This window comes from Muscardinus avellanarius (genome assembly GCF_963383645.1).
Source record: "Muscardinus avellanarius genome assembly, chromosome: 4".
In the NCBI taxonomy this organism is placed as follows: Eukaryota; Metazoa; Chordata; class Mammalia; order Rodentia; family Gliridae; genus Muscardinus; species Muscardinus avellanarius.
In genome coordinates this window covers 111,329,415-111,473,593 of record NC_137789.1, presented here as the reverse complement: position 1 = coordinate 111,473,593, position 144,179 = coordinate 111,329,415, and positions in this window count along the sequence as shown.

Genomic DNA, 144,179 nt, shown 5'->3' with positions numbered 1-144,179 from the left:
GGTGTACAAATAAAAGGTTTATTATGTGCAGTTTGGTTTATAAAATTATCATGTTTTGTGAGTTCTTAGGTATGAATTTTTTTTTTCAGTACTGGGGATTGAACCCAGGGGCATTCTACTTTGAGGTACATCCCCAGTCCTATTTTTAATTCTTTATTTTGAAACAGGATCTTACTAAGTTGTGGAGGGCCTCACTAAGTAGTTGAGGCTGCTTGCGACCCTTCAATTCTCCTGTCTCAGCCTCCTAAGTACTGGGATCACAAGTGTGCGCCAACACGCCTGTCACATGTGTGGTTGTTAACAAAAACAAAAAACAAACACCAAAAAACAATTCCCTTATCTTACATACCAAATATTCCCAAACTAGGAAGATGTGGATACAAAACCTTCAATATAGAATTTCTTCTCAAAATCCATCCAATTAACCCTCCATTTTATGTTTAGTTTTTTCTATTTATGGTGATCCCTCCAAATAAATTAGTTTCTATTTAATTCCAAGAACCTGTGGCTTTAATCGGGCCCAGTGGCACACTCTGTAATCCTAGTACTTGGGAGGTCGAGGCAGGAAGATTGGAGGTTCAAGGCCAGCTTCACTGACAAAGTGAGGCCCTGTGTCAAAATAAAAATAACCCTGGCATGGTGACGCACACCTGTGATCCCAGTGCTTGGGAGGCTGAGGGAGGAGAATTGCAGGTTCAAGGCGAGTTCTGGTACTTAGCGAGATCAAATGTCAAAATAAAAAGTTAGTAGTATAGTGTGGAGGTAAAATGTTCCACGTTCCAGGTACCAACCCATGGCCTTTAAGTTGCCTTCAGGGAGGTTTCTGGGCCCATCTGGGTACGAACCCAGGGCCTCACAGATGCTAGGCAGATGCTCTGCCACTGAGCTACACCCTCAGCTCCTGTGTGATTCTAAGCCTCTCATTTCTACATCAGAGGGCGTGGTCAGGGAAAGCTTATGCTTAAGTTCTTTGGGAAAATTCACAACTGGCTGCCCTCTCGGTTTTCTGCTTGTTTTTCATTCAATACTGAGTGAACTTTTACTGAACCTCTATTATGGGGCAGGTCCACATTTTTGTACTGGGAATTTAGAAATGAGTGATACAAAGCTGGGCGTGGTGGCGCACACTTGTAAACCCAGTACTTGGGAGGCTGAGACAGGAGGATCGCAGGTTCATGGCCAGCCTCAGCTACTTAGGGAGGCCTTCCGCAACTTAGCGGGACCCTGTTTCAAAATAAAGAATAAAAAATAGGGCTGAGGGTAGAGCTTGGAGGTAGAATGCTCCTGGGTTCAATCCCTAGACCCGCAAAAAAGAAAAAAGAAAAAAAAGAAAGAAAAGAAAAAGAAAATGAGTGCTACAATCTTTGTTTTCATCCAGCTCAAAGTTAGAAGCAGAAAGATGGTCCCTGGGGGGCTGAAGGGTTGTTCATACACAAAGTGAGAACATTGAGATAAATAAGAGTTGGGTCCCTTCTCTCATCTGATCCTCACAACTCACGGAGGGGCTAGGCTTCCCCATTTTACAGAAAGAAGCTGAGGCAGAGAGAGGATAACTTGTCCAAAGAGACGAAGCTAGCAAGCCACGTGAGGCCTCAAAGGCAGATTTGCTGGAAGCCGAGAGGCCGCGCTTTACCCACCAGTTCTTCCAGTCATCTCTGCCCAGGTTTATTTCTGGTGTTTGGTAGAAATGTGGATTCTTGGGGAGCACCTCAGAATCATGGAATCAGAGACTCTCAAAAGCGGGCCCCAATAAATCTACTTTTAGCACACTTCCCAGGCCATTTCTCCTCCCTCCCTCTCTTTCTTCCTTCAACTGAGGGTTGAATCCAGGGACATTCTACCTCTGAACTACAATCTAGCTTTTCTTCTTTTAAAAATTTTTTTTTAATTTTTGGTGGTACTGGGGTTCCTGGAAGCCCTTCTACCTCCGGGCTACACTCCCAGACCTATTTTTATATTTTTATTTGGAAACAGGGTCTCCTAAGCCAGCGCGGCTGGCTTTGAACCTGCACAATTCTCCTGTCTCCGCCTCCCAAGTGCGGGGATTACAAGCGTGTGCCACCACGCCCGGCTTTTTTTTTTTTTTTTTTTTTTTAATTTTGACACAGAGTCTTGCTAAGTTGCGGAGGCTGTCCTCAACCTGTGATCCTCCTGACTCAGCCTCCTAAGCACGGAGCTTACAGGTGTGCTCCACCACGCCCCATTTCTAGGCGGTTTCTATGTACCCTAAAGCTGGAGTGTACTATCTTAGGAGCTGAGACCCACATGCGCCTTGTTTTGAATCTCACACAGCTCACCTGTCCAGGGTTATTGGGAGACTCAGAGCGTGGAAGAGGAAAGGGCCCAGTGAAGACCCCTGATGAAGCTGCTGGAGGAAGCCCAGGAGGATGGCTCAAGGCGTAAGGCCAACATTGTGGCATTTCTAGGGGTTTTTTTTTCTTCTAAGAAAGCTGGTGTGGCAATATGGAAGTGCACACGCTATAATAAGTATAAAAAGCTGGAGCACACATAATTGTGGAGCTGCTGTGATTCCACGATGTAATAGTACGCCTGCGTTATGGGCTGGGCACATCTGAACAAATAAACATAATGGGCTGCAGCCGTGGGATTAAAAGGGATTTTAAACCCTCAACACATCAATTTTCACGATTAACAGCAAAATGTTTGTGCAATGAAGACATTTTAAAAATAATCAAATGGTTTATAGGTAGAAAGGAACAACCCACTGTTCTCTTGCCTTAGTGGGCAAAATAGCTTGCTGGCCATGTGCTTTGCCAACGTGGAAACCAGCACCGTGTGAGCACAGGGAACCTCGCCCTCAGCTCTCGGCCCTCAGCGGACTCACAGAATTACTCAGAGCTGGACGCGTGTCCGTGGCTGAGATGGCTGCAGACGCTGAGAGGCCATGGGATTAGCAGCTTCTCACCTGTGGGGAGCTGTGCAAAATGGTGTTCTTGGAACACAGAAACTCCCCAAAAAGGAGCAGATAAAATCTGGGGTCAGATAGACATAAGACGGCAGCAGAACCCTGTACATTCTACTTAGTTCCATTCCCATGGCCCGCGATGTACTCTACCCAGTTCTAATGGCTGGACAAGAAATACCTGTTCAAAAACGCTGGTACTTCCTGTTCCAGATCCCACTCTTTTGACACCCCACAACAATCCACAGGCTAGCGAGATTAATAACCATTAGTTGCACAGCATCTGGGCCAGGCGTTTCTCACCTGTTGTTTCACTTAATTTTTTCAGTAAGGCCCATGGTACAGCTTCTCACCCTATTTTAGAAAACTTGGAGAGTTTAAGTAACTCAGCCAAGGTCAAGGAATGATTAAGCGGTGGACTTGGAACGGCTTGCTGACCCCAAAGTCGATACTCTTTGACATTTGCCGTGGCTGGTCACAGATTCCTGAACCATTTGATGGAAAGTTGTGAGATCTTAGAAGGCGGAGAGCTCAAAGGAAGGGTGATGGGGTGCAAGAAGGATGCGAAGGGATGAATGGAGGTGGGGTAAGACAGCAAGCCTGCTGAAGGGAAGGCGAAGGCAGCCTGGCCCTGGCCCTGGTCAGCGTGTGTTGGTGGGGTGGGGGCAGGGTGCAGGCTCAGCAGGCAACAGCAGGCTTGCTTAAGACCAAAGTGTTGAATCTGCAGCTTGTTTTGAATGTGAGACTAAATTTTCTAGCTACTAGTAGATGATTTTGGGGACACTTCACAGTACTTCAGACTTCCATGGGATGAACACCATAATAGACTGTGCTTTTATTCAACTTGTATGTATATATCCGTCTGATTTCCCTTAAGGTTTCAGTTGTAGAATTTAAGACTTTCACTAACAGAAACTAGAGTTTGTTTACAACTTTGTAAATCTGAATACAGTTACGGTAACTGTTTGCAGCTTAGATTCAAATTGTTGATTGGCAAGTAACCAGGGCCGATTTATCTACGGGTCATGGGAATCGATAATGCTCAACAAATCCACACAGATGTTAAATGTATGTGGATTAGAAAAGTGCACACTTGGCTGGAGGTAGAGCTCAGTGGCAGAGCACATGCTTAGTATGTGCAAAGCTCTGTATTTGATCCCCAGCATCCCCCCCAAAAAAAAGAAAAACAAAAAAAGAAAGAAAAAGGTACACACTTGCCACACTTAAGTTTACTTTTTTTTTTTTTTTTTGGTGGTACTGGGGTTCCTGGAAGCCCTTCTACCTCTGGGCTACAGTCCCAGACCTATTTTTATACTTTTTTATTTGGAAACAGGGTCTCTTAAACCAGTGTGGCTTGCTTCGAACCTGTGTGATCCTCCTGTCTCTGCCTCCCAAGCGCCGGGATTACAAGCGTGCGCCACCACGCCTGGCAAGTATACCCCCCCCCCTCAATTATGGACACAATGAAAAGGTGCATTATGTACAAAAGATGTTTTTCTGTGTGGTTTGATTTTTGTAAATTGGCTATTTGTAAGTAGTCAGTTTTTATAACAATTCTAGATGATCGCTTATGTTAATTTGTGTAACTAGACATTTCAAATACAGGTGAAAGTAAAAAAAAAAAAAAAAAAAGAAAAGAAACTGAATTTCGGTGGGAAAAGTTAAATCCCAACCCTTAGTGCTGAGCTTGACTAGACTAGTTCAAGGTCGATTTAAAATCACTTGTTTCCAGATTCTTCTGCTGTTTGAAGGTGTCTGCTTCCCTTGGGTCTTCAGGCCACATCCACAGGCCTGAGATCTCCTCTTGAGAAGGCGTTCTCAGGTCCAGTGTAAGACCTCATGCTGCTGGAGTCTAGCAGAAGGAACAGAAAATAAAGTCATTAAACTGCTAATTGCTACCTACAGTGGAGCAAAAGATGAGATACAGAAAAAGGTTCCTAGTGACATTGGCAACTCTTGATACCTGCTGTCATAGTCATGCACTGAAATACTTCCTGTTGGTAAGAATCAGCCTGGGAAGAACACATGTGCCAAGACAGACCCAACATAGGTCTAGAGTGTTACAGCCGGGGCGCTGCGTAAGTTAGGACAATAGGAAATTGTGCGTATGAAACCCTTTTGTGAACTTAAAGTTCTCTATGTTTTACAAGGGAAAAAAGTGATACCGGTGGGGAGGGCAGCGAGGGACAGGGTGAAGATATGGTGCTGCCTGTCTGGGCACTAATGGGCCTGGCCAGTAACGGCTCAAGTCTGGAAACTGTTGGGATCCGAAGGGCGTTCAGCTGACTGCAAACCCATATTTCATTAGCTATAAATCTTTTTCGTGTTAATAAACTTTGGCTAGTAGGATTCCTTGGGGCCAAGGAGTATATAGCCTGAAAAGAAATATTGAAAAATTAGAGAAACATTCTTATTGCTAATGACTTGGTCAACTGAGAGCAGATATTAGGCCTCATTTCTGTTTGTTATTAGGCCTAACATGTTTTATTCCTTCGTGTCGAAAATATGAGCTTTTGATATCATTGCTTGATATAATTGACTCTTCCGAGCCCTGCTTGAACTTAGTGATTCATCATTTTTCAAATTAGTGGGGACACCGTTAGGGTAATCTGAAGCCGTACTCAGTAAAAACCTTCCCAATGCCTTGCGCAATAATGGATTAGGCTGTCATTTGTAGTATCTCCTTTTTCTCTTATCGTCTGAACTTAAGATGCCAATTTAAACTCATTAGGTTAATTTTTAAGACATTTCTCCCGGCTTCTGACAGTTCCAGGAAGCAGGTCCATTTGCTGTGTGCCGCCTTATTTGTTGAAGTTGGCAGAAGTGACCCCCTTGCAAAAGACAAGATACTCAAGTGTCAGCCGCTTCCAGGGCCATCTGTCTTCTTTGGCCCTTCCACCCACTGGGGCTGGACCACAGGCACCCAGGGCTCAGGACGGCTCTGCTTTCTCTCTGTCATTATGCTGTTGTCAATTCTGCAGTTTATTCAGTGATTAATCATCATTTGGAAGGTTCTGCTGGGAGCCCCCAGAAAGGAGAGTATTCCTGCAGGTGGTTTCCCTCGGATTAGCAAGGAGTGATAATGACTTGCTGCTGGGGCTTTGTCATCAGGAGGGCAGAACTGAGAATTCTTTATCTTTTGTGGGAATACAATTGAATTTTATAAACCTGGGAAATAAACTTAATTGCACAAAGAACATTAGAACAGATCTTTAAAAAGTGTTCCTGCTTTCAGTCAAAGCACGTTTTAGAGTCACAACTTGCTTACACTATTGCTTTAAAAAGTTAAAAAAAAAATAGGGCATTGACATGTACATTCATGCCAAGTTAACTGCCTAAAAATATCCCCGTGGAAGATGAGACGCCTGCTGTTTTATCAGCAATCACTTCTTACCAGAGCAATATATTCTATATTTTTTACCTTCAATAGCCACAAAGATGGAGAAGGTTGGTATTTCACTTGATGCAAGATTATTCTTTTATATTATTTATTTAGGAAAAAAAAAAGCCTCTAACAGTGAAGGTTTCAGTTCTATGGCTTAAAGATGCCCATGTGAAAAGGCGTCTTTAAAGGCATAGAAAGATGGTGCCCTGCAGGTTTTCCTTAGAGAGTGGGGATGCCCTCGTGTTGCCAGAGGAGGAAATGAATAGGTCTCTGGCTGGTGGAGGGAAGCCAGAGGATGGAGGAGGGTGGGGAGGAGCAGGGAAACCCAATCCTGCAGGACCAGCCTGCCTGGATGGTCATGCATATGATTTCTAAGTAAGCGGGTAGGGTTTCTAGAACAAGGCAAGTAGGTGCTTCTGTGGAAAGTGAGAAAGAATCTAAATATGAGTAAACGTGAACTTTTCTTTCTTTCTTAATCAATGTGACAAGGATGAATGGTCTCACACAGAATTTCTCATTTTAGTCTTGGTTTCTGTTTGTTAAATCTGAGATCCCGGGAATCTCAAACCTTCTTCGCTGTTTTCATCTTCCTTTAATATGGAGTTTCTGAGACCAAACATGCCAAAGTAATTGGTCTGCCTGCCTGCCTGCCTGCCTGCCTGCCTGCCTGCCTCCCTCCCTCCCTCCCTCCCTCCCTCCCTCCCTCCCTTCCTTCCTTCCTTCCTTCCTTCCTTTCTTTTTGCGGCACTGGGGATTGAACCAGGAGATATTCTATCTCCAAGCTATACCCACCCTGCCCTATTTTTGATTCTTTATTTTGAAACAGGGTCTCATGAAGTTTTGGAGGGCCTCACTAAGTAACTGAGGCTGGCCACGGACCTGCAATCCTCCTGTTTCAACCTCCCAAGTACTGGGATTACAAGCGTGTGCCACCACGCCTGGCAGGTATTTCTTTTGAGTAGAAAGTCATGCCTCCTCTTTGCCCTGCTTTGTTGGGGACAGAGGGTTTTCCTTGTCTCTCTGCTCTCTTTGTCTGAGACTGATAATGGGATTTGAAAGACTGTCATGTGGGTAGAGGAATCAGTGTCCACTTGATACATCCTGCTGGTGTGCCGCGCTCCTGCGTGTGTGTGTGTGTGTGTGTGTGTGTGTGTGTGTGTGTGGTATAGTAGAGGAAGCCTCCCCCAGAACAGCTGCCACTTGGGCAGGGAGCTTGAGCCTTTCTGGGGTCATTTGCAATTCACAGCCCGGCTGGCTGGTCACTCCTTGGTAGGCCATTTACCTACAGACCCTGAGCAGCTGTTGCCTGACAGGGAGATGGGCAAGAGTGACAGCCGCCTGGGAGGTGGCTGGGCTTCATGTGGTGTGTGGCGGAGGAGGAAGGATTCTTGCAAGAGGTGCCTCAGGAGTAAGGGAATCAGGCGCATGAGTGAGGGGAGGGGTGCACGTCGGGGGCAGCCCAAAGCCCTCCTGGGGAAAACAGCAGTGTGCTGAGCTCAAGCCTCTGTCTCCTTTCCCAAACTTAGATCTCTTTCCAGCTCTCTTTCTCTGGATCTAACTCCATGCTTGGAGATTTTCTCCACCCTTGGGTGTCCGAGGTTGACTGGCACAGCTTGAGTCTGTCATCCATCCTGGGCTGAGACTTGCTTTTGAATGGACATCTGGACCAGGGATGGTGGTTCTCAAGGTGTGGTTCCTGGAGCAGCTAGTGTCAGCATCAGTGGGCACTTGCTAAAAATGCAAATATTTTAGGCCTTCTCATAGACTTCACTGAGGCAGAAATTCTGCAGGTGGGCCCAGCGATCTATTTTAACAGCCTTCCAGGTCAGTCTGATGGATGCTCATGTTTGAGATTCACAGACCTAAAAGGCCCCAGTGATCTTTGGGAGCACTCACCAATTGACAGAGGCAACAGGGAGCGAAGGAGAGCAGGGTCCCATAAATCTCTCCTACAGCCCAGGACGCCACATGCTCCACAGCTGTCACAACTGTGATTCCAAGTTGCCCAATCAAGAGCAAAAATGACGCAAGCCAGCAGGGCATGGTGGCGCATGCTTGTAATCCCAGCATTTGGGAGACTGAGACAGGAGGATTGCAGGTTCATGGCCAGTCTCAGCTACTTAGTGAGGCCCTCTGCATCTTAGTAAGACCCTGTTTCAAACGAAAGAATAAAAAAAAATAGGGCTGGGGGTGTAGTTTGGAGGTAGAATGCCTCTGAGTTCCATCCCCAGTACCACAAAAAGAAGAAAGAAAAAAAAAAATAGCGCAAGCCTGTAATCCCAGTATTTGGGAGATTGAACTGGGATTGCAGGTTCGAGGCCAGCTTCAGCAACTTAGTGAGACCCTATTTCAAGATAAAAAAATAAAAATAGGGCTGGGGGCATAACTCAGAGATAGAACATTCTTGGGTTCAATCCTCGGTACTGCAAAATAAATAAATAAAGCCTTTGGAATTTAATTAATTGTATAATCTCAACTCTGGACACATAAATACTGAAAACCTGAGCAACTGTCTCCTTTTTTTCTTTTTTCCCTTTTTTCTTCTACTTCCTTCCTTCCTTCCTCCCTCTTTCTTTCTTTCTTTCTTTCTTTCTTTCTTTCTTTCTTTCTTTCTTTCTTTCTCTGGTAACTGAACTCAGAGGCATTCTAGCACTGAGCTATACTTCCAGTCTTTATTAAAAAAAATTGAAACAGAATCTCACTAAATTGCCCAGCCTGGCCTTGAACCTGCCATCCTCCTGTCTCGGCCTCCCAAGTACTGGGGGTACAGGTGTGTGCCACCAGGCCCGGCTTAACCTTCCTTTTTTCTGGAGCTCAGATTTGGTTTTCCAATTATTCTTTTGTTGGAGTTGGACCGTGGCCTTTTGGGTAAGGAAGAAAGAAGATCTTCATTATTTTAAGATCTGGTACATATGTTGAACTGATAAAGAACGTAAGGATAAAGGATATTTCCCAGTGATGAGCAAACTCTCTCCAACCCAGCCCCTGCTTCAGGAGTGGTACCTAGGAAGGAGCACTGGATGGAAGAGACGAGGCCTTCAGGAAGCCAGGAATGCTCTCCACTTAGTGTTCAGTTTTAGTAGCAGCTCCTGGGTTGGTTCCTATTGAAGTGAAACTTCTTTCGCTCTGCCTCAAGAGCCTGTGTGTAGTTCTTCTTGCATGCACTTATCTCAACCTTCTTGAACCTAATTTTATTTTTGGTTTACCTCGGCTCTTGCAGTAACAAGTTCCAGATGAGGCAATTCATTAACTCCTGAGAGTGTAAAAGAATGCATGCCTTTATTTATCCTAAAGCGACCTCTTCCAAGTTTCATGGGTGCTTATCTGCAATCTCAACGCTTGGGTTTGGGTGTTGATGCTTCCGACTTTGAGATAGTTTCTTTGTGATTGTGCAAAGGTGAGTCAGTAGCATTGATCCAGCACTGCCACCCCACAGCAGGGAGGAAACTCTCCAGGGGACGAATTCCTTCTGAGTCCATGCCAGGGCTGGGCTTACTTCTACCAGACTTGATGACTGTCTCTACAGCTTGGCTTGAGTGACTCCCCAAGACCCCACCACCTTCCTCCTGAATCAGTAACTGGAATCCCATCATTTCTTTGGGCAAAGCATTTGATTTAAAAGTATTTTCCTCCCACTAGAGTTAGCTTTCAAAAAGGCAAAGAGGCTTGTGATAACTCTTTGGAGATTCATATATACATATTCCTAGAGAGATAAGTTATTCATTTACTCCTGAGTATGAATGGGATGGGAGAATGAATTTGGCTCTGTATTTGGGGACACATAATTAAGGCAGGCTCCTTGCATTCCTAAAAGTTGTATCTAGTGGGGGGAAATATTTGACAAATAATTGCTTTGCCCTTCCCTTTCCAGTGAGTTTCTGATAGTGTTCGTTTAGGCGCTGTTGATCTGGCCAGACAGGGGACATCTTCCTCCCTCAGGCCTCTGTGTGTTTAGAAAAGACCTTGTTTTAGAGAAACAGCCCCCACCCCCCACTCATTCAACTAGAAAGCTCAGGAAGCATGAATGTTCTAGACACTGAGAATACTAGACAGTAACGTGAAATGATGGCTAATATGTACTGGGCATTTACTATGTATGTCCTGGGAACTCTTTAATACACTCACTATCCACTAATCTGATTCTCCAAATAATCTTATGAAGGAAGCACTCTTAGCCTCCCTTTTTACAGAAGAGAAAACAAGGTACCAAAAGGTTAAGTCCCCGTCAGGGGTGACCTCGCTAGTTAGCAGAAGAGCTAGCATTCAAACCCAAGGCGGTGCGATTTCACAGCTGGCTCAGAAGCACTGTGCCCTGGTGCTGCACGACCCCCCTGTAAGAGGAGAAAGGAGCGCAGAAAGGCAAAGCCACGGCTGAAGATCACGGACTTATTTCTTTTCTTTTTTCTTTTTGCCAAGGATGAACCCAATCAGGCCTGGAGCAGCACTCCAGGAAATGAAGACTGGAATCTCTAGGATGCTGGGAGGGAATCACACCAGGGATGTGGACGAGACCACGCTGTCAGCAGGGAAAGGAAAAGGTTATGCAAGGGGAGGTGAGAGGCTTCCTTTCAACTCCCGTGTCCTCCCCTCTCCTGTTTACCTCTCCCTAATAATGTGATCAGTTCTCTGTAGAAAGCACTTAGTTGCTATGGTATTGAGCACTCCACAAATAGTCATAGAATAAAGCCAAACAGAATATCAGCCCATTAATGCAGAATTAGCCTTGAACCTTGCGGTCTAATGATGTGCCACTTGGGTATTCTATTCTGCTTTAAATCCCGTTGAGCGTGTGTGTGCTGGTTCTGTGCCTCATGGAGGGGCACCACAGAGCTCCAGGGCAAACGCTCTCATGTCTTCTAAAGCCCAACCCACCTCTTCTCAGGTGTGTGCGCATCACTGATAGTCACGGTTTCATTTTTAAAAGGAGACTTAGTAGAAATAATTGCTTTTCTGACTAGTTGCTATAATGTCTGGCAGTTTAAAACATGAGATTCAGCATTGAAGGAATATGAATTCGTCAACTCAGAGCAGAAAAGGATCTTAGTGATGGCTTAGTCTAGGAGGCTCAGACTTGAGGACCTACGGGGCAGGGACAGGTGAGGCAAAGGAGACAGTTGGGAGGGCTAGGCACTGCGGCACGCCTGGAGATTGGGCTTTACTCTAGATGTAATGTGTTTCGTTATTTCTCTTCCATCTCAGGATTTAAAGTGACAGAAAAATACAACAAAATAAATAGGAGATACGACAAATAATTGATAGGGGAAATCAAACCAAGGATGAGTTTAATAAATCTAATAAAGTTTTGTGCGGTTGCAAGATATATGTCACAAGTCTTTGAGCTTCGTAGTAGCCAATGTAGTGAAAGAAACAAACCAAATATTCAGGAGCACAGACAACTTCTGGTTCTGAAGACTTGGACTCTTGTGGACTCTACTTTCCATCTCCCCCCCCCCCCGCCCTCATTGGTTGTCCTACTGTTTCTCAAATAATTCTTCCTGAATTCCTCTTTGGACCAGGGGAGGGAGAAACAGGGAGAGTTGGTTAAGGGGTACAAAGTTTCAGGGGTGTGAGATGAATAAGTTCTGCAGAAAGAATGTTAATAGTGCTGTATTGTATACTTGAAATTTGCTGAGTGTACTTAAGGGTTCTCACCACACACACTTGTGTGTGCATGTGAGTGCACGATGCGATTCTGTGAGGTGGTGGGTGTGTTAAATTAGCTTGAGTGCAGTGAGTATTTCACAGTGTATATGCATATCAAGATATCAGGTTGTACACACAGGATTTTACATGGCCAATTATACTTTGATAAAGCTGGGAATAAAAAGAGATACAATTGGTATAAAATGCAAGTTGATTTTGTTTTTGTTTTTGCCTTTAGCATCTAAGTGCAATTGAGTCATTGCATATTAAAGTAGTTTTATTTATAGAACCTGCATCTTTTAAAAACTTTTATTTTTATTTTTTTATTTTATTATTATTATTATTATTTTTGGTGATACTGGGAGTGGAACCCAGAGGCTTTCTACCTCCAGGCTATGTTCCCAGATCTATTTTATATTTTATTTGGAAACAGGGTCTCACTAAGTTGCTGAGAACCTCACTAAGTAGCTGAGGCTGGCTTCGAACCCGTGCAACCTCCTGTCTCAGCCTCCCAAGCACGGGGATTACAAGCGTGCGCCACCACGCCTGGCTACAAACTTTTATTTATTAATTTTTTATTTTTATGTGGATCATATTGAAATTGGCATGCATTCAGACTGTGTTTGGTGCCCCCTCCCCCACCCACATTCCCCTTCCCCCCTCCCAACGTTGAGTGTCCAGGTTGACCATGCTACATTCATACTTTTACACATATTCAAATGTAGCTCCTCCATTAATCAACCTCAGCCTTCTTCGTCTCCTACCCTTCCATTCCAGCTTTGCTGAGGTCCCATAGAACCTGTATCTTCAAGGAAACAATTTCTTCTTTTCTCTCCCTCCCTTCCTCCTGTCCTCCTTTCTCCTTTTCTTCTTCTTTCCTTCCTTCCTTCACTTCTTTCTTTCTATTACTAGGGATTTAATGCAAGGGCATTCTATCTCTGAGCTGCATCACAAGCCCTTTTAATTTTTTTTTAATAAAGTCTACTAGTTTTATTTTTATTTTTATTTTTATTTTTGGTGATACTGGGGTTCCTGGAAGCCCTTCTACCTCCGGGCTACACTCCCAGACCTATTTTTACATTTTTGTTTGGAAACAGGGTCTCCTAAGCCAGCGCGCGGCTGGCTTCGAACCTGCGCGATCCTCCTGTCTCCGCCTCCCAAGCGCGGGGATTACAAGCGTGCGCCACCACGCCCGGCTGAGCCCTTTTAATTTTGAAACAGGGTCTTGATAATTTGCTGAGCATCTCTAGGTTGCTGATGCTGGCCGTGGACCTGCGATTCTCCTGGGCTGGACCTCTGAAGACGCTCCTGAGCTGGAGAGTTCGACTTCAAGATGGCAAACACTGGCAAGGCAGGCCTGGCTGCTGGCAAGAGAGTAAATTCCTCACCAAGTGGAACTCTCCATGGGACACTAGAGTGTCCTCATGACACTGTGGCTGTTTTCTCCCGCATAGAGTGAGAAAAAAAGGAGTAAGGCAGGAGATGTAACACCTTTTATGGATCTATCTTTAGAATTCATAAAACTTCACTTCTATTATATCTGATTGGATGTTATAGCTCGGGCCTATTCATTGTGGGAGAGGGCTACACAAGTTCATGGACACCAAGAGGCGACACTAGGGCATATTACAGATGCCGGCACACAGTCACTTAACAATTCCGAATTGAGCATTCACTGGTCAGTGTGAAAGAAAAAAAATATCAAGCATAATCTTTATAATCTTTATATTCTAGAAGAAGATATTAGCAGTAACAGATAATGCTATGCCTTGCTACAACAAAATGCCAGAGGCTGGATATTTTTATAAAGAAAAGAGGTTTGTTTAGCTTTCAGTTTTGGAGGTTCAAGAGCGTACTCTGGCATCAACTTGGGGTGAAGCCTCATGCTACATCATGACATGAGAGATGGCATTGCTCTCTGGGGGTATGTGTGAGAGAGTAGAGGGTTGCATGTGGAAGAGGGTCAGGGGAAGTGCCAGACTTGCTTATAAAAATCCACTTCAGCAAGATAGCACTGACCCACCTTAAAGACCTAGTCAACCATTCTAAAGCCCCATCACATGCAACCGGTACTGTTATGCTGGGGGAGTAAACCTCAACACGAGTTTGGGTGGGACATGCCACATTCAGCCCACAGCAGCATGTCAAATGAGTTGTGGTCATTTCAGGGAGCAGGATCTATTGAAAAGTGACCCTACACTATGAGGGCCAGTGAAGGCCTCAAGGGCAGGTAAAGATTGGAAGGATGGCTGGGCGTGGTGGCGCACGCTTATAATCCCCGCACTTGGGAGGCAGAGACAGGAGGATCACGCAGGTTCGAAGGAAGCCTCTCTGGCTTAAGAGACCCTGTTTCCAAATAAAATATAAAATATGTCTGGGAGTGTAGCCCAGAGTAGAAGGGTTTCATCCCCAGTACCATAAAAAAAAAAAGATTGGAAGGATGGGTAAATGATTACAGAAAGAAAGAAAGAAAGAAAGAAAGAAAGAAAGAAAGAAAGAAAGAAAGAAAGAAAGAAAAGAACTGGGCTTGCTGGCACACACCAGCAATCCTAGCACATGGGAGGCGGAGACAGAAGGATCACAGATTTGAATGCAGGCTTAGCAATTTAGTGAGACCCTGTTTCCAAATAAAAAAATAAAATAGGGCTAGTTGTGTAGTTCAGAGGTAGAATGCCCCTGGGTTCAATACCTAATAAACACACACACACACACACACACACACACATACACACACACACACACGGAAAATAAAGAAAGAGCTCTGATTTCCCCTTCTGGACCACTTTCAAAGCACAAAATTATATCAGGTAGCATTCTTTGCTTGTAAGCAAAGATGGTAACTAACTCTGGCCAACTTTTTCAACTCAAGAAAGAGAAAACGAGTTTTCAGAAGAAGGCAGGGGTTCCTCATAGGAGCCAAACAGATGAATAACGAGGACTATGGAAAGCAAGAAAGTCCCACCACAGCCCTGGAGATGATGGTAGCAGAAATCCTCAGGCACGTTCCCCAGGATGCCAGACAAATGAACCTCTGTCATTGACCTTCCTTCGTGCTCAGAACAGGGAGTTTTATTGGCCTAGTTTGTGTCATGTGATCACTAACCTAGAGGGACACGAAGCCCTATGATTACAAGTGGACTCAATCACAAGGAGTGAAGAAGGGCTTATTTTCCCACAGAATGGAGACTGGACAGGTACCAGGCAGACCTCATCTTAAGCCCAAATAAAATTCTGTTTTAAGAAATCTGGTTTTTACTGAGTGTGGTGGTACGTGCCTGTAATCCCCATAGTTGGGAGACAGACAGGAGGATCACAGGTACCAGGGCAGCCTTAGCAACTAAGCAAGACTTTGTTTCAAAATATAAAATTAAAAGAAGAGTTGGCAGAATAGCTCAGAGGTTGAATGCCCTCCCTAGGTTTAATCTCCAGTACCAACTAAAAAAATAAATTTGGTTTTGCATTTTAAAGAAAATAGGAGTCTATTAAGTTTCAAACACTATCTTGGTTATTTATTATTTCTTTTTTATGTTAATGGTATTGTTGGGGTTAATGCCATATTTCAGAGCAGAACAATTGTCTTAGGCACTGAATTGTTTTCCCCTCAGAAAGGCAGCCCATAAGTCTTGGGTATCTGGTGTGCTTGGGTTTCTAATTAGTTTTCTTGAGATTTTTCCAAACTTTGTCCTCTGGATAAGACTGGTTATCCTTTCCTGTTCAGAAGCAAAGAAATCATCCAGAATTTCCCAACAGCACTTTTTTTTTCTTTCTCTCTTCATGGCTCTGCCAAAGTTGATAATTATAGACTACTAATTATTGTTATCTATAATAATTAACCTGTTTGTTTGCTTACTTGAAATAGCTATCCCCATTACTAAACCAAAATATTTACTAGACCTTATTAGTATGAAGCAAAGTTTCTCAACTTCAACACTATTCAAATTTTGGACTAGATAATTCTTTGTTATGGGGGCTAGTGAATTGTTAGCAATGCATTTGTCTGTGTTGAAGGATGTTTAGTAGCAACTTTGACCTCTTCTCTAGATACCAGTAGGGCTTCCCAGTCATGGCAACCAAAAAATGCCTACAGATATTTTATGGAGGGAAAAATGATCATCAGTGGAAAACTACTAGTGTAAAGGAATACATGAATGAAGGAATTAATTTACAGACTAATTCAAATATGCAATAAGATTTCCAAACCCTTGAATACTATAGAAACATGTTTACCCATCACTGAGTATGGTGTCTAGTGCCTGTAATCCCAGCCACTTGGGAGGCTGAGGCAGGAGGATCACGAGATTGAGACCAGACTAGGCAATTTAATGAGACCCTGTCTCAAAATATAAAATAAAGGGTTGGGGATGCGGCACAGTGGTAGAGCACTTGCCTAGCACAAGGCCCTGGGTTCAATCCCCAGCTCTGCAAAAATAAAAAAAATATGCTTGTTCATTCATTTATTCTGATTCATTCACTTATGCATATCTCTAATCGCCAAATATCCACTGAAAGCCCATCATGGGAAGTGTTCAAGGTTTTGTTAAATGACCTACAAGCTGGGCATTATGGGGTCAAGGTTTAAGAAAAGAAAGTGACTCTCAGCTGTTGTTTCCAGGGAATACGGTAATTGGACACAATTTCAGATGGAGCTCAGGGTGCCTGCAGGGGCCTCCGGGCACTCCCCTGCCTATCTGCGCGTTACCCAGCCCTCACAGCCAGCTCAACCGAAAGGCTCCCGATCTTGAGCTCTCTCTGCCTCTGAGCTTCCTTAATACACCCGATAGTGCTCATTTGGCCCTTGTATCTACCACACTGCGTTGGTGTTTTACAAATCTTACAAATATGTCTAGACTTCCTAAATAAATGTTTTGAAGAAATTTATTAGAGTGGAAAATCCTTAGATAAAAACACAGGTCTAATCCTACTCTTGCCACCAGTGTAGTTTCATGACCCTGGGCAGGTTGCCTAATTGCTAAGGGTTACTTCGTTTATAAAAGGGAAATGGTTTCGCCTGTTCTATTACTACCTTACAAGGACATTGACAGTGCCATATGAAAAATGAATTTAAGTGTATTTTGCACACTTAAAGTCACCATGCAAATGCAATATGTTGGCATTATCAGTATTAAGAATAACAAACTTCTTGAGGGAGAGTATTTTCAGTTTTTGCATCTCTAGAATCTCCCATACATCTGCCCATCTTGGTGTGGACTCCAAAAATGATAGTCGGTGATGCTGACGTTGTGTCCTGTGAAGTGTGAATCTCATTCGTTATAAGCTTGTTATCTCTGATTATACACTAGTCAATAAATAGTTGTGGAGTCAAATTGAATTTCAGATAATCACCCAAGAAGTCTGTATTATTGCTCATGCATATGTATGCTGGCACCTTCTGCAGCCATGAGTTGTAAATATCCTATAGGAAACATATTTTAAGCATCTAATGGTATCTTATGAATTTTTATTGAGAACTTTAAAGATATTTTATTTTATACAGGAACACATTAAATAAGGTGGAAATTCTGGTAAGATTTCACTCTGAAGTATATTAAGATTAAAAGTAATGTATTTTCAGCACTGGGATAGATTCGTTTTCTTTTTTGGTTTTATTATATAAGAAAGTGACAGCCCCTCTAGAATACAGTAGGAGATTAATCCATAAAAATCTATCTTTCCCAGAAATTGCCTGAGTTTAAAAAATTATTTTAACCAAGGTATAAACTTGATTGACTAAAATTTGTTATTGCAGAACTCCCAGTTGGTTTGGGCTTCCTGATATTAGTGTATTTTGTGGTAATTGCTAAAACTGAACACCATAGTAACAAATTTGCTCTACTAAAAATACTGAGATAACACAAATAAGACATTAAGCAAACTCATGCACTAACTGAGTTGACCTTTCTTGAAAAATAAATACTAAGAAAATATTTTAAGGGAGTTACTCTTTGTTTTCTCAACTTAAGGTTCACTTCCAGTCAAATATTGCTTTTGTTTAAAAAGAATTAGGTTAATACCTGTTAAATGTGGCAGTAAAGTTTTATTACATGTAATTAAGTTGTAAAACTAAATGGACTTTATGGATATAATTTCCAATACAAGCTTTCTATATTTTAATGAAAAATAACTGGCTAGTCAAGGTACTAAGGACTATACTAGCTACCAGGCTTTAAAAATATTTAGTTTGGTTTTCTAAAGTGGAAAATTAAAAATAAAGTTTTATAAAAGTCTATTTAAAAAGTGATGAAAATGATATTTAATTAGCATCGTACTAATTTTTTTTCTCCATATAAATTCAGGCTCAGAGGACATTTACTGACTGTCTTCGATGGGCCAAATATGGTTTTCACTTCTTTCTTGTTTTTGCATATCTAATCTTCAGACAACTCGGTGATGTCATTTCTATTAGAAGAAGAATCCAAGGCTCTCTAAGGTCAAGTAACTTGCATAACGTTTGAAGTTTAAAGAGTGCCTAAGACAGAATACAATGCGGATTTTCTTGTTAGTATTTTCGCCAGTACAGTTTTCCAGGACAATGTGAATTCAGGTGCTGTTATGGCTGTATGGTAACTTTTCCCAAGTCTTATTTGCTGAGAATTGCTGACCTCACACAGAACCAGCTAAGTCTAGAAAGTCTAAACTTCTTTAAAGTTTCCCTAAATGTGACAAAATAACAATTATTCATGGTATGCTTATTTGAAAATGTTTATCAGCTACTATTTTATTTCAAGATGTTGGAGCCAGGAGTAGTGGCACACAGTTGTGATCCCAGCATTTAGAGGCTGAGACAGGAGGATCAAGGTTTGCGGACAGCCTCAGCTACTTAGTGAGGCCTTTTGCAACTCACTGAAACCCTGTTTCAAAATAAAGAACAAAAAATAGGGCTGGGGGTATAGCTCAGAGGTAGAATACCCCTGGGCTCCATTCCCATTATAAAAAAAAAAAAGAATGATAGGTTGAAGTTAACATTTTTATTGAGTTCTTCCTAATTTGTCATGTAGAGAACAAATATAAAATGCTCAGTGGTCCAGGCGTGGAGGCGCACGCTTGTAATCCCTGCGCTTGGGAGGCTGAGACAGGAGGATCGCACAGGTTCGAAGCCAGCCTCAGCTACTGAGTGAGGCTCTCAGCAACTTAGTGAGACCCTGTTTGCCAATAAAATATAAAAAAGGTCTGGGAGTGTAGCACGGAGGTAGAAAGCCTCTGGGTTCCACCCCCAGTAACACCAAAAAAAAAAAAAAAAAAAAAAAGCTCAGTGGTTGGGTTGAAACTCAAACTTCACTTCTTTCCCTGGTAATTTCATTCATCCATGTGCTTCTGTTTACAAATGCAAACACATCTAGTTGTGTTAAAAGGCTAAAGAGTCATTTTCAAGGGACTGAATCTACTTCCTCATCAGAAGTGTTTTCTTTTCTTTTTTTCTTTTTTTTTTCTTTTTTTGGTGGTACTGGGGTTCCTGGAAACCCTTCTACCTCCAGGCTATACTCCCAGACCTATTTATACACACACACACACACACACACACACACACACACACACACACATATATATATATATATATTTTTTTTTTTGTTGTTGTTGTTTTTTAATTTGGAAAGAGAATCTCTTAAGTCAGCGTGGCTGGCTTCGAACCTGCGTGATCCTCCTGTCTCCGCCTCCCAAGCGCGGGGATTACAAGCGTGTGCCACCATGCCCCGCCAGTGTTTTTTTTTTTTTTTCCAAGTGACCACCAATCTTTTGTTTCTTTATTAAAATGATCTATCTTGTCCTAGGCAGATTGAGCTGGTTATAATTATTCCCCATAGTGATAACATTAGCAATGGATATGACATTGAATTTGTGATAGGGTCTAAGAGAATACGTATTATGCCATAGCCGCCTAATTTTAGTAAAATAGCTGCAAGTACTATTGGCCCTGCAATTGGTGCTTCTACATGAGCTTTTGGTAATCATAGGCGTAGTCCATATAATGGTATTTTTCAATAAAATCTATCATGCATGCTAGTCAAAGTAGATTAGTTGATCAATTTATTTCTATCAGGTTCATTGAGAAGAATATAATTAGGAAATTTAGAGATCCTAGTTTGGTTTGAATAAAAATAAGTACAATTTAAAAAAATGATCTGTCTCTGCCGAGAGGTCCTGCATCTGCTGAGCATCCTCAGTGGGTAAAGGAGGTGATGGTAGGTATTGTTAATTGCTTATTTAACATCTATTATATTTCTATTCCTTACCAATGGTGACAGACATTAATATGTATTTCTAGTGTGCATTTCTCCATATTTAAGAATTAAAATTTTGAAATGTTAACTGGGCACATGGTCACTTAGAATTTATTTCTTAGCCTCTTTTGCAGTTAGGAGTGACCATGTGGCTTAATTCTAATTAATGGGATGTAGAGTAGCACATGGCACTTTCAGGAACTGCCTTTAAAATCGTCTGCTCTTTTTCCTTTATCTTTCTTTCTTTCTTTTTTTTTTTTTGATACTGATATTGAACTCAGGGGCATTCTACTTCTGAGCTACACAAAAATCCCCCTTTTAAAATTTTTGAAGTGGAGTCTCATTAAGTTGCCGAGGCTGGCATTGAACCCGAGACTCTCTTGTTTCAGTTGTAAGTACTAGGATTACAGATGTGTGCCACCACACCTGGCTCTGCCCCTTCTTCTAGCTAGTTAGACTTTAGATGTGAAGGTTGGAACAGGAACAGCCATTAATAACCATAAAGTGGAAGTCCCATGATGAGGATGTTAGAATCATAGTGTAGAAGGAGCCTGAGACCCTGGTAATTGTGGATCTGCCAAACCAGCCCAGGACTGCATACAGAAGTGTGAACTTAATCCTATTTAATATACTAATAGATTTCTGTACTATGGGAAGTGGCAATTATCCAAGAGTAAAACTACATTTCCCAGTCTTCCTTGAAGCTATACATGACATGTATTTAAATTCTGGACATTGAAATGAAGTATCAATTGGGAAGGAATTCTGGAAAGATTCCTTAAAATCCCTCGTGTCTCCACTCCTTCTTCCTTCCTGCTGTCTGAAATGTGCTGGGTGTATTGTCAGCAGCTATTTCAGAGCATGAGAGTTTCTGAGGAGCAGAGAGATAGGAGGGGCATGAATTCCTCAATGACTCGTGAAGTCAGCTTACCAGTATTAGTCCACTTACTTTTGGGCTGTGTTAACACAAAGAGACATATCTTCTGGTATTTAAGCCACTGGTTTCTATTAGCTGCAGCCAAATCTAACCTTAGCTGATCAAGAGGTTCATCAGAGTCAACAGGAAGGTACAGGAATGATGGATCTACTCCAAAGAACTGGGATGTGGGGCCTTTGGGAAGTTAGAGTGGAAGTAGAAACTAACTCCTGGGAATCGGGCCAACCAGACTGGTTCAGTGTTGGAGCTGTAGCCAGTGCATGGTGTAGGCCATATGTGTCCCACTCCCCTATGGGGAAGGAACAGCTCTACGCAGCTAGCCCAGGGTCTCGGTGTCCTGGGCACGGCCAGCCCAGCCAGGGCCAGGCCTATGGTGCCAGACACAGCTGGGAAGAGGCAGGGGCAGGCAGGACGGCAGTGCTGTGCCTGCTTGAGGCTCCGAACCACTCTGTGGAGCCTCTCTGTCTCCCTGTGTGTTCTCTGTAAGCAGATGGACGACTCTGACATACTGGCCTGGGAGAGGCAGCGCTCTGCTCTCTCTGTCACATGTGGGCCAGCTGTGTCCCCACTGGCCCTCATTTCCCCTGCATTGAGCTCATTTACTCTCTGGGGATTAATTTGACTGTGAATACACTTGGATTCCAAAGTGTGGGAAAACTGGAGACACTACCAACAGCAGCCCCTCTGGGCTGCAGGGAGAGGAGCACCATTCCCTTAGTTAGCAAAGCCCAAGACCTGGCAGGCAGCTTGGTGGCTAGTGACATGTCACAGTCAGACACTTCTGGACAGTAAGTCAGGGATGCAGCCTGCTGCTGGGCAAGGAGGAGGCAGGTCTGCAAGCTGGAGTCTGGAGAACTGGAGGATCATGGGAAAGCTGCCGGCCCCAGTGCTTTCATAACGAAAAAAGCAAGATGGGTGGAAGTGTGCTGTGGAATATAAAATGCCATGTAGATCATAATGTTATTAGTGTGAACACTAACAACATGAGCGCCCTTCCCCATGCTTACAGAGGCCACGAGATAAAGAACTCCCCAAAATGCTTGCAAAGGTCTCCTTGCTTGTTCATTCTTCCCATTGAGGCTATATCTTTTGTATTTATTTTAAACCAAAGTTCATGTTGGTTAAAAAAAAATTAAGGGATAGAAACATGTAGATTGATTGGCCTCGAACATCTGGCTTCCCAGGGCTGAGCTCTTCAGACACTATAGCAGACATAAACGATAGCTCAGTATGCCTTCATAATCAACCGTGCTAACAATGGGATGTTTTCTTTGTGTAGGATACATGTTAACTACATACCTCATGTACATACTAATCATGACTTTGGTTTATTGTTCTTCATCCCATCTCCAAAAGTCTGTTCTACTGTTAAAATAAGTGTATGGGGGAAATGTTGGGTTAAATCAAGTTAAAATGGATACGGAGTGTCCAGGGAAGCTGCCCAAGGTGAGTTTGTGAAGTGAGGGTCTACGCTGCTCCCTGTAAGGAACTCAGAGTGGGTGATATCTTCTCTGCCTCCAGTATTGAGAACAGGCCTCTCGCCTGGGCTTGTCTCTGCAGATGTTTCTGCCTGTTCTGTCTAGGGAACGGCATGAAGATGAAGGAAGAGACAGGGGGATGACCCTTGGTGGCCATGGCGCTGCCCTAGCCAGATTGTTTTGGCGATTTCTGCCCTTCACATCCTTGGTGTTCCAGTTTCCTTCCCTGTTCCGGGAGCAACTTCCTATCATCTCTACAACTTCCTTTTCTCCTTACGTGAGGTAGACTGTGCCCTGCTGCTTGAGACTGTGCCCATGAACTGACCCAGAACTGAAGTGGACTTCTGTACTGCTGTTCCCGGAACATATATTTTTGGTGCTAGGGCTTGAACCTAGGGACATTCTGCCTCTAATCTCCAATCCCAACCCTTTTAATTTTTTATTTTATTTTATTTTATTTATTTTTAGTACTGGGGATTGAACCCAGGGACATTCTACTTCTGAGATATACCCTCAGTTCTATTTTATTAAAATTTTTTTTTTTTTGGTGGTACTGGAGTTCCTGGAAACCCTTCTACCTCCGGGCTACACTCCCAGACCTATTTTTTTTTTATACTTTTTTAAAATTTGGAAACAGAGTCTCTTTTTTTATACTTTTTTTAAAATTTGGAAACAGGGTCTCTTAAGCCAGCGTGGCTGGCTTCGAACCTGTGCGATCCTCCTGTCTTCGCCTCCCAAGCACGGGGATTACAAGTGTGCACCACCAAGCCCGGCTATTTTTTTAAATTTTAAAACAGGGTCTCACTAGGTTGCAGAGAGACTCATTAAGTTGCAATCCTCTTGTCTCCGCCTCCCAAGTACTGGGATTATAGGCAAATGCCACTATACCCAACTTATTTTTTTTTAATTTTAAAAGTCTCACTAAGTACCTAAGGGTTTCATTAAATTTCTGAGGCTGCCATCAAACCTGTGATCCTCCCGTCTCAGCCCCCCAAGTACTGGGATTACAGCCACGAGCCCATTCTGGAATTTCTAATATGCTGGTTTGCATTGTGATTCTCCAAAAGGGGCTCAAGAATGTGACATTTTCCCAAAAGAATTTCATCAGAAACCCTGTTTCCACTCTGCTACCCTAACCCTTCCCCTTCCCCACAACATCCCTTAGGGTTAGCATTCCAAGGAACACATTGGAGGAAAAGTGAATTTAGTATATCATTGCTTAGTTAAATTAATAAAATCCTGATGGTACAGAATAATTCATTTAACTCCAGAAGGTAAATAGTTTTCTTCTTGCTCTATACTAAACCCAAGCTCTCATAATAGATTATGTTCTTATAATGGATTCAGAGTAAACCTTTCTTTAGACAACCATCGGTGGCCTCACGCACTCTGTCCCATGCACATCCTCTGTGCTGGCAGTGAGGTCCTGAGACCACTGCGGTTGCTCGTGAAACACTTCGGAGAAGCCAGAATACCTCTTATTTTTACCCAGCACATTACATCTGCTAATGACTTAGGTCAACAGGGTAAGCAATGTGGTCATTCATAATTAATTTTGCTGTTCATTATAGCCAATTATTTTAACCGTTGGATCATTTGTATTTTTATACAGTTTGCCATCTTCCAGGAACATATAACAGCTTAATGGGCTGTATAATGTGCAATCCCTGATCCATGATTAACGTGCTGTTTAATGAGTCTGATTTTAAGAAAGCTTGAAACTTTGGGTCCCTGGCTTCTTCTACAAAGTCAGACACTCCAATGAAAAGTGTGCTGCGGTAATGGGTTTTGAATGGAAGGTTATTCTCCTATCAATGAGATTCTCCCGTCAACCTGGGCTCATCCTACCCATATGTAGCTATTCTGAGATATCACTGAAAGGGGCAGCACCAGTAGCTGTGTTAATAATGTCAAGTTTGGGCTTCCAGCTGTAGATCTTTTGATCCAGTAGGTTCAAGGTAAGTAAGGCATGAGCTTTTCCAACAAATGTACTGGAAATTTTGACACAAAGGTTTACAGTTCACACATTCAAAATATGCTGGACTAAGGATTTTTTGAGGTTTCTTAAGCATATAAGAAACTAGCCTCTCTGGCAGAGAAGAGGCTGAGGGATTGTTCAGGAACACATGAGCACTATTCTTCCCTGGAGGAGCATGTGGGTTCGATAAGGCTGAATTTGGTTCAAGAGCCAGCTCAGCGTGAAATTTATAAATATTCTCTTACTGCAGCCCACAGATTGTTAGTATAAGTTTGCCTGGAATAGTTCATTCATCTGGGATCCTGGGTATGGAAGAATGCAGCAAAATTTGAGCTTTCTAGTTCATCAGATGATACCTCCAGTAACTGTCTCTGTTTCCTTGTGGCAGTCGGCTTCTTGTCACTGTGATAAAATACCTAAGAAAATCAACTTAAAGTAAGAGAGATTTATTTTGTCTTCTGATTTCAGACAAGGGTCATCTAGCCCCATTGCTATGGGCTCATGGTGAGGCAGAGCATCCTGGTGAAAGGGTAAAGTGTTGTAGAGTTGCTTGTTTCATGGTAGCTGGCTGGGAAAGAGAGAGAGAGGGGAGGGAGGGAGGGAGAGAAAGGAGAGAGAGAGAGAAGAAGAAGAAGAAGAAGAAGAAGAAGAAGAAGAAGAAGAAGAAGGGGAGGAGGAGGAGGAGGAGGAGGAGATGAGGAGGAGGAGGAGGGGAGGAGAAGGAGGAGGAGAAAGAGGAAGAAGAAGAAGAAGAAGAAGAAGAAGAAGAAGAAGAAGAAGAAGAAGAAGAAGAAGAAGAAGAAGAAGAAGGAGAAGGAGAAGGAGATGATGGAGGAGGAGTAGGAAAAGGAAGAGAAGGAGGAAGAGAGATAAAATATACCTTTCCAGCCCCACCCCTCCCCGTGTCCTACTTCTTCCAACTAGCGCCCTTTTCTACAGTTTCTACCACTTCCCAATAGTCTATTCAGTTAGGAACTCACCAATGATTTAATTCATAAGTGATATTACAGCACTAATGTTCTATTCATTTCCCCAAAATCCCCCCTCTGGACACTGCTGCAATGGGGACCAAACCTTCAACACATGAGCTTTGGGGGTATGTTCCAGGTCCAAACCCTAATGCCCCCCCCCCTTTAGCAATGCCAAAAGCCACAAGAAGCTTTACTTCTTGTGAGGTATATTGTATCTGTTCTTGTCTGTGTGGCTGCCACACTTTCAGTAATTTTCTGTTACTTTGGCTAAGTATACAGAGCTCTTAGCCCAATCTGACAGGCTGGTGTATGTGTCTGGCTGGAAATGCTATGGGTAAAATCAAGGGCTGATGCTTTTATCTTACTCTAGTTTTTGATCCCTCTCTTTCGAGTGCCAGAAGAGAGATGATGCTTAGTGATATCATAAGTGATTCAAACTTGTAACATCTTCTGAGTATTTGGCTTTCTTCTTATTAGGAGCTCTGAGCAATGACTTAATATTTTCTATTTTCTTAGTTGAAAAATAACCCAATAATAGTACTCTTCTTTAAGGCTATTGTTAGGGTTAAATTAGATGAAGTATGTAAAGTATTTAATATACTTCCTGGAATATAAGGCTCAAAAAAAAAATCCCACTAACCACCTATCTTCCTTGTTTCTCCTGTCTATATCCTTTTCTCATGACCTCTACTGGTCCTCACTCTCTGACCTTGTCTTCTAAGGGATAGGTAGTTCTGTAATTTTTATTTAAGAAGGAGGCTTTCGTTATGCCATTAGGCTAAAGAAGAGTGAACTAGGGAGTCTCTCTTTAGTCTGAATTTGCTGAGTACAGTTCTGGCTTTGATTATGTATTTATCTGAGATGGCTGAAGATGGCCCACTGCTATCCACAATCTACCCCTTGGTACCACTAGATGCTATGCCAGGACCTTGGGGAATACAGAGATGATGGGGACATTCTCTTTCCCCAAGGAGTGTGGTCTATAAAAAGAGAGAGAGAGAGACCTCTGGTATGATTGGCTACACAGTATATGAGGCCATTTATATTACTCCTGTTAGAACAGAGGTACTATGGGAGTAGACAAGAGGGAACAATTAATTCTTGGACAACATGTTATCTCTACATTCAGAATCAGAAAAAAGGATCTGCCTGTCTGCTAAAAATAGCAATACAGTCCTATGCATATTGCATCAGGTAGGTTATTAGGGAGAATACAACACTGTCTAACATCAAAGTCTACCTACAGGACCAGGAGGAGAGTGGTAGCAGACAAGGATCTGAAGAGTGTCTTCCCTACAGCAGAGTTCTGATTTCACACACCAGGCCTTGTTAAGGGAGTTCTGTTATCACGTACAAGTAGTGAGGGTGCAGTTGAGAGATACCAGGGGAAACCAGTGTTGGCCTTCAGTTTCAGGCAATAAATTGTGTGGGAAATGCCAATTTCAGAATTCCTTCTTTCTACATGATTCAATGTGAGTAAGACGGAATCATTGTTGTTGACTATAAAATCCATCTCAAAGACCCCAAAATCATTAACGTCCAATAACACTGATTTGTTTCCTGTTAAATCGGAGCCTTGTGGGCTCTATATGTCTTTCTTTTGGCAGAAAATTCAATAATTTATTATCACTGGAGTTAAAAGGAGTCTCAAAACTGTTCAGTTTGGTTTTAGTGTTATACACTTTTTAGTCCATAAAATGCTACTTGTGTCTCTATATTTCTTTGCTAGAGAATTAATTAGGTTTCTTATTTCTGCAATTTACAACGTGACTATGTTTTTGTTAGAGGTCTGGTGGGAATTGTCATTTTTTTTTGGTCTTCACTTTATGCGAACAATTTCTGTGTTTAAAAGTTATGGACGGAAGAGTCACTGGCTGGTAACACTGTGATGCAGCAATAAGTTTTTCTAACATTTGTTTTAATGAAAATAAGATTGGCAGCACTCAAACATGACAGAATTTAAAAAGCATCTTTTTCCTGAGAGTTTTCATCTGAAAAAATAATGATGCTGATTTTCAGACACTGATCTCATATCTCCATGTGTTCTTTATGAAACAACAAACAGTATGTTGTCCAGCAGTGAAAAGTCCCATGATACATAGTTATTCACTGGGGAAGGCTCAGGGAGTGTGTAAGTACCAGAGAACCTGAGGAAAATTGCATTTTTAATGGACTCAATACACAAATAGAATACAGACTTGTTTAAGAGAGTATCCCAATTTGGACACAAAACTTGAGTCTGTTTAAATTTAGATTTTTTTTTTTTTTTGCCATTGGGGATTAAACCCAGGGGCATTCTACCTCCAAGCTACACCACCAGCACTTTTTAAAATTTGCTTTTTATTTTGAAACTGGGTCTTGATGAGTTGCTGAGGCTGTCCTCGAACCCGCTATTCTCTTATCTCAGCTTTCCAAGTACTGGGGATACAGATGTCTAGCATATACTATCATGCCTAGCAAATTTAGAATATTTATAAGAGGATAGATCCAGAAGCTTTTTGGAAACAAACCCTGTTGGTATCACTTTTTTCCCCTCCCATTACTGATGATTGAACCCAGGGGTGTTCTACCACTGATATTTATCCTCAGACCTTTTAAATTTTCTTATTTTGAGTCAGGGTCTTGCTAAGTTGTACAGGCTGGCTTTGAACTTTCCATTCTCCTGCTTCAGCCTCCCCAGTCATTAGGATCACAGGTGTGTGCCATCTCACCTGGATGATATCGCGGTTTACTGATGGAGCACACTCAGTCTAACCCAGGCGGGTTCTGTCCCTCTACTTGCAAATTATGGGCACTATTTGAGAAAAAAGCTTATTTGGGAGACAGCATACTAGATAAAATGGCATATTTTCAATGTGTTGCAAGTACTAATAAATGTTATTAGAGAGACCAATCCTTGCCTTCTCAGTCATGTACCCTTAAGATTCTTTCTCCAGATCTCTCACCTTGCCCCATTTAAATTTCATACCTCTTTATTCCCTTTTGTATACTTGGCATAAGGGGAACTTTGCCACAAACTAGCAGAGTCATTCAGATGGCCTCTCTTAAGATTTGGATCTCTCTCATTCTCCCTCTTTTCTCTCTTTCTCTCTCTCTCTCTCTTCCCTCCCTCCCCTGTAGTGCTGATGATTGAACCCAGGGCTTCCTGCATGCTAACCAAGCTTTATACTGCTGACCCACACCATGGGTCCCTTGTTGAGATCTTCCTCAAATGAACTGTATTGTAGTGTCTACCATTCTCATTGCTTTAATCCAAAGCAACTGACCACACAGCTTAGAGGAAGGAAGATTTACTTGCTCACAGTGTTTGAAGATTTGGGGTTCAATTCATGTGAGGTCAGGGTCTGTGAAAAGCAGAGAGTGGGGGCAAAGGCTCTCCTCTCACATCATGGAGGCTAGAACAAGTAAGCAAGGAGATTGAAAAAGACAAAAGTAAAAGTAAGCCGGGCATGGTGGCATGGTGGCATGGTGGCACACACTTGTAATCCCAGCATTTGGGAGGCTGAGACAGGAAGACTGTTCGTGGACAACCTCAGCTACTTAGTGAGGCCCCTTTGCAACTCAGTGAGACCCTGTTTCAAAAATAATAAAAAAAAATTGGGCTGGGGGTGTAGCTCAGAGGTAGAATGAGCTACCTGGGTTTCATCCGCAGTACCGAAAAAAACCAACCAAAAAGACAAAAGTATACTACCTAAGGCCACATCCCCAAGGACTTACTTTCTCCAGCCACACCCTATCCATCTAGGTTACCACCCAGTAAATCTATTACAATGATTTACCTACTCATGACTTGGTTACATCAGCTCTGAACATTCATACGTAAGCTCTTCAGGGGACATTCTATGTCTAACCATAACAGAGATACTAGACAAATGCATTGGGATTGCAGGGAGATACAAGGCTCTGCACAACATTATGAAGTTGTGAGGGACCACGAGGAAATGGAGAAAGATGGAGCAACTGCTCTGGCTTGAAAAATAGTCCTCAAGTCTCTGATTTCTGGGGAGATGCAGGAGTAGTCTCAGTCTCTGACTTACCGTCCAGCTCTGGGGAGAGGACTTGCTGTCACTTCATTTGTGCCCTCAGATTTTGTACACTCTGCCGCATCCTTACAAACACCTCTGCTATGTGTTGTTTGAAACAACAATATTTCTGTTATGTATAACTATAGAAGTTGACTGAGATGAAAGAGATTCAATAGTGCTGCAGCTTCTTTTGAAGCATATATATTCGTGACATTATTGTTATTAGTTATTGATAGCAGTTGGATATGAAGGTGGGGTTGGCAAAACAGAGATAGTTCTATTCTGTTGGAAGAGACTCATCTAATGACCTTTGGATATAGTTTGCCAAAAAGAAATCAGGCTGCTAGACACTATTCAAGTGTTAAGACCAAGCCCATTGCTTCAATAAAACCACAGCTCAGTCAAAGATAAGAGAAGCACCCGGAACAACCAGTGAACTCTTCAGAGAAGAAGAAATCACACGCTCCACCTCCCGGGAGGGACTAGAGGTGCCTCAGAATAGACTGGAGCTTCCAGGAATGGTGGAAAGAGCCAGAAGTGAGCTGCAATAGAGGAGCCTCAGTCTCCTGAGTGGAAAGCAGAGCTGGGTGAGCGAGGGTGTAGGGAGGTGGGGAGGAGCCTTGTGTCTGTGAGTGGAGGCCCCAGGTATGAAGGCTGAGCGTCTGAAGCATTCATTTATCTGCAGGAGAGTCCTCACCTCCCCTTGAGCCTCAGGTTCCTTTGGGTGGACAAGATGTCCAGAAACAAAAGCACTTTAGAAATGTGTGTGTGTTTAGCCAGGGGTGGTGATGCACCCTTGTAATCCCAGTACTTGGGAGGCTGAGAAAGAAGGATTGCGGTTTGTGGACAGCCTCAAGCTATTTAGTGAGGCCCTCTGCAGCTTAGTGAGATCCAGTTTAAAAAAGTAAAGAATAAAAAATAGGGCTGGAGGTGTAGCTCAGAGGGAGGATGCCCTAGGTTCCATCCCCAGTACTGGAAAGAAAAAAAAAAAAAAAGGAAAGAAAGAAAGAAAGAAAGAAAGAAAGAGAGAAAGAAGTGTGTGTGTGTGTGTGTGTGTGTGTGTGTGTGTGTGTGTGTGTGTTTAAAATATTTTTTAAATTAAAAGTGCAAGGCAGCCGGGCGTGGTGGCGCATGCTTGTAATCCCCGCGCTTGGGAAGCAGAGACAGGTGGACTGTGCAGGTTCGAAGAGACCCTGTCTTAAAAGACCCTCTTAAGAGACCCTGTTTCCAAATAAAAATATATTAAAAAAAATAGGTCTGGGAGTGTAGCCTGGAGGTAGAAGGGCTTCCAGGAACCCCAGTACCACCAAAAAATAAAAAAATAAAAAAAATAAAAAAGTGCAAAGCAAGGCATGGGTAAGAGTCAAAGAAATGTCCTAAAAAGGCATTCCGAGGAGGAAGAGCTGTCTGGGCCACCCTGAGAAACAGTGGGCAGAGTAGTCTGGAGAAAAGGCTGCTCACGCCGGTGAGCTGGTGAGTGTGGACCAAGGCTCACCATGAGCGACTCTTGTGGGTTTCAGGCTTCTTTGAGGGTTGGAAGTCTTTTCTTTTCTTAAAAGTACAAGTAGAAATTCAGTAAATAAAATAAATGTCATAAATTACTTCTGGGTGAAGGGTGGTAGTGAGTCTCGGACTCATCTCTCCAATCGTAAGCTCCCACTTGACCCGGGCTGGCCCATGTACCTGGGCGCCCCTCTGCTTGAAAAGCTGAAGCTGTGGGAAGTAAAGAGTGGGGAGGGTAGATGACCGGCAGCTGTTGCAGGGTGAACCGTGCAGAGAGAGAGAGCAAGGAAAGGAGAAGAGAATGGGCGACTGAGAAGGATTTCAGGTGTGATTGCTGAGGGCTGGAGAGAGAGGGAAGGATGTGGGGAGGGGAGAAGAGGAGACTGTCATGTGTCAAAAGTAGTCATTATACCACCTCCTGCCCCTTGTCTCTGATTGTCCGCACAGTGCTCATCATCTACTTTGGAATATTGAGTGTGGAGTTACTGACGCCTTCCTTGGTTGCTGTCCTCGGGATGGGAGGGAAGAAGTGTCAACAGAGGACAGTGTGACTCCTCCATTCTCAAGGTCCTGTTCATGGGTGTTCCTCCTGGAAGTGTGCCTGTCTTTCCTCTTCCAGATGTAAGATGTCTTTTATGTATTTCTGACATTTTACAATTCTTGCGCAGGAAGAAAGTGTGCTTCCCAAGGGGTTATATTAAATTGAATTGATTGTCAGGCAGCGTTGAAGAGTTACAACAAAAGGAAAGCTGGCCATATTCATCTCTATAGCTATTTGTGTTCAGGGACATTTTTTTCCCCCTTTTTACTTCCAAATGAAGTCTCTCCTGGTTTGGTGTGGGCAACCCAGCTTCCCATTCTAAAACGCTCAGCTTCTCAGACTGAGCCCAGTGAGTGGAGGCTCTAGTGATACAGCCCGAAAGGGGATGCTATGGACTTACCCCTTCAATGATGGCCATGCTCTTCATGAACCAAACGGAGCTGACTGAAACATCTTGACCACTAATCCATGTTTGCTGCATCGATGTACTTTGGTGAATGGGAAAACAAACTGGTCTCTAATGAAATACTACTATGTGAGGCTCAGGCTGTGACTTGCTCAATGACCAAATTAATGTTGTAGTTAAGAAACTAGCTAAGGAGCCGTGCGTGGCGGCGCATGCTTGCAATCACCGCGGTTGGGAGGCAGAGACAGGAGGATTGCACAGGTTCGAAGCCAGCCTCGCTGGCTTAAGAAACCCTGTTTCCAAATAATAGGTCTGGGAGTGCACCCCAGAAGTAGAAGGGTTTCCAGGAACCCCAGTACCACCAAAAATAAATAAAAAAGGGACCCACACACTAAAAAGTCAGAGGACACAAATAAAACCAAACCAAACAAATACCTCCGGACCTTCCAAGGTGGCCATTGCCTGCTCCTCAAAGGTCATATTTCCCTTATGAATCAACAGGGGAAAATACTCACTGGACCAAGTACTTTGAAGCCAACGCACCTTGAGGGCTAGTTTGGATCACGGGGCTCATAAGTTCTGCTCAACAATTGTCCACTGAGTAACCCAGGCCTCTCCCTGGCCGGGCTGGGCTCCACCTGTGGCCTCAGACACTCACAGTTGTTTACCACTCCTCAGCATAACCCCTCCTGCCTCTGCCTCTGTTTTGCTGTTAGAGTCACAGAAATGCCTTTGCCGCCAGACTGTGAGAAGCCTCCTAAAACTCACGGATTGTGCCATATGTCACTGTTTCTTTGTATGATGGTTTTCCTCCAGAATTCCTGGGTCAGGTGTTCCCCTTTATTTTTAATCTTTTAAAATACTGAATTGTGCTTCTAAGACATTCCTTCTTTAAATTCTTTCTTTCTTTCTTTCTTTCTTTCTTTCTTTCTTTTTTTCTTTCTCTTTCTCTCTTTCTCTCTTTCTTTCTTCCTTGTGGTACCAGGAATGGAACCCAAGGGCTTTCTACCTCTGGGCTATACTCCCAGGCCTATTTTATATTTTATTTGGAAACACAGTCTCACTGAGTTGCTGAGAGCCTCACTAAGTAGCTCAGGCTGGCTTCAAACCTATGCGACCCTCCTGTCTCAGCTTCCCAAGTACTGGGATTACAAGCGTGTGCCACCACGCCTGACTCTTTAAATTCTTTTGAAAGGTATTGGATATGTGACTTGCAAAGTCTGTAGAGACTGATAACTAATGGGAAAATGTGGCTTTTTGGAGTCAGGTGTGGCGAGCCGCCATTAGAAGATGGCGCCGGCTTCCTACCTCTGAACTAGAAGATGGCGCTGGCTTCCTGTCTCTGAGCTTGATTGACACATGGCTGTGCAGGAAGCAACTCCATATTTGGAGGCTAAAGTTATGTAATGCATTACGTGGTGGTGGCCTGATGAGCATGAGCCAATGAGTGAGTGAGACGTGGCAGGAAGTGATTGGGAGAGTTAATGTTTATAATGCCCTGCGCAAGGCAGATTTCCGCCATTCCGCCATTCCGCCATTTTCTTCGACTTGTATCCTGAATAAACAGCTTGCAAGAAGAGCTTCGTGTTGCATCTTAATCGCTGGTCGAGGGACGCGACAGTCAGGCTGACCTGAGTTCAAATTCCAGCCCTGCCACCTTGGCTCTGGACTTCTGTGTCATCTTTTAAATGGGGATCATGCAACCGACCTTCCCTGGTGACTGAGAGGTTGAAGAAGTGAAGTCCAAGCATGGTACCTGGCCTGAAGGCTAGCTTGCCACCTTTTCTATACCCTGCATCATTGGTGTAGCTCCCGTAGTGTTAAGTGTTCTATAACATTTTCAAAATCGAATTAAACTGAGCAAGGGCTTAGTTTGGGAACATTTCCATCCACATTATTCTTTACAGATACATTAGTAACACTTAGTACATCTAAATAATAATTTGCAAAATTCACCAGAAAGCAAAACATGTTTTTCATTCCGGTGAGGCAGAGGCCCATCTATTGGGGTGCAGCAGCCAAATATAAAACACAGTGGGGCTGTTTTTCTCCTCTTCCTCTGACCTCAGTCCTAGAGGTCAGACTTTTTCTGGAGAGAAATTTTCCTGGCTTATGGAGAAACCAACAGTTGAATAGGGTGCTGGACCTCTGGGCTGTTAGGGCCAGAAAACATTGATAAGTTCCAGTCTGTGTGTGGCCGCAGAGGTGATAGATGCTCCTGCCGTGGTAACCCTGGTTTGAGAAGCGGACTCCATGAAACCCTGAGGAGGTCCTCTGCAGTGCCTAATGCCAATGACCCTCCCCAAGAGAATGCTTTTCTCCAGAAGGTTCTACCATTTTATTTCATTGTTAGCTGCCCATACTTAGGCTTGAAAATCATAAATGTTCTCATCGTGATAGGTTTTCTGATTTTAAAAAGTACAGGAAAGCACAATGGCATACCTAAAAGTTAAGCCAGATCTGGGTGTGGCGGCACATACCTGTAATACCAGTAATTGGAAGGCTGAGGCAGGAGGATCAAAGGTTCGAGGACAGTGCACAGTAGCTTAGCAAGACCTTGTTTCAAAATAAAGTGAGGATAGGGGTTTAGCTCAGAATTAGAATGCCCCTAGGGTCAACCGGCCATGGTGGTGCACGCTTATAATCCCAGTGCCTTGGAGGCTGAGACAGGAGGATCGCTCAGGTTCGAAGCCAGCCTCAGCTGCTTAGTGAGGCTCTCAGCAATTTAGTGAGACCCTGTTTCCAAAAAAGGTATAAAATAGATCTGGTAATATAGCCTGGAGGTAGAAAAGCCCCTGGGTTCCACCCCCAGTAACACACACACACACACACACACACACACACACACACACACAAGAATGCCCCTAGGGTCAATTCCCAGTACAACAACGACAAAAAAATATTAACATAGTTTTAATTTACAAAGATGATTACATATTATAAGCATTTTTATCAACTATATTTGTATCTAGATAATTTATTGGGCCACGTGTGGTGGCTCACGCTTGTAATCCCAGCACTTAGGAGGCGGAGACTAAAGGATTGAGGTTCCGGGACAGCCTCAGCTACTTAGCCAGGCCCTTTGCAACTCAGTGAGACTCTATTTCAAAAATAAAAAGACCAAAAAATAGGGCTGGGGGTGTAGGAGGAAGAATGCCCCTAGGTTCCATCCCCAGTACCGCAAAAAAAAAAAAAAAAAAAAAAAAAAAAAATTTACTGTATTGATTTCTGCATGCCACTGAATTTTCTTCTTCAATACTGAGATAGCAACTACCTAACTAACCCTGTGAAGATTTCAAGTTTTACTTATCTGATTCCCTAGAAATGGACCTTTTAAATAATGCCAAAATAAATATCTTTTTATATGTATCATTTCACATATTTTCTTTGGGTAAATTTCTAGGAAAAGATTGCTAAATATAAGTATCTGTGTCGACAAATTGCAACTTTAAGATCACTTTCTTTTCTCTATTATTTGATATTTGATTATTTTCAATTGTTACTATTGTAAGTTATACTGTGATGAACACTCTCAAACATGATTTTTGTGTATTTATTGTTTTCTTAAGTTTAAATCCTTAGAAATATAATTGCAGTGTCAAAATATAAACATTTTTGAAGATTTTCATCCATATTCCCAACTTTTTTCCCCTAGAATGATATTCCCTCTTCCAGTGGTTACATAACCATAGACATTTATTTCTCAAGATGCTTGAAAACATGTCTCTCTCCCTCTCCCTCTCCTTCTCCCTCTCCCTCTCCCTCTCCCTCTCCCTCTCCCCTCCCTCCCTCCTTCCATCCCTCCCTCCCTCCGTGTGTGTGTGTGTGTGTGTGTGTGTGTGTGTGTGTGTGTGTGTAGAGGTATTGGAGATTGAGCCCAGGGGCATTCTACCTCTGAACTACACCCTAGCTAGATTTTATTTTTTATGTTGAAACAGGGTCTCTCTAAATTACTGAGGCTGTTCTGGAATCTGCGATCTTCCTGACTCATACTAAGATTACAAACATGCACCACCACGTAAAATTATCTTTCTAATGGTGGAATCCAAGGATAGTAGTTTCCCATGCCATGTCGTGGGAAATTTCTGCAGGCATTGTTTCAAGAGATGAAGGAAGGAAGGAAGGAAGGAAGGAAGGAAGGAAGGAAGGAAGGAAAGAAGGAAGGCAGGCAGGCAGGCAGGCAGGCAGGCAAATGAGAGCGAGGACATGAAAAGGTAGTTTTCTTATAGTGTATAGGTGATGTTCAGACACATGTTGAAATGCAAACAGGATACAGAAAAGAGCTAGGAACTTGTTTCCATCATTTTGACTTTCTAGAAGCGAGGGGAATGTTTCCTTCCTGGATATCAGAGGCTCCTGGTTTAAAGTGGTAGGGTGACCATATATCCTGGGTTGCCTGGAAAATTCCAGATTGACTCCTATTGACCTGAAAAAATATTTAATAGGGTCTCCTTTCACTCTCAAAATATTCCTGGTTTGTATGATAAATTGTAAGTCCATTATATATACACATTATACTAAAATGAAGCCAATCAGATTAAGGGGAAGGGGAGAGGACTGAATACAGAGAAGGCTTCCTAGGTGCAGCCTTGTAGAATGGAAAGATTCCAATAAGGCAGAGAAGGGTAGAAGGCGTTCTCAGCTGGGGGATGGTGAAAGCCCAGAGGACTGCTCACCTTCTCAGATGCAGCCCACGCACCCAGAGCACTTGGGCAGTTACATCGCATCAAAAACAATCAAATGACAGGGAAAACCGTTTCTCCAACCCATTCTTAGAGTCCAGTCTTTTAGAAGTTGGAGGAATTATAGCTTCCCTAGTAGCTCAAGAGAGGTTTAGATAGAGGAAATAGATTTAATTTAAACAGTAGAGTCTTTGAAGGTTTTGTCCCTATTGTAATTACAAGAATTATATTTAATATGTATGTAACAGATATTCACATCTTGTTGGGAAAACAATTCCCTTTGCACAAGGTAAAAAATATTGCGAATATTTCATTATGTTGGTTATTTATTCTTCCTAAAATCCCTGTAGTATAATTTTCTTCAAAATTAGTCCTGGTTATCATTAAATATTCTTTGCTTACTCAATTCCAGGTTGCTTAGTACTATTTTGTTTTGGTTTGTTCGGGTCTTTTTGTACGTGAGGGGTTAGATACAATCATGAATTGCGAACCGGTTTTTGGATAATAAGGATTTGCAAGGTCATTGTCAGAAATCCTGTTGATGATGGTATCTGGTGATATCTCAGTACAAAAAATATTGTTATAACAAATATGATTATACATGGGTAACTAGATCTAAATCTGAGGTGCATTGAAGGCCTAGAAATCTTTTTATGCTAAGGGAACACCAGAATAAAAATAGGCCCATTCTGTTATTTCTAGAAAGCTTGTTTTTCCTCTAATTGCATGATCTATTGGTATTGTTTACCCATATATGAGAACATTAGAGACACTGCTCGTAATCTCTACAGAGGACATCAGTTATATTTGGGATGACAGTGTGTGACCTGAAAGTGAAAATTCTACATTTCCAAGATGTTCTTTGAAGTGGAAGAAGTAGCTATATGACCTCCTTCTGACCAGGGATATAAAAAAAAAAGTCTTGATGAGGCACCTAGAAAATAAGATTGTTTTCTTGTTAAAGGAGACACAATTAGCCAGCACACATTTCCTCTCTTGCTGCCTGGATTGTACAAATGGTGCTGCCATCTTGGATCAGGATGCCAAAAGAATGAAGACACAGAAAGGCTGACTAACAGCCATAGTCCCAGCATTTGGGAGGCTGAGACAGGAGAATTGCGGTTCACGGACAGCCTCAGCTACTTAGTGAGGCCATTTGCAGCACAGTGAGACCCTGTTTCAAAATAAAGAATAAAAAATAGGGCTGGGGGATGTAGCTGGGGGATGTCCCTGGTTCCATCCCAGTACTGAAAAAAAAAAAGAGGGTGACTAACTAGAAAGAGAGGTCAGATGACATTGTGGGGTTTCCGTGCCAGCCCTGGAATGACTTCCAGTGGAATTTTTGTTGTGTGATTTTGCTCTTTTATGCCACTGTTTCTGAAATATTGTATATAGACAGCCAAATCTATTCATAATTGATAAATTCCTGATTGATAAATCAGGGAAGGGAATGACTCAATGTTAGTAACATTTCTACTGCTGTGATGCAATGTTTCTTCCTCTGAAAAACATAGTCAGCATCTGAGGGCAAATAAGTGAGTTAGTATGAGTGAAGTGTTTGGAATTGTGACTGATATCCAGTATGTGTTGGTAATCATTAGCTTAAGTGGATAAACTTTCCAAGGAGAAATTCATTCTCTTTTTGATATTTTAATCTATGAGAAGTTAGGTGGAGTAAATATTAGGTTTTTTAAGGTAGTTCTTAGCAATGGTAGCAGATAACTTATCTTAAATTATAATTCAATTATTATTGTGATTTTTATGGTGCTGGGGATTGAACCCAGGGGCATTCTATCTCTGAGCTATACCCCCAGCCTGATTTTTATTCTTTATTTTGAGACAGTCTCACTAAATAGCTGAGGCTGTTCTTGAACCCAGATCCTCCTATCTCACCCTCCCAAGTACTGGGATTTCAAGTGCACAACACCACACTTGGCTGTAATTTAATTATTTTGAACCATGTTTTTTTCAACAATTGCTTTAAGATGGCTTATGCCAGGTTTCTTTTTTTTTTATTTTATTTTTTTTATTTTTTTATTTTTTTTAAAATTAATTTATTTTTTAAATTGGTGCATTGTAGTCATATATCAATCACATTGGAGTACAAGACTTGAGAGGATATACAAGCACACATCATCCAATTAGCCCTCCTCCAGCCCCCATCCCATTCCCTCCCCCTCCCTCCATCCCACACTTCTTTGGTGATTTACTTTGATACATTTGTTTATGTACCTCCTGCGTTTTAAAGAGGCTCTGTCCTCCAGTATTACATACCCTCTGATTGGTCACATTAGTTGCTTCACTATAGGGCCCTTTCTATAGCTCAACCTCTTCCTGTTGCCCTTTTCCTCCTAGTTATTGCTGATTAAGAGAAGCGTCTGATTTATATTTTCTGTGATATTTCTCTGTGTATGCTGCGTTGCAAGTACCGATCCCACTCTTGATGGTCCCAGTAGTGGCCTGGCTACTCAGTGGACTGATCCAGACCTCGCTGGCTCAAGCAGCAGCCTTGCCTCATGGGAGGCCCCAGTTCTGGTCTCGCTGGCCCCTGAACCGGTCTAACACCTAAGCTGGCTTTGGTCCCGGCCTTGGAGGCCGCAGGAGTGAACTTGCCTCACGCCAGGCTCCGATGCTGGCCATTGGCCCCTGCACCGGTCTAACCCCTTGGCAGGATTCCAATCCCGGCCTCGGAGGCCAGAAACCGGCCTAGCCTCATGGCAGGCTCCAATGCCGGCCTCGTTGGCCCCAGCACCAGCCTAACCCCTCGGCAGGCTCTGATCCCGGCCTCGGAGGCCCCAGCACTGGTCATGCCTCAAGGCAGGCTCCGATGCCGGCCTCGCTGGCCCCAGCACCGGCCTAACCCCTCGGCAGGTTCTTATCCTGGCCTCAGAGCCCCAGTACCGGCCTTGCCTCAAGGCAGGCTCCGATGCCGGCCTCGCTGGCCTCAGCACCGGCCTAACCCCTTGGCAGGCTCCGATCACGGATTTGGAGGCCCCAGTACCGGCCTTGCCTCAAGGCAGGTTCCGATGCCGGCCTCACTGGCCCCAGCACCGGCCTAACCCCTCGGCAGGCTCTTATCCTGGCCTCGGAGGCCCCAGTACTGGCCTTGCCTCACGGCAGGCTCCGATGCCGGCCTCGCTGGCCCCAGCACCGGCCTAACCCCTCGGCAGGCTCCGATCCCGGCCTCGGAGGCCCCAGCACTGGTCATGCCTCACGGCAGGCTCTGCTGCCGGCCTCGTTCGCCCCAGCACCGTTATGCCAGGTTTCTGCAGTATTCAGAGAGTGGTTCATTTAATGCTTTGTTTGTTTGTTTGTTTTTGCAATATTGGGGATGAAACCCAGGGGCATTTTACCTACACCCCTAACCCTATTTTTTATTCTTTATTTTGAAATAGTGTCTCACTAAGTTGGGCCTCGCTAAACAGTGTCTCACAAAGTCTCACTAAACAGGGCTTCACTAAGTAGCTGAGGCTGGCCATGAACCTGCTTTTCCTCCTGTCTCAGCCTCCCAAGTACTTGGATTATAAGTGTGCGGCACCACACCCAGCTTCATTCAATGTTGTTTTTGATTCCCATTGAAACTTAAAGGGAAACTTCCTCAATGTCTGAAGCCCTTGATGACCTGCAAATGAAGGAAGGGGACGTCCTCAAATTCCTTGCAGTGGAAGCCCACTTAGAGGCTATCAACCTTGATTTCCAGATGGAACAGTACATCTACAAAAGGGAAAGCATAGATAGCATCTATATGACAGATCTGAAGAGAATCTGGAAGAAGCATTTGCTGGCATTTCATGCCAATGTTGCCACTGGAAAGACTGCCATAATGGTTTGAATCTAGAATGTCCCCCCAAACCTCACAGAGTGTAGGCAACCATGTTGGAGGTGAGCTTGGTTGCTGAGGAGTGGTGCCTTGGGGTGTGACTTTGGAAATTATATAAAGTCTTTACTCCGCTTGTTCTTTTTCTCCTGCTTCTGGCCTTCCTGATGTGAGAGTAGAGCCCTTGCTCCCTTTCCTTCTCACTGCTTCCTGCAGCTATGCCTCTGCAGACTTTGCCTGACATGGACTGAACCCTGAAATCTCCAAAAACTGTGAGCAAGTTGTGTGTGGTCAGACTTGTTGGGTGGCAACCATGAGAATGTTGACCAAGATACCTGCTGAAGCCAGTGTTCGCTGGGAACACCGTCACCACCACCACTGTCACCAGATGCTTCCTTCAGGAACCTTCTTTAACCAGGGCAGCCCTCCTGCAGCCATATTGCTGGTGGTGGCTGATCCTTGGGGCCAACCACCAGCCTCTGGCAGTGGCACCTTGTGTCACCCTGACTACCATTGTTCTGTGTAGCACAGGTTCTCCTCTGAGCCTTGTGGACACATCCATCCCGTGTGACAAGGGAGCTCATTCTGTGGATCTGATGAGGATGCTGGCCCAGGAAGTTCTTCACATACATGGCACCCTCTCCCAAGCACCCACGGGGGATGTGATGCCTGATCTCTACTTCTACAGAGATGAGCAGGCTGCTGCTGAAAAAGCTGTGACGGAGGAGTTTCAGGGTAGATGGAATGCCCGGCTCCCGAGTTCACTGCTGCTCAGTTGGGGTTTCAGACAGGTCCAAGAGTGAGTAAGTATCCCCTGTGCCTGTTTGAGCTGTTCTCTACCAAGGACTGGAATGCCCATCCAGCCACCAAGAACAAGACAGCTGCAGCTCTCACTGCTCAGGCCACATGAACACCAAAGCAACATAGAAATGAGGTTGACAGGAAATAAACACATTTATTAAAAAAAAACCCTCACATTTAGAAAAACATGCACTATAATAAATAAAAATAAAAATGTTCAAATACAGTGAGACCCCCACCTCAACACCTCAACATCTCTCTCTCTCTGGTACTGAGGATTGAACCCAGGGACTTTCTACTTTCAGCTATATCCCCAGCCCTATTTTATTTTATATTTTTAATTTTAAGGCAGGATCTCACTAAATTTCTGAGACTGGCATTAAACTTGTGATCTTCCTATCTGAGCCTCCCAAATATGGGATTACAAGTGTGTACCACAATGCCCAACCCCATCTCTTAAAAAATGCAGATAAAATAAAATTAATAAAAATAGATATCAGGGAGAATTAACATAGGAAGTAAATAAGAAAAAAAGTAGAATACCAATATGAGTTTCATATGGCCCAATAAGACAGTTGTGGGTAAATTGTAAATTTAGCTCAGAGATTTCAGGTGACCACAGTGAACAAGGAGAATCATTCCATAGCACTGAGATAGTTTGTTTAATGTCTTTTTTGTGCCAGGCAAGAAAAGCAAGTATGTCTTCTGTTTCATAGTCTAGAGGGAGAAAGAGATAAGAATTAAATGGTAGCATGCTTATTTATTTATTTATTTTTGGTGGTATTAGGGATGGAACCCAGGGGCCTTCTACCTCCAGGCTACACTCCAAGACCTATTTAATATTTTATTTGGAAACAGGGTCTCTTAAGCCAGCTGAGGATGGCTTCAAACCTGCGCAATCCTCCTGTCTCACCCTCCCAAGCGCGGGGATTACAAGCGTGCGCCACCACGCCCAGCTTCATGGTTTTTAATGTGTACAAAAGAAAAAAATAAATTGTGTTCTTTAGGGAAGTCAAAGGTTTTCTTGTGCCATCGCTCCAGACACGGTTTCTCATGTGGCATGCTTGCACTCAAGCCTGATGTCACATGTGACCATGGAGATGTGACTCTCCAGTTCTGACTTGGTTCCAGTGGAGCCACTTCCTTCCCTACTACCAGGCTTTTGTTTTTTGTTTTATTTTGTTTATTTGGATGAAAGGTAGCCATCTTCTTTTCCTTGACCAGAAGCCTGTTGTGATTTCTTCAAAAGTGGACTCCATCAAGTACCAGGATTTCACATTTGTGTAGAATTTTGAAGGAGACACACATCTATGCCTTGGGATGAAAAAAGCATAATTGATACTGGTTCACAGTGCAGTCTGCCTTTGAGCTGCCCTGGCCTGAAGGTCAGGCTGAACTTTCCTTCTCCTCCTGATCTTGTGTCATCTCTATTAACACCCCTTTGCATTCTGCTGCTTCTTCTAATTTGCTTAAGACTATGAAACAACTCTATTTCTTAGAAAATTGCTTGTAAAATAAGACTCAACAAGCTCCGAGTGCGGGCCCTGGCTTTGTGACAAGCCATTTTCCTTTGAAGGTTCTAAAGCACTCCTTTTTTTATTTCTAAACTTAAGATGACCTTCCAGAAGGTTAGGGTTTCTGCAAGTCTTACCTCTAGATGATAGAGCTGCAATTATCTCCTACTGGAATATGCTTGAGTGTTAAGGGTCAATTCTACTTTATGTAACGTGTCTACATCATTGGCTCACTGTGCTGAACTTTGGTGAGTAAACCTTGGTTTACTATGAAACATGCAAAGGTGTTGACCAAAGATGTACACAGAGCAAGACCATGGACAACAAACCAAATCAGGAATATTTATGGACTGCCAGTTATATGTGGGGCTCAGTGTTGATCCTGTGATCTGGGGGTACTTCTGTCATCAGAAAAGGTCCGTAGCTTTTTAGGGTTATGAATGAAAGATTCAGTGCAGCCTGGAAGCACTAGGTTTGGCCACAATGGAAAAGAGAATGGGAAGCTCAAGATGGTCCTTGTCCAGGGGGAACACACATATTTATGACGCAGTTCAAATCTGTGAACAAAGTAAATGAAAAGAAAATGGAGTAATTATTTACTCCAGGAAAGACAAATAAAATTGGGCAAGAATGTAATGAATCATAATACAATATTATAATCATTAACTTAATCATAGTAACTAAAATATTCAAGGTAGGATTAACCCAAAATAACCCCAAATTTATGATGCTACTAATTGTAGTAGGAGTGAGGTAAAGGATATTTAAGAAAGTCAATATGGGCCGGGCGTGGTGGCGCACGCTTGTAATCCCCGCCCTTGGGAGGCGGAGACAGGAGGATCGTGCTGGTTCAAAGCCAGCCTAGCTGGCTTGAGAGACCCTGTTTCCAAAATATATATATAAAATAGGTCTGGGAGTGTATCTGGAGGTAGAAGGGTTTCCAGGAACCCCAGTAGCACCAAAAAAAAAAAAAAAAAAAAAGAAAGCAAATATGCTCTTCTACCATAAGGAGTCAGTGGTAACATGGATGAGCCTGGAGGATATGATGTTAAGTGAAATAAATAAGCCAGGCACACAGAAATAAATGCCACATGTTCTTATTAATGGGTAGAATCTAAATGAGCTGATCTCATAGACGTAGAAAGTAGAATAGTGACTACCAAAAACTTGGAAGAAAAGGGAAAGGGGGAATAAAGATTGGTTACTGGGTACAAAGTATCGTTAGATAAGACAAATAAGTTTTAGGTTCTATAGAAGAGTAGGGTGACTGTAGTTAACAGCTTATTATGTTTCAAAATAACTACAAGAAGAATTTTGAATGTTCCAAACACAAAAAAAAGATAAACATTTGAGGTGATGGATATACTGATTACCCTGATTTGATCCTTAACATACTGAAAATGTGTATTGAAATATCACAATGTACCCCATAAAAATGTATGATGATTGTGTGTCAGTTAAAAAAATTAAAAGATGAAGTCAACAGATAACGTCTAAGATTTATCAAGAGATAACAGTATGTTATTTATAAAAGATTTGGGTTGAATTAGAGAAGAAAAAAGTCACTCAGAGATGAATGCGGTTGCATCTGGGTGGGGTGGGAAAGGCAGATTTCAGACCATTTGACTTTTGAACTCTGATAAATTTGTAAGCTAAAACATTAATTAAAAATTATGTTTTGGACAGAACAAAAAAAGGGATTGAAGAGTGAGAGATCAAGAGGGAATGATTCCTTGGGAGCGGCAGTTGACAAAGCAAATTACAGAATATACTCAGTGAGAATCAGATGAAACACGGGAGATAAAAGGCTGTGGACCAAGAGGTCCCAGTGCGGCATTCAGAGGAGAAGGGCTGCAGCCAGGAAGTCCACGCACTCACAGCTGCTTCCGGGCCCCACTGCTCCCCCGTAACAAAGCCACTTCTGTCTGGGAAAACCACAGCCAGCAAGACAGGGAGCAAAAAGCCTTTAATTGGGGAGGAGAACCAGTGGCCCCGTGAACTCCAAATGCCTCCAGCAGGCTGGGGCATGCTTTTCCTTTGCTCCCTTCTTGGCCGTCAATGGATGGCCTCGTTCTCCAGTGCTCTCAGCAGCATCCCCCGCTATCTTTCTGCCTCTTTACGGCCCCATCCTGAGCACCTCTTGGACCAGTGTTCCATGTTCTACACAGACCCTCACCTGCACCAAGATACTTCCATCTGGGTTCCATGTCTTCAGAAGCAGTGAGGCCACTGGCCAAAGAATTTATAATCCAATAATAAAATGGATGGTATCTAAAGGCTGGCAGTCGAATATGTTAACCTTCTCTGTTAGCATCTCCTACTTAAGGTGGCCTTTATAGAAAGACTTTTAGAGCTTCAGCTCAGAGGAATGGTATATCTGGGCAGTCAGCATCCAGAAGGTATAGAGTCCAGGTGGAACATCCCTTGGCTTTCCTGAGAATGCTCTGTGTCAAAATGGTGCATCTATGTATAAGACCAGCTTCCATGCCCCAGTTAATAGTTGGTTTTGATTTCACCCCACCTTTGTCTAGCCTTTGTCAGTATTTAGAGAATCCAGTCTATTCTGCACTGTGCTGTGCTAGTTTATAGGTAAGTTAAGGAGGGTTACATATGTGCCCTTTGTCTGTCTGTCTGTCTGTCTGTCTGTCTGTCTGTCTCTGTCTCTCTGTCTCTGTACTGGGGATGGAACCCAGGGCATTCTACCTCCATGCTACACTCCCAGCCCTATTTTTTATTCTTTATTTTGAAACAGAGTCTCACTGAGTTTCAAAGGGCCTCACTAAGTAGTAGTTGAATCTGTCTTTGAACTCTGATCCTCCTGTCTCAGCCTCCCAAATGCCAGAATTGCAAGCGTGTGCCACCACGCCCAGATCCCTTTGTCCTTCTTGACTGGCCTGTGACTTCTGTGAGGGCTGGCGTCCTATTGTCCAGTGACGGGATCACCTCCTTTATCAACTAAATGGCTATTGACTAAAATGGCAGAAGGGCACTTTGGCAAAGAAACTTATTCTGGTCATGAGATGAAATGCTCACAGGAAAGGAAGATTTCAGTCTCTGCCTGGGAGACAGCTAGAGAGAGGAAGGGGCATCCTCGGGGGGCCAAGGCACGAGCTCAGGCACCCAGCAAGAGAAGATTTCTATGATGTGGTGATCTGGGAAGTTAGGCATCTATGTGGATGTAGGTTCTTGGGGCTTGGTCATTTTAAAACATTCTTCTTTGCTTTGACTACCACACTGGGCCTCCAAAGAGGAACAAAGTTTTGGAAAATGACCTGTTACACCTTTAATTCCCCAAATCTCCTGACATACATGCAGTGCATTGTTATAACACTGTTGACAGATCCCTTTCAATACTGTTCGGTCTGTGTTTTGTTTTGTTTGGTGACTTCAAATGCCAGGAAGGGTGAAGGGCTAACTCCTCACGAGCTCTCAGAAAAAAGAATGGTTAGACCACTTATCTGAGCGACTTAGAAATAGCCAGGAATGGCAGTATGGAAACAGTTACAGAGGTTGTGTTTTATTTTTAGAACACTAAAAGTAAACCTTATTATATTTTAAATACAAAAACATAAACATGCTCTCTTATTATATAAAGTACAGAAAAACAAAAAGAAGAAAATAAAAATGCCCACGTTAAAGAGTAAAATATAAAGAGCTAAAAAAAAAACACATTAAAGATAGACCTTTATATTTAAAGATGCATATGTAATATACATATGTAATATATGTATATGTATATTTTAAAACATAAATGAAATCATACAGTACATACTGGTATAGACTTTGCTTTTCTACTTAGTATATTATAGCCGTCTTCCCTTGCCAATACATTTATTTACTTTGTCATTTTTAAAGTTTGAAGAGCATTCTGCTGTGTAGTTAGACATGATGAAACTTAACCAACTCTCTAATATCAGGCTATGTCTAGTTTTTCGTTATAAAAGCAATGCCTTGTTGCATATTCTTGAGATTGAGTTTTAGTATGATGTCAAATATTATGCTCATTATTTCTGGTTGCTAATAAAAATCACTAAGAAACTTAGCTCTTTTTGATAGGAGAGGCATAGGCCAAAGACTAAAGATGTAAGAGCTGCTGGAGTCAAACTGGAAAAAGAACTCGACATTCTATCAAGAAAACAATAAGCAATTTAATATTTAAGAAAAAGATTTTTACTCACTTAATAAACAAACTCTTGCACTTTAAAAATCCATCTTTTTTGCATTCATGTCACAGTTTTTAAAGGCGATATAGTCAATTCTGGATATTCTAAAAGTAGAGAGCACAAGCGAGGGTGTACATGTTTTCTTGTTCCTTTCCACGCCCGCAGTGACAGACTGAATGCTCTATTATTTCAGTTATCTTCTGATCTTCCACAAATGACAGCGTCTAGGGAAGCAAGCAAGGACCATGGGAAAAATGTTAAAACCTCCACAACTTAAACTCAAATGTAAATTTGTTTTAAAAAGCGAAGCAACATCAGCAAATGCGAATGGTTGTTCTCAAACTAGATACAGTTACAGCAGCTCGGGTTGTCCACTTTGAAGCCACCGGGTACTGGTGGCCATTGAGCCCTTGTAAAGTGGGTGAGATGAAGAGGAAATGGCTTTTTAGTTTAACTTAAATGTAAAGACCAAAGTGGAATATTTTTCCTAAAATAAACTTTATTGCTTTGGAAGGACTACATTTCTCTTTCAGCATAACGTCATGTCAGTATTGTATGTGTGATGCTTCTCGTGTTATGGGTAAACTCATAACTGAATAGTTGGGAGAAGGGTGGGACTTGGAGGGAAGTGCTCCAAGAGTTGTATGCATGTGTTTTTCTCTCACTCTATATCCTAATATGATGTATAAATACAGTGCACCATATTAAAAAATTAATTGAATAGCTGGGCGTGGTGGCACACGCTTGTAATCCCCGCGCTTGGGAGGCAGAGACAGGAGGATCGCGCTGGTTCAGAGCCAGCCTCGCTGGCTTAAGAGACCCTGTTTCCATATAAAGTTAAAAAAATAGGTCTGGGAGTATAGCCCGTGGGAGTGTAGCCCGGAGGTAAAAGGGCTTCCAGGAACCCCAGTACCACCAAAAAAAAAAAAAAAAAAAAAAATTAATTGAATAGATGGATAGAGTTTAAGCTCTTCTTTACTATGCATTGATGTGACACAATAATGTATTTATATGAAAATTATTTGCAGATAGCATGAGTTATAGTGAACTTGTATAAATTGAAATAATTCATATTCTAATTATAACAAACTTTTTTCTATTGAAAAGCAAGTATGAATGAATTTCAAATTTAAAACAAAGGCATAACAACTGATGAAGAATTGAATAGAAGTATGGCAGTAGTACAATAGTAAAGAAAAAGTATAGAAAAAGGTATATTACCTATTTCACAGTGAATGGCAATTAGAATTTGCTATTTTGTGTCAAAAGTGGTTTCTTAAGATAATAAAGAGGACATTATTAAAAGACACTTTTAGCAAGTCCATACTGACATTGTTAAGAAAATTGGTGCTAGGGATTGAACCCAGGAACCACACACTATCGCTTTTTATTTTGAAACAGGTGTGTTTCTTGCTAAGTTATGAGAATATCACTAGGTGGCTGAGGCTGGCCTCAAATTTGCATTCATCCTGTCTCAGCTTTCCAAATACTGGGATTACAGGCATGTTCCACCATTTTTATTTGGAAACAGGGTCTCCCAAGCCAGCGCGCATGGCTGGCTTCGAACCTGCGCAATCCTCCTGTCTCTGCCTCCCAAGCACAGGGATTACAAGTGTGCGCCACCACGCCCGGCTTACATATTGAATTTGATAAGCTGTTTCCTCTTAACAGTGCATAAATAAATGAATGAGTGAATGAATGAAGGAGCCATCTGAAATAAACATCCAATATATATAATGTGCATATATATTTTTTGTGGTACTAGGGATTAAACCCAGAGGGATTCTACCTCTGAGCTACACCCCTAGCACTATGATTTTAATTGTTTTTTGAAACAGGGTCTCATTAAGTTGCTAAGGCTGGCTAAATACCTGGAATCGTCCTGCCTCAGACTCCCAAGTACTGAGATTATAAGTGTGTGCCACCACACCCAGCTCCAGTAAAATATTTAAAAACAAATTTTTTTTTTTTTTTGCAGTATTGGGGATGGAACCCAGGGGCATTCTACCTTCGAGCGACACCCCCCAGCCCTATATTTATAGTTTTTTTTTTTTTGAAACAAAGTCTCACTGAGTTGCAAAGGACCTCACTAAATAGCTGAAGCTGTCTGCAAACCCAAATCCTCCTGTCTCAGCCTCCCAAGTGCTGGGATTATAAACGTGTACCACCATGACTGGCTTAAAACAATTTTTAAGAGGACTTCAATTACAACTATAATTTTGGTCAATAACAAACATGCTTAGATTTTTGTATGCATATACAAACAACATTTAGATAGAAATGATAAAGATTGCCATTTTAGTTATGGAAATCATAAATCGAGGATTTTATAAATTAAAATAAAATAATTTAAAGAAATTATTTTGCCAAATAATTGCCCAAACATCATCGTTCAATAATGTAAAAGATCAATTGACTAAACATTTACAAAGTTGCTAGAACTTTTGTTTAAGCTTTAGATGCCATGTAATATAAGAGGCATTACTCAATACTTCTGGTATAGTTTTCTCAAAGGACTTCACATTTACAAAAAATATTATAAATTGGTGGCTGAAGATTGTGGTGTAAGCCGGGCCTGGTGGCGCACCCTTGTAACCCCAACATTTGGGAGGCTGAGACCAGAGGATCGTGGTTAGCAGCCTCAGCTACTTAGTGAGGCCCTCTGCAGTTTAGTGAGACCTGGTTTCAAAATAAAGAATAAAAAATAGGGTAGGGAATATAGCTCGGAGGTCAAATACCCCTGGGTTCCATCCCCAGACCCACAAAAAAAATATATTGTGGTGTTCATATTTTTGGTTTTTTATATCTTTCAAAAAAGAGTTTAAACTTCATGTAAAAAAATTACTTTTTTTTTGGTACTGGAGATTGAACCCAGAGGCATTCTACCACAGAGCTACAGTCTCATCCTGATTTTTATTTCTTATTTGGAAAGAGGTTCTTGCTAGATTTCTGAGAGCCTTGCTAAGTTGCCAAGGCTGGCAACTTTAGCGATCCTTTTTGAACCTGCGATCCTCCTGTCTCAGCCTCCAAAGTACTGGGATCGCAGGTGTGCACCACCATGCCCAGCAAAAAATTACTTTTTAATCATAATGGAGAATGCTTCAACTGTTTCTGGTTGAAATCTAAATTTATTAGAATTTTTTGACATTGTTTTCTTATATGATATATTGAAAATATTTGTGCTCAGTTTGCTGATGCAGACTCTGAACATATTATGAGAGAGTTGTTAAAAATCCTTTATTATATATGTACAAATGCTATGAATCACCAGCAGTTTATGAAGCTGTTGAGAGAAACAAAAGACAATGAATTTATTGATCTTGTGTTCTTTGGCAATGATCATTGATTGAGTTGCAGAACTCTTTATACATTTGCTGACTCTTTCATAGATTTTTTTTACAGATTTACTGAACAGTTAAGTCTGATTTTCTTGAAATGAAAAAGTATTCATACCAAATAATCAATGATCAAAGATAAAACTGGTAGTTATTTATATTTTCTCATCAATATCACAAAGTATATAAAGGAGGTAAATTTGAAGCTCCAGGAAAGAGAAAACTTTACTTGCAGCCTGGTTAGACAGATACAACAATTTATACTGAAATGGAAACTTTCTAAAATATGCATAATAACAGTGATTTTTACATATTTTATGACATGAATAAATATATAGAACATTTTCATAAAAATTTGCTGCCAAAACATGTTTTTTATTTATTTTTATAATATATTTTTATTGGTGTATTGTAGTCAAACATCTCAATGGCATACATGACTTGTGAGGATATATAAGCACACATCATCCAATTAGCCTTTATCAAATCCCCATCCCATTCCTTCCCCCTCCCTTGATCCCATGCTTGATTTAGTGATTGACTCTGATATACATGTGCTTTCAAGAGATTCCATCTTCCCCCATCCCATCCCCTCTGATAGGTCACCTTAATTGCTCCTCCATAGGGCTCTTTCTTCAACTAGATTTCTTCCCATTACCTATTTCTTCCTAGTTTTTGCATATTAGAGAAAGCATCTGATTTTTTATTTTCTGTGATATTTCCCTGTGGATGCTGCATTGCAGGTTCTGATCCCACCCTTGAAGGCCCTGGCACTGGCCTCACTGCTCAGCAGGCTCCAATCCCGGCCTTGCTGGCCCCTGCACCGACCTCGCCACATGGCAGACTCTGATCCCAGCCTTGCTGGCTCCAGCACCGGCCTTGCCTCGTGTCAGGCTCCAATCCTGGCCTCAGAGGCCCCAGCACCAGTCTTGCCTTAAGGCAAGCTCCTATACCGGCCTCGCTAGCTCCAGCAACAGCCTCACCACATGGCAGGCTTCAATCCCAACCTCACTGCTGCCAAAACATCTAAACACCAGGCGTGGTTGCGCACACTTGTAATACCCGCACTTGGGAGGTAGAGACAGGAAGATTGTGCAGGTTCGAAGCCAGCCTCACTGGCTTAAGACACCCATTTCGAAATAAAAATATATATAGAAGAAGATGGCGACCGAGAAAAGCGGGGCTTAAGAGCCCCGCTAACAACAAATCTTCATTACCACAAAATCAGCGCCTTTCATAGCCAGAAAACACCATCACCAGTGAAACAAAAAATCACCAGGCTCCAGAGAGAAAGCGGACTGAGAACAGAGCCACAGAGGAGATACACCGGCCTCGCGCCCGAGGACGCGGCAGACGCAGCAGCAGTGCCATACTGCCGGCAGCAGCGGCGAATTCACGGGACGGCTACAGCAAGCCGAGGTGAGCCACTGCGGAACAGCTAGGCGGGATTTCTCCGCGCAGAGAGCATCTAAAGCTCCCAGTGGCCGAGCTCAGCACACGCTGCAGGGATTCAGAGTAGAAATCAAAATCAAGAAGAAAAACGCCAGCCCCGCAGCCGAGGGCGTAGCAGCGGCACCATATTGCTACCAGCGGCAGCAGCAGCGAATTCAGCGAGGCCAGTACAGCTACATTTGCGTACTCAAGAACAGTGAGTCAAACTGCGGGCCACAGAGGAGAAATCCCAGTACTGTACTCCCTGGAACTTGACCCAGTGGGGGAGGGGCGGTGGCAGATATATCACACCATAGGAGAACGTGCAACCTGGCACCCCCCACAGTCTAAAGCAGCCTCTATCGACTCTCTGGGTCGGAGACTCTGTGATACAACCCAGTAAAGGAGTAGTGGGGTCTGAGATACTACTGACTCGAGATCCAGAACACCTTAAGGGAAGTCATAGTGACCCAAGGGAAGAACCCAGAGAAGGCACAAACATCCGAAATCATGGGAAAGAGGAATAATACTGGAGCAATTAATGCCCACAACCCCACAACATCAGAACCCGGTAAAACAGAAAATCAGAGATTTCTAGAAGATCAAATCAGGAAAATAACTGTAGAAATAATAGAGGTGCTTCGAAAAGAACTCAGAGAGAGCCAAAAAGAGATAAATGATGCAATTAATGAAGTAAAGGCCTCAATTCAAAGCACAAACAACCGATTAGAACACATGGAGAACAAAATCTTGCTCTTAGAAGATGAGCAATCCAAAAATGAACTCATAGTTTCTAATCTAGAAAAAAATATCCAACAGCAGGAATCTGACATTGAAGAAATATGGGCCCATCTTAAGAGAGCTAACCTAAGAATAATTGGAATAGAGGAGGGAAAAGAAAGTGAAACCAAAGGTATCAACAATCTCTTCAAGGAAGTAATAGCAGAAAATTTTCCAAACATAGAGCAAGAGGTTGATACACAGGTCCAGGAAACTTATAGAACTCCCTTTAGACAGGATCGGATAAGAGGATCCCCATGCCACATAATTGTCAAAATGACCAATGTGGAAGCCAAGCAGAGAATCTTAAAGGCAACAAAAGTAAAGGGCCAAGTGACATTCAGAGGCAAACCAATTAGAATCACTCCAGACTTCCCAAACCAAGTTATGAGAGCCAGAAGGGCTTGGAGTAACATATTCCCAATTCTGAAAGAAAACAACTTCCAGCCAAAAATTTCCTACCCAGCAAAACTTTCTATCAAATTAGATGGAGAAATAAGAAGCTTCCATGACAAACAGAAACTGAAGGAATTTATGTCTTCAAAACCAGCACTAGAGAAAAAACTCAAAGAGATTAACTACAAAGAAGAAATAGGTAACACACTCCAGAACTAGAGAAACAAGATTTTCCATCCAACAGACAACTAAGATTGGTTATCTGTGGAGATTCATTATTTATGTTAGTCTTTTACCTATCTCTAAAGGGTATTGTTTGCCTTTATTGTTGTTAATTTTTAGGATTTCTAGTTGGAATATTAATATACCTTCAGATATAGCAATTGGAAATATTTTATCCCATTCTATTAGTAACTGTTAACTCTGTTTACATTGTCTTTGGATATACAATATTTTTTTTTATTTTTTAGGGAGTTTGTATACTCCTCTGTTGCCTGTGCCATTGAAATCATAACCAAGAAATCACTGCCAATTTCAATGTTGTGAGGTTTAATGACCCAGATTTTCTCCTAAAAGTTTATAGTCTTAAGATTTATATTTAGGTCTATTATCTATTTTGAGTTAATATTTGTATATGGGATTAAGTAAGGGTCCAATTTTATTCTTTTCCATGTAATTATTATTTTTAACAATATTTAGTTAAAAGATTAATATTTCCACCACCAAATGTTCGTGGAAACCTTGTCAAAAATAACTTGACAATATAGGGAAGAATTTAGCTCTAGGCTTTTATTTAACTCCAATGGTTTATATATCTGCCTTTGGAATAGTGCTACACTGTTTCGATTATTGTGGCTTTGTATGGTTTGAAATCAGAAAATATATATCTTCTAGCTTTGTTCTTTTTCGGGATCGTTTTGGGTACCTAGAGTCCATGTTCCATATTAGGATAGATTTTTTTCTGAAAAATAAATATATAAATATATGATAGTTTCACCTAAAAAATAGAAAAAAATATTCTCTGGTAAGAAAGAAAGCAAAAAGAAATATTGAAATGTTATCTTTAAGTCATCAAAAGCTTGGTATCAGACAAATGAAGCTGTTATGTGAGATTATCATTTTTAATTTTAGATAAATTGCCATAATACTAGATGCCAACTACTAAGCCAAGCATGGGAGGGAGGGATAGGGAGAGAATGGGGTTGGGATTGGGTGGGGGCTGACTGGGAAAAGTGTGCATGTATGTCTACAAAAGTATGTATCCTACTATGATGTATGAATACAGTGCACCAATAAAAAAAAATAAAAAAAATAAAAATATATATAAAAATATAGGTGTCTGGGAGTGTATCCCAGAGGTAGAAGGGTTTCCAGGAACCCCAGTACCACAAAAACAAACAAACAAACAAAAACAAAAACAAAAAACATCTGAATGATTTGTTGATATTGATAAACTTAATATTTTATTTCATTTTATTAAATTCTTTTAAAACTTGATGTTAATAACTGAATGAATACAGAAGAGTAAATTTCTAATTTAGGTAGATGTAGTTTTGAAAATGATAATACTTTCACTTCAAAGTCAAAGCAAATATTCATTTAAAAAGAAGCAGTTTTGTTGATGTGGATATAAATATTATAGATAGATGACTTTTGGATATTTGATTCAGTGACTGAAAACTTTTTTTTTTTCTTTTTGGTGGTACTGGGGTTCCTGGAAGCCCTTCTTCCTCCGGGCTACACTCCCAGACCTATTTTATATTTTTGAAACAGGGTCTCTTACGCCAGCACGGCTGGCTTCGAACCTGCGCGATCCTCCTGTCTCCGCCTCCCAAGCGCGGGGATTACAAGCATGCGCCACCACGCCCGGCGACTGAAAATTTTAAGTGTGGTTGGAATGATGTAGATAGAGGAATCTTTTTTTCTGGGGGAAGGGGAGTAGGGATTGAAGCCAGGGGTTTTCTACTGTTGAGCTATATCTCTAGCCCTTTTTACTTTGAGACAGAATTTTGCTACATTGCTCAGGCTGGCTGTGAATTTGCAATCCTCTTGCCTCAGCCTCCTGAGTCAAAGACAAAACCAGTCTGCCTTCCTTCCTTCCTTTCTTCCATCCATTGTGGTACTGGGGATTGAACCTAAGTAAGGCCTTGCACATGCTAGGCAAGCACTCTACCACTGAGCTACATCCTAGCTCCCCCTTTTAGTAATCTTATTTATTACAAATTTTTGTGATCTAAATCAGAAATAGCATTTCTGAGCATATAAATCAAAATATTTTGTACATATAAAGTCCACACTGGATTTTGAGAACTTAATTCAAATATAAGGATGTAAGGAATTCCAATAATTTTTTGTTTTTTGTTTTGGTAGTACTGGGGGTGGAACCCAGGGGTTTTCTACCTCTGGGCTATACTCCCCAACCTGTTTTATATTTTATTTGGAAACAGGGTCTCACTAAGTTGCCGAGAGCCTCAATAAGTAGCTGAGGTTGGCTTTGAACCTGTGAGATCCTCCTGTCTCAGCCTCCCAAGCACGGGGATTACAAGCGTGCACTACCATGCCCAGCTCAGGAATTCCAATAATTTTATATTGATTTGCTTACATGTTAAAATTATAATATTTTAGACATGTTGTTAAACATGCTAAAATTAATTTCACCAGCTTTTTAATTTTTTTTTTTTTAGTAATAGGGATTGATCCTGGGGCATTCTACCTCCGACCTATACTTCCACCCCTTTTTAGTTATTATTTTGAAACAGGGTCTTGCTATGTTGCTAAGGGTCTTGCTAGTTGTTGAGATGAGCCTCAATCCTGAGAGCCTTCTGTCTTAGCTTCCCAGGTACTAGAATTACAGGCATGTGCCACCATGCCTGACTACATTTTTTTGCCTTTTTTGATGTGGTAACTAGAAAACTAAAATAATGATAATGATAATAAGTATGTGTATGTGTATCTCACATTGCAGATTGCAGTTGTGTTGCATAGTTCCTGCCTAGTATTACAGATTTCTAGTTATATATAAAATCTTCTGGATCAGTGCCAATTGCAGTGTAATGCCAAGTTATCTGTCAATCACTGACCCACTCATATCCTCTCCCTGGTGTGAACTAGGACATCTACTTGTGAGGTGCTTGGTCAGAGTTCGAGGTTCTGTCATCTGGCCCACAGAGCTGAATCGCTCTGAAGAGTCTGTCCATGGAGAAACTGGACACATAATTTGGAGGTGGTTATCACTCACTTCTATCAACTGCAGTAACCTCTGAGAGGATAACCAGAAATCAGACCCTATGGACTTATGCTAGTCAGTACTGATGTGCACATTTGTGCCTAAAAACAAATGAACTGACAGAGCCACAGCCTCGAGGAGGTAAGAAGCTGGTTCATTGTCTAAGTTCTTGGGAAAGAACCGAGACCAGGAGCAATACATTCCTGAGTCTGGTCACCCTGGCTATAATTTAGAAAGGAAAGGAACAATCTGGAAGTTTCTATGTCTCCCAACTACCTTTCCCGTAGTCAGTTGGTATTTGGATTCATGCCAGATTCAGGATATTGGTGGTAATAATGTCTTGTGAAGAGCAATTATTAATTAGACTTAAGTCAGAAGATGGGATAAGAGGTCCTGTTCTATTGTTTATTAAGTATAGGACTTGAGGTAAATTACATGGTCTTTCAATTTTCTAATGTGAATGATATCAGTTGATCCTTAAGAAACCTTCTAGAACCAAGGTTTTGCATTTCTAAGTTGTTCTAGCAATGGCTAGGAATCAAATCTTTTTTTTTTTTTTTTTTTTTTTTTGTGGTACTGGGGTTGGGGTTGGAAGCCAGGGGCATTCTACCTCTGCTACGCCCTCAGCCCTATTTTTTTATTCTGTATCTTGAAACAGGGTCTCACTGAGTTGCAAAGGGCCTCACTAAGTACCTGAGGCTGTCCTCAAACCACGATCCTCCTGTCTCAGCCTCCCAAATGCTGGGATTACAAGTGTATGCCACCACTCCCGGCTCATTAAATCTTAAACTACGTAAAATTCACTTAAATCTTGACTGCATTCTAACAATGGGATTTGAAAGCCATTTTTTTCTTTCTTTTTATATAGGAAAAAGAGTGTGGAATCATGTGCAATTTTTTAATTTTAGGGAATTACTATTACACTACTTTATAAGAGCAGCTAGACATTTTTTCCTTATCAAGAATAAAGTTGCAAGAAGGAAGATTTTAGGAATGCTGTTACATTTCTACTTGTTCTTTACTTGTTAAGTGTGGGACCCTAAATATGTTAGGATGTGTGAAAAATATCATTATGAAGGAAATAGCTAAGGAATCATATTTCTTTTTCTCACTCATTTGATAAAGCCATCAACTGTTAGTTTGAACTTCTAGTGGTGTTAGAAATAGAAACTAGCTCTCCAGGGTAGATAATTTTATGCTAATTTTCTGCACCTCAATGTACACAATTATTACAGGGCATGTGGAAGATCCATCCACTGAATGAAGAAAAATTATTCCAAATGATTATTGATGAGTTAATCAAGATAACCATGTCAACTTCCTTTATCCATTAGTGGTAACATCTACAGTATTCCACAATCATAATAAAAGAGCCAAATGCTAATGGGCGAGGTAATCAGACCTTAATGAAGAACAGTGAAAAATCTGCTTTTTAAAATAGTTCATAGTTTTCCTAATCACTGAAGTGGTCAGTGAGTCCCAGGATTCTTCATATTTCATAATGTGTGGTTGCAAATATTTTCTTCCTTTCAAAAATAGTTAGATATTCCTAATGTAAGAAAGAGTTGGAGTAAATAGTGATTTCTTTTTTTAAAAAGAATATATATTTTCTGGGTGTTGTGGTGCATGCCTGTAATCTCAGTGCTTGGGACATTGAGACAGGAGGATTGCAGGTTCGAAGGCAGCCATGGCAGCTTAGTGAAACTCTTAGCAACCTATTGAGACCCTGTTTCAAAACAAAAAATAGAAAGGGCTTGAGGGGGGGAGTAGCTCAGACATAAAATGCTTCTGGGTTCAACCCCCCGTACCACAAAAGCAAGCACACTGTAACAATGATTTAAAAGGGTGAAGGGGAATATATGTTTATTGGTGTATTATAGTCAAACATCTCAATGGAATACAAGGTTTGTGAGGCTACACAAGCACACATCACCCTATTAGCCTTTATCCAATCCCCATCCCATTCCCTCAATCCCATGCTTGATTCAGTGATTGACTTTGATATATTTGTTAAGTACATCATGTGCATTAAAGAGATTCCATCTTCCCCCCTCCCATCCCCTCTGATAGGTCACCTTAATTTCTCCTCCATAGGGCCCTTTCTTCAACTAGATTTCCTCTTATTACCCATTTCTTCCTAGTTTTTGCATATTGGGGAAAGCATCTGATTTTTTATTTTCTGTGATATTTCCCTGTGGATGCCGCATTGCAGGCTCCGATCCCACTCTTGAAGGCCCCGGCACTGGCCTTGCCTCACAGCAGGCTCCGATCCTGGCCTCACTGGCCCCAGCACCGGCCTTGCAGCATGGCAGGCTCTGATCCTGGCCTCGGAGGCCCCAGCACTGGCCTTGCCTTCATGGCCCTGGCCCCGGCAGATAATATATATATTATATATATATATATGATCTTTTTTTTTTTTGGTGGTACTGGGAGTAAAACCCGGGGCCTTTCTAACTGCAGGCTATACTCCCAGACCTATTTTATATTTTATTTGGAAACAGGGTCTCACTAAGTTGCTGAGAGCCTCACTCAGTAGCTGAGGCTGGTTTCAAACCTGTATAATCCTCCTGTTTCAACCTCCCAAGTGCTGGGCTTACAAGCATATGCCACCATGCCTGGCATAAAAGTATATTTTAAAAGGGGGAAATCTCTATTCCAGAACTCACAATTATTCTTTTATGCTTTACCCCCCATCTTTTATCATTTTACTCAAATTTGTTAATTTTAATAACATAAGTTCAGTTAAGTCTGGACTTAAAACTTTATAACTATTTCTTACATATTTAAGTTTAAATTTATATTGATTTATTGCTTCTGATACCCCAAAGCACTGGCATGATGACTGGAACACCTGCCACCCACAACTCTTTTTAAGCAAATAAGTTTAAAGTGCTTATGAATATATCACCATAGTTTACACTCTATGACCTCATTACTCTGGCACAATTAACAAAAATATTTCAGTGCATTGCCACCAATCTGAGATACCAAATTAGCTATAGGTTGGCTTTGTAACCTATAAGATAACTTAAGAGCACTGCCCCCAAAGACGTACTAAACTGCATGTGGACTAATCAGATTATTTGGACGCCTGAGTGTGAGATGAACATAGAAGGACAGGAGACGGTAGAATGGTGTAGAGGAAAATCAGAGGGCAGAACACCCTGGGAGCGAGAGTCCGTAATCAGCCAAGGCCTGAGGTGGGTGTGCCGTGGGGACCAGCAAGTGGGAGAAGCCATCTCCCCACGCAGCCCTGAGAATGGTGGTGTTGCTTTCTGGTGTCACAAGCCTTGAGCTGTTGCTGGGTCAATGGAGAACTATTTTCAGAGAATTCCCTATTCTCTGTAGGGTTCGGTTATTCCAGTGGTTTCTGCAGTGTTGCCTGTGATTTTCTAAGGTTTCCCTCCACCAGGGATGAGGGAGATACCAAATGTTCAGGTCACTCCTCGGCCACCAGCACCTGCCAGAGAAGTGCTTCTGGTTTTGCACATTTTTTCAATGAGCTTTCCCCAGAAAGAAGGGTACCACTGCAGTTAAAAGTTAAAAAAAAAATTGCTCTTTCAAGGATTTGCCATTTTCATGTAAAAGAAAACCCACTGTAACTTTTGTTGAATATCATTTTAAAATAGTATACCAAGAGGCTTTTCCCCTTTCTGGGATCCTTCCCCCTTCCTATGCATTTTTACATCAGCTAGCATCTTATGATGAAATGTGAATTGCCTACAATTACATATACCTACAACTCCTTCATCATTTTGTTCACCAGAGGACTTTTAAAACACTCTTTCTTGGTGGTTCTCCAGTGTTTTGTGGGTAGTAGTTCCACAATACAGTTGCTGATGAGAATCCCCTAGACAACTTTACAAATAGCAAATTCCTTTCCTTCTGTTGACCAGCATTCATTGGAGGATTGGTTCCTGGAAGAATCTGTGTTTATACAAGCTCCTTACAGTTGGGTGCAGTGGCACATGCCTGCAATCCCAGTACTTGGGAGGTTGAGACAGGAGGGTTGCAGATTGGAGACCAGACTCAGCAATTAATCAAGATCCTGTTTCAAAATTAAAAAGGGCTGGCCGGGCGTGGTGGCACACGCTTGTAATCCCAGCATTCGGGAGGCTGAGACCTGGAGGATTGCGGTTCGCGGACAGCCTCAGCTACTTAGTGAGGCCCTCTGCAACTCAGTGAGACCCAGTTTCAAAATGAAGAATAATAAAAAAAAAAAAAATAGGGCAGCGGGTTTAGCTCGGAGGTCAAATGCCCCTGGGTTCCATCCCCAGACCCGCAAAAAAAAAAAAAAAAAAAAAAAAAAGTGAAAAGTAAAAATAAATAAATAAATATAAATAAATAAAAAGGGCTGAAAGTGTAGCTCAGAGGTAGAATTTCTCTGGATTCAATCATAGTACTACACACACATATGTATGCTCCCTAGATAATTCTGATTTTCAATGAAATTTCAGTGCCATTAAATTAGCCCAGGAAGATACTGATTGCTTACCCTGGGGAGGAGGGGAGGGGTGGAGGAGAAACAGGTAGGTTGGGTAAATGTGATTCTAAGGGGAGAAAAGAAAACATTTTCTCTATTCAAAATTTGTTCTAGAATTGGTAGAAGGAGCATTAATCAAGTGGAAGCATTCTTATTCTATGCTGTTAACACTAAGTTTGTGGGTTAAATTAAAAAATTAGAAGCAGAGCATGGTGGCACATGCTTGGAATACGAGTACTTAAGAGGCTGAGATGGGAGGATTACGGTTCGCAGCCAGCCGCAGCTACTCAGTGAGGCCTTTTGCCACTTAGTGAGACCTTGTTTCAAAATAAAGAATAAAAAATAGGGCTGGGTGTAGCTTGGAAGTCCATCCTTGGTACCAAACACATACACAAAAAAATTAAAGCAGGAATGGTGTCACATGCTTATAATCCAGTACTTGGGAGATTAAGACAGGAGGATCACAGGTTCGTAGCCAGCCTTAGCACCTTAGTGAGGCCCTCTGTAACTTGGTGAGACCGTTTCAAATAAAATACATACATACATACATACATACATACATACATACATACATACATAAACAAACAAACAAGTAAAAAAGATAAGGCTAGGGGTATAGCTCAGAGGTAGAATGCCCCTGGGTTCAATCCCCAGTAACACACACAATAAATAAATAAATAAGTAAGCCGGGCGTGGTGGCACACACTTGTAATCCCAGCACTGGGAGGCTGAGACAGGAGGATCACACAGGTTCGAAGCCAGCCTCAGCTACCCCAGTACCACACATACACACACACACACACACACATACACACACACACACACACACACACACACACACACACAGAAAATATGACCAGAAAGGCAAGTTACTTGATTGTGATGATCTTTTCACTAGTGAGTGCGTGTGTGTGTGTGTCTGTGTGTGTGCATGTGACATTGTGCACCTTGAATATATATGAATTTAAATCCATTATATGTCAGTAAAGTACAAAGAAGTAAATTAGAGTAAGGGATAGGAACAATACGTGCATACGCTTTTGTGATTTTGTTTAAACATCCCTGGTGACTCTTCCTTAGGCCTGCTCTTTACCTCTAGGGTCTCCTGTGTCTTTCTTCCATAAACCATACTTAACAATTCTTCCTCTCCTTTTTCGAGTTTCATTATCTTTGAAGTAGATTCTTTAAGGAATTTGAAGACACCTTCAAAGCTGTCTAATGAATAAAGAATTCTTCCAGAATCTATGATTTCATGAAAAAATTCTAAAATTTTACACTTATCCTACCCACACTAGATTCAAAGGCAATTCATTTCAACTAATCTTTATAGAAATAATTCTCTTGCACTCATATTGCACTTACATTGGCTTATGTAATGCTTGATTAAATTACATAAGTGAAGGAACACAGCATAAATAGAGTTGGAAAGGAATGCGTTGCCTCTTGGTAAGCAGACAGCGGCGTGGATGGAGCTGCACGGTGGCTCTAGCTGTGAGCATCCGGCATGCACTGATCATCGAGCAGGGTGTTTGTGGAGGGAATGAAGAGCATTGGTTAATCTGGTGAGTTGGTTAAATAGAGTTTGGTTAAGAAAATTCCCATTATATATTACTCTGTAGATAAATACAATAGGGTTTTAGAAAGTTAAAATGAAATGAGCAGTGATTTTTATTTTTTTATTTTATTTTATTTTTGTGCTGGGGATGGAACCCAGGGGCATTCTAGCTTCGACCGACACTCCTAGCCCTTTTATTTTTTTTGGGGGGGGGGTGGTACTGGGGTTCCTGGAAGCCCTTCTACTTCCGGGCTACACTCCTAGGCCTATTTTATACTTTGTATTTGGAAACAGGGTCTCTTAAACCAGCGCGGCTGGCTTCGTACCTGCGAGATCCTCCTGTCTCTGTGCGCCACAAGCCCGGCTTATTTTTTATTTTGAAACAAAGTCTCAGTAAGTTTCCAAGACTGGCCTTGAACCTGTGATCCTCCTGTCTCAGCCTCTCAATTATGGGGATTACAGATTTTTATTATTCATTTACAAAACATCTTTCAAGGCATCAAGCCCTGTTTTTGATATGCTAAATTTCAGTATATAAATATATGTATATATATATAATTTCAGTATATATATATGTATAGGTTTTTATATATACATGTATATATACATAAATTTCAGCATATACATATGTGTGTGTGTATATATATATTTCTACTAACACAGAGCTGTGGTAACAGCCAAACTGGACAGATTTCTTTTTGTGTGGTGTAGCTAGAATTATGTTTTATTATAATAAATATACTTTATACAATCTTGTATAGTCAAATCCCAGAAGTGAGAGAGTAGGAGAAAGCCAATCTTGTAAAATAAATGGATTTTTTTTAAAGCAAGGAAGTATTGTTTTACAACTTGAAAGTGTCTAGGATAGGCTATGATAGCCTTAAATTTTGGTTTCAAATAGATACTTTCAGTGACTTGGTGGTAATATGTCAAATGTTGGTATGCAAGCAGTTATTGGTATATAAAGAAGCACATCTTGTACTTAGCACTCAATAAATATTTACTGAATGAATGACTGAAGTATGGAAATGGTTCCAGAATATTAAAATCATTTTTTAATCTTCCTCCGCATACTTTTTAAAATGTTAATAATTTCTTAGAAATGGCTTCCTGAAGTGCTGTAAGAATTGTGGCAGACCCGGTTTACAACGTCGTGATGTCTAGTGGCATGATTAAGAGCATGGATTCTGGATCAAACTGAGTTCACATTCCTGTTCTAGCACTAATTCATTTACAGTATTGGGCGAGTTACCTAGACCTTGGTTTTCTTATCTAAAAGTAGATATTTATTATAATAAATTGTTATAAGAATTACATCTAATGATTATATTTGTTAATAATCGATAACACCATTTGTTGAAAATGCTACTCATTATCCACTGAATTGCCTTCTCATCGTTGTCAAGTTAGTTGTTTATACGTTTTAGACTGTTTTTAGACTTTCCATTCCATTTTATTGAAGTATTTTTATGCCAATACTACACTGTCTTGATTACTATGTCTTTATAGTAAATCTTTCTCTCTCTCTCCCCAGTACTGGAGATTCTACCCAGGGCCTTGCACATCTAGGCAAGCACTCTACCACTGAACTATACTCCCCTTTTAAAATTTTTATTTTAAGACAGGGTCTCACTAAGTTGCCCAGATTGGCCTTGAATTTGTGATTCCCCTGCTTCAGACTCCTGAGTACCTGAGATTACAGGGATGCACTACCGTACCTGGCTATAGTAAGTCTTGCAATCAGTAGTGTTAGTTGGCTAGCTTCATTTTTTTTTTTCCAGACTTGTTTTGGCTATTCTAGACTATTTTCATTGACATGTAAATTTTAGAATGAGCTGGAAAATTTCTAAAAAAAACTTGAGGTTTTGATTATGTTTCCATTTTATTAATGGATCAATTTGGATGAAATCAATACCCTGACAATATTGAAACTTCTGACCCATGAACAATATATATACCTTCATTCATTTTTCTTCTTTAGTTTCCCTCAGCAGTGAGTTATAGCTTTCAGTGTGCAGGCACTGCATATCTTTTTTTTTTCAGATTTGATTCTAAGTATTTAATATTTTAATGTTAATATAAAGAGTATTATTTTGTTAAATATAATTTCTGATAATTCATCCCCAGTTCTTAAAATACAATTGTTTTTTATATAAGAAACTTGTATCCTGCAACCTTGCAAAACTTACTAATTCTAGTAGATCTTTTATAAATTACTTTAGATTCCCTAGAGATATGATCATGCCATTTGTGCTAATTAATAGTTTACTTCTTCCTTTCCAATCTAGTGTCAACAGTTTCTTTTCTTTTATTATTTCTTTTTTTTTTTTTGCCTTACTCCCCTGGCTAGAATCTCTAATACAATGTTGTGAATAGAAATAATAATGTGAACATTTAAAAAATTTATTTCTGGTTAGCAGTTTAGTAGAAAGTTAGCTGTAGATTTTCAAAATGCCCTTTATAAGGTTTGGGAAGTTCCCTTCTATTCCTAGTTGGCCAAGAGTTTTTCTTTTTTTTTATTAGAAATGTGTATTGAATCTGTCAAATGTTCTTCCTGCATCTATTAAGATGATTATATGTTTTAACTTTTTTTACTTTGTCAATGTGGTAAATTACAATGGATTTATTTTTTAATATTAAACCAACCTTGCATTCCTGGGGTAAACTTCACTTGGTCATGATCTATTAATGTTTATACATACTATTGGACAGTATTCTTTTTTTTTTTTGTACTGGGGTTCATGGAAACCCTCCTACCTCCAGGATACACTCCCAGACACCTATTTTTTATATTTTCATTTGGAAACAGGGTCTCTTAAGACAGTGAGACTGGCTTCGAACCTGCATGATCCTCCTGTCTTCACCTCCCAAGCACGGGGATTACAAGCGTGCACCACCACGCCTGGCTTATTGGGCAGTATTTATGTGAGTATAAATGACGCATAAATGGGTGTGGTCACATTTGATCTATAATAGCTGGACTTGGACCAAAGTCTGTAATTTTCTGACTCCTGTTTTATATCCTTATTGATTTCTAATCTATTTGTTCTGCTAATTACTGAGAGATGAGTGTTGTAGTCCCCAATCGTAAGTGTAGATTTGTCATTTTCTCTCCAATTCTATGTTTTTGCTGAATGTATTTTAAAACTCTGTTATTAGGTAAATACATGTTTAGGATTGTTATATCCTCTTTTTGAATTGATATCATTATAGAGTCTCTTTTTCCATAGTAATATTGTTTTATCTGAAATCGACTTCATCTGATATAAGTACAGACATGTCAGCTGTCTTTTGATTTTGTGTGACCATGTTTTTTTTATTTTCCCATACTTTCTCAGTACATTAGTCAGTCTTCAGGTCAAGTTTTTTCTCCTACTTTTCTGAAAGATAAGCTATCTGTGCTTGTCTGGAGATAGACCTGTGGTTGTTCAGATCCATCAGTCCCTACTTGGATAAATCTGATATACTCAGGCATAAGTTAGGGGACTACTATGGCTGACCATTAAATTAATAGCCCCCAGACAAGCTTTTATTTATAATGAAACCAACAGATTCTAATGTCTTTATTTCTACCCATTTCAAATTTGGAGAAGAAGAGAGAGGAATTTTTACTCTCTTGCTAATACTCTGCAAGTAGAGAGTGTGGGAAAGGTGATATTGCCTGGACATTGGTTTCTGATGGCTCATAAATCACTGATACCAAACACTGTGTTTGCCCTTTGTGTTGTTTAATAAAAAAAAAAAAAACAGAGCATCACCTTAATGTTGCCCATTGGCCAATAGCAAAAATGTAGAAAATACTGCTTTCTGTTAGCAGGTTACTTTTGCAACAGGCATTCCTATGTTTTGCTAATAAGATAAGCAGTATCTCCTTTTCCCTATTTTATACTCTGTCACTGGGTCTCACTCTGTCTCTGACCCTTACCATGCTCAAGCCTTGCCCCAGAGGTCCAGGAAAGTGGTGAGGTGCAGAGAAGGGATGAGCCTGAGAAATGAAGTTAGAGGGTGCAAGAAGAGACACCAAACTGTTTAATGGTTTTTTTCCTATTTATGTTAAAATGAAGAATTTAATCCAAATGCTAAAACAGCTCATCAGACATGTCACATGCCTTTAAGCACAAGCTGCCAGTCCACCTTTCCCACATCATAGTCTGACCTGTCATTTGGCCACAAAGTCACATCTTGGATCTTTAGCATGTTGAGATTTTCTGTGTCTTTTTCCCAAAAATGTGAGACAAAATAGACCAAATGAACACAGATGGTGGCAAGGCCCCAGCCCTCGCTTCTCAGAAGAGCTAGAAGCAACCAATGCAGTCCTCTCCCCATGACTTGGTCTCTGAAAGGCAACCATAACTTGTGCCTTAGGTGTTTACTACAGGGCCCACTGAGATGCTTTTCTTCAGATACTTCTGTGGAGTTTCCAAGAATCTGTGCAACTTGTCAAGCTATTAGAATTCATATCCAGATGCTTCTCATCAGCATCATTGTGCAGATAACATTTCTAGGTTTTATGTTTCTGCTTCGTTTAGATTATTTAAATATCCAGTCATTTAGAAATTAACCTATCTCTTAATAATGCAATCTGCATGGACTTTCTAAAGCAGAGAGTTTGGTTCAGTGTTAACTACTTTCTGATTGCAAATGGGGTGAAAGTTCCCCTGGACAAATGGCTGACTCAATGGAAGATGTCAGCTCTCAGATGTCGCAAATGAAAAAGTCCTCTGAGCTTATCTAAGGCTAAGTACACCTCTCAGCTCTGCAGCATGAGAGACATCAACCCGTTAGGTGTGCTTCAAAGGAAAACAGTGAACAGAGTTGACAAGAAAAGAGAAACATCCACAAAAGAGGGATGAGCTCAGAGGGAAATCAGCCAGACCTTCAGAGTAGGGATGTGCTGGACATCACCCTTTATAAATGTTAACTAGCTCTTCCTCTGACATTATGAATCTGATATGATTTGCAGCTACAGTGGGGCAAAGTGAACAGAAAATTTTTTTGCTAGCCTAACAATCTTTTTTCCACTTATAAGTAGCTTATTATCAAAGTTTTTTTTTTTTTATATGGTCCATTAGTTTTGTTGCAGCCCATGGCTTTATCCTGGCCTTTAACATTACCCTACTATCTGACACTCAAGGACCAAATAATACAGAATTTCCAGAAAATAATAGTATGTCCATTCCAGTGAAAGAGTTGTGAGGGAGGTTTGTAAAAAATGAGTTGGTAGAGGAATTATCTTTATATTGAAAAGTAGCATGCTTAGGATCGCTGTCGGCTGCTTATGTTTTCTAAAATCCAGTAGCATACAGGGACTATCAGAGGAAAATGCTAATTTTCTTAACTAACTCAACTTCTTCTAAGGCAAGATGGAAGGAGATGGGACATTGTGTCTTAAAAGAAGACTATGCTGTCTAAACTTGTTACTATTCCTTCCCTGTTTTCAGAGATGCGAGTCGCTGCCTTATGCCAGTGCTGATTATCTACAAAGGCAGGTAGGGTTTCACAGGCCGGGTGGCTTCCAAGGGAGGAAATCAAGGAGCGCTAGTGAGAGAATCAGGGAAAGAGGCATGTGAGATACTTTATCTCTGTTTCTCATTCTAGAGCATTCGGCATGAGAGAGCCATCCAGGGACTTGGGATTAAGAAGCCTAAAGCAGGAGTTAGGTAGGTAGGTTTGACTCATAACTCACCTGTGTCAAACCTCAGGAATGGGGTACATATCTGCTTGTTGAAGAAGAATGCTTTTGTATAATGGGGAGCTAGATCATCCACATGTGAGAGCCCCCAGTTTATGGGAACTCTAAAATTGCCCCTAAATGTTTTTTTTCTTTGTGGTACTGGGGGTGGAACCCAGAGGCTTTCTACCTCTGGGCTATACTCCCAGACCTTTTTTATATTTTATTTGGAAACAGGGTCTCACTAAGTTGCTGAGAGCCTCACTAAGTAGCTGAGGCTGGCTTCGAACCTGTGTGATCCTCCTGTCTCAGCCTCCCAAGCACGGGGATTACAAGCATGCGCCACCACGCCTGGCTTTAAATTGTCCCTAAATTTGAATTCTCTCCCTTCCTCCCCCACTGAGACTTGGCCCCCAGGAAAATAGCAAGGTATACAGGTGTTGACTCTTGGCAGTAAATAAGTCCACTAGTCTTCCAGGATTACTCACTCTTAGTCACTAGGCATTCACTGAGCGTCCACTGTGGGCATGAACAAGACTATGGGCTTTTGGCTTGTGTCATTCTCTGATGTGCCTGCCCTCTTGGACTGCTCTACTTCCAAAGTCTATGTCATCTTTTTGTGGCTCTTGACAATGTAGTGGGGTTGGGTACTAACAAAGAAGGCCAGAATGAGCCCAAGGGTATTGCATGATTGCCGTAAGAGCATTCCCATTAATAAAAGCGGGCATTGTGTAACGTCATTCATGTATTACTGTACATGGGATGATGCAATGTATTGTTGGCCCTTGATTCACCCATGGCTAAGTGGGAGAAATGAGACCAGTCATCCCAAATCTCTGCATTTTTGCCATCTAGAATCATAAATTATTAGAGCTGGAAGGGGGAAGGGACTTTAGAAAACATCTCACCCAACCTCCATTGTTTTAGCAATGGGAATCTGAGGCTTCTGTTATTCTTTATTGAATCTACTCACTGGAATCCGGCCGAAGTGCCTGTTTCTACTCACAAATGCAACGTTTGAAAACAGATTGGGTCCTGCACCATCTGCTACCACCCTTGGTAGGCTAGAAGACTAAAACTCTAGAATACCATCTTATGTACTTCAGTCACATTATTAGCATCCTGAATCCAGAAATTCTTTCCCTGAGGGTACAGGTATGTGGGACAAAGGTAGGTTAAAAAAAAAATTATTGTTTTCTTATAATTTCATCTGATTCATTGCTGCATCAATGTAATCTCTCTAATCTTAGATCTCAGGTCTCCAGTGCGTAGGCCCAGCCCTCTTTGTGTGATACGGAGCTGTGAAGGTTGTCCAGCTTTGGAAGCAATCTCAAAGGCATGTTTGTGTTGGACCATTTAAAAAATGACATCGTCACCACAGGAGCTTGCACCTGTGTGTTTCTCTACCTTCTGCACATCTCCTTAGAAGGAAAGGTAGATAATATACTGTTTAGAATGAGTGCAGGCTACATAGTGTACCCAACATCAAGACATGGAACATGTAGTTCATAATTCACTTTTGTCTAAATTATTTGTGTACTTGTGGGATGTATTATATGAAGCTTCCTTATGAGTTATTTTTGGCTTTGTTTAATGAAAACATATTTGGCTTTGAGTGAGTTGGCCTAATAGAAAAGTTATGGACAATGTCATCTTTCTCTAAGAAAGTTTTCAATTAAACAGCACTGCAAAAATCTTGGGTACACAAAGCCAAATAGGTCTGTTGATCTAATGTTAGCCATCACAAGTATGGCCAAAAACAAATTTGTCTAGGATCAAGATATGTAACAGGACTCTCAAATGTGCCAGAAAGACTAGAAATGAGCAGAAGTTGCTCATAATTTTGAGAAAAGTGTCATGTGTTTACAGAATACACAGTTTTGAAAATAGAAAACACAGGTCAGAAAGTTAGAGGCCAAGAGAAGAAATAGAAATGAGATACTTCCTCTTGCCTCCTCCTCAGTTCTATAAAAATAGAGACTTCCTTTTCCACTTATAGGTGGTGAGAGTGTTGCTTTGCCACTGGATATGAATTGTGAGGCTGTGGTGAATTGGGTTGGTGTTGACAGTCTTGAGTTATAGTCTCCTGGATTTAAACCCATCCCCAAGAGAGTATTTGGTTTGGAAAATAACATGACATCCCTGGCCATGCATAAGAGTAGAAGGTATTTGACATAACTCTAGAACATCATTTTTTGGCAAGCCACAGAACTTAGCTAGATCCTCCTCCTATTTCACTAGAAGTTGGTATTAAAACTCATCCATTTTACACATGGCAGAGAAAGTAGAATACCAGATGGTCTTTTGAAGGATCTATAGGTTCAAGATGGAACAATTAGTTTTTTTTCATTCATTCATGTATTTAATAAATATTTATTCATCTGCCTCTCCTAATATGTGCCATTTGCCATGTATGGTATATGAAATGACCAAGCCTTGGCCATCCACCACTCATCCTACTAGCCAGGGAGATAAGACAGGCCCACAAATAATGTTGATTAAAATGTAGAATGTAGAGATGGGGCCAGATGGGGCCCGGGTCGCAGGACTCTGGGCCCCGGGCCGAACTGCGAATAGCACGCCAGACCCCTGGAGAAACCGGGCCCAGTAAGACGCTGGGTTCTGGGCGGGGGTCGCGCGCAGCGCACAGCAGCCAGGGCCCGGGTCGCGGGACCCTGGGCTCCGGGCCGAACTGCGCGTAGCATGCCAGACCCCTGGAGAAACCGGGCCCAGTAAGACGCTGGGTTCTGGGCAGGGGTTGCGCGCGGCGCACGCCAGCCGGGGCCCGGGTCGTGGGACCCTGGGCCCTGGGCTGAACTGCGCGTAGCACGCCAGACCTCTGGAGAAACCGGGCCCAGTAAGACGCTGGGTTCTAGCAGGGGTCGCGTGCAGGGCATGCCAGCCAGGGCCCGGGTCGCGGGACTCTGGGCCCCGGGCCGAACTGCGAGTAGCACGCCAGACCTCTGGAGAAACCGGGCCCAGAACAGAAAAAGATAAAGAAAAATATCAGAGAGGAGGTAAGAAAGCGGTTATGGATGCCAGGACACTGGAGATGCAGACAAAACTTATCTAAATGCACTGGAACTTATGGAAAAATTCGCCGTGAAAGAGGACTGCTATTTCTCTATATTGTTAAGAATCCCAGACATCACCTTTAAGGAGAGAGTTTAGCGGAGACCAAGGAGAAATGCAGTGTTGAAAGAGTTCTCCGCGATGGTGGTGGAGACTTATATTCAGAAGAAGCAGAAACCGGATCCTACCAACTTTATTTTTTTGGAGAAATTACACCAAATGTCGAATGCTACCATCATGCATGCTTAGGAACACTGGACAACATTCAGAGTGGAAAAAGAGCCTGGGAAGGATTTGAAATGGTGGAGGCAGTGGCAATGCCAATGGCCAATACTCAGGGGAGGCAGAGATCTGATACATTACACCTGGAACCTTTGAAATAATAACCACAGAGACAGTGATCGGAACCTGCTGAGGGGTTAGGCGGGCGCCGGGGCCAGTGGCCGACATCGGAGCTTGCTGTGAGGCAAGGCCACTACTGAGGCCTCCGTGGCCGGGATTGGAACCTGCCGAGGGGTTAGACCGATGCTGGGGCCAGCAAGGCCGGCATTGGAGCCTGCCATGAGGCAAGGCTTGTGCTGGGGCCTCCGAGGTCGGGTCCGGAACCAGCTGAGGGGTTAGGCCGGTGCTGGGGTCAGTGAGGCCGGCATCGGAGCAGGCCGTGAGGCAAGGCCAGTGTTGGGGCCCCCAAGGACGGGACCGGAGCCTGCTGAGGGGTTAGGCCGGTGCTGGGGCCAGCGAGGCTGGCATCAGAGCCTGCCATGAGGCAAGGCCAGTACTTGGGCCTCCGAGGCCAGGATAAGAGCCTGCCGAGGGGTTAGGCCGGTGCTGGGGCCGGTGAGGCCGGCATCGGAGCCTGCCTTGAGGCATGACCAGTGCTGGGGCCTCCGAGGCCGGCATCAGAGGCTGCCATGAGGCAAGGCCGGTACTGGAGCCTCCGAGGCCAGGATAATAGCCTGCCGAGGGGTTAGGCCGGTGCTGGGGTCAGCGAAGCCGGCATCAGAGCCTGCCATAAGGCAAGGCCGGTGCTGGGGCCTCCGAGGCCGGGATAAGAGCCTGCCGAGGGGTTAGGCTGGTGCTGGGGTCAGCGAAGCCGGCATCGGAGCCTGCCGTGAAGCAAGGCTGGTACTGGGGCCTCTGAGGCCAGGATAAGAGCCTGCTGAGGGGTTAGGCCGGTGCTGGGGCCAGCGTGGCCGGCATCGGAGCCTGCTGCGAGGCATGACCAGTGCTGGGGCCTCCAAGGCCGGGATCGGAGCCTGCTGAGGGGTGAGGCCGGTGCTGGGGCCAGTGAGGCCGGCATCGGAGCCTGCCTTGAGGCAAGGCCAGTACTGGGGCCTCCGAGGCCAGGATAAGAGCCTGCCGAGGGGTTAGGCCGGTGCTGGGGCCAGCGAGGCCAGCATCGGAGCCTGCCATGAGGCAAGGCCAATACTGGGGCCTCCGAGGCCAGGATAAGAGCCTGCTGAGGGGTTAGGCCGGTGCTAGAGCCTGTGAGGCCGGCATCGCAGCCTGCCGTGAGGCATGGCCGGTGCTGGGACCTCCGAGGCCAGTATTGGAGCCAGCCGAGGGGATAGGCCGGTGCTGGGGCCAGCAAGGCCGGCATCGGAGCCTGCCATAAGGCAAGGCCGGTACTGGGGCCTCCGAGGCCAGGATAAGAGCCTGCCAGGGGTTAGGCCGGTGCTGGGGCCAGAAGGCCGGCATCGGAGCCTGCCGTGAGGCATGGCCGGTGCTGGGGCCTCCAAGGCCAGGATAAGAGCCTGCCAATGGGTTAGACTGGTGCTAGGGCCAGTGAGGCCGGCATCGGAGCCTGCTGTGAAGCAAGGCTGGTACTGGGGCCTCCGAGGCCAGGATAAGAGCCTGCCGAGGGGTTAGGCCGGTGCTGGGGCCAGCATGGCTGGCATCGGAGCCTGCCGCGAGGCATGACCAGTGCTGGGGCCTCCAAGGCCAGGATCGGAGCCTGCCGAGGGGTGAGGCCGGTGCTGGGGCCAGTGAGGCCGGCATCGGAACCTGCCTTGAGGCAAGGCCAGTACTGGGGCCTCCGAGGCCAGGATAAGAGCCTGCCGAGGGGTTAGGCCGGTGCTGGAGCCTGTGAGGCCGGCATCGCAGCCTGCCATGAGGCATGGCTGGTGCTGGGGCCTCCGAGGCCAGGATCGGAGCCTGCTGAGGGGTTAGGCCGGTGCTGGGGCCAGCGAGGCTGGCATTGGAGCCTGCCGTGAGGCAAGGCCGGTACTGGGGCCTCCAAGGCCGGGATTGGAGCCTGCCGAGGGGTGAGGCTGGTGCTGAGGCCTCCGAGGCCGGGATTGGAGCCTGCCTTGAGGCAAGGCCGGTACTGGGGCCTCCGAGGCCAGGATAAGAGCCTGCTGAGGGGTTAGGCCGGTGCTGGGGCCAGCGAGGCCGGCATCGGAGCCTGCCGTGAGGCAAGGCCGGTACTGGGACCTCCGAGGCCAGGATAACAACCTGCCGAAGGGCTAGACCGGTGCTGGGGCCAGCGAGGCCGGCATCGGAGCCTACCGTGAGGCAAGGCCAGCATCGGAGCCTGCCATGAGACACGGCCAGTGCTGGGGCCTCCTAGGCCGGGAATGGAACCTGCCGAGGGGTTAGGCTGGTGCTGGGGCCAACGAGGCCAGCATTGGAGCCTGCCATGAGGCTAGGCCGGTGCTGGGCTCTCCGAGGCCGGGATTGGAATCCTGCCAAGGGGTTAGGCCGGTGCAGGGGCCAATGGCCAGCATCGGAGCCTGGCGTGAGGCAAGTTTACTCCTGCGGCCTCCAAGGCCGGAACCAAAGCCAGCTTAGGCGTTAGACCGGTACAGGGGCCAGCGAGACCAGAACTGGGACCTCCCATGAGGCAAGGCCGCTGCTTGAGCCAGCGAGGTCTGGATCAGTCCACTGAGTAGCCAGGCCACTACTGGGACCATCAAGAGTGGGATTGGTAGTTGCAACACAGCATGGACAGAGAAATATCGCAGAAAATATAAATCAGACACTTCTCTTAATCAGCAATAACTAGGAGGAAAAGGGCAACAGGAAGAGGTTGAGCTATAGAAAGGGCCCTATAGTGAAGCAACTAATGTGACCAATCAGAGGGTATGTAATACTGGAGGACGGAGCCTCTTTAAAACGCAGGAGGTACATAAACAAATGTATCAAAGTAAATCACCAAAGAAGCGTGGGATGGAGGGAGGGGGAGGGAATGGGATGGGGGCTGGAGGAGGACTAATTGGATGATGTGTGCTTGTATATCCTCTCAAGTCTTGTACTCCAATGTGATTGATATATGACTACAATGCACCAATTTAAAAAATAAATTAATAAAAATAAATAAATAAAATGTAGAATGTAACAAGTTCCTAGAGAAGGATAGGAATAGAAGGCTATAGGAATTCAGATTAGAAACGGATATGGCTGAGCTAAGGAGAGCAGGAAAGGCTCCCTGGTGGAGGTGATGGTAGAGAGCTACATTCCAGGAGGGGAACAGCATGCTTGGAAAATGATGAGTGCTGTAGTCTCTAGTTTCAGGCTATAGAGATGATAATGAGATGAAGGTCATAGGTGATATGATGAATGAGAGGTTTTAAATGCCAGGTGAAGAATCTTGAGTGTAAATTGGGATTACAATGAAGAATCACTGTTGATTACCTAGAATGAAAGTGAAGCATTCTTAGAAAAGAGTATTTGTGCTGGTTGTAGTGACTCATGCCTACAATCCCAGAATAAATTTGGGAGGCTGAGACAGGAGGATTACAGGTTCAAGAACAGACCCAGCAATTTAGGGAGACTCTGTTTCAAAATTTAAAAACAGATAAATAAAAAGGGCTGGGGTATAGCTTACGGGTAGAATGCCCCTGGGTTCACCCAGTGCCAAAAAAAAAAAAAAAAAAAAATCTGGAAGACAGGGTTAAGGGAGTGGAAGACAAGCAGCAGGAGGTGACTTAAGGAGGTGTTACAAAGGTTCAGGCCACAGAAAATGAGAGCCAGAGAGGGTGATGGGACAGGATGAGAAAGGCAGTAGGCATGAAAAGGGGTGGTAGCTATGAGACCATGTGGCACTATAATAGAAACTGATCAGAGCTGGGCAGAACATGTGTTGAAGGCTTATCCCTGGCAAATACAATGATCCCCCGCAAGAAGTAATCTTGAAGAATGTATCATTGGTTACAGTGTGAAAGGCTTCTTGAAGGTGGCAGGTACAGAGAATATATGAGGCAGAGAAAATCTGTCTTTGGGGAATTTATAGTTGGGGAGGCAAGAATAATACAAAGAAATAACACTCAACACTAAGAAAGAATACAGTTATTGGCTCAGTTGTGTGGTCCAGACCTTGAACTACATAGACATTGAAGCAAAAAGCAATAAAGAGGTCCGTTCTTCTTGGAGGAAATGGTATGTAAAGTGTCAAAATTATTGGGAAATGGAAGGATGACAGAGAGGGGGGGGAAGTAACACAAAGGAAGGCAGCGAGCGAGCTGGGGGTGCTGGGCTTGAACACTGGGGTGTCTACCTCTGAGCTACACCCCTAGACCTTTCTATTTTTAATTTTGAAACAGGGTCTCACTAAGTTGTTGAGGTTGACCTCAAATCCATCCTCCTCCTCTCTCAGCCTCCTCTTTTTATAAGGTAGGAAAGAGATTTACCTGGCAACCTCTTCTTCAGGAGCTTAGGAAAATTCCCAAAGCCAGTCATCGGAGAGTAGGAGGGTACACAAGAAAAGAGGCACAGAGTCTACAGAGTCATATTGTAAACACTGACCACAGACCATTGATTTAACAGTATTACAATATTATGATTTTGGGGTGATAGGTGAGTGAAAGCTGGATTGTAGGCATGAAAGAGAAAAACTTATATCTGCATTGGCGGAAAAACCAATAAATATTGCTTAAAATTAATAAATCAAGAAACAGCCCTGATGAGCTAAGTGCTTATACTGTTCACAAACACAGCAGCATGGAGAAAATGCAAAAACGAAGGGCAAGAAGATGGGGTTGAAACGGGCAGAGGACTTCTCATTTTAATTATACTGTGTGCATTTTATTTATTTTAATTTTTTAATTTTTTTGGAGTACTAGAGATGGAACCCAGGGGCATTCTTCCTTGGAGCTATACCCCCAGTCCTATTTTTTATTCTTTATTTTTATCCTATTTTTTATTTTTTTATTATTTTATTTGGAAACAGGTTCCCACAGAGTTGCAAAGAGGCTCACTAAGTAGCTGAGGCTGGCTGAGAACCCGGATCCTACTGTCTCATCCTCCCAAATGCTGGAATTACAAGCGTGTGCCACCACACCTGGCTACTGCATGCATTTTATAGCATAGTTTTAGAGCTTTTTTGTAGGAAAAAATTAAAAATTAAAATGCCTATTAATATTCATTCTGAGGGTGATGATTTGAATGCTTTAATTCTTTTGATGGGGGTCTCAGAGAAGTTTCCTGGGAAGCCTGTAGACACCGTCTCAGCCAAGCTGGCTTCCTGATTTTTAATTTTCTTCCTTCCTGATGTTCCCCCAAACCTGGCCTGGGAGTTCTGGTTCCTTTCTTTTCTGGTCACTGTCTTAGCCTTCCACGGGGATTCTTCCCTCTGCCTGGTCCAGGGTAGTGTGAGAGGCCGTGTCTCCAGTGCTCATTCCAGTGAAGATCCCAAGGAGAGAAGCTCCAAACTCTCCATTTCATCCCACTGCTAATTATTAACAGAATGTTTTCTTTTAATGTTTATTAACAGAGTGCTAATAAAATAATAATTGTGAAGAAGTTATGAAGTCAAATCCATCTTACAGAGTTCTTGCTTTTCTGGTCTAGGTCCATGTTTTCTAATTTTTATTCCTAATTAATTTTTCTGGTCTGGACCGGGTTGCTCTATTTCTTAAATTCCAGGAGGCCCATCTAGTCAAGAAAAAAAAAAAAAAAAGAATAATAAGAGGAAGATCCTGAGCAGAAGAGGTCAGTGTCACAAGGGGCTGATTTGCATTTCTGGAATCCCCCAGATAGGGAAAACTATCTAGGTACATGCTTGTTCTATAAACAAGCAAGCAAACAAACAAACAAACAATGCCCTTTCCAGACTATGAATGCTCATTAGATTTCTTGGTTTATTTTGAACATATTCTCGACCAAGTTTCCCAACTTTTCTTCAACTCAACCCTCCTCTAAAAAAGAAAAAGAAAGGTCTTATCTTTTGAAGATCTGGGAGAAGTCAATCTCAGAGGTACATCAAAGTGACATGGTTCTTGGAAATTCATATCCTGCTCTGCACCTTAATTTTGAAGTCACCCCAAGGACATAACTGCATCATCATTCTGGGTAGGAAATCCCATAAAAGATTTTTTTTTAACATATCCTGGTCTTCATCATTCCCCCACAGTCCTAATCTTGAAAAAGTCTCCATTCCCAGTGCTAAGTTTCTGCAGAGAAAAGCAGGAGATTTCCTGCCCCCCCCCTTCCCTCCTGCCTGTACCAACACAGCTCCAAGCCCTTGCTCTGGGGCACCAAGTTTACAAAGAACCTTTGTTTCAAGATCTGTCAGACATGGGGCCTTCTGATAGGCTGGCTTGTTAGTGATCCAAAGCCCCAGGCACTCAGGTGGCCACATTTCTTTATCTGGCTTTTCGTAGCCAACAATAGATGATAAATGGGACATAAATATTCATCAATAACCAATAAAAACCCACACTAATTTCTCAGTCTTTGGGAACCCTCCATTTCTGAATGGTATGACTTCTATCTGGAAGAGGTGCCAATTATTTGAGAACCACACCATGATTAGGGCTGGGGCCTTACCCAGGGGTGTTTCCCTCACTCCAGTGCATCATCTGTGACTCTCCTGACCCCACATGGAAACTTCATGAGATCGTAGAGTCTTCTGATCTGTCCTAGGATGGCATTTTTTTTCGCTCTGCTTCATTTTCTGATTCTTAGCAGAGTGAGTGAAAGAGGCAGGGTGAAAGGTCCCACGTGAGCCCGGCAAACAGAACCAACATGCAGGGAGAGGTGCACCACAGGGGTGGGACTTTCTGCCTTCTCATATCTTTCTTGTCTTTTGTAGCTGATTCTGGCAATGCTCAGAGCAGAGGAGTGGGAGGAAGTGGGCACTTCCATAAACAGCTTCCCTGGTTCCTGGTTGACATGCATTCAGTCCTAGCTTATGCCAATGAGGAGACCTCAGGTAGTAGCTTTGGAGGCAGGAGTGAACCCCAGCCCTGGTCCTGGCCATCAGTGGCCTCATCCTGCTATGAAGACCACCAGTGTAGAGAAAGAGAGGGGGGAGTCTCCCCAGAAGAGCTTCTTCCGGAGCATGGATCCATAAACCAATGAGTACCCTTCTCTTCCTCTTTCCCTGGACCATCCAATAGTCAGGATTTCATGGTCTAGAAAGATACTCCTTTGCTGTGCTTCCTCTGGGATAATTTAATGATGACTAAGGTTCATTTTGATCCCTGAGTCTGTCATCTCAAGAAGAGAAGAGCCACTCACATGCAGAATCAGTTCAAGATCCTGCTTCTCCTAGTCCAGGTTGATGACTAGATGAGTCCTCTCTTTTCTAACCACATGAATAAAATGATTCAGTGTGGGACATGTAAGGTGCTGGCTTTGGATGAACTGTATTGACTCTGAGCTTCTGGGAGCATCCTAAATTACCTTGGTCTCTGACCAAAGTGGAACACACATACCCCCTTGGGTCTCCATCTTTCCCCTGCCTTTTACTCTAAATTGCCTGGAACATTCTACTTCTGAGCTATATCCCAAGTCATTTTAAGTTTTTTTTTTTGAAACAGGGTCTCACTAGGTTGCTGAGACTCTCTTTGACCTGTAATCCTCTTGTCTCAGTCTCCTAAGTACTGTGATTGTAGAGAGGTGCGCCACCATGCCCAGCTGGGATTAGCATCTTGCTGAAAAGAGGCTTCCTGAACCCCTGTATGAAAGTTCTTGAATACCCCCTGCATATTTGAAGAGACATGCCCCACTTTATCCTTCTGAGCCACTGAGTTTGTCTGCCAGTTGTATCTGCTACAGGTACCTTGTAAATCTTAGTCTGGATGGCTCTTTTTTGGGGGTGGGTCTGGGAATGGAATCCAGGGGCATTTGACCTCCGAGCTACACCCTCTACCCTGTTTTTCCTTCCTTCCTTCCTTCCTTCCTTCCTTCCTTCCTTCCTTCCTTTCTTTCTTTCTTTCTTTCTTTCTTTCTTTCTTTCTTTCTTTCTTTCTTTCTTTCTTTCCTTCTGTGGTACTGGGGTTCCTGGAAACCCTTCTACCTCCGGGCTACACTCCCAGACCTATTTTATACTATTTTTTGGGGGGAAACAGGGTCTCTTAAGCCAGTGCAGCTGACTTCAAACCTGCGCAATTCTCCTGTCTCTGCCTCCCAAGCACGGGGATTACAAGCGTGCGCCACCACGCCCGGCTTATTCTTTATTTTGAAACAGAGTCTCACTATGTTGCAGAGGGCCTAAGTAGCTGAAGCTGTCTGTGAACCGTGATCCTCCAGTCTCAGCCTCCCAAATGCTGGAATTACAAGCATGTGCCACCATGCCTGGCTGGAAGGCTCTTTTTTCCAAGAGGAAGTTCCCATAGTCCAGAGTGATAGGCCGGGTCCCTCCCTTCCCCCACGGGACCCCGCAGTGCCCTGTTGGAACTCTGGAATCTAGAAGCAGAGCTAATACGAGACTCCAGGTGTCACAAAACTCCAAATATTGCGAGACAGACTCCAGGCATCATGAGAGGATTGGCATTCCCACACTGCTAGCACCACCCCAGACTCCCCACTTTAAATATCGGGGTACTTCCACTCCCCTGCGTGAATCTACCTACCACATGGATCATCGGTCCCTTCCCCCATGGTCACCAGACCCGCCTGAAGGCACCAGTTGATTAGAGCAGCTTTTGATAACTAGGCTGGTGTTTACCTCCTTCACGACCCTGCTCAAGTTCAACATTACAAAGAGAATTGCTTGAGGACTCTGAAGCTCTTGGTTACCAATCATAGCATTTTATTCTAAAGATGGTATGAGTCTGTAGTGATGAGGCTTTGGGGACCGAGTTTCCTTCTGCCTGTCTCTGGGCTGAATTTCATCAGGCACCACTTCCTCTTCAACATCTATGTATCTAGACTTCTCTGTCCTAATAGGAGGCCCCTTACCTCAACTAATTATTCTAATGTGTAGTAGTGCAATATCCCTGCTGCCTCACAAGAGAGGAGAAAGGCAACCCCCCCCCCAGCTTTCCACACAGGATGGGGAATACTGGGGGGAGAGTTCGATAGATTTTTCCGATGGACTTTGACATTCATTTGTCCCAAATCTTGTCATTTCGCCATCTTCATTTTATCTCCTTTTATCCCTAGCTCAGATCCCGAAAAACCTATACATGGCCCTTTTATGACTAGATGATTTTGAAATATGTCACCTTCTTACACATCACTTTTGTGAGGTAAATTAACACAAAGAAGGACTGGCATATTCTACGTCTTGAGTTAATTTATTTTCTCCTTGTCCCTTTTTTTTTGTGGTGCTGGGGATGGAAACCAGGGATGTGCTAACTTCAAACTATACCACCAGCCATATTTTATTTTTTATTTGGAATCAGGGTCTCATAAAATTTCTGAGAGCCTTGCTAAGTTGCCAAGGCTGGCTTTGAACCTGAGATCCTCCTGTCTCAGCCTCCCAAGTACTGGGACTAAAGGCATATGCCTCCATGCCCAGCTGCCAATCTTGCTTTTCATCCCTCCTCCTCCTCCTCCTCCTCCTCCTCCTCCTCCTCCTCCTCCTCCTCCTCTTCCTCCTCTTTCATCTTTTCTCATCTTTATCTTCATTATATTTTTTCTTTCTCTTTCTTCTGCTTTTCCCTCTTGTCTTTCCAGCATTGTTTCTTTGAGAAAAAGGGGTAGCCTAGGAAAGTGCTCTGGTCTAGCAATTGCTCAGCGCTTCTTTGAAGGTGTCATGACCAGCTTCTCCATGGCTAGGATTAACGCTATATATTAATGACTACCCCTATAGTTTAGTTAGTAGTATTGTGTTGGAGAGAATTTGTGCTCAAATTTTACCATGATGCCTACAGCCTGTAGAACTTGGAAAAATTATTTAATTTTTCAGAGCCGTATGTCTGCACCATTAAGTGGAGGATAAGAGCATGCTTCCCAAAACCGAGGGAACATCACACAGTGCATGTAGCACAAAGTCTAATGTGTTACAAATGCTCAGTCAGTGGTACTTGTGCTGTTTGGGGAGATGGAAAAAAACATCTTAAACATTCTTCCCCTGGTCTTCTAGCATATATCTGATGTGCACTCACAGGAAATTGATTTATTTTGAAGGAATACAAAGTCGTTTTGAAATTAGATTAAGTAAAACTTCCTTGGAGAAATCATTTCTAGTTAGGTTCAAAGTGAATACATTTATGTATTGTGTACCACTGAGATAAATTTCTAATATTTTCAAAGTTCTAGGTACAATCTCTTGGCTTTCTAGAAAGGATAATAGAGAATTTGTTCAATGCTCCTTCTCCTATGAAGTCTTTCTCTAGACCCTGGAAAAGCTGAGGAGATTTGGGACTCTGTAAAACCCCTGAGGAAGAGGCCATTGTCTTACTAGTATTTCTTAGTTTCTTATACTGTTCCTCTTCTCTGCTAAATTGGAAGTTCCTTGAAGGCAGTGCCTTCTTCTGCTAAATGTCTCCCACCCTAGCAGAGCCTTACATGAAGTGAAGTAGAAGTTTCTTCTCATCAAAGGAAACTATCAACAACCTAAAGAGGAAGCCTACAGAATGGGAAAAGATCTTTACCAGTCACCATTCTGATAGGGGGCTAATATCTAGAATATACAAAGAGCTCAAAAGACTCTACACTAGCAAAACAAACAACCCAATCAAGAAATGGGCAAATGAACTAAATAGACACTTCACAAAAGAAGAGATACAAAGGGCCAATAGATACATGAAAAGATGTTCTACATCACTGGCCATCAGGGAGATGCAAATCAAAACTACACTGAGATTCTATCTAACCCCAGTCAGAGTGGCAAGCATAAAGAAATCAAACAACAACAAATGCTGGCGAGGATGTGGGGAAAGAGGAACTCTTTTACACTGTTGGTGGAATGCAAACTAGTTCAGCCACTATGGAGATCTGTGTGGAGATTCCTAAGAAAGGTGGGAATGGATCCACCATATGATCCAGATATACCACTCCTGGGTATCTTTCCAAAGGGGCTGAATTCAGAGAACTACAGCAACATATGCATACCTATGTTCATAGCAGCACAATTTGTAATAGCCAAAATATGGAACCAACCCAGATCTCCATCAACAGATGAATGGATAGCAAAACTTTGGGAAATACACACAATGGAATTCTATTTAGCCATAAAGAAGAACAAAATTATATCATTTGCAAGAAGATTGGAAAGCCCTGGAGAACATTATGTTAAGTGAGATCAGCCAAGCACAGAAGGAGAAGGTACATATGTTTCCTCTAATATGCCCAAACTAAGAAACACAGAGGATACCAGTGGGACTCCAGATAATGGGGGAGGGGATATCAGCAAAGTTTGAATGGAAAGATAGGAGAGGAGGAAGGCTGATCTTGATTAATGAGGGTCTACATCTGAATATGTATAAAATTATGAATATGACATGGTTAACCTGGACAACCATTGGTGGGAGGGAGGAAGGGAAAACGGGGGTGGGGGGGAGGGCACCAAATATAGTTTAAATGTATACCATTTATGTTCAATAAAATGGTATCAATAAATTTTAGATTTTACTCAGTACTAAAAAAAAAAAAAAAAAAAAGAAGAGGAGCTTCGGGCAGAAGAGCTAAAACTCTGGAGTCAGACAAGCTTTTGTTTGGTTCTATCTTATCATTTTCTGATTCCTCAAGCAGCCTTCCTTCATCACTTATGAGTCTCAGTTTCCATGTTCCTCACACTGGAAGAGTAGAGTTGCCATGCCCATGAAAGGAACAAATATATATGTGTCAACGTATTCGCTCTCAGAATGTAGTGAGAAATGAATGGAATTTTAGCACCTTTTAATTATTACTATTAATCAGGTGATAAAAATATGCTTGTAGATGGATGAGTGGATGGATAGATGGATGGATAGATAGATAAATAGATGGATGGATGTCATTCTCTATGGCTCCAGCAAGAAGCTATTACAATGAATTGCAAAAGTATTTCCCCAACATCCTGACCTGCCAGATCTCTAAGCTGGGCTCAGATATTGGGAATTTCCATATTTTTAAAGCTCTGTCTCTACTTTCAGTCTATTCTGATTTCCTTGTGATACTTGAGGTTTGTTCTGAGAATAGATACCTGACTCTGACTCTTTTCTAAAGTGAAAGCCCAACTTCTACTGATAGGCTACTGCCAATAACAATATTATTTCTAGAGGGATAACCCTTATCTTGATGGTTGCTTTCTAACATAAACAGAGAAAAGAAAATAAAAGAACACTATTTCCCCACCAGGCCATGGAGAGATAAAGACGTGACTAGTCTCTGCGATAGAAGAGGGCTTTTGCATGCTCAATTACTTGCCCGAGCTGTTGGCCTGCTTCCTGGCTGCTTTTCTTTGCATTGTTTGACCTTTAGACAAGTGCCATTAAAATACATACCTAGCACCACATAAACGGCCTGGCTGCTTAGGGGAAACTCATTGACATGCAGCGTATGGTTACTTATGCATGTGAAAAAAGAGATTAAGAGTCCTCTTTGACATCAGCTTGCCAAGATCACATTTTGTTATGGCCCCTCTATAGATTAGTGACCTCCCTATGGATAGTTGACCTCAAGTGGCATTATAACACCTGGCATCTCCTTCTCTAGCTACCAAGCACAAAGGTGTATCTGTGGCCGAGAGGTTCTCTGCCCTAGATGTAGTCCTGTGCTCATTGCTGAGTCACGAGTTGATGGAAACAGTTGCATGATATTTATCTACACTTCTCTGATTGTCTGGCTCATTTGTTCTTCTGGTGCCTATACTATTCCTTCACAGTAGAATCATAAGTAAAATATTTAAATGTTAAAATATTTCTTTCCCGTCTATCTCTCCCATTGGACTGCAAGGTCCATGAAGTCAGGGATTTTTCTAGTTTTATTTACTTCAGTTTTTCTAAAGCCTAACACTGGGCTTAGTACACAATAGGTCCGTAATAAGCCTGGTTGAATAATTGAATGCATGAATGACCTTGAAATTCTTACAATCATAATGGCTTGTTGAATAGTGTACAGAATTAATCATTAATTAATTTCTAAGACATTTTGAATGAGTAAAAATTGATAGTACATCAGATGATAATCCTAGGTTAGAGAGACTGTGATGGTGTTTACAGAGGTCTTTGCTCTCAAAAAGTAGTCCTCCAAAGTTTTTGTTCATTGAAAGAGAAGCCTCTGTGCCGCTCTCACTGTGGAGACTAAGGATACTCTTTCAGATGAATTTTAAAACCTAGACCTGGGGAAGGTGCCAATACTAAGACATCAGTTGATAGATGTCCACTCTGCTTCCCACCCTTTAAGTTTTATTATTTTCTCTGATAGTTATCTGATCCATCTTTTTTTCTTATATCTACTTTTTTCCTGTTATCGGGACACAACAGCTCTAGAAGCATGGCTTGCGTATGACATCCTTGTTGGAAGAGGAACCTAGTCTTTCTCTGGAGGAAGTAAAGATTTCATGCTAAAGCTCAAAATTTGGTTCAACTTCTGGCCAGAGGCCTTGGCACAGGAGGTTTTGTCTGAGCTGAAAGTATAACCAGAATAATTAGTTAGACCGTAGTTATTGGAATCATTTTCTACTTTTCTTCTGCATCAAGATCCCATTTAGAAATGTAGACAACTTTGGTTGATTTGCCTCTGATTCCCCTCTTTCATATCTCCAGCCATTTACAGAGGCTAGTCCAGGCTATCCCCATCTCCCTTCTGAATTACTGCAGTGGTCATCCTACTCATCCTCCAGGTTTCAGGGCCTATTATTACCCAATAATAGGCTGCATCTTCTCCACCAACTCACAGTTTGCTCCTGTTGCTTATATGAATTCCCGAGCTCTCAGCAAGTGTCCAAGAACTCTTTGAAAGTCCTCCTTTGAATTTCTTACATCTAGAGCCTTCTCCAACACTGCTCCAAACACAGTGTTAGCAGACCCTGGACCAAGGTGCTCACCCCGTCTCACTCTGCGCTATGTCTCTGTGCCTTTGTATACCTTGGTCTTATTGCCAAGAAACTTGTTTTCCCTGAGCTTAGATGGCCCTCTTCTGAAAACCTCTTTCAACCAGAATTATGCATTCTTTCCTCTGCACTCTCAGGCAGGCTTACTTATAAGTCATTTATTATTTGCCTTGTTTTGTAGTAAATAGTTGATATGTGCTTTTGGCACTGCCCTTGAGCTTTACAAAAAGCAGAAACCATATTTTATTATATTACCTCTGTATGATCATGATTTCCCAGGGAACTGACTTTTTCTTTCTGTGTTGTTGCTATTCTAAGTAAACGCCATGGCTATCAGATTATACATCTCTTCAGAGAACATGGTTATAGCTTGCATTTATTTATTTATTTATTTATTTATTTATTTATTTATTTATTTATTTTTGTGAGTCTGGAGATGGAACCCAGGGGAATTTGACCTCTGAACTACAGCCCCCTGATCTATTTTTTATTCTTTATTTTGAAACAGTCTCACTAAATTGCGGAGGGCCTCCTTAAGTAGCTGAGGCTGTCTGGGAACCACGATCCTCCGGTCTCAGCCTCCGGAATGCTGGGATTACGAGCAAGCGCCACCATGCCCAACTTATTCATCCTTTTAAATACCTTGTTACAGAGAGTGCTCAGAAATTGATGTTGAATTAAATGAACTAGGTGACTCCTTAAGAAGCAGCATCTGTGGTTCTGAGTCAATTAGGAAAAAATATGTCTTAGGTTGGTCGTGTTCTTTTCTCCAGATGTCCTGGCAGCTGGGGGAAAATTGGAAAGAAAAACATAACACCACCACCTATCCATAAAGAATAATGGAGATTGAGGTTTGAGGTGAGGAAGAAGGAATTCAATGAATGAAATCAGAACCATTAAACGTTTCGGGTGCCTGCCTCCTGCTTGTTGTATCATCATGTCAACACATAGCAACAGCTTGCTCTCCTTGCCAGCAAGGCCACACAATATTACCTTTCATGCTGAAAAACAGCAGCTGTAGCACAGCCTGAGAACAACACAGCTTCTGTACTGAAAGCCCAGTTCTTAGGAGCTCTAATCACTTTCGAGATAGCATCTCCTTAATTCTCAGAATATTGCTCAGAGGGAAGGCTGAGGCTTGCATTGTTATATCGCTCTATTTTGCATACAGTAAAAACAAGGCAAAGGGAGGTTAAATGATTTGTCTTTGGTCATGTGTGAGTCAGAGGCTAAGCCAGCCAGAGCAGCTTCTTCATTCTTAGGCCATTGTTCTTTCTTGATACTGCTAACTCCCTTCTGCCATCCTGTAACTGGTGGGAAAACTACAGGGGCGCTTGGGCTATTCTTACTTCCCAACTATAAATGTTGGCCGCTGTCCAAGAGAGCTGCAATGGCAGCTGTGTGTCTGTAGTTGTGTGTGTGTGCATTCCTTCAGTCAGTAGATACCTTTGGAGGACTTGTGTGTGCCAGGCACTCTGCTATCCACTGGTGATGTGACGTTGAACATCGAAGCCAATGTCCCTGACGTCAAGGAGCATTTACTCTAGTAAGATCAAACACATTAAAAAGGAAAGAGTGAAATATAATTGCCAGTTGTCATAATGGATAGTTATCTTTTAGCAGGCTAGGTCCATTCATGAAAAATATTTCAAACCTTTTTTATTTCCTACAACTCAGCAGGATATTCAAGACCTATTGCAATCTATCCCAGACATGTTTTCCATCTCCATTGGTCTTCAATAGTTCCCCACCTCTTCCCACAAACATATGGTACGCTAGTCTGATTGGACTCTGATTACTATTCCTGAGCCACTCAGTTTTAAATTTCTCTAGCTTTGTTGAAATGGGCAGAGAGACACTTGACTTCTCAGATGACTAGCCTGACTAGACTGGAGGTGAGAGTGTGGGAAGGATCAAGTGGGGATGGGAGCTGTGCCTAGGCTATTGAAATGCCTGGCTAAATAACACAGGTGCTTTACAAAAATGAAGGAGTCATGAGGATGGTTCTTATGATATTTATTAGTGTAGCTAAGCATTCCGGCATCTTAACTAGCGTAGCAGAAAGAGCACCAGATTAAGAAACTGAATGTCTGGGCTGTAGTCCTACCTAGATTTTGTTTAAGTCTCATTTATCTCTAACTTCAGTTTCTTTTTTGTCATAGGGCTGTACCTAGGATTCTGTAACCTGATTTCACATGTGGTATGTGTGTGTGTGTGTGTGTGTGTGTGTGTGTGTGTGTGTCTGTGTGTCTGTGTGTTTGCATTTTTATGTTTAGTAGCATGAGGCAATAAAATAATATTAAAAATTAGATGATCCTTTGAGAACTACTATCTTTGTCCAGGTAGGGTTCTATATTCATATTTCTATTTTGATACCAATTGTATTGAACTTACTCCTGAATATGATGTATTTCCTATATTGTAAGCACTTCTGGATCAAGTAACTTTAGTAGCCTTTTGAAACCCTGAAGACCTTCAAGGAGAGAAAGACTTTTGTACTCTCATATTTTCTATGGCTGGGCCTAAGAAATAAACTGACAAAACATAGATGAACAGGAGAAAAAGCATACAAATTTTGTTTGATGTAAATATTTGTAGACATACATTCATATATAAGAAAGACATAAAGAAGCCTGAGATATTAAATTGTGGAGACATGATAAGACAAAGGCTAGGAGTGGTGAATTGTGAGAAAGCGATTAGGAGATAAATGAGGAAAATGAATGAAAAATAAAGATTATTTTAGTAGGGTCGTTTGTACAGTTTCATCTCAGTGCCTTTGATAAGAATAGTACCCTCTTCCTACTACTGGAAAATACCATTATTTTGGGAAATTCATGTCCTTCCTTTATGTGAAAAGGGAAGGTCAGAGAACCATTCCTGTATTGCGGTTCCTTGACAGCTTTCAGCTCATAATAATTAATATGTCAAAGTAGTATATTTAGGGATTGGCATGTTCATTCCTTTCAACCTTTCTCTGTCCCTTCTTTTCTGAGACCTCAGTTCTAGATGGGGGCAATGATACTATGTGCCTAACCTTCCATGAGGTCTAAACAGATGCCTTCTTGGAAAGGTCCAAAGGATCTGCCTTCCTGAACTTGGGTAAGGGCCCCTTCATTTCTGCTGAGAAAAAGCTTGCAAGCCATTTCATTGGATTTTGAGTTTGCTCATTTTTTATTTCCAGAGAGGGAGTCGTTTTCTGGGCATTTAAAGATCTCAGGCACACGCAGATTAAGTCTTCAGTTTTGCTTTTAAATGGAAGACTATTTCACAACACTAATGGCTCAGCACCATCTGATTTCTAAACCAAAGAGGCATGTTGCACACTTGCCTATACCAGGTCCTTGCAACCAGTTGGGCAAGAGAATCTTAGTGGCTCTGAAAAAATGCTTGGAGGGTTTCGAATCAACAGGAGGAGCTTTATAGAAACTATATGCAGCCAACATTTACATGTTTTTGATATTTAAAATCTACTCTTTTTTTATAAAGAAGAAGTTTCGATTTATTCTTCCCAGTTGTGCCACTCATTATTATTTTAAAGTGATTTAAGTCTATATTCTCAGTAGTAGATTTGAACCAGGCAGCGTAGATCTATCAAAAAATATTTTCTTGTCCCATAGTTGGTGAGACAGAATCATACTGTTTCCAACTTTGGAGGCCCAGAAACTAAGTTATCCTTCTCTGGGCTCAGTCAGGGTAACTCTCAGGCCCAGAAAGGGAATGACTTAGAAATGGCACTATGCTTAACAGCACAACATCCTACCATCAGGCCCAGAAATCAAAATCCCATTGCAAGAGTGTAATTTACTTTCTGGGTGTGTATGTGTGTGTGTGTAGGGGTGCGCGCATCTTCTATCCACCAGAGAGGGCTTTGCATTCCGCATCTTTCCCCAGACCCTCTAGGTTGGCTGCTTTGTAGGCAGGCCATGACACTGGAGTTCTGCTCCAGGGGCCCCTCAATGCCTCACTTTTGTTTTTAAGAAACTGGGGCCTGAATCTAGGGGCATTCTATCTCTGAGTTACATCCCTAGCTCTACTTTATATTTTATATTAAACAAGATCTTGCTAAGTTTCTGAGGGTCTTGCTAAGTTGCTGAGGCTGATCTTAAACCAACAATCCTCCCATCTCTGCCTCCCAAGGACTAGGATTACAGGCAAGTGCCACTACACCTGGCCATTGCCTCACTTTTATTTATTTATTTATTTATTTATTTATTTATTTATTTGCATTTGTATTTTATTTCAGGGCATTCCACCTCTGAGCTATACCCTCAGCCCTTTTATTTATTCATTCTTTACTTTGAAACAGAATCTCACTGAGTTGCAAAGGGTCTCACTAAGTAGTAGCTGAGGCTGTCTGAGAACTGTGGTCCTCTTGTTTCAGCCTCCCAAATGCTGGAATTACAAGCATGCGCCACCACACTCAGCTTATTTAAAAAAAAAATTTTTTTTTGTACTTTAGATGGAATCCAGGGGCTGTCTACCTCCAACATGCATTTTTTATTTGGAAACAGGGCCTCACTAAGTTGCTGAGAGCCTCACTAAGTTGCTGAGGCTGGCTTCGAGCCTGCAATTCTGTTTCAGCCTCCCAAGTACTGGGATTATAGGCATGTGCCACCATGCCCAGCTCTCTTTATATTTTAATAATATAAAATATATATTAAAATATATTTTAAATATATATTTTTACTCTATGTGAATAGGTCTCAAATAAAATTTGCTTTAGAAGGAGAGTGCAACTGTTGATACATGGTTTTAGATTATATGTAAATGACAGCTTATTCACAATGCTCCTAAGTATTTATCATCACATTGAGTTCTGAGGTCTGGATGCATGATCTTACTGCCCAGTAGAGAAAGTGTACAGAGTCTCAAGAGCTGGCAGAAGTTAAGGAAAAGCATTTGGGTCCTGCAGTTCTTAATTGTTACGGAGTGACATGCCAAGGTCAACTTTTTATTAGCATATCTCTTTTCCTTTAGCAAAAAGTTTTAAAACAGTCTACGCAAAGGTCTTCCTATTGCTGCTTCAAGAGATGACTTGTGCTTGAATTTGTCCAATTAACATGACAATGTCAATGTCAAGATCTATTTCTAGGGGAAAGAGTTATTCTTTGAGAGTTATCTTGAGGGTGTCCAGGCTGAGAGGCAGCTTCTTCTCTGAGAGTATTTGGATTTTATGTTCCTGAGCCAAAAAACATTTTTTAGCATTGGCTGACAAAATGGGTTTCAGAACAGGAGTTTCAAAAACTGCAGTGGGAACTTTAATTATGCAGGTCCTGTCAAAATCCATCTGCTTAATTCAACTGTTTCTGGGTAAGGTACTTTTTATTTTTCCAGCAGTATTACTGGATGACTCTTTGATCAGCATATGAAATTATTTTTCTTCATAGAGAAGCTTTATTCTTCTCAGTATTAGAAATATTTTGTGTTCGGTTGAAGTGTCTTCATTGAGTTTATTTGCTTTGTAGCTGATTATTTTTATTTTATTGGTGCATTGTAATTATACGTCATAGTGAGGTTGTAGTTGGCATTCAAGTGACTTTAGTGCTGAGAGGTAGAAGGTGCTGTTTAAAGAAATGGCATTGGAGGTTTCAGCATGGTATGGTTTGGTGATTGACTAGTGACCCTGACTTATAAATAAAGCCTTTTTATAATTTTTGAGTGGAGGAGGGCATGAAAAGTTGTCTTGGTTTGTACTAGACTCAAATGCCAGGTATGTTGGTAAGCAAATCTGTGGTCTTAGCATTTTCAATATGCCTCATCTCAATACCTGGAAACCTTTATATTAAGCATACTTACATTTATGATGAACATTCATGAATTTGTTTTTGGGGAAGGATTGGGTCAGTGTTTGAGGTGTTGCTTAAACATATAAATATTGACCGTGTGCCAGCATAGGGGGGTTTTCAGCTTAAATATCAAACAGGGAGCCTTATGCAGGCAGTTGAGTTAATGAAATTGTTATTTTAGGGCATCTTCCTGGATAATAAGCTATACTACAAAACCAGAATTTTCACAATCAGTTATGTCATGTGAATTTCAAAATTAAGAAACTTTTATAAATGAATTCTCAGTGCTAGGAAAACTTCAGGGAAAATTTTTGAGCAAATGGACTTCTTAGTGCCAATAGTTTCACATCTACAACCTACAAGTTCATTTTTACCAGTTAAAGAACTCTACCAATTTCACTAGGTCTTCAGTCTAAGAATATCTCATGGCAAGTTTGGGTAAACAGCTCTCTAGGACCTTAAAACTGGGGAGGAAGATAAAAATATTTTTAGGACCACTTTTTCTATAATGAGCACTGCTGTGATAGAGTCCTTGGTCATGATGTAAAATGCTTGCTTTCCTGGGTCGGGAGCAGCACGATTTTCAATTAGTTTAGAGAATCCATCAATGAATGGCTTTTCCATTTGACCACTTTTTCAAACTTTGACTCATGTCACTCCCGAGGGGTGAATGTGTGGCACAGGAGCCCGTCGACAGGCTGCGCCTGTCGTCTAGTGACTGTGTCCGCTGCTGTCCTCCCCTTTTTGGATACTTGTAGTGTGCACGGCTGCCTGTGGTTATAATGCTATGCTTCCTTCCTAGACAGACAGGGTTTGGTCTTCTCCAGTCCTCCTAGACTTGTCTCAGAGACTATTCTTGTGTTCCACCCACCTCCTCATTTGAGTTTTCATGTCCCTTAAGAGATCAGGAAATAACCTGATTATTTTCTTCTAGGAACAATACTGGTTTTATTGTGAGATATGGGCGACTGAGTTAACCTTTCTGTGACTGAATTCTGATTATCTGTTGTTCTGATCTCAATGGAACACAGACTCACTCTGAGTCATTTCTGGATCTTCAGTGTGCCTATTAACAATTTATGGTGCTTCATTAAAAATTCATACTCTTGGGTCCCACTCACAGATTCTAGGACTGGCCCAGGAGCCTCCGTATTAAACAGGCTTTTTTGGCTCTTCTGATGCTTATTGTCCTAAAACCAAGTTCTATAATTTCAATATGCCAAGAACTGAGTGACCAATGGGCCCAACTTCTTATTTTACAAATGAAGAAGTCGAACATAGTAAGATGCTAATCCCACAGTGAATCAGTGGCATATCTGAGACTAAAATCGGGCCTCTTGTATTCTAGTTTTTGAGGCTCAAAATCATAGGTAGCGTATAATGACACAAATAAAAAAAAGACCCAGGGGTTGTGAGATTGAGCAATGTGGCTGCCATATTTCCTATCTGAATTTGAGTATGTCACTGAAATACAACATGAGACCTGCAGATTCTTTCCTGAATCATCTGAAAGGGCCTCTTTAGAGGTAATCAAGTCCAAATCTGCATTTGGCTTTTAAAATAACCAATATAATATCCTTGCCAAGTAAGCATCCAATTGATTGAAGACTTCTTTGACTAGACTTCTAGTGATGGAGATGTTCCCAACCACCCTGGGTCCTCCCCTCTCTTGCTATTTTATAAAAACTCAGGTTCCATTACTCTTAGTTCTATATTGGGCTGGAAACTTCTCCTCTCTACCTGTGTCTTCTACCACTGATGCTGGTTCTACTTTCAAGGGAGCGACAGAAAAAGTATAGCTTATCTTCCATATGACAGTGATTATACCCTTTACACAAACCTTCTTTTGTATAGGCTGAACAACCCAAGATCCTTTGGTCATTTTTTAGTATAACTTGGTTTGCAATACTTTTTTTGTGTGTATGTGTGGTGCTGGGATGGAACCCAGGGGCATTCTACCTCTGAGATTTCCCCATCCCTATTTTCTATATTTTTTTGGTGGTACTGGGGTTCCTGGAAACCTTTCTACCTCCGGGCTACACTTCCAGTCCTATTTTTATATATTTTTAAAATTTGGAAACAGGGTCTCTTAAGCCAGCGAGACTGGCTTCGAACCTGTGCAATCCTCCTGTCTCTGCCTCCCAAGCGCGGGGATTACAAGTGTGCATCACCACGCCCGTCTTTCTATTCTTTATTTTGAAACAGGGTCTTGCTGAGTTGCAAAGGACCTCACTAAGTAGCTGAGGTTGGCCGCGAACCGAGATCCTCCTGTCTCAGCCTCCCAAATGCTGGGATTACAAGTATACGCCACCATGCCTGGCTGCAATACTCTCTTTATTCTGCTTATTTTTCTTTGAATTCAACCTGTTTGGCTGTCTTTTGTATTAAAATATACAAAACATTATGATTGGAAAGGACACAGTACTCTGTATGGTTTGTTCAGTTCAGGATTTATCCCTTCTCTGACAAATACTAAAACTGCATAATCATTTTGAGTGGCCCAACAATATTTGACTCATAGTGAATTCAACTTTCCAAGTTTTTCCCCATGTGCTGCTAACACCTTCTATCCCCTACCCTGTATTGGAGTTGATTATTTTTTTTCATACCTCTTTGCTTTATTTAACATTGATCTCAACTGAAACTAAACATCTGGAATCACCCACTCTCCAGATGATCGGCACCTTTTATTGATAAAAGCACTGGGTAGCAGTGTCTGAGACTGACACCCAGTATTTGGGGAAGAGTCACTGCATTTCTCCATTCTGTCCACCATGATATCCTGTGAGATTTGGCTAAAGACAGTATCTTCTTGAAAATTAGATACACTATGCCTCCTGATTGAGCAGACTAGTCATTTTATTAAAAAGAAACTGTGGCTGGCCTGAGTCTGATCTGGCTTGTTTTTTGTGAAACTGCTGGCCACCCGTGACTGATGTTTATTTTCTGGGCTACAGGGCTCCCCCTGAGATGGTCCTTTTCTCTGCACCAGGGAAGAAGCCAGTAAAAAGGAAGATAGGTATCCCATAATGTACTACTGGGTGATTATAAAGTGTGACATGGAAGAAATGTTCACTTGCTCTTAAAATGTCACCTGGGTTAGCAAGGCATCCTCATGAACCTCTCTCTGACTGTCATAGCAGAGTTGCTAAGAAGCAGGCCTGCAAGTTAGATTGCCTGGGCTCAAATGCTGCCTTTCTCAGGTATCATCTGCAACTCGGGAGGAAAACCTGACTTTCTTCAACTGTAAAGGGGAGGCAAAATTGCACACCCCACAGGGCAATAGGCATTTGAAATGAAACAACACATGCTCTGTGACCATTTTCCATAGTACAACCTTGATAAGTATTACTGATTATTTTTTTCTAGAACAAATTGTATTAATCAAACTATGAAGACTTTTGTGCTTTCCAGTTTTTGATCCTCATGTGGTTCCCTTAATTTTTCCAGTACTTGGTGGAGGATCTTCTTCTTCCTTTTTGTTACAGCAATTATAAAGTGCCAAATGAATGAAAAATCTGGTAAGAGCAATTATCTCGACAAGTTATATTTCCCCCTTCTTATTTTTGCAGGCCTGAAGCCCTCTAGCCAGGCTGATATGAAAAATTGTTGATGGTGTGAACAAGTTGGGTGTGGAAAGGCCGAGCTCCAGGCCTCCACAATGACCCCCCCCCACACCTCACGTCTACAGAGAAGGCCGTGGGTGGGCCTCTGACAGGAGGTATTCTTATGTGACATCCCGCTCAAATGGTCAGAGTGAGTCTTTGTGATTTTGCAATGTTTCATTGTTCCTTAGCACGTTAGATTAGCAACTGTCCAGAGTTGATGGGACAGCTGTTCAGAAAAGGGTGATATTTTCTCAGCTTGTGTAAGTCACTAGTGAACCAAAGTGGGCCTTTCCTTTGGAAATCAGGAAAGGAAAATAAGTCTCTGAACCCTCTGAATCTGGAAATCTTCCCTACAGTTTTTTAGCAGTTAGCACAATAGAAGGTCTAAAACTCTGATTGTTGATCTAGGGTTACTGGAGAGACTCTGGATTTCCCTCCATGTTTAGATCAGGGTTAAAGCCAAGATTTGCTCTTCGAGACACCTTGGGGCTTCTCACAGGTTTCTAGAAATCCTAGTGTATTAGTGCTTCTTCGTGCTTTTCCTGTTTGCAAGCAAGCCTTCTTCCAGGAGATGGAGTGGTTAAGATAATACCTGCTTCTGCCCTCATTCTCTTGCTTGAAGCAAGGTGAGCCTATTTCAAGAAGAGACTTGGTGATGGTCCATTGTTAATGAGAATGGCATGCCCTCTTCAGCCTTCTCAGGCGTGGAGCTGGGCTGAGAACTGGGAACACCTGCTCTTATGTGCGGTGTGTTTCAACCCATTGAAAGATCTTAGTGCAAAATCAAGCATGGAATGATGTTCTGTGGTTTTCAAAGCGCTTCCTAGAGGGTTTGAGTTGGATAGGCTGAGGCCAAACCTATTCACCTATGACGGATTCAGCCAGACTGCAGTGTCTGGCCAGGGGAAAATGGACATGTTTTACAGAACCCAACAGGTTGGTCTCATTGTTTAAAATATTTATAACATTAGAGCCTGGCTCCAAATCCAGCCATGCTGAGAACTGTGAAGAGGGTAAGTGTGTTTGGGTGTGTGTGTTTATGCAATCGAATGAAATCATCAAGTTTGTTCGCTAGAAAAACTGTGGATCAATTGGCTGCATCTTTGGATCATTTCCCTGTAAGTGCCAACTCTTAACCTCATTAAAAAAAAAAAAAGTTCCAGTAATTATCTCCGAGCATAACTTTTCTCAGTTCCTTTAGATAAATAAACTTTCTCTATGAATCAATTAGAGGAGTCTCCATTTTTTAAATATCAAAGAATTGGATTAAAATAAATTGTGCAGGAAATGCTGTCATTAAAAGGGCCAAGAAAAGAAGGCATGCTTAATTATTGAGTAGAATATTCATAATTTTGCATATCTATCAGCTCAGTGTGTCCCTAACATGTTTTTAAGATGTACAAAAAGGAACACATATTATAGCTCCTTTTTAAAAAAATGAAGACAAAACAAATGCCAATATAACCTTTGCTTTTAAATACTTTATTTCTCTTTAGTCAAATGAAATAACACTATTTCTTTTTAAATCCTCTCTTTCTGAGCTCCCTTCCACCCAGCCAGTGTCTAAAGAGCTTCATTTAAAGGTAACCCTGCAAGGTCTGGAGAAGGATTTTGCTACCACATTATTGTATTTAATTCCAGATAATTACTAGACTGGGCCCTCTCTGCAGTTAATCCTGGAGTTCTGCTTTTCAGTTAGTACAAAGAAAGTTTCTGTCTATAGAAGCTCTTGGGGATCTGTAGGCTCACCCTATTTTCCTGGGGATATGCTGTCTCAGGACCTTTTTGAATGATGCCTGTAGGTATGCTTCTTGTTGATATGAATGAAAATGAAAAATTGGGACTTTGGAATAGGAAGTGCATAGGTAGTATCAAAATCATTCCCCCAAACATTTCACGGGTTAGGATAACTGTTGGCTTGACTGTGTCCGGCAGTAGAAAAGGGGTTAGGCACAGTGCCATTAAGCATCCTGGCTTTTCTGAGAACAGGGAATGGAAAGTGGCAGGTGGATTGTCTCTTTGAAATACACATTTCCAACACTACCACCATTTCTCTCTTCCCTTTTCAGCCTGCCCCTCTAGCAGCATCCCTGCCTCCATCCCCCTCCATTTCCCTGCCTCTTTCTCTCTCCTCTTCAGTGTTATCCTCACTATTTTCTCCCAGATCAAAGGTAGAAGTGGGTCACTTGATTAATTGCCATGCAGCAGAATCCTTTGCCTCCGTGACACTCAAGCAGAGGGGACAAAGGGCTGCTTTTTAGAAGCCTTGAGCTGTGTGGGTGCAGGGTGGGGAATTCACAAGCCTGAGAGAACTGAGCCTTCCCAGCAGGATGTGAAGTTTCCAAGACCCTACTGAGGAATAAAGTTGCTACTGCCACACATTGAAATGAGGTATATTTGCATTTGAGGGGAAGAGAACACAACCTCAGCATTAAACCATATGGACTGGTTGGAAATTTTAATGTTTGAAATAGCATGTGTGGAAATCAGTACCATTTGGAAATGAAGGGAAGTTGAAGAATGACGGCCAGTAGTTTAACTTTTATCTGATATACCAACACTCTCCAGAACACATTAAAATGACTTAAAGTTTACTATTCATTTCCTCAGTCATACTGAGCTCATCTTTCAAGTGTTTCATAGCCATCTAGGGCCGAGAGTCCCTGTACGGAGAGTGTGGGCATAGCACATCCCCACCATTGCACAGTCCTGCTCCGGACCCGTTCTTTGTTCTTTTAAAGAGCCAGGTAGCTTAGGGGAGGTCTCAGAAGGCTTGACAAGAAAAAAGTTAAGAGGGTTTCTAGAACTCATGGAGAAGAAAGAAAGCTTTTAGCAGAATGCCAAGTTAAAGTAAACCTATTTAGAATTTAGTTGATCCAAATGAGATATCATTTGGGAAGGTGGCCGAGGAGTTGAACAAACAAACAAAAAAACCACCACTGTACAATAACAGTTGGAATTATGACAGCTATTGTGATTATTCCTAAGATAAGAAGAAGAATCAACCGAGAGTGAAGACTTGGCCAATGGCCACAGGCATTCTTTACTCATCAGAACTGAAATTTAGGGACTAGCCCCTCCAAACCTTAGCCAGGTCTCATTTCTAGTCAGAATTTTCCAAGGACCTATGCCTTTGTAAAACAAATGGTTGCTTTGAGTAAGAAGTGTTCAAATTCCCAAAAGGTGACTATCAACTTCCCCTGCATCCTAAGGGGAAGCCAGGGTCACTCAGATGATGACATGGATACCTAGACCAGAGGTCATCTTTAGACTAACCAATAATCTTCTATAATGGAGCACAGATCCCACCAGACCTCAAATTCTCATTCTCATATTAATTCCTAGTTTAAGACTAACATGGGCCATTGCCACTGTTCAAGAAAATGTCATTCAGGAAAGGCCATCAGGCAACTGTGCCCCGGTATCATGATCACAAAGGTAAAGACTAAGACTCTTGGCTCAAGTCCCACAGCTTACACAAGGCAGGCTTCTTTTGGGCGGGGTGGCAATGCCATTGCTCTCCAGTATCCCTCAAAGTAGGAACACTTCGTTCTTAAGAGAACCTGGCTCTGACCACTGTACTGTGGCTTCCTGTATTCACTCACAATAAAGCCTTTCCTCCTTTCCCCAGGTGTTTAATTCACTTACCAAAAACATATTGGTAGGAGGGCTGAGGAATAATCCAGGAGACCCCCATCAAATCCCAGGCTCCGGGATTTCTGAGCACTAGTGACTGCAGGGATTGGTGTCTCTGTGCTGGATCCTGCTCAAGGTTCCTCAGCGAAACGTGTAGAAAGGCAGTTTGGGCATTGGATGTTCTGGTAAAGCTTTGGCTTTTGTGGCAAACATTCAGGAGCTCTTCTGCCTCATCCAATAATGAATGAAATAGGTGATTAATATAGGAGAAAAAACTGAGGCTTAATCAGCACATACTTGAGACTGATGCTTCATTAGAACTTTGCATTGACACGTTTGTTACTAATCAACAAATATTTATCGTGCGTCTGCTCTTCATCAGATTTTGTGGTATAGTGAAGAGCTTATGATCTATTTGTCATGGTTTGGACAGATTGGTGATATGTTATGATTCATAAGCCTTGGAAGTCTCAAACATTTTGCGTTGAATATCTTAAAGGTTTGGTTTATATCATTAAATGTAAAAAGCTCAGCATGTGGAGGGTTGAGGAGGGTTATAGAGGCGTATGTTCCCTTCTTGGCTTTCTTTGGGGATTAAGATGGACTTTGGTAAAAATCTACATTCTGAATGATGAGTCTGATGAGCAGAGATGGAAAAATGGAAAGGTGGCTATGAATTACCTCTCTGCTTCTGCATTGATTAGTGTTGGTTGAAATAGGGAGACGATGCCAGGGCTTCTTCTCACATTCCTGGGATCTGAATTTACATGTCTGGTGTCTGCCTTCAGAGCACAGTCGAAACTCACTTGTCATTCACCTTATCTCTTCATCACCAGCAACTTGTATAGTTAGGGGAAGAAGAGGGCCCTCTCTTGGAGCAGCAGAGGGCCTCCAAAGTCATCTGTCTTCACTTCTTTCCCTTACATGTGAGGAGTCCCAGGTCCAGAGCAGGGATGCGCCTGCCCTGAGGTGTGCCTTGCGGGGCCAGAGCCTGGGACCCTGCTGTTCCATCTTTGCTAAGTGCACTTTTCACCACCATCACACCTATCCGCGCAGTGTTTTAAAACCTTCCCACTGCTGATCATGTTAGAAAGTTACAGATAAGGAAATTTTAGATCAAACCTTTGCGTGTGTGTGTGTGTGTGTGTGTGTGTGTGTGTGTGTGTATATATATGGCAAAATCAGAGTCAATTCTAGAATTTGGGGCAAGCATTATTCTAAGTGGAGGCTCCAAGTTTCTTCTGAGTATTTTCCAAGTTTCATAATATGAAAGTGTCTAGTTTTACCTCCCCCAGGGAAGTCTACACTGTCAGACACAGGCGCAGCCAGCACACAATCTAAACAGTGGTCCTGCACAGTGGTTAGAGTGAGAATTCTGGTGCTAAACCATCTAGATTTATGATCCTGCCTTTGCCACTTAAAGGTTCTATGATATTGGATAAAGTCTGCCTTAGTGTACCCAATTGTGATTCAGAGATGATAATGATGATGATAATAGTATCTTCCTCAGCTAAATCCACATAATTGGAAGCACTTGGAATGATACCTGGCACATAACAAGTAATACTTAAGAGTTAGTTGTTTTGCTGGCTGTGGTGGTACACACTTGTAATTCCAGCATTTGGGAGGCTGAGACAGGAGGATTGTGGTTCGAGGACAGCCTCAGCTACCTAGTGAAGCCCTTTGCAACTCAGTGAGAACCTGTTTGAAAATAAAGAGTAAAAAATAGGCTGGGGATGTAGCTTGGAGGTATAATTCCCCTGGGTTCCATCTCCAGTACTGCAAAGAAAATGTTAGTTGCTTTTATTATTTACTTGGCTAAATTCAATGACCATTCCCCTGTTTATGTCCTACATAATAATAACTTGCAAGAAACACAGAAATCAAGGGGGACTATGTGTTCGACTGTGTGGATTTCTTCTCCACCCTAATAGCCCGGAATACCACCAGGCCAAACCGTAGAGTGTCAAAGCTTCAAGGGCCTGAGAGGTCACCAGCCACATCAGCTGGTGTGGGGCGACCTTGTGGCCCAGGGAGCGGCCTATGATCTAGTTGCGAACAGGTGGACTGCGTGCCTTCCACCAATGTTCCAGGGCTCTCAACACCCAAATACCTTAAAACCAGACATCACCTGGAAAAGAGGGAGAAGTCACCACATTGAGCAGATCTTGGACAGAAATAGAAGTAACTTATTTCAGCTGTTGGAAAGTCTTTCTGCTAAAAGTGTTCAAGCAGAAGGGGGAAAACTGGCCTGTGCCTTTCTGCGTCGCACTGTACTTCCCTTAGTCCCATTTCTGAGCCTGCTGGGAGACTTGCAGGAGCAGTTCGATTGTGTCCCCGCCTCTGGTGGTGACAGCACTAGAATTTCTGACTAGGTTCCCGGGAAGAATAAGTCAACTTCCTCCTTAGTCAAGCAGTATCTCTGCACATCTCTTCAGGCTGGGCACACACTGGCTACAGAAGATGAGCTGTCTTTACCTTTATCGAGCAGCCAGCTGACGTTCTAACAAAATCAAATTCTTACCAAATTCCCTGTGGGTCAAGACCTCATTTTTCAAGATGGTATCACGGATCTAGTGGAGAGCTAATGAGATGTCACCTTGTAGTTGTTAACTTCATTGAGGTTTGTATTATCCATTCTTATTGTGAAATAAAAAATACATTCAAAAGATTTTATGCCATGCGTATAAATAAAAGACAATAATAAAATGAACACCTGTGTACCTACCGTCCAATTTTAAAGTCAAAATAAATTAATATAACTTAATATGGGCGAGATCCAAAGTTCCTTCAGAGGCTGTATGTGTGTGTACATATACATATAGATATAGTATAATATATGTGTGCATATATTTATTGTTTTAGCATTTGCGTAATACCATCTTTACATATACATACAGTATATGCAAGCATATATATTTATAAATATAACATACATTGCTTAACGATGCCAAGCAGTTTAACCCAGGACATATACAGTTTCAAGAGTCAGATCTGGATTAGAAGCCAGGCGTCTCTGCACCTGTGTGCCTACTCACGCTACCTCATTGCCTAACCTTTTATAACTCTTTGCTCTCCTCCACAGCCTTTGGTAGAGTGCTGGGTGCATGACTGGCAGGTAGTAAGAACCCAAGGTGGAACTGGCTCGTTGAGATTTAGGACACAGAGGGAAAACAAGGGCGACGAGCCGTGGTTGCTGGAGCCCACTCCCTCCGGACCTAACTGTGCATATCTTTTCCCAATTCTGTGTCTAGTGACATTGCATTGGGTGCTAGACACGAGCTGGAGTGAGAGTATTGACGCCACGGAAACTGGCAAATGCTCTACATCTCCTCTTTTCCCTCTCTGAGGCTGGCATTTCTGGTCTCATAAGCAACAAGCAGCTTGGACCTTTGGGGCCAGGAAGCTGGTTGTAAGGTCAGGTGAGAGCAATCTCAGCGTAGTAATGGGGGGTTGAGAGTTCACAGGGAGTGCAGTGATTTTCAAAGTGAGGCCCTAGGAGCTCACTACAATGCTGAGTTCCAGCTTCTGTTCCCAGGGACTCATGCCCAGGCGAACTGTGGAGGAGCCTAGAGATGTGGCCGGGCTGCGATGCACACTTAAATTTGAGAACTAGTCTCATGCTTCTCAAAGTTGAATGCGCATACATTCACCTCCACATGGGAATGTTATTAAAATGCAGATTCTGACTCTGTGGGTTGAGGCCTGAGAGCTGGCATTCCTAAAAGGCTTTCAGGAGAGGCCAGTGGTGCTGGTCCTGGGCCACATTTCATGTAGGAAGGATGGAGTCCTCTTATTTCACATGATGAACCGCAGAGGTCCCGGGAAGTGAAGTGGCACATAGTTAATCATTTGACAGCTACTTTCTGTGTTGTGAGGAGGATATGACAAAATAAAAACCATTGTTTTTCAATGTAATAATAAAAGAGTACTATGGAAGTTGGGTGTAGTGGTGCACACTTGTGACCTCAGTACTTGGGAGGCTGAGACAGGAGGACCACAGATTCACACCAGCCTTAGCAACTTTAACAAGACTCCTACTCCCTAGTACTGTTTACTGTTTGTTAAATAACTTTTGTATTAAGGATTGTGTGTGTGTATGTGGGAGGGTGCTGGGAATCGAACCCAGGGCCTTTGTAGTAGACAAGCACTTTATCTCCTTATAAATATTAATATTAATGAAGAGCCCAATCTCAGATTGCTTATTATCTGGGGGAAGGAGCAGGTGTTTTAGTACCTAAAGTAAACAAAGACTGGAAGGAAGTGAGACACCATGATAAATGAAGAGCACAGGGAGTTAGAGACGCGGACATTGATCTCACCTTGTTGTGACGACTTGGGGAAGTGACTTGAGCTTTCTGAAACTCCGGCTCTTCCCCTGTAAACTCAAGAGGTTGAAAGTCAGAGATCCCAAAAAACACACCTAGAGTTAGGATTCCATGAAATTTGAGTAGTGTATGTATTTTTTTTTTAAATCGAGAACTAAAAAATGGTGGCCCATTGGCCATCTTTTACCCATAGACTTTTTTTTTAGTTCTTAAAGGGAAAAAAGTTTATTTTACTAACATGATTATTTTCTTACACAATTTTAAAATTTTGGAATAATTTTAAATTTATGTAGAAAATTTGACATGCTAATACAGAGATTTCCCATATACCCCTCATCCTGTTTCCCTTATTTTACATTGACTAAATCAAAAAAAATTCACATTGGTACATTATATTTTTTTTGTACTAAATTAGGAGCATTCTATCTCTGAGCTATACTTCCAGACCTCCCCCTTCCTTCCTTCCTTCCTTCCTTTCTTTCTCTTTTTTTCTTCTCCTTTTTTTTTTTTTTGAAACAGGTTCTTGCTAGATTGCTGAGGGTCTCACTAAATTACTGAGGCTGTCTTCAAACCTGCAATCTTCCTGTCTCAGAATCACAACTACTGGGCTAGGCATGATAGCACACGCTTGTAATCCCAGTGCTTGAGAGGCGGAGACAGGAAGATTGTGCAGGTTCGAAGCCAGCCGTGCTGGCCTAAGAGACCCTGTTTCCAAATAAAAAAGAATAAAAAATAAGTCTTGGAGTGTAGCCCGGAGGTAGAAGGGTTTCCAGGAACCCCAGTACCACCAAAAAAAAAAAAAAAAAAAAAGAATCCCAACTACTGGAATTACAGGCATGTGCCACTATGCCTGGCACAATATTGGCACATTACTATTAATTAAGTGCTAGACTTTTCTGACCTGTCTTTCCACTAACATCCTTTCTGCGCTTCAGGATCCAGTCTAGTTGTCCCGTCTCCCCAGTCTCTTCTGGTCTGTGAAGTGTCTCAGTCTTCTCTTGTTTTTAATGACTTTTTCTGTCTTGAGGAGTGATAGGTAGGGACCCTATAGAATGTTTTCTAAACTGGATATTCCTGTTTTTGTTTGTTTTATGATTACACTGGAGTTATGGGGTTTTAGAAAGAATCTTCTGACAGAGGTAAAAGGCCCTCAAGGACATGTTTCTAATGTTCCTCCCTGTGATAGGACAGAACACAGCTTCATAATTTTTTTTTAGCAGTACTTGAGATAGAACCCAGGGGCATTTTACCTCTGAGCAACATCCTAGCCCTAATTTTTATTCTTTATTTTATTTCATTTTATTTGGCAGTACTTGGGATAGAACCCAGGGGCATTTTACCTCTGAGCAACATCCTAGCCCTATTATTTATTCTTTATTTTGAAACAGGGTCTCACTGAGTTGCAAAGGGCCTCACTAAGTAACTTGGGCTGTCCACGAACCGCGATTCTCTGGTCTCAGCCTCCTGAAAGCTGGGATAACAAGTGTGTGCCTCCAACCCCAGCATTCAGAATTCTTTACTACAGCTCCAAACCATTAAGTGTGAAAACTACCATCAGCATCACCTCATCCTGAATCAACTTTTTAAGTGCCAGACAAAAAATTGGTTGATTTTACATAAACATCAAGATTTCTGCCTTCTCTAGAAAGCCGGAAGACCTGGCAATATTGCGTTTGCCATGATGCTCAGTAAAAACAGGCTACAGTGGAGTGAATGGCAACTTGAAACTGAGGCTTGATTCCTCGGTTCATGGGAATTCTCTCCCCTTGAAATGTGCTCAGCTGCACCTGGGCCTGCCCAAGTCCTTTATATCCCATGGCCTGTCTGACTCCTTCTCAGCTGGGTTTGTTTCTATGGCCTGTATTAACTTCCATGTGTGGTGGGACTAGGGAAAGAAGGCAGAGGATCCAGAAGGCTGGGTAAGACTTCCTGGAAAGGTACATTTGCTTGGAGCAGCGGTTTTCAAAGTGGGGGACCGCTGGCATCAGCCTCACCAGGGGCTCCTTATAAGTGCACATTCTTGGCTCCATCCCCATCCACTGAGTCAGGAACTCAGGAGGTGATGTGAACATGAGGTGAAATTGGAGAAGCACACAGAGGCAGGCAGATTGGGGTGGGGAAAGCTGGGTACCTTTGGACTCTAGGGGTGATGAGCTGGGGATGGGCGTTACCATTTCATGGTTCATAAGCCAGGATACTCTGGGATGCGGCCAGGGAGCAGTGCGAATTTTCAGGACATGGACATGGGCTTTGCTTCCAACATGTTTATCCTCTCTAGCACCTTCTTTATCAGCCACCCCCGATCCTTGCACCATCAAAATCTCACCAATATGGGACTAATAAAAGAGAAAAAAAAGCCATCGTAATTTCTTTTGATCGGCAGGCAGGTAACCCATTGGAGTCAGTCCTTTGCCCAGCGGCAAAGTTCCCTGGGTCTGAGTTGAGTGAGTTATATAAACAGGAGAAAATGACAGCAAATTTAAAATATTTATATTATACACACACATACACACACACACACACACACACACACACACATACAAACACACACACATTACTGGGGATTGAACCCAGGGGCATCCTACCTCTGAAATATACCCCCTAGCCCTATTTTCTCATTTTTATTTTGTAACATAGTCTTGCTACGTTGCTGAATGTATCTCCAAGTTGCTGAGGCTGGCCTCAAACCTGGGATCCTCCTGTCTTAATCTCCCACGTACTGGGAGTGCAGGTGTGCATGACTATGCCGGCTAGCATGCCTGTCTTCTTCCTCAATTCTTAAGGATCTAGATTAAGTTTTGCTTCTTTCTGAATTCTTGCCATCAGGACCACCTTCCCTCTTCCTGTGTAATTCCTCAACATTTGCACAATGCCTCTGCTGGCCATCCTGGACAGACCCCCAGGGATTCTGACTGGATCCTCTGGATCCACCATTCACCACAGGAGACCTTGCCATCCCTGCAGGGAATGAGGCATTTTCTTAGATCTGTGTGAAATGTCTGACTCCTCTGGACAGGGATTCTGTCTTATCACTTCCCCAACCCATAGCATAGTGCCAAAGCATAGGAGGTGCTCAGCTAACCCTTGACAAATGAACAAATTGTTTGCAAATAAGCATGGTATGGTATGACCTAGTGGTTAAGCACCATGGCTCTTAAACACTTAATCAGCCTGGGTTCAAATCCTGATTCTGCCGGACTGGTGATGTAGACTATGATCACTATAAAGCGTCCGTTGTTGGTACTGACCACATAGTGCTTTGTGATGACCAAATGAACTAAAATATTGAATGCACTTCAGACAATACCTAGTGAGTAGTTAAGTGCTTAATAAATATTAGCATTAAGCTGGATATGGTGGTATGCACCTGTAATCCCAGTCCTTTGGAGGCTAAGGTAGGAGGATCACACATTCAAGGACAGCCTCAGCAACATAAGTGAGACACTGTTTCAAAGTAAAATAGGGTTAGGGGTATAGTATGGAGGTGTAGCTTGGAGGTAGAATGCCCCTGGGTTCAATCCCCAGTACCACCACAAAAAAATGAATAAAATGTTAGCACTAAATAGGCCCTTAGTGGTAATTCATTGAATTGGACTGATAGCAATTCTCTGTATATATTTAAATGGACAAATTTTATTTCTTTAAGGAAGAGGTTTGTGAGTTCTTGCACAAAAAATAGTGGGGAGTGGAGGAAGTGCTTACCTGCTCCCTTAGAGAGGTCTTTATTTTCTTACCTTCCCTGGTAGCCGGACTGATTAGAAAAATTTGGAGTAGATGCATTCTAAGAGATAGGCCCAAAGTTCAGAAGTGTTGCTGCTGTTTAGACGGACTCCATATGGGTCTCTTTCCAACAACTCAAAGAAAGTGTTAAATGCATTCGCTTGCTAGGCATATGTATGTGAGCCTGTTTTTATCTGGGAGAGCGATTCTGAACGTGATCCAATTCCTGTGCGTTTTACCTATTTTCTCTTGGGTCGGCCGCCTTCTGTGACAGGACTGTAATTAATATTGTTGTAGAACAGGAGGCTCATTAAATCGGTCTCATTATGACTGTTCAGGTTCCAGGCCCCAGCCAAAAAGGATTTCCCTATTAGCAGCGCCTGACATATATTCCTAATCAAGCAGGCCAATTCTCTTCTGTCAAGGACTGTCTCCCAAATGGAGATGGTATTTATTCTGACTTGTACTATTAGTGTGAAAAATGTTGCCTCTGCTGACAGACGCATAGTCCTCTGTCACACTGGGGCTCCCTTTACAAGACACACAGAATATAGGAATTTATAAGATGTTATGCTTTCAGTGGCTGAAATGTCCATTGAAGTTTTTTCTTAAGACTTTGGTTCAGGGAGAAATTTTGGGAAGGAAAAGAAACATAAAAAATTATTAACTTATAAATGTGTGGAATCTTGGGTCAGAAGAAGCTTTCAGAGTCATTTAATCTTCTTCCCAACATAGGAGTTCCCTCTTAGTCATCATGATTCTGGTTCCCAGAGTGTTTTCTTGATTGATTTCTTCAATAGGGAGCTTACTACCTCTAGTATAGACAATTTCACTTTCAGATACATCTTAGGAAAATTATTTGCAGAAGTGATTTGAAATTTGTTTCCCTTTTACTAGGCCCTAGTTCTGCCTTCCAGAGCTGTTCAAAACAAGTCTGGTCAGTATTCCTGGAGAAAGAAAGCTCTTTGAGTGTTGGAGATAGCTCCCTCCTTCCCTCTCATCTTCTCTTCTTTAGATTCAATGCCCCCCTTTATGGTCAGCCAGAGCCAGGACCACATACCTCTCAGCCTTTCCAAGATATGACATTTAGCAGGGAAATAAACATTCCAGGTGTGGTCAGCCTACTTATGGGTCCAGAAAGGTTTCTAGAAATCTCCTCGAAGGACTATGTCACCTGGCACCTTCTCAGAAATAGAAGAGTTTTTCTCCCTTCTTCGGGACCCTTTGCTGTAGGTATTGCACCTGCTTCAGCCACACGTGCTCACCGTGTGGTCTCTGGGGAGGCACTGCTACCCAGGGCTTTGGAGTCAGGCTACCTGGATTCAAAGTCCATCTCTGTGCTGATAGGATGTTGGGAACGTTGCTCAACTTCTCTGAGCTTTTGTAGGGGTGATAATGGGTCCACCTCATAGACTGTTGTAAAAATCAATGAGATTAGGTTTAGTGGAGCTCTTGAGAAAAGCTCAGTGAAGCCTTAATGATTATTGACATGAACTAAACCAACCACATATATCCCAAGCTTTGAGTCTCTTAATTTTGGCCTTTTGAAGATAGTCTCAATCCTGAGAAGGAGGCAGGGCAGGCAACCTATGGTCATTTCAAACAGACCTGCTTTTCGGTTAAGTTCTTTTTCTGAATTCAGTCTCAGTACAAACATTCCTTAATAGCTTCTGACACCCATATTATCTTTTTAATATAGATCTCATTTCCTGAGAGTCAATGAACTTAATGTTTTAGCAGAATGATCTTTCTCTCTCTTCCTCTCTGTCTCCTCCCCTCACATGAAATATTACTCAGAGCCTCAGAATGCAAGATAGATAACAGATAAACAGGTCTCTCCGGCAGTTCTAATCTCCTTTCATTGGCAGAAGTAGTCTTGCTGTTGGGAAACCCCTGGAGTTTGTCTGTGGGATCCTAAAGTTCTGAGCTTTGCCTTTGAAAACCACTGCAGGAACCAGTTCTGCTTCCAAGTGTCTGAAATCTGGCTGGGTCCTTTCACTTGCCTGATACCTGCTTCCTACAGGCTCATCTCACCTTCACCTTGCTTAGAGTCCCCTCCTGACCCCCACAGCCCTCCCACACCGGCTTTTCCCAGATCTTCCCAGCTATGTCCTCCAAGTGAGTTCTTATCTTCTCCTGATCTCAGCGTCTTCTCCATCTTTAGTATCCTGGCGGTTAATGGTGGAGCACCAGAGGAGGCAGGACAAGAGACCAGGGAAAGCCACACGCAGTGTGGCAGGAGAGAGTGAAGAAGGGGACGGATGTGCATCGAAGCAGAGTGGTAGCCATTCAAGCAAGAAACCCTTTTAAAAATCTTTGTTCTCTTTGACCTTTCTGCAACATTCATTTATCCACGCTTCATTTAACAAGTGTTTACCAAGTGACTGTTAGGTGGTACCGCACGCTGCTCCACGCACTGGGCCTAGGATAGAAGACATCCCAGTCCCAGCCCAGGAGAAATTCACAGACAAACTCTGATGATCCTAGATATCCTGGGGAATCCCTCATCGCTTGTTCATTTGGCTTAAGGGTTAAACCAAAGCACTCCTCAGTTTTCTAGCCTGATTTCCTCCAAGAGCTTAACTTACTTGTATAATACCACTGTTCTAATTGCTCGGGACCTGACAAGGATGAGGAATAAAAAAATAAATAAATAGGCCAGGCGTGGTGGCGCACGCTTGTAATCCCCGCACTTGGGAGGCAGAGACAGGAGGATCGTGCAGGTTCGAAGCCAGCCACGCGCGCTGGTTTAGGAGACCCTGTTTCCAAATAAAAATGTAAAAATAGGTCTGGGAGTGTAGCCTGGAGGTAGAAGGGCTTCCAGGAACCCCAGTACCACCAAAAAAATAAAAATAAATAAATAAATAAATAAACCCACACACATTTGTAGCACCTTTGGCCACATTAATCTTCACACACACACACACACATACACACACACACACACACACACACACACGTAGCATCCTAAATACCCATCTGAGAAGAAAAACCAAATAAAATTAGCACACTAGTTGCATAGAATACAATAGAGTAATTTAACAGAACTAACTAGGGATTATATATGCCTACAGTAATAAGTCTTAGAAATATATATATGTGTGTGTGTCTGTGTGTGTCTGTGTGTGTGTGCGTCTGTCTGTGTGTGTGTGTGTGTTGCTGGAGCTCGAACCTGGATCCTGGAGCATACTAGTCAAGCACTCTACCACTGAGCTATATCCCCAGCCCCATTGCTTATGTTATCGCCAAGGTTATCAATGAACTTCTTGCTTAGCTTCTCATGTATTTAGACCATTAATTCCTAATTATGTAAGTGGCTTCATTAAAACTTAACTTCACAAGTTAAGTTTCACAAATATATTCTTTTTCAAAAAACAGGGTAATTATAGAAAAAGTCAAATATCCATTTTATAGGCCTATCCCTGTTCCTTTCCCTTTCCCAGAGAGAGATCTGGTATGTGTTTTCGTATGCCATATAAAATACATACTTTTACATGGCACTCTATTAGATATTCATAGACTATATCAAGAGTACTATTTTCATTATGAGTGTATTTGGATAAATGGTATTCTGCAATATACATCATTTTACAAGTTGACTTCACTCAATATATTTCTAAGACTTATTACTGTAGACATATATAACCCCTAGTTAGTTCTGTTAAATTACTCTATTGTATTCTGTGCAACTAGTGTGCTAATTTTATTTGGTTTTTCTCCTCAGATGGATATTTAGGATGCTTCCATTTTTTCTTGTAAATAACACTTTAATAAACATCATGCAAATTTGTCACACTACTTTTTTTGTTCGTATGTGGTACTGGGATGGAACCGGGGGAATTCTTACCTCTGAGTTACAGTCCCAGGCCTATTTTATATCATTTTTTAAAAATTTGAAGTAGAGTATCCGGGCATGGTGGTGCACAATTGTAATCTCTGCGCTTGGGAGGCTGAAACAGGAGGACCACACAGGTTTGAAGCCAGCCTCAGCTACTTAGTGAGGCTCTCAGCAACTTAGTGAGACCCTGTTTCTAAATAAAATATAAAAATAGGTCTGAGAGTAGAGCCTGAAGGTAGAAAGCCCCTGAATTCCACCCCCAGTATCACCAAAAAATAAATAAATGAATAAATAAAAATAAAAATTTGAAGCAGGGTGTAAGTTAGTGAGGGTCTTGATAAGTTGCTGAGGCTGCCTCAAACCTATGATCCTTCTCTCTCAGCCTCCCAAGTACTGGGATTACAGACATGTGCCGTCATGCCAAGCTTTCATGCTACTTTTTAAGAATTTGTTTGCTTGTTTATTTATTTGTTTGTTTATTTATTTATTTATTTATTTATTTATTTATTTGTGGTACTGGGGCTCCTGGAAGCCCTTCTACCTCTGGGCTACACTCCCAGACCAATTTTTTAAAAATATACTTTTATTTGGAAACAGGGTCTCTTAAGCCAGCGCGGCTGGCTTCAAACCTGCGCAGCTGGCTTCTAACCTGCGCTATCCTCCTGTCTCCGCCTCACAAGCGCGGGGATTACTAGCGTGCGCCACCACACCCGGCCTAAATTTAAAAAAAAATTTTTTTATTGGTGCATTGTAATCATACATCACGTTGAAATACAAGACTTGAGAGTATATACAAGCACATATCATCCAAATAGCTCTCATCCAATCCCCATCTCATTTCCTCCCCCTCCCTCGATCCCATGCTTAGTTGATGATTATTTTTGATATATTTGTTTACGCACCTCATGAGTTTTAAAGAGATTCCATCCTCCCCCATCCCCTCCCCTCTGATTGGCCACCTTAATTGCTTCTCAATAGGGCCCTTTCTACAACTCGACCTCCTCCTACTTTTAAACCCTGTGTGAGAGATAAATGGGGAAATATATATTTATCTCCTGTTTTCTCTAGCACAAAACCCTGCCTATGGTATATGATCAATATATTTATCAACGCATACTTTATGCAAGAAATGCATATGTACTAATACATAAAGTTATGTATTGAAGCAATGCTCTGTCATGAAAGAACAAATTCAGAGGTGACAGCTGTCTGGGTACTAAAGTCTAATCCATTTGGTGCATAGAGATAGGGTTTACTCTTTCTCTCCTAAGACAAGGGCAGTGAGGCTCTTTCTCTGGATACAGAGGGAGCCTTATGGAGACTCTTAGGGGAACATGAGCAGACCATATTCCAGGTGGGCCCATGCCCTTGCTCTGTTGTTCCTTGACACTCTTCCTGCTCTTGCCTTTCTCTTTGATTTTTTTCCCCCACTGATGACACCTCTGGAGCTGGTTTTTGGAGCATTGAATGTTTCTGTAGAAGCCACTGCAGCTGGATTCCCTCACACTAACCAGACAGGAGATCTAGGAGCAGGAATAGTAACAAGGCTTTTGCTTATGTTTTGAATTCAACCAGAAAACAGGGAAGACCAAATTGGGACACTCTAGGAAGATGCACAAGATATTTTCCATTTCCTTTCTCCTTTCTTTCTATTCAACAGGTAGTGTGTGTGTGTGTGTGTGTGTGTGTGTGTGGTGTGGTACTGGGGTTCCTGGAAACCCTTCTACCTCCGGGCTACACTCCCAGACCTATTTTTATACTTTTTTATTTGGAAACAGGGTCTCTTAAGCCAGCGCGGCTGGCTTCGAACCTGTGCGATCCTCCTGTCTCCGCCTCCCAAGCACGGGGATTACAAGCGTGCGCCACCACGCCCGGATCAACAGGTATTTTTACAGAAGAAGTGATTCAGAGATGAGTCTCTTTCCCCAAGAAGCCTGTGTCTACTAGAAAAGGTCAGGCAGGAGGAAGAGAACTCCCCCAAAGGAGGTCCCCAGAGAAACCTCAAGGAATGCCAGGGTGTAGAGGGGAACACAGACCTCTCAGATTGACACAGCTTCAGAAGCTGATCTTATCTCTGAGCCCCACAGTGGGATTTCAGGAAGTGGGACTAGGAATCAGAAGTGGTAGTGGGGGAAAAGTGGGTGGTGGGTGGTGGGGGTTTCAGAGGAGCCTGAGGTAGTAAAGGAATGTATTTGGAACATTAGCAAATAGTCCAGTTGTGGTCGTCTAAAATAGGAGAGAATGTTAGAAGGCAAGCTTGAGTTAGTGGAAGAGCCTGTGCATTCTGTTTCTGAATCCCTGCCATGCTGCAGGCACTTAAAAAAAGTGTTTGCCAACTAAAAGCAGAGTATTTTAGGTTTCACTTCTCTTTTCTTCTGGCTGACATATGCAGTGAGGACCTTGAGCAGGGGCGGTGCCACGAGAATAAGGAGGCCACAGATGCTTGAGATGGCAGGAGCCACTGGGTGCCCAGGAACAACCAGGATGAAGTCGGGCTGTTGGGATCTGTGGCCCACCTTCCAGAGCTATATCATGCCCCAGGGCAGTGGATCAGGACCACCAGGTGCCTCCTGCCTGCTAGATACAGAAAAGGCTCTGCAGAGGCCCAGGGGGAAGCAGGGCTTTTGGCTGCGGGGACCCCGAAACTTCTCACCACTTTCTTGGAGCCTTCTGGGATGGCCAGAGGCCTTGGGCACAGAGCTGCCTCCTCCACAGGCTCCGGGCAATGGACGGTCAGATGGGGGTAAAAGACTCCCAAATGAATCTGGGGCACTGAATTCTGCCCCACTAGGAACACTAAGAACTCATGGGCCAAGTGGACAGTTGAGGGCTGGCAGTTTCCCCACACACACACGGTAGTTACTTCCAGAAAGCGTTGGCAGAGCCATTCTGGGACTGTGGACAGAGACTTTCCAGCCCCAGGGTTTTCATCTGTGTGAGCTCACAGTCAAGTAGAAAGCAGGGATGGAGAATAGTCTTGGAAATCAGACAGTGCTGTCTGGCGAGTAGCAGGGGTTGGTGAGTGGTATACAAGTTGGGAGAGGAGTCAGTGTTAGAGGCAGCTGTCCAGCCCCTCGTCCTGGGTTACCCACTGGGTGCTGACTATGTAAGCAACGCCTGAGCCTTTGGGGGTGAAGCCGATGCTCTTCACCCCCATTCTTTAGGAATAGCTGCCTGGAGCCCCAGGTGTGATCATCAAGTCAATCTCCCAGATATTTTCCCATCTTGGAAGCAGTTCTATGAGTTTCTTGCCCCTTCATGCCACATTGCAATTTGCTAAGTGTTAGATCTTTAATTTGCTCGGTACACCAGGGTCCTGTGTTGGAACAGGTGTGAAGTGAGAAGAGAGATTCCAGAACCAAGTAAACAATGAAGAAACTTTCCTCCCCTCATTCAGAGGCCGCTAACACGTGCAGCAGGCAGGGCAGCGGTTGGGGTGGGGATGGGGGGATGGAGAGGCAGGAGGGGCAGAGCCTGACAGCCCCACCCACCCCTGTGGAACTTGCCTTCTAACTGGGAGAGAGATGTACACAAACAATTATCAAACAGGGTGATCATTACAAGGGTGCAGGTGCTGGGGGAGCTTAAGAAGGGGAAGTAATCATTTTGCCCAGGCATTTCCAGAAGGAGGAGACCCTGGGGCTGGGGCTGGGGCTGGGGCTGGTAAGATAAGTAAAAAGTCTCTGCAGAGGGCATTTCAGTAAAAGAGGCCTTTGGGTAAAGGGGCTGGTGTCAAGTTCAGAGTGGAATAGGTGGGGACAGGAGACTCCAGGGAAATGAGATGTACAGAGAGCTGGAGCCTTCTGCAGCTGGAGCGCCTCTCGTCTGTTTTCCGGCTTTGGAGGGACCATCTTAAGGCTGTCTGTACTAGGTGATGTGATCCACTATGTGCTTAGAAGAGGTAATGCCTGGACAGTGTGATAGGATGCTGTGGGTTAATGACGCCCATTGTGGGCTGAAGTGTGAAATGGTTCATGATCCTCCAGTACTCTCTGGCCTCCCTCTCCCATTTTATGTTTGTCTTCCCAGGTACCTTTATGCCTCCACTTTTCCCATTACAAACCACAAATGACCATCTCTGTTTGTACCAACCTCAGAGAGGTGATGGGAAAGTGCTGGATTTACTGATAGGTAAGTGCTGCTGGCTGTGGGCCAGGCTCCATGCTCAGCTGGTTGCTCGTTTACCACACTGAAATCTCACAAGAACTCTATGATGCCAGGGACTATCATACTCACCTTATAGAGAGAAACTGTTCCAAAGCAGATATCCAGGTAAGGGAACTCTGACTTAGACCCAAAATACCTCTGGGTCTTAACCCCACACTTATCACTGTCCCCAATAGTCAACAATCTTGGGATGCATGCTATATCTTATATAGTCACACTAACAAAGTCCTCATAAACCAGTAAATGAGATGGGGAGACCTCCGAGGATGTGGAAGGAAGGCGAATATTCTTAGGTAGGAGGACATCAATGTTTCTGTTCTTTACAAAGGACCAGTCCATACTCAACTTCTTGAAGACTTCACAGGGGCAAGACCATCTAGGAGGACCCATGAAAATGTTTTTTTCTCTTTTTCAAAAATTATTTCTAAGCCGGGCATGGTGGCGTATGCTTGTAATCCCAGCATTTGGGAGGCTGAGACCAGAGGATGATGGTTCGTGGACAGCCTCAGCTACTTAGTGAGGCCCTTCGCAACTTAGTGAGACCCTGTTTCAAAATAAGGAATAAAAAATAGGGCAGGGGGTATTTCACGGAGGTCAAATGCCTCTGGGTTCCATCTCCAGACCCGCAAAAATATATATATATTTCTAATTGATACCTACTAATTGTACATGCTTATGGAGTTGCAATCTTTCGTTATCTTTTCTTTTTTTCTTTTGGTGCTGGGGATTAAACCCAGGGCCTCATAAGTGCTAAGCATATGTACTGACACTAAGCTAACCCCCAGCCCTGATGTGAGATTGCCATGCATGTATACAGCATGTATACAAGTAGATATTCATCATCTGAAATATGTATCACTTCTTTGTGTTGGGAACATTCAAAATTCTTTTTTTTTTTTGCTATTTTGAAATATAGAGTAGATTATTGCTGTTAGAAGGAAAATATACTTTTAGGACAAAAATGTTGACACGTCTGTATTTTATGGAGGAAGGGGCATTCAAAAGTGAAATTGGCGCTGGGCGTGGTGGCGCACACTTGTAATCCCCACGCTTGGAAGGCGGAAACAGTAGGATCACGCAGGTTTGAAGCCAGCCTTACTGGCTTAGGAGACCCTGTTTCCAAATTTAAAAAAAAAATATATATATTTATATATATTATATATTATATAAAATTATATAATATATTATATAATATATAATTATATAATATATTATATAATATATAAATTATATAATATATATATTATATTATATTATATTATATTATATATATATTTAGGTCTGGGAGTGTAGCCCAGAGGTAGAAGGGTTTTCAGGAACCCCAGTACCATCCCCCCAAAAAGTGAAATTGCCTAGAGCTCGTGAAAGTCAGAAATTGGCCCTGGTCTGGTATTTTCACTTTTCCTCTACCTTGTGCCTCATCATCTCCCCCAAGGTCCCTCTGCTGCTGGTGAGTGCAGCACTGCCCCCCTCCCTCAGTGGCATTCCCATTTGGGACGTTCCAGGACCATCACAGTAGCCTCCCATCCAGTGGCCCTGCCTTTAGTTTCTCTTTCTCCAACCTTCTTCCAACTGCTATGCTCTTTGATCTGTTTTCATTTTATATTATTATGGTAATGCATTTATTCTCATGGCCCTGTGCAAGTTACATGTTGAAACAGATGTTAGGAGTTTCCTGTGTTCTCTAATAGTAAAGAACACCCACTTTTCTAAAACGCAAATATTAACATTTAGAAAATACATATGACATGAAGTTTGCCTCTTTCACCATTTTTAAGTGTATAACTCAATACATTTTATTTTTTAAAATACATTTGTAATGCGCAGGCATCACCACTGTCTGGTTCCAAACTGTTTTCATCACTAGCAAAAACAAACAAACAAAACTGTGTGACCATTAAACAACAACCCTCTATTTCCCTTTTCCTAGCCCCGGATAACTTCTGCCTCTCTGCGTTTGCCTATATAGATCCCTCATATATGTGGAATTGTATAGTATCTGTCTTTTTGTGATCAACTTGTTTCACTTAGCATGTCTTTAGGGCTTACCTCTGTTATTGTATATGTCAGCACCTCTTTTTATGATTCAATAGTAACCGCAGTATGGATATACCACTTGGTGTTTATCCATTCCTCTGTCTATAGACTTTTGGATTCTTTTCACCTTTGTGCCATTGAGAATAATGCTGCTATATTACATTAATAAATACATATCTGTTTGAGTCCCTGCTTTTAAATATTTTGGAATTGACTGGATGATATGGCAATTTTGTACGTAACTCTTTTGCGGAAGCACTGAATGGCAAGGCCACCTTTCCCATGTGTGGTGGACAGAGATGCTCCCACATCCTCTTTCCAGAGCCTCGCTCTGAGATTAAATGATTGCAAACATTTGTTAAAACTCTCCAAACTGTGCATTTAAAATGTTAAATTTACTCCAATTAAATTAGACCTCAATAAAGTAGATTTCTAAAAATGTAGCTTTCGGTTCTCTGCTCCTCCCCATTTGATAGACAATCTCATTTTCTCAAGTAGTGTCAGCTGTATCTCTGGGACCCAAAGGCCAGAGCAAATGAACGTGGCAATGTTAGATTCCTCCTTACCAGGTGCCCTATATTGTCATATACCATCAAATAAAGTCCATTGTACCTAGCCAAATAACAGCAAATACAGCTTTTTCCCCCCCTAGGAGACTGAATTCTAAATCAGAGGATTGTGATAGATACAGAAAAGGGGAAGTTATGAAAAAGAGGAGCATTTCTAAAGGGAAGGGAAAGAAGAAATAAATGACCAACATCACAACCTCGTCTAGGTAGACATAGATGTTTTATAGATGTTACAATCAATGAGCATGGCTTATGCAACTGCAACTATCGTTCTGCTTTTTTTTTTCTGATTTAGCAACATCCATTTATTATGCACCTTCTGTGTAGCATATTACAGCACTCCATCTCAAGTTATAAGCATAAATGAAATGTTAATGAAAAATAAGATGTTTCTTAAAATATATAAAAGCCCGATACACAAGTAAATGAAAAGATATCCTATGTTCATAGATTGGATGATTTAATATTGTTAAGATGTCAATACTAGTAAAAGTGGTCTGCACATTCAATGCAATTTCTGTCAAAATCTCATGGCTTCTTTTTTTTTCAGAAACAGAAAAAATACTTTTAAAATTCATATGAAACCTTAAGGGACCTCACATAGCCAAAACAATTTTGAAAAAGAACAACATGGATGGCCCTCTGGGAGGCATGGAAGTCTCATACTTCCTGATTTCAAAATTACAATAGAATAAAGCTATAATAATCAAACTTACTTCTAGTATGCTGTGGCAATAAGTGTAGTGCTGGCATAAAGGCAGACAAATAGACCAACAGTATAGACTAGTGAGCCTAGAAATAAACTCTTAAATATATGGAAAAGTGATTTCCAATAAAGGTGCCAAGGTCAGCTCATGGAGAAAGGATAGTCTAGGAAAGGACTGCAAGCCTTTTCAACAAATGGTAACGGGGAAGCTGGATATTCAAATGCAACAAACAAAACAAAGTTGAACTCTTACCTATACCATAACAGAAAACAACTTCAAAACTACAAATGGATCAAAGGTCTAAATATATAAATTAAAGCTATAACACTGAGAAGAAGCCAGGGGTGGTGGCACATGCTTTTAATCCCAGCATTTGGGAGGCTGAGACAGGAGGATCAAGGTTTGAGGACAGCCTCAGCTACTTAGTGAGGCCCTTTGCAACTCAGTGAGACTCTGTTTCAAAATAAAGAATAAAAAATAGGGCAGGGGGTGTATCTCATAGGTAAAATACCTCCTGGGTTTTATCCACAGAACTGCAAAAAACCCACAAACAAACAAACAAACAAACAAAAGAGAAAACAAAGTAAAAAGACTAAAAAATAGGGCTGGGGGTATAGCTTGGAGGTAAAATGCTCCTGGGTTCCATCCCAAGTACTGCAAAAAGAAAAAGAAAAAAAAAAAAACTCTGCAAAGAAAACAGAGGGAAAAATTTATAACACTGTATTTCCCAGTGGCTTCTTAGATATAGCACAAAGATATAAACAACAAAAGAAAAAATAGTTAAGTCAAACTTATCAAACTTAAAAACTTTTATACATAAAATAACTATCAAGATGATGAAATGGTAACTCTCATGTGGGAAAGATATTTAAAAGTCATACACTTGATAAGGATTAATATCCAGAATACATAAAGAATTTTTGCAACTCAACCACAATAAAACAAACAACCCAATTAAAAATAGAGGATTTGAACATACATTTCTCCAAAGAATATATGCAAATGGATAATAAGCACATGAAAAAATGTTCAACATCACTTATCTTTAGAGAAATGCAAATCAAAATACAATACGAGCTGGTCACGGTGTCCCATGCCTATGACCCTAGCACTTGGGAGGCTGAGACAGGAGGATTGCAATTTATGGTCAGCCTTAGCAACTTAGTGAGGCCCTATATCAAAATAAAAGAATGAAATAGGGCTGAGGTTGTAACTCAGAGATAGAATGTCCCTGGGTTCAATCCCCAGTGCCCAAAGAAAACAAAACACCCAGAAAGAGACACCACTTAATACCTATTAGGATGGAAATTTTTGAGAAAAAAACAGAACATGGAGAAATTAGCACCTTTGTATATCGCTAATGGGAATGTAAAAATAGTGCAATCGCTGTGGAAAATGGTGCGGAGATTCCTTAAAATTTCAAATAGAGAATTTCAATTTCGTCTAGCAATTTGATCTGGCAATTGTGTTTATCTAGCAATCCCATTTCTGGGTAGATATCCAAGAGCAATGAAAGTGAAAACTCAGGCAGAGATGTGTATGCCTGTGTCATAGCAGCATTGTTTACAATAGCCAGGAAGTAGAAGCAACCCTAGGGTTATAAATTGATAAACAAAACGTCTCAAAAAGGAAGGAAACTCTTGACACATGTGCACCATGGATAAACTTGAAGATATTACACCAAGTGAAATGAGCATGTCACAAAAAGACAAATGTTATATTTTGTACACACTTGTAGGATATATCTGGAGCAGTCAGATTCATAGTGACAGAACCTGGAACAATGGTTGCTAGGGGCTGGTGGAGGGAGAATAGGGAGCAATTGAATCCTAATTGGCAAAGATAAAAAGTAGTTCTGGAGATAGATGGTGGTGGTTGGCTACAAAATAATGTGAATATATTTAATGCCATTGAACTAGCTCCGTTAATTCCTATATTTCAATATTTCCCTGATTTGTGCTCTTTGACTCTTCTATATTTCTTATTTCTTAAAGTTGATTTTTACATTTTTTCTTTCTTTCTTTTTTTTTTTTTTTGGTAATGGGAATTGAGCCTGGAGGCATTTTACCTCTGAGCTAAGCCCTTTTAATTTTTATTTTGAAACGGAGTCTTGCTAAATTGCTGGAGGCTGGCCTTGAACCTGTGATCCTCCTGTCTCAGCCTCTCAAATACTGGGATTACAGGTGTATGCCACCACACCATGCCCCATTTCGACTTTGAAAGTTCCAAGTAATCTTTAAGAATTCATCCTACCTCCTTCAGGAATCTGGTCCTGATCTCTGCACCTCTCTTTGCATACTTTTTACTGTTTCCTTTGACATAGGGTCATCCCTGTACGCTTTTGTTTCCACTGATAAATTTAAATATTTCTGAACACTATGTTTCTAAACCAGCAGCGGAGCTTGGTTTGTAGTAATGAGCATGTTACCCAGTGACCAAAGCTTTCTTTAAAAACGCAGTCCCCACTGGGAAAACCGAGAAAACTCTGGTTTCTTTTGGTTATTGACCAGGAATCTCAAAAGGAAATGAAGACTTTAGATGATTGTTTGCAATTTATCATGCCAATATATTATATGTCCTGGCTGTCAACAGTGAGCAGAATGACACGGGGAATAAGTGGGATCTGTCTGCAGGTGCATTTCTTAAGGGAAAGGGGGCGAATGTGACCCAGGGCAATCGCCAGGGGTTGGGGGTCTAGGTTAACACTCTGAAGTGACTAATTTGGATCTTTGATTAAGTCCAAACTTTGGGTAAACTCAAGTGGAAACAGTATTGTGGAATATGATGTTACAAATGGTACAAGACAAAATTTGACCTTTAAAAGAATCATTGATGAGTGTGTGCTCCATGGTAGAGCGCTGGCTGCATTCAAGGCCCTGGGTCCAATTCCCGCACTGCAAAAAAATAAAAAATAAAAATCCAAATTAGACTCTTAAAAGTGCACCTATCACAGATATTATTTAGAAAAACACATCTGTGCGACCAGCACCCAGCTCAAGAAACAAAAGATTCCTGACAATCTCGCCGTGCCCTCGCACTCTCCTAATTTCCGCCTTCCCCCACCCGAGGGAAACTCTCTCTCTCCGCTTCCAACAGCATCCTGTTGGTTTGTCAGCTTTCGAATTTTATATAAATAGAATCATACAGTATGTCAGAAAAGATGTGAAGACAAAATGATCAAGCGAACTTGAATAAGAAGAAACATTTAGAAAATGTACCCATTTTGTGTTTTGAGGGAAAGGAAGGGAAGAAAAAGCAGAGAGATTGACCACCTACACATCTGGGGACTCACCAGTGAAGCTATTGCTGGGACATTAGTAAGTCTTGGTGCTGATGCAAGCACAAGCCACCAAACCTGTGAATTTTTTGAGTCAGTCCAATGATTCACTTATTTCTTCCTTTCAGGCTGATAAGGCAGGGTGCAGAAGTCTCCTTTGGGCTTCAAGTGTGGATGGCAAAACCTAGCAGATAGCTGCACTTTGAAATAATGTCACTAATGAGACAGACTTCAAGAAGGAAACTCAGTTTGATGGGTCCAATCAGAACATTCTTCCCAGTGCATGAAGTGAACGTGGATCTGTCCTGGAGGGGCTTGTGAAGGATGTGGGGTCCATACCTGAAGAAGGGCTCAATTAGCCAGAGTGGGGAAGGATGCTCTTGGGAGGGAGCCAACAGGGTCTGCCCTGGTTTCATTGCCATGACTGGGGTCATGCAGTCACAGCAATAACAGAGCAGAAGTGGGGAAAACCCACAGAAGCACACCCTTTCTTTATTTTTTGTTGTCCCTTCTCAACTCCAGGGGTATATTGGTTTCCATTTACTGGGTCCAGCTTGAAGGTATAAAAGGAAGGACATGTCATTTTGGGCAGGGCTGCTGTAACAAAAGGACCACAAATTGGGTGGCTAGAAACAACTGAGATGGTGTGTGTGTGTGTGTGTGTGTGTGTGTGTGTGTGTGTGTGTGTGTGACATTGAGGGTGTTAGAGATACCAGCTCAAGGTGTCTTCGGGGACATACTCCCTCTAAATCCCGTGGGGAGAGTCTTCCATGCTTCTTCCTGGTCTTGGATGTTGTCAGCAGTCCTGGATGTTGTCTGGCTTGTAGCTACAGCACTTTGATGTCTCAGGTGCCTTCTCCTTGTGGCATGCTCAGGATCTCTTCTCTTCTTACAGGTACACCAGTCATGTTGAATTAGGAGCCCACTTTACTCTGACCTGTCCTCATCATAATTGACTATTTTTGCAATGATACCTATTTTCAAATAAGGTCACATTCTGAATTCCTGGGGTTAGGACTTCAACCAGAGGCCACAGGAGGTGTTTCCTTCTTATGATCATTGGAGACAGAGCTGGAAATTGGCCTTTAATAAATATTTATTAATTTCTAGGCTGTGAAACACCACTTAGAATTCCATTCTCAAAGGCATAATTAGAAGCAATGAGTAAGCTGGGCGTGGTGGTGCACGCTTGTAATCCCAGCATTCAGGAGGCAGAGACTGGAGGATCGTGGTTCGTGGACAGTCTCAGCTAATTAGTGAGGCCCTCTGCAACTCAGTGAGACCCGGTTTCAAAATAAAGAATAAAAAATAGGGCAGGGGGTGTAGCTTGGAGGCCAAATGCCCCTGGGTTCCATCCCCAGACCTGAAAAAAAAAAAAGGAGGGGAAGAAGAAGAAGAAGAAGAAGAAGAAGAAGAAGAAGAAGAAGAAGAAGAAGAAGAAGAAGAAGAACAAGGAGGAGGAGGAGGAGGAGGAGGAGGAGAAGGAGAAGGAGAAGGAGAAGGAGAAGGAGAAGGAGAAGGAGAAGGAGAAGGAGAAGGAGAAGGAGAAGGAGAAGAAGAAATGAGTAGCAGTGTGGTGAGAGAGAAAGTTCTAGGGCTTTGGGGCCACCTCAGAACTTGATGTGTGAATCAATTTTGTCATTACTAGTAAAGTAACTGCTTAGTTTGCTGCTGATCAGATTAGTGATTGCAAATGAGTATTCAAAAAGGCACTAGTTTTATCCATTTTGTGGAAGATAGTACTACCCATCTTCAATAGGTGAAAATCTTTATCTTTAAAAGTTTCTTTCTATACTACCATGTTTTAGAATGCTTAATCCTACCCCCAATGTAGCACTCTTACACTCCTTTTGGCTATATTTTTCCAACTTTAAACTTATTCTCAGAAAATGAATTAGGATTCTACTCACTTATGATTACCTTGGCTTTGCAAGTTCTGTGGATTTGAAGCCAACCTCCTGGGTTATAAGTAAACTACCCAAAAGTAAAGTTAAATTAAGAACAAAAACCACACAACCTTTCAGCACGAGTTTGGAAGAAACATTGTCAGAGGAAAAACTTCAAACTAAAGTGTGCATTGACTCCATTTCAGTTCTCTTACTTTCCCTAACCACTCCATGAATTAGGTGCTATTATTATCCCCATTCTATAGATGAGAAAATGGAAGTGTAGTGAGGTAATAAAACACGTCTAGTGTTGCATGGCTGGTGGAGTTGTAATTTTAGCTAATCCATGCAGACCAAGCAAATGTGCATAACCAGTAAGCACATGCGTGTAAGCATTTAAACAGGAGACCACATGGTAAGTCTTCTGGGATAGTCACAGCACAGTCACCCAGGCTGGGTCTGGGTCCTGCTCACACGCCCACAGTGTGATTCTGCAAGGTCATTTAGCCTCCTCCAGATTGAAGTCCTTAAGCTGTCTATGTTCAACCTGCTGGTGCCTTGCTCAGGAGCTTTCTCTCTCCCAGTGCATCCTAACTATATGGTTGTAGATTACTTGCTAAACTGTCCCTATGAGAAAGAGTTGTGCTGACTTTTCAGGGCTCGGGACATAAATGAGCAGAGCCAATACTCAACATCTATCAGGTCAGTCTTACTAATTACAAGTGGACTATAGCTCAGTGTGGCTGAAAGAACCATCCAGAGTTCATGCCAGTGAACAAGTACATGAATAGAGCTCACAGATGCCGGTCTCTGCTATGTGTCAGTTACTGTGCTGGGTAGAGGGCTGTAAGGGTCATTGAGAAATAGTCCCTGAAATCTAGAAGCTGACAGTTCAGAGGAGGAGACATCTATCGAGAAAATAAGGAAAGAGAGCATGAGGAAATAGCTACCGTAGTAGAGGTTTGGGTAGAAGCCTCAGAAGTACAGAATCTAGAGATCATTTTTTTTCCCTGAAGAAGTCAGGAACTATAGCCAACCTTATCACTGACCAGAAGAGTACAGAAGTTGTCCACTGGGCAGGAGGCTGGAACTCTAGGCAGAGAGGAGAATGGCATATTTCTCAAGGGTATCCTTGAATCTCCTCTCAGAATCTTGTAGAATGATAATTAGGGAAGCATATTATTGGGGTCCATCCCAAACCTTTTATTCTGCATCCTTGTGGGTGGAATCCAAGAATCACTGTCTTAAAGGAGGGTAGAATTTGAGGGCAGCAGTGTGTCATGCTGCATGGAAGCCAGGGTTTTGGCAGTGACCATCCTGCCTGGATTAGAGAGGGGGAAGGTAGAGTGCTTGGGAAAATGTGGACAGAAAAATGACATTGAATGACACTTTTAGTGTAAGTTGAGGCTAGACTTTGGAAAGTCCTTAAATTAAAGATGTTGGGCTTGGTCTTGCAAGTTGAGGGATTCAGTAAAGGTGCTAAAACAAGGTATGACCTGGTCTAATCCTTTCTTTGGAATAGATAACAGTGAAAAATCATGTAGAGCAATTAATAAGTTCTTGGAATAGCCCAAGAGAGAAACGATAGAGCAGACAACCAAAGCAGGCACAGTGGAATGCCTTTCCTCACAGATTGTAGGGATGTATTCCAGAGAACAAAAAAGGTGACATTTTCCATGATACGCTGGCATAGCAGGTGCTTGTACACAGTCAAGGGTGGCTACATATTTTCAGGATGAGTAACTAATTAGTCAGGGTCACTAACTTACAGCACTGTGCTGGATGTTTTACATAAACTATTATTTTGCTGGGCGTGGTGGCGCATGGTTTAGTCCTAGCATTTAGGAGGCTGAGACAGAAGGATCATGGTTCAAAGACAGCCTCAGCTACTTAGTGAGGCCCTTTGAAAACTCAGCGAGAGTTTTCAAAAAATAAAGAATTCCAGGAGTTGTGGCACACGCTTGTAATCCCTGCACTTGGGAGACGGAGACAGGAGGATCATGCAGGTTCGAAGCCAACCACGCTTGCTTAGGAGACCCTGTTTCCAAATTAAAAAAAAAAAAAAAAAAAAAAATATATATATATATATATATATATATATATATATATATATATAATAGGTCTGGGAGTATAACCGGAGGTAGAAGGGCTTCCAGGAACCCCAGTACCATAAATAAATAAATAAATAAATAAATAAATAAATAAATAGGGCTGGGGGTGTCACTTGGAGGTAGAATGCCCCTGGGTTCCATCTCCAGTACAGCAAAAAATTAAAAAAAAAAAACTTGTTTTATAACAATATGGTACCATAGGTATTTTATTTTACAGACGAGGAAAATGAAATTAGAGGAACTAAACAATTTGCCCAAGGTCACGAAGCTAATGAGTGGCGCAACAGAGTGGCAAATGTACTTGATCTGATGCCGGAGTCATGCGCTTAACCATAAAGCCACACTGTCTTGCCAAGGAACGAGGAAATGTTCTTGAGTCTCTTCTCAAGGCATATATTTGTACATAATTATCATCCTCATCTATAAAATTTTATATCTGGTCATACACAAAAACATTTTGCCATGTCATAAAATGTTTTCATTAACCTAATTTAAAAAAAAATTATTGGCACATTCTAATTGTACACAGTAGTGAGGTTCATAGTAATACATTCACATACGCACATAACGCTTTCTTCCCTAAGCCTTTTCTCTCCCTCCCGTCCTCTCTCTCTCAATCCCCTTCCACTACTCTCCTGGTCTCCCCCTTCTCTTTGTCTTTTTCTCTCTACTTTTCACATATGAGAGAGCACATGCTCCTCTTGATGTCTGAGCACAAGTTAATTTTAATGGACATATGGTCACTCATTGGATGGGTATAAATTAAAATTTCACTCATTTTCATCATTGGTATTTTAACTGTTCTTGGATTTTCATCCATATAAAAATATAGTAATAAACATGTTTATGCATGCAAAATTTTCTATACTTAGAAATCTTGGATTCACACTGTCAAATTGTGCTTGGAATATTTTTTTGCCAGTTAACAGTCACTGTATACTATATAATCACCTGCAGAGAATGAAGGTATCAATTTCAGCCCACCCTGTATCACATTAGCCATTGTTTTCAAAAATTGCTCTTATTTAAAAGGGTTAAAATGGCAAATTGTGTCTACTTTAGTCTGTATTCATTTCATTGCATAGTTTCCCATATTCTTGCTAACTAATTATATTTCCACTTTTATGAATGATCTGTTTTGTCATTTTGCCAATTTGTCTTCTTGAGGGTTTTATGAGCTATTTCTCAGATAGACTACCCAGATTTGGGGAAGTCATTGGGGATGGAGGGATAAAGAAGAGAGGGGCAAGTTAGGGTTTGAGGAAATCTTTATTACTGATGCTCAAATGGTCAAATGCCTTCTCAAGGTCAGCTACAATATCTGGGACAATGATAAAATGTCTCCTATTTTCTCAGATACAAATTATGTGTCACCAACCAAACTACTGGTACAAAGAAAATCTTAAGCACACAGCACAGAGATTCTTCTATAGTAACACAGCATTGGCGTATGTGAAATGAAATCCTACTGAAAATCTAACTTAGAGAACTCATATACTCCATTACACTACAGTTTTGAGGAAAAACGTATAAGTTTCCCCAAAGTGTTCTATCACAGGCGTACTATTGCAGGTGGTACCTATATAAATATTATTTATTTTCAGTTACCTAATCATTTTAACATTTTAAGGAAAATATAGCCTACCTCAATCTGTGAAACTTCATAGGCATGATGGCAAAGAATGACAAAAACTTAAAAAAAAAAAAGAAAAGAAGCCTGGATAATTGAATGAAGCAAAAACTTGTGCAGGTTTGTACTTGGCCAGAATAATAATTGTAAAGTCAGCAGGCCTGTAACTGAAGTTTCAAAAATACAGTTTTCCATTACCATCATCAGAAACCCTGTCTTGAGTGTCTACCACATGCCAGGCACTACACTTAGCATCAAGGATCTAGAGATTAAAAAAAACTAACTTCTTTCTTTAAGAGTTTACAGTTAATCCAAGAGAAGAGGGTATTAAGCTGATGAATGATGGAAGTCTGGGTCAATGGGAAGCAAGGTATGCATGGGACAGCCAGAAAAACCACAGACAAGAGTAGGGAGTTAGAATACCCCGATGCAGGGGCCACACGGGGGCATGGTACAGCCATCTTTATGCTTATTTCCTTTCACAAGGTTCATGCCTGGCAAGATGAATCTAAATTTCTTCCTTTTCCCTTTCTTTCTTCCTTCCTTCCTTTCACCCCACCCTCTAGTTCCAGATTTTGTTTTACATGCCACCAAATTATCTGCCCACAGCAGGATATCCAGGTGTATGCCACAGGGCATTGGGGAGATAAGAGATGTGTATGCGCCTGGGACAACAGCCTTAACTGGTAAATCAAGTCTGTTCTTCTCACCCTGATGATTTCCTCTTTAAAATTCATCTTGGAGGAAGTTGTGTAACATTTATTTTCCTCCCTGGCTTCTAGCTGTCTCAGCTTTGAGTAACAACTGATCACCTTGGGGACAGTGAACCCTTCTGACTGTGGGGAGGGGGAAGAAATAATTTTGGGTGATTGTTCACCATTTAAATCAATAAAGTGATCTTGGAAGATTATAGGACCAGCGAGATGTGTTATCATTGTCTCTGAATAGGTGTGGGCACCTGCTCAGAACAAGCTATCATGTTAAGTGGTCTGAGAATAAGATAGAGACACAAAGTCTCTAGCCTGGAGGATCATGCAGAGACTGGCTAGAGAAATAATGATATATCTATATGTATATGAGAACAATAACACTAACCAAGGGAACACATAATAATTGTACAGGAGATACACAGAAGAAATAGGCAAAGCTGGGCGTGATGGTGCATGCTTGTAATCCCAGCATTCGGGAGGCTGAGGCCGGAGGATAGCGGTTCGCGGACAGCCTCAGCTACTTAGTGAGGCCCTCTGCAACTCAGTGAGACCCGGTTTCAAAATAAAGAATAAAAAATAGGGCAAGGGGTGTAGCTCGGAGGTCAAATGCCCCTGAGTTCCATCCCCAAACCCGCAAAAAAAAAAAAAAAAAAAAAAAATAGGGCAGGGGTGTAGCTCAGAGGTCAAATGCCTCTGGGTTCCATCCCCAGACCCGCAAAAAGGAAAAAGAAGAAGAAGGAGAAGGAGAAGGAGAAGGAGAAGGAGAAGGAGAAGAAGAAGAAGAAGAAGAAGAAGAAGAAGAGGAAGAGGAAGAGGAAGAGGAAGAGGAAGAGGAAGAAGAAGAAGAAGAAGAAGAAGAAGAAGAAGAAGAAGAAGAAGAAGAAGAAGAAGGAGAAAGGAGAAGAAGAAGAAATAGGCAAAAAGGCGAGCACTCCTCCTAATCTTGGCTGAGTGAATCAATCAATTCACAAACATACCTTGAGATCTCTGGGTAAGATTTCTATAGGCACAGAAAGAAAATTAAAGCATATATTTAGAACAGGAGAGGAAGAACAGGGAGGGGAAAACCAGAATGAATAGAGAGTACATGTTTCATGTGGGAGACAAGAGGATTCATTTAGGGAGCAAGTGGGTAAGGAGCCTGTTAGGTGGAGCAAGTGACCACCTGAAGGGTAATGGGGAGCCATTAGTACAATTTTGTACAATTAGTGAGAGTGAAATCTTATTTATTCTTTGTGGATTATTATTGTGGCAGCTGTTCATAGTATGGGTTGGAGGAGGAAGAAACTGGAGATAGGAAGCCAGTTGGGCAACTATTGTAAGAGCTGGGCCGGAGCTAAGGAGGCCTGATTAGGGCCCTGGTGATGAGAACAGGAGGGAGGCAGGCCGTGCAAGAGACACTTTGCAAACAACATTGTCATAGTCTAGCAACCATCTGGATAGAGAGGGTCAGAGAAAGATTCAAATGACAACCTCCGCGCAGGGGTTGGAGGAGTTGGAAGTGCCGTTAACCAAGGTGGAATTGTTGGGTTGGGGGAATCCCGGTGCCTATGAATGATTTAAGCAAAACAGCAAAACACTTGGGCATGGTGGCGCACGCTTGTAATCCCAGTACTTGGGAGGCTGAGACAGGAGGATCACACAGGTTCAAAGCCAGCCTCAGCTACTTAGTGAGGATCTCGGCAATTTAGTGAGGCCCTGTTTCCAAATAAAGTATATATATATATATATATATATATATATATATATATATATATATATATAATTTTTTTAAAGCATGTACAAAACAGCAAAACAGGATGTGTTTTTCGGGGACCACTTCATCCCTGGCTGTGCCTGGAAGAATAGGGGAGCAAAGGGTTAGCAGTGGCCCTGGTTGTAATTTTCTAGTCATAAGAAGAGTCTCACAGGTGTTAGGAAGCAGGGCTTGGGAGAATGCTTCAAACATCACCAGGGATCATTATTGTGGCTTGAGAAATTCGTACTGTCAATATTTTTATTTTTGTGGTATTGAGGATGTAACCCCGCGGCATTCTGCCTCCAAACTACACCCTCAGCCTTACTTTTTGTTCTTTATTTTGAAACAGGGTCTCACTGAATTGCAAAGGCCTCACTAAGTAGCTGAGGCTGTCTGTGAACCATGATCTTCCTGTCTCAGCCTCCCAAATGCTGGGATTACAAGCATATGCCACCACACTTGGCTCTATGGCAATATTTGTACTTTTATGCTTGCCAACTCTGTGCCCAGAGCCCTCTGATTTTATATTCTTCTCCCAGAGCCATTCACTAAGACCACACTCAAAACTTCCCAGAGCTGCACCCCTTGTCTCAAAACCCTGATCTCTGTGACACAGCCACCAACCAGCTCGTTCATTCATACATCCGGTCTTCAACAATTAGTCACTGAATGCTTATCATGGCCAAGCACCATTCTAGGCACATTTACTGCTAATATGGCAACAAACAAACAAACAAACAAAATCCCTGTCATCACAGACCAGCATTCTAGCAGGAATAAACAGGCAGAAGATACTGCACTGTTAGACAGAGGTAAGTGCTGTAGAGAAAAAGGAAGGAAGGAGGTAGGGCCACTAGGCAATACAGGTTTTGTTGAACACAAGACAGTTGGACAGCTTCTCTGAGAAAACGACAGTAAAGGTTTGAAAGAGGGCAGGGATGAGCCCTGGGTAAATCCAGGGAAGAGTATTGTCGTCAGAAGAAACAGCATTGCAAAAACCCTGAGCTGGGCATAGGCCTGGGACGTTGGACCAGTGCAGTCCAGAGGGGATGAGGCCAAATGACAGAGCACAGAGGGGAGGCAGGAGGCAGGAAAGTAATGGAGAGCTGAAGAGAAAGGATGGTTCATCGCTTGTGTCCTGCAGAGTGGCCCCAAGAACGGGGATTTAGAGAAAGATATATTTGGCCATCTTTTGCTTTGGAGTGGGGCTTGCTCTGCAAAGAGCCCAGTGACTACGTGTGCACAGGAAGGAAGAAAGAGATTTCCGGTCAGAAAACACCAAACCTCTTGTTCCACTTGGTAGAGGGACGCCGGTATCGGTGCCTCCCTCCTCCTCCCCCGTACAATGTGGCTGCGGGGAGGCCTGGGTCTTCCTAGCAGCCTTCTCCAGTCTGATTCATTTCAGAATTACTCAACAAGTATAGGTTTCAAAAAAAAATTTTTTTTAAATTGCTCTAAAAAAGTATCCATGTTCTTTAACTGCTTACATCACACGTTGCATTTAGTTTGCAGCTTCCCCTCTGTTTTTTCTTTCTTTCCTTTTTAACACCAAACTGCAAGGTGGGGCCAGGAGGAAGACAACCACGCAGGCTGAAGTCCCTCAAATTCTATACTTAAATTCCATCTCCATGGCAGCGTGACAGCCTCCTGACCATGTGGAACTGTCACAAGTTTTGAAGAATAGCTTTGGAGATGTAATTTCTCACTTATCTAGGAGCTGCGTTTGCTTAATGAAGAGGTTTATTTTATCTCCCCCACAGCTATTACCATCGAATTGGGGGGGGGGTGTTTTCCTTTCTTTCTCTGAATCAGGCGACTCACTGCTCTCTCCCTGGCTGGGAGCCTAAACCCTGGTGAGGGCAGAGACCAAGACAGGAGGGGGGAGGGGGGATGGCTCAGGAGCCCTTGCCCATGGTGCCGTCATATGAACTCCTAGATCAAAAGAGCAGGCCTGGCTTTCAAAGACTGTGGCACCATTCATGAACCCCGGTGACTGCCCAGGAAGGAATACAACTACTTGTTGTCACCCAAAGATAAAAAGCCGCAGCTGGCTCCCCATCCCCCACCCCCAGTCCAACTTGGATCCCCCTATGAGGAAGGTGCAGGCTTTGGCTCCACTTGGTCTCTAACTGCTGATAAATGACAGACCCGTAAAATAGAACCAAGGAGAGGAAGTTGGCAAAGAGGGACGCCAGTGGTTTCCTGTTAGAGAGAGCGCTCAGACCTGTTACTCTCCTAATTTTATACCAACTGCTTGGTGATCAGGCGACCTTGCCCTGTCTCTTAATGCAAATGAACTTAATCTGAGAAGGTGCGTCCTGAGACAGAATCCACAGTCTCCACTCTAGCAATTCCCAAAGTGTGTTCTTTGTTGCCTGGAAGGCTGATTCCACATAGTGTCAATAGGCGGCAGGGGCGGGGGGTGATGCTACACTTGAAAAACATTGGGCAGCTTTCCTTCCTGTAGGACCCCCAGAACTTTTAACATTCCTAAATGGCAGAAGGGAGATGTCACACCCATGACACACCGGTGAGTCACCCCACCTATTTGCATGCAAAGCCCAAGGAGATTTATGTGACTTGCTCGACATCGGACCTGGTACATAAGAAGCCAAATTATTTGGCCTCTCCAGGCTCATTTCATTTGCCCAGAGAAGTGCAGAGCCCCTGTATCTGAAACAGAGGCATTCATGAGCCACGATGGCAATGGAGAAAGTAAATGTCAAACACAAGATGTTAGGAGGTCAGTGTTGAATCTGCCCCTGGAGAGTGTAGGGAAAAGACCAGGAGCCAAGGAGTGAGAGGCAGGCAAAACAGTGAAGCTGTAGAACACAAGAGTGTGGGTAGGAAATGTATTCATTCGTTCATAGAACAAATCTTTATCGAATGTCTGTAAAATACTAGGCACTCTTCTAGGCACTGGAAATAGAGAGGTGGACAGTGATACCCATATACAGGGGTGCTCCAGGGCGTGCTCACTTGGGGCTCTATCTTGTGCGTGCATCTCATGTACCCTGGTTCTCTTCTGCCTACCTCACCCTCAGTGCGCTCTGGTTCCGTGAAGGGCAGGTGAACACTTGCTTGCATGTCAGACTTTTGGGCCTTGACTTCTCCCAGTTATCATGTGTGAGAGACAAGCAGAGTAATGGTTTGGATCATCATTTTGATGCTTTAATTCTTGCTAATGGAAGAAGAACAAATGATATTTCTGTGCTTGGCCAAAGTGGATCCAGATGGGCAAGGAGTATGTGCTCCCTTGGTGATGGGTGCGTGGGGCAGTGATGAGGAAGGGAGCTTAGGGAAATGCCTTCGCTGCTTTCTCCTGTATTGCAGTCAATCTGAGAGGTGAGGACATGGCCGTGAACCTCACTCCAGTACCTTGGAGGGACCTTGAGTCAGCAAGGCCTTCTCAAAATGCAAACCAAGCCGGGTGTGGTGGCGCATGCTTGTAATCCCAGTACTTGAGAGGCTGAGACAGGAGGATTGCAGGTTCGTGGCCAGCCTCAGCTACTTAGTGAGTCCCTCTGCAACTTAGTGAGACCCTGTTTCAAAGTAAAAAATAAAAAATATAGAGCTGGGGATGTATCTCAGAGATAAGGTGCCCCTGAGTTCAACCCCTAGTATCGCAAAAAAAAAAAAAAAAAAAAAAAAAAAAGCAAGCTGGACCTCACAAAGAGGCCATTGATTTGAAAGCTTGGGGAGGGAGAATCTTCTAAGAGGTCTGAGGCTCCCCAACTGCAAGCATGGTGGTCCGTACTGACGGCCTCAAGTTTTGGGATACTCTCCAGGTAATGCTTCTGGTATATTTGGCATGATGATCAGGAACTTCTTTTTCTGTAGAGCATTTTATTCCAGTTGGGGCCATTATTTTCAACCAGAAGAACTAAAAAAGAAAAGAAATGAAATGAAGTACTACAAAGAAGAAACCAAGGTTTGGGGGGTTTTGTTGGCACCAGCAGCCATATTTGAATATTTAATTCTTCCATCAACAGGTAATGAGGAATAGGGCTAGGTGTGGGGCTACATTTTAGACTTTCCGAGGTTTCTTTGGCCACTGGGAACATAAAAGCAGCCATAACTCCAAGGGTTGTAAATTAAACTAAGAGGCCAGGTAGAGAACGTAAGTGTAACAAATTGCTTGAGTGTAATACAATAGGGAAAGGTGGAGACTGTGTCAAACTAAGGAGCAAATATCCTGACACCCTGTCTGAAAGCAGAACAGCTGATTCTCCAGGCGATTCTTAGCAATATGAATCCAAGGGTGTTTCTGACTTTCAAAAGGAGCTAGCAAGCAAGCAAGATTGTGTATGTACAAGTGCACGTGTGGAAGTGAAATGTCCTGATTTTTACTGTGGACCACCAAGTTCAAATTTAAGAGAGCCCATAGGACATTATGTGGCAAAACTGAAGCCGGGCAAAGGCCGGAGGCTGCCCTGGGGGCACTGCTGGCCGTGCAGCCCCTTCTGTGAGGCGCACTGTGAATTCCCTGAATAAAGGGAATGTGTCTTCTCCATCTCTGCCCGGTGAGTGCTAGGCGGAGAAAACAGACCATACAGGCAGAGAGAGGCCCAGGACAAAGCCGAGAGGAAGCCCGTGGAGCAGAGCGGAAGAGGGGCTGGTGTCTGGGGAGGGACCGGGGCAGGGGCAGGGGCAGGAGATGGCAGCCGCAGGGTTGGCGCCAACTCCTCCATGTCAGTCCTCTATTAAGTGGCCAGGGGAGAACCTGTCTGCCAGCTTAGCCCTCAGGATGCCTGGAGATGTGGTAGTTACGATTCTGAGGCCAGAGTTGGTTCTGTTTTCACATTCTGGGGTCTCTTTTCCTAGAAGTACCCACGCTGTCTTTTAGGCCCAAATATCTGTGGTGACCTCCTGCTCGGAACTAAAATTAGGAACTGAAGATTTTGTTCCTAGAATGTATTTATATTAAAGGTGTTTTAAATTATTGACATTATATTATATTTTATTATACATATTTATGAATTGTTATTTATATAATATAAAAGAACAAAATGAAATAGCAAAATATGAAATTTGGTAAAACTATCTATTATAAAACCCATAGTGCTGTACGGGAATGTATCCTAATCTAAAAGTGGATTTTTAGTTAATAATAATAATGCAGTAGAGCCAGGCATGGTGGCATACACTTGTAATCCTAGCATTTGGGAGGCTGAGACAGGAGGATCACAGTTTGCTGACAGCCTCAGCTACTTAGGCCCTTTGCAACTTAGTGAGACTCTGTTTCAAAATAAAGACTAAAAAATAGGACTGGGAAGCCTGTCGTGGTAGAACACACTTGTAATCCCAGGATTTGGAAGGCTGAGACTGGAGGATCGTGGTTCACGGACAGCCTCAGCTACTTAGTGAGGCCCTCTGCAATTTAGTGAGACCCTGTTTCAGAATAAAGAATAAAAAATAGGACAGGGGGTATTGCTCGATGGTCAAATGTCCCTGGGTTTCATCCCCAGACTCACCAAAAAGAAAGAAAAAAAAAGAATAAAATAGAACTGGGAGTGTAGCTCAGAGATAGAATGTCCTTGGATTCTATCCTTGTACTGCAAAAAAAGAAAGAAAAAGAAAAAAATGCAATAGTACTGACTCATCAATTGATTTTTGTGTGTGTTGGTGGTACTGAAGATTGAACCCAGGGCCTCATGCATGCTAGGCAAGTGTTCTACCACTGAGCTATACTTTCAGCTCTGGTTTATTAGTTGTAATAGATATGCTACACTAATGCCAGAAGCAACAAGAGAGAGTAGAATATATGGGAACTCTCTATGCTCTCTGATTCATTTTCCATAAACCTAAAATTGTTCTAAAATAGTCTGTTAGGCCAGGCGTGGTGGCGCACGCTTGTAATCCCAGCATTTGGAAGGCTGAGACCAGAGGATCACTGTTCACAGACAGCCTCAGCTACTTAGTGAGGCCCTCCGCAACTTAGTGAGATCCTGTTTCAAACTAAGAATAAAAAATAGGGCAGGGGGTGTAGCTTGAAGGTTGAATGCCCTGGGTTCCATCCCCAGATCTGCAAAAAAAAAAAAATCTATTAATTAAAAAATAAAAATAGACTTGACTGTTGTGTTAATAAAAAATAATTTTTACAAAAACCTGCCTTGGCCTGTTTCCAAATTAAAAAATAAAATGGGGTAGGAATAAAATGTGGTAGGAGTATAGCTCAGAGGCAGAATGCCCCTGGGTTCAAACCCTAGTACCTAAAAAAACAAATAAAATTTACATTCTGATCCTTAAAAAAAAACACAACCTGCCTTGGAATTTCTTTTACGTGTATATGTGTATATGGTACTGGGGATTGAAGAAGAGACATTCTACCCTGAGTTACACCTCTATACCTATATTATTGTTTTATTTTGGAATAGGGTCTAAGTTTACCATGTACTTGCCTTAAACCTACGATCTTTCTGTTTCAGTTTCCCAAATATTGGAATTACAGGCATGTACCACAATGTCTGGCATACATAGAATTTTTTCCAGTGAATCAGTATTTATTTTATAAATTATGAAGTTATGATTTAATACAATATCTGTTTTCTTAGTTCTATCCTTATCCAATAATGATGCTGATAGCAACTTATTTTCCTTGCATTTTTTAGAAGGACTCAGCTGATTCAATATTTATTCTGCCCAATTTAAAAAATATCTCTCGCAGAGACTCTGAGTACTTAATTTGAGCACAAAGAGAGACTCTAAAGTTTCAGTGGTCACTGAACCTGACAGTATTTCATGGTCTCTGAAATTGCTAATAGCCCAAACTGGACTTTCATCATGGTGAGCCCAGCAGAAAATGAATTCACACTTTTAGAATAGGACTGTGATCCTAACATACAGAGAACTAAAATCTTTCAGCATATCCTGTTTTCTTGTTTGGAGAGTTTTTCTCCTTGCCCATTGGGCTAGCAAGTTCTGGTTGAACTACAACTTAAGGACATGGTGTTTTTTAAACAGATCACAGCATGATAAAGAAGGAACAGCACTTTGAAAGAGATCAATGATTTCTCTGAATGATTTTAGTTATAATTCCCCCCTAAATAAGAAAAATCCCCTACAAGTGATATATCCTATTTAGACTGACCTCTCCCAAACTTGGATGATCTAGACAGTTTTATATATAACTTATCTATTTAGATATGGATCTAAACCAGAGTGAAAACCACTGTTAGTGATCTTCACTCACAATTCTTTTAGTGAAAACCTTGAATTATTTCTGGCTTTCACCCACTACTAGAAGAGCACATAGCTCCTTCTTTTAGAAAGAGCATCATGTAAAACTGTGGAAGTGGTTTACTTAAAACTAGAATTAACATTTCAAATTAGGACCTTCAATTTTATGCAGTTTTCTGAATCATGAATTATTTGAAACACCTAGTGTCGCTGCACAGGTGGACCATCAATCTTTGAGTTCATGGATTTGATGTGGTACTATTTGCACTGCACTTTGATGAAACCATCAAACTATGATAGTGACTATTCATACCACATAAATAGAAAAACATTTTTACAACAACTCTCCTCAAGAACTGGAAAATTATCAGACGTGTCATTCATAGAGTTGATATAAGCAGTTATTAGATTCAGTCCCCACTGATGCTTTGTTGAAATTAGTCATCAATTTCTAGAAAAAAAAGTCTTAGAAGTGGTAGAATTTCCCATCTATGAAGTTAATGTTAATTACCAGCTGATATACCAATCATCTTATCAATCAGTGTACTGAGCTCTGAGCAGAGAAAATGTAATCACTGAATTGGTCACCTGTCACACCTGGCAGGACATCAAGTTCAAGAACTTTTACATTGGCTCCAAGAATTTCATTAAAATATCTTACTAATATAGGAAACTTTTTTTGATTCTTGTGGTTAGCTGAAGCTGTCATATTGCTGAGACATCGAGGCTTTACCCAATTTTAGTCAAATATTTTGAAATCCTAGAGCGGGTTTCAGAAATTGTGTGTGTGTGTGTGTGTGTGTGTGTGTGTGTGTGTGTGTGTGTTCTTTCTTCTTTCTTACTTATACTTTTTGTTTGTGCTGATGGAAATTTAAAGTTCAGACACCATGGAACCCAGTTTAGAGGTATGCTCTGAAGATCTGAAGCCATGATTGCGTTCTGGGGTGGTGTATGGAACTACTACTTCTTTTCTGAACACCTCTTCTAAGCTATTTCATCATTGAATCATGGGAGCTCCAGATCTGACAGGTAGTGGTTGTTTCCTTAAATTTAAAAATGCAAAAAAAAGGTAGTAGGTTTAGGCCTTGACTTCTATCTCACTCAGTATCACATTAGCAAAGAGCTAGTTGTGGATTGACACTTCATTTTAGATGACTATTTCTTTTGCAACCCTCATTAGATGTTTTCTTTATTTCTGGCACCTTTCCAAGCTTCACAGTCATTCTGACACTAAAATAAAAACAGTTTAAATAATTTTAAGCACTCCTCATATATTTCCGAACTATAGGCAAGAGCAGAAATAGCCACTGTAATTATCTTCCCTTACCACAAGAATCCGCTTCACCTGACAATCACTCTGCAAATATAAGAACAGTCATTTGTTGTTTAACAAGGGGGATATGTTCTGAGAAATGCTTCATGAGGTGATCTTGCCATTGCTTGAACACAAAGTTCGGAGAGTGAGATGATTATAGAAAGTGAGATGATGATAATGTCACTCAGTAATCTTATGGGGCCTCCATAGTAACGGCAGCACACCAATAACCGAATAGCCATCTTGTGATGTGCTACTGTATCTGGGTAACATGGACAAATGTCTGCCTCCGCATTCACAGAACAACCTCTGAACTGGGTGACATCTCCAACCCTATTAACCATCTCTTCCCCTTGTCCCTTTGGACCTAGGGATAATAAAGCTTCCAGTTGTTGCTTGTTCCAGGTGGCTTCATCAGAAGTTACTGGCTCCTCTAAACCCTACCCATGCCTTGGTTTTAAAATTCTTTTACATTGCTAGTCTCCTTTGAATACGACATCTGCTCCTTACCTGACCCTAACTATACACACTGGGGTCCAAGCCTTCTGACTCCTGTCCACTGTTCTTTCTTTTATGTTCACCAAATTCACAGCTGTTCTACAAATACAGATGATCCTACATACGCTCTGGGGATCTAATGTGCATCATGGTGACTACAGCTAATGGTGCTATACTATAGTATTATTATATTAATATGGTACTACCTGAAATTTGCTAAGAGAGTAGATTTATTCAGTGTCCTCAACACACACACACACACACACACACACACACACACACACACACACACACAATTGTGTGTGGGGATGGATATGATAATTAACTTCACCATGCTGATCATTTCACAGAGTATATCCAGACATCATGGTGAATCCTGGCGCGGTGGTGCATGCTTATAATCCCAGTACTTGGGAGGCTGAGATGAGAAGATCAAAGTTCGCAGACAGCCTCGGCTACTTAGTGAGACCTTGTTTCAAAATAGAGAATAAAAAAACAGGGTTGGGGGTGTAGCTCAGAGGTAAAATGCTCCTGGGTTCCACCCCCAGTATGGCAAACAAAAAAATTATGGTGCACACCTTAAATTTATATATTTTTGTCAATTATACCATAATGAAAAGAGAAAGAATAAAGAGCTGTACATGACAAGGGAGGAAAGAGACATATATGACCCTGAGTATTCTGATTATGTGGGAATATTTTTTAATATCTTAAAAAAAGCATACTGAAATGGAACCTCAAACTGTGAGTAATGAGCCTCAGGCAGGAGAAAGGCTGAGTCTGGGAGGCTGTGCAGGAAATCTTGCAAAGTTGAAGCCTGACTGGAGCAGAGGTGAACAGTCTCAGGGGTGGAGGGCAATGCGGTTCTGCGTGGTTAAGGACCTGGGCTTGCAGCTTTCAGGCCTCACTCTCTTTTTCTAGGAGTTGCCCTGATTATCTTTTTATGCATTTATTGGTGCATTGTAGTCCCACATCATCATGGTGGCGCAGGTGCACACCACACTTGGTGACTTCCCCCGCTCTCTCCTCACTCTCCCCTTCCCCCATACATGATACTGAGGTTGGCATTGGAGTTCTCATATATATAAAAGATGTCAATGGAAGTTTCTTTCATTAATTCTTCCTCCTCCTCTAGACCACCTCTTTTGCTCCACTGGAGTTTCTCTTCCATTATCTGAAGTCCCATTTCTATTCCAATTATTCCCTAGCTTCTGCATATGAGAGAAGACATGGCCCTTCACTTTCTGTGACTAGCTAATCTCACTTCAAATGCTTTATCTCTTTTCAGCTAAAGCAGCAGCCCACCTTTCCAACATTGGATGGGGACATTGGTCATGTTGGACTTAGTGAGAAAGAGCCTGTGGGTCCCAGTATTGTGTCTAAGATATTTCCCAAGGTAAATCTGACTGGGTAGAGTTATCATCTCCTACCCTAACTCTACTGAAATGTCGTCTTTACTCAGCTATTTCATCTTTGTTCACTCTGACTTGCTTCTTCTTCTCTATGAAAATGAAGAAACAAGCCAGAAGCTATGCCACATGCCTGAAATCCCTGTACTTGGCAGGCTAAGACAGGAGGATAGAAGGTTTGAAGCCTTCCTCAGCAACTTAGTGAGACTCTGTTTCCAAATAAAATATGACCAAAAGGGCTGGAGGCATGGTTTGGAGGCAGAAGGACTGGTGGTACTGAGGATGGAACCCTTCTCTGGGCTACACTCCCAGACCTATTTTATATTTTTTAAATTTGGAAACAGGGTCTCTTAAGCCAGCACAGCTGGCTTCGAACCTGTGTGATCCTCCTGTCTCCGCCTCCCAAGCGCAGGGATTACAAGCATGCGCCACCATGCCTGGCTCAAAAATTAAAAGAAAAAAAAATAGACAATAAAGCCAGGGGATAGAAATTAGAGGGAAGTCTCCTAAAAAGAGCCAGGCCTAGGAACTAAAAATAACTTTGTTCTAGTCTCAACTCTGTCACCGACTTTGTGAGAACCTTGTTCAAGTCTCCGAGACTCCAAATTTCTCAAAATGAAATGAAAATTTCTGTTGAGAATGCCAAGTGAGGTCACTTCCGCTTCTTAGATTCAGTGATCCTCTTAGATCAGGACTAAACAACACCATCTTCTACCATCTGGTGAAACAATACCTGCAGACAGGGCCCCTCCCTCCTGGCTCTTGCAATCTGTTTTGTAGAGAGAGCACTGAGGTTCTTGTGTCTTTAGATCTCCTCAATTTCAACAAATAATTGAGTCCAAAGACTCCACATTCCTGGAGCTGGTCCTCTGGCCCTTTTCTCCCTAGAAACACATCATATAGGAATCGAGTCAGAAGGAGGGAGCATCCCGCTGTGTGACTGTTGGGAGGGTATCATTTGAGTGCAACTGGATTATCCGGATCACTTTTCCATTCTACTGGATTGCACCTGTCAACATGTGTGAAAAGAATCAGTCCAACACTTTTCCTTTTTGATGTGCCCAAGATCAAATAATCATTTTGGCTGACTTTCCCCCTTATGAAGCATTTGCGTTGATGCTCTGTGGGGTTAGACTATGGAAAGCTCCATTTTAAGTTTCTTTCTGCATAAGCCACTTAGATCAAGTGGCAAACTTCGCCTCCTAACTTTCAAGCACAGCTCAAATAGCACCTCCGTGGGGAATCCTTTGCCAATGCTCCTTCCTGGTGTAGAATCAGTGTCCTCCTCTGGGCTTGTCAGGTGTGCTGAACCCGTCTTCCTGGCATTTGTTACCTTGTAGTAGAGGTATTCCTATCTGCTGGGGGAGGGTGCAGACCTGGTTTTTGCATACCTTTGCTTAGAACAACAACTGCCAAGTGAGGATACTTTAAAAAAGATGAAAAGGAGGGACAAAAGAAGGAGAGAGGGAGGAATTTTCTGTTTTGTCAAACTTGCAATGATATCTTCTTATGAGTGTCCTGAGGGTGAATGACATACTTCATAAAAAACGTGTGAGCATCTTCCTCAGTAAGAAGGAAGTAATGGTGGCAGAGCACTCCTGAGTGCTGTGCTTTTTGTCGCTCTCCTATACCTGCCTCCTCTATGGCTTGAGTTTGGATCAAGAGATGTTCACATGGAGATGCAGAGATGGGGGAGGGGTGTGATGCCACCACCCTTACCTTATCAGATACCTATAAGAGATGAGCTAGTTTGCTCTGAGAGAAGCAGATTCTATACTTTCCCAGAGATAAAGGCATAAAAGAATTTCTGCTTTCTGAATCGCTTCTTCCCTGGGCTAAGAGGAGCTGTCTAAAGTCTCAGCCTTGTCTTGGGGAGAGCAATCTGGCCTGAGAATTAGATGCTGAGTGTAACCAGAAGGTGATACAACTAGGAAAATGAAGATATCAACACTGCCAGAAGTGTGTCCTCAACACGCCTAGTATTCAGCAAGTGTCCTACCTTAGGAGTTACAAAGGTATTAGCTCATGCGATCTTCTAGGATCTGAAAAGTACTTAAAAGTTCTGACTCTCTTTTGGTGGCTCAGGTCACCCACAACAGGTATCTTCTCTAACTGCCATTAATTGGAGAATGCTGTCCACTTGTATTTTCAAATATTACCAAACAGCCTATTTGGCTAAACTCTTTTTAAAAAATTTTTAAAATTAGTGCATTGAAGTCATACATCTTAATGAAGTACAAGATGGTGGAGGCATACATGCACACATCACCTAATTAACCCTTACCTAATTCCTCCCCTATAGCCTCCCCCTCCCTCCTTCTCACATTTGGCTTAGTGATTGGCTTTGATATGTTTGTTAATGTACATCATGATCATTAGAGATTTTCTCTCCCCCCATCCCCTCAGTTAGGTTGCCTTTGTTGCTCATCTATAGTATCTCCTTCTTCATCTAGAGTTCCTCCTATGACCCATTTTCTCCCTAGCTTTCGCATATTAGGAAGAACATCTGATTTCTTATTTTTTTTTGTGACTGACTAATCTCACTTAGCATAATGTTCTCCAGTTCTATCTATTTCCCTGTTAATGATGTACCTTTGTTTTTCTTTATGGCTGAGTAAAATTCCATTGTGTACGTATCCCATAGTTTTGTAATCCATTCATCTATTGATGGACATTTGGGCTGGTTCCATAGTTTGGCAATTGTGAGTTGTGCAGCTATGAACATAGATACACATGCATTAGTTTCATAGTTTGGTTTCCATTCCATTCTTTTGGGTAGATATCCAGAAATGGTATTGCTGGATCTTATGATAAATTCATTACCATTCTTTTGAGGATCCTCCATACTGTTTTCCTAAGTGGTTGCACGAATTTACAATCCCACCAACAATGTAGTAGAGTTTCCACTTCTCCACATCCTTGCCAGGATTTGTTGTTTGTGTTTTGAATGATTGCCATTCTAGTTGGAGTTAGGTGAAATCTCAGGGTAGCTTTTTTTTTTTTTTTTTTTTTTTTTTTAGGTCTGGGGATGGAACACCTCCGAGCATTTGACCTCCGAGCTACATCCCCTGCTCTACATTTTTATTCTTTATTTTGAAACAGGGTCTCACTAAGTTACAGAGGGCCTCACTAAGTAATTGAGGCTGTCCTCAAACTGCGATCCTCAGGTCTCAGTCTCCCAAATGCTGGGATTACAAGCTTGCACCACCACGCCTGCCTTCAGGGTAGTTTTGATTTGTATCTCCCTGATTGCTAATGATCTTGAGCATGTTTTCATGCATTTTTTGGCTATTTAAATGTATTCTTTCTTGAAGTGTCTATTTAGTTCACTTTCCCATTTTTTGATGGGGATATTTGTTTTAGTGCTGAGTTTTTTGAGTTCTCTGTATAGTCTAGATATTAGTTCTGTATTGGAGGAGTAGGTGGCAAAAATCTTCTCCCATTCTGTTGGCTCTCAGTTGAGGTTCTTGACAGTTTTCTCTGCTGTACAGAAACTCTTTAGTTTAATGCAATCCCATGTATTGATCTGCCTTTTAGTTTCTTGTGCCTTTGGGGTCTTGTTGAGAAAGTTTTTACATGTTCCTATGTGTTGCAGTGTTGGACCTATGCCCTCTTCAAGGAGCCTCAAGGTCTCTGGTCTGATTTCCAAGTCTTTAATTTATCTTGAATTGACCCTTGTGTGGTGTGAAAAAGTGAGGTTTATTTACATTTTTCTGCATATGGTTAACCAATTTTGCCAGCACCATTTGTTGAACAGGCTATCTTTTTCCCAGTGTATGTTTTTTGCCCCTTTGTCAAAAATCAATTAGCTATAAGTGTGTGGATTTATTTCTGAGTCTTATATTCTGCTTCCTTGGTCTATGTATCTGTTTTTTGTGCCAGTACCATGCTGTTTTTATTACTATGATAACTTTTCACTAGTGTGACCACCATGGTTGATGGCTTTCATGTTGATGATTTTGGAGTCCCACAGATAACACAAGGTGCATTTGCACTATCTATCCACTAGGGGACCATTCATCATGATCAATTGTCATAGTTTTTGTTTTGTTTTGTTTTGTTTTTGGCGGTACTGGGGATGGAACCCAGAGGATTCTACCTCTGAGCTACACCCCCAGCCCTATTTTTTATTCTTTATTTTGAAACAGTGTCTCACTGAGTTGCAAAGGGCCCCACTAACTAACTGAACCATGAACCATGATCCTCTTGTCTCAGTCTCTCAAATTCTGGGATTACAAGCATGCATCGCCATGCCCGGCTCTGATAGACTTTTGAACTGGCACAATTTTGGTGTTGTTAGATTTAAAAGTTAACCACCTCATCTAAGTTTCAACATAGAATAAGAATAAAGTTCTGAGAAATGTCACTGTACTTTTCATGACTGATGGGGAAACTCGAGGTTAGTTATATTAACCTTGTCCTGGAAAATATAAAAATGTAGCAAATATGAGACACAATCCATCAATTCAAAAACATTTAGTAAGTACCTACTATGTACTGGGAAACAAAGATCTTTATCCCCATAGGGCTTGCATTTGATGTGGAGAGGCAATAAACCTTCCACATGGTAAGTCAATTAACTAATATGGTAAGAAGATGGCAGGTGCAGTGGGGAAAAGGCAAAGGGAAGGATGATGAGGAGCTGGCATTGGAGGGTGGACGTTCGGGAGGTAGCAGTGGTGTTCCAGATGTGCCACAATGAGATGACAAAAACTCAGTGAATACTCAAAGGAGGGCAGGGAGTTACCCAAGCAGATACCTAGGAGAAGAGTATTTCAGAAAGGGAGAACTGCAAGAGCAACGATCCTGAGGAGGGAATGTGCCGGATTTCTCTGAGGAATAATAAGGAAGCCAGGGAGGCTGGCGGTGAGTGAGCCAGAGGACGAGACATAGAAGAGAAAGGGAAGATCATACGGGATGTGGCTCTCTTTATTTGGACTTGGAAGGAG